The sequence below is a fragment of the Aythya fuligula genome, chromosome 29 (genome assembly GCF_009819795.1).
Source record: "Aythya fuligula isolate bAytFul2 chromosome 29, bAytFul2.pri, whole genome shotgun sequence".
NCBI lineage: Eukaryota > Metazoa > Chordata > Aves > Anseriformes > Anatidae > Aythya > Aythya fuligula.
The window spans coordinates 811,263-923,891 of record NC_045587.1 but is presented as its reverse complement, the minus strand read 5'-3'; the positions used below and the strand labels follow the sequence as shown (position 1 = coordinate 923,891).

Sequence of the window (112,629 nt, the reverse complement as noted above, 5' to 3'; positions counted from 1 at the left end):
ATCATTTTAAACTGGATTCAGTGAGAGATTTATAGTCTCTTAAACTTCTGCAAATCCCAACAAGATTTGAGGTTTGTATTGATCTGATGGGACAAACTTTGGTGGCATTTGAGTTTTAACATTTGATAGTCTCTGATGTCAAAAACTAACCGTGGAGTTTTTATGAAGACTTATTTTAAATACTCATAGATATTAAGATATAGTTTAGTACCAGAGAGGATGTAATCAAGATTATAATCTAACACCAGCTACTGCCTCTGTATATTAATGGCTATATGTTTTTGGGTAAGAATATACGTAAACACATTATTTACTACAAATGATGAGTGGCAATTTTACCATGGTTTCTTCTGAGCACATTTCACTTTCATTAAATTTTACCTGTATTTTAAAATTACTTGATATTGGGAAAACCTCTTAATAAATAAATGGAAAGGGGGTGGGGGGGATACTTTGAATTGTTATATTAATCAAGGAAGTTGAAAAAGCCAATAAATCTTGCCTTTTTGTAAATACACATAGATTTGAGTGACCACACTTCTTGGGTGTTTGAAGATTGCTTTTTCAATTGTCACAACTCTGACTCAGGCACGTTCTGTGGTAACTTCATATACCGTGGCTTGTTTTCTTTGGCCTGGTATTTTCTCTGGGATAAACTTCACAGTTGCATCAGGATGCACTGTACCAAAGCAACCTAGAATAATTGATCAAACTGGTGTTAAGTTTTGCTTGACGGCCTTCCCCTGCAACTCAAGAGAGGGGTAAGGACATTGCTGGTCCCACACCCAGTACAGCCGCGGTGACCTGAGCCTAGAAGCTGAATTCCCCAGGCTTTTCCATGGCCTCCACTGACTCGGTTCAGATGATCGGGTAAGACTTACAGATGTTGCAGTCCTTGGCAACCCTCTCTGATAATGAGCTTATTTACAGCTGCCTTCATGTTCCAGTAAAGCTTTAATCAAAACCCTTTTTAAATATTTACAGCTTGTGCTAGAACAACTGTTATGAAATGTTAAAATCACGGGAAAGACTACTGGTGGTGACGACTGAGTTTACGTTTCCTTTACAAAAATCGCTAAATTTCCGTACTGTGCTGCAAAAAGTGATCTTTGTGAGCACAGTCTGTTCCCCAATGGACTTTAGTGCTGCTTTTACAATTCTTGAGGAAAAAGTCACCGTAGCCCACCCTGGGGGGGTACAAGAAGGGTATACCAAAACACTCCCTGCACCCTTTCTGCTTGACCTTTGTTTAGTGTAAAGCAATTAATGTGCCATGCCTGAAATTCCTAAATCCCTTTGCAGGAATAGTTTGTTTTTACCAAAAAAAAAAAAAAATAGAAATTATAGAATTTGTGTTTCAGCTTCCATGCACTGTCTTTGTATGTTGTGCTTATTATGCTTCTGCACGCTTTATTTTGGATTTCTACACGAATTTCTGTGGCGAATAAACGAGGGGGGGAAGGAGCCTTTCCCTGAGGCGGGCCCTGACCAGGAAGCGCCGAGCCGCGGCCTGCTCGGACCTCCGCCGCCTTCCCGCTCTCGGGCCGGCAGCGCCGCTCTACCTCCTCCTCTCTATGGTTCCCCGTGCTCGGGAAGGGGAGGCGGGCCCTAGAGCGGCCGCTCTAGCCCCCGCCTCCGGGGCTCTCCGCTGGGAGAACTCTATGGTGGGGATTTCTAGGCGGAGGCCTCCGCGGGGACTCTATGGTCGCAGCCCGCCCACCCGCCCCGTCCCGCGCGGCCCCGCCGCGGTTGCGATGCCGCCGGCGCCGCTTCCCTGAGGCGGAGACGGGCGCGGCGGCGGCGGCGGCGGCCGCTCCGGTTCTCCCCACGCTCGGCCACCACCGGCGGGGCCTGGCGGGCCTCTGAGGTAAGAACGGGCCCGCGGGAGGCCGCCCCCGGGCCTAGGCCAGGCCGCGCCGCTCCCCTCAGCGGGCCCGGCGGGCGCTGAGGGGGCGCCCGGGGGGGCTCGGCCGGGGGGAGCTCGGCCCCTGAGGGGGCGTCCGGGGGGGCTCGGGCCCTCCTCGGCCCTTCCTCGGCCCCTTCTCGCCCTGCTCGGCGCCTTCTTGGTCCCTGCTCGGCCCCTTCTCGCCCTGCTCCCCGCTCGCCCCCGATCGGCTCCGTTTCGCCCTAAGAGCGGCGGTGGTCGCGGTTCCTCGGGGCTCGCTGACAGAAATTTTGGTCGTCCGCTGGTCACCTCAAGATATATATTTTTTTTTCAATTATTTTTATTATTTATTTATTTATTTTTTATTTCTTCCCCTTTCGTTTGCACCTTGCTGAGCCCGCTCCTCCAGGCAGTGGTGTCGCGTTGGTCCTGGGTGAAAATCGTTTCGTAACCGTGTGTCGCTGCTGTTTGCCTCCCAGAAACGCAAGGATCCCGCACGCCAACATCACCTCTGTGGTTTCAGTCCGCGGGGTTTTATTCCTCCAGCTCCCTGTCAGTGCTCGCTCAGCTTCGTGTCGCTGTAGAAGGCAGGAGCAGGGAGGGTGAGTGGAAGAAAACACACATGGAAAGTACTCCGCAAGTTTCACGGAGTATTTTTCTGCATGTGGGTAGTCTGGGATCCAAAGCTCCAAGTGGGGACGTTGACTCAGGTCTCCTCGCTGGCTTTCTGGCATGGGATGCGCTGTCATTTGCTTCTGTCCTGGAAAAAATGGAGTTCTGTCAGGCTTCTGGATGAAAAAAACTTTCCCAGAGTGTCTCAGTTGCAGAATAAAGTAAAAAAAAAAAAACACAACATTGTTATTGTTGTGAGATACATCAGTATTTGATTGTCGATAGTTAGTATTTGAGAACAAATTTCTGTGTCCACTCTTCTTTGATCTCTGAATTTATAAAGTCTTTAAAAATAATCACTTACCTTTGAAAATATTTAAATACTGAAATATAAAATGGGCCCCTCATCTGTTGGATTTAAAAGGGGCAAACCAGAATTGGGTTTCTTTCTTCAGAGATCTCACACGAGAGCTCGTGTCTCTTTGCCTGAACGTACAGCGTGTGTCTTCTATTATTTTCTTCTTTGCCCCTAGACTGTGCTTGGAAGCTTCATCTGATTGTAGCCATGTAATGAGCATTTAACTAGAGACAATCGCCTCTCAGATAATTGTATTGTAAACAGACAAAACCCAAATAATAAGGGTAAGAAATCAGTGTGCTTACAGCTGGGACACTGAAACAGGGAGTGACTTAAAATCTTCTGAGGATAGTTACCGCACAGGCTGCGGCGTGTCTGTAAGTGGACCTTCTCTAACATTTTTGAGTATTTTTTTTATCAGAATTGGTGAAAGTTATAGATTTTGTTGTTGTTGTTGTTTATGTATTTGTTCTTTTTTTTGGTTGATGCTCCTTGCAGCCACGTTTGGCATTTGTAGCGGTTCCTGAGTGGTGGCTCAACCTGGGGAGCGTGCTGCTAGGCGGGTGCATGAGAACTTAAAAGGTGGCCACTATGAAACACGACGTTCCCGTTCCTGTTTGAAGGGAAGATGTGTTTGGGGTGAAACTCACATTTAAGGTGCAGTGAGTTTGTTTGGCTGCACGAGTCAATTCTCTGAAGTTTAAAAGTCTTGAAACGAACGCGCTCTTCATAGCGCAGCTGTTGCAGAATGATTTTCCATTTAAATTAAAACACTTCAGAGATGCAGCTGTGCAGAGGTGGTGTGTTTGTTCTGAAAAACATCTGCCTTACCTGTCCTGTTATAAAAAATGGCTGTCCTTCAGATCAGAGTGGTGTTTTCTGACTGATAACACATCAGGTGTTTCTTTGAGTTCCCTCACGGTGGTGCTCCTTGTGGCAGAACTCTTCCTTCAGCCCCAAACCATGCAGTTGCTTTCAGCGCGTGCTGTTGTTGGAAATAGTTTTGGCTGTGGTGGAAAAAGGTGAAACCCTCATCTGTCTACCACCTTGGGTCCTTCACCTCTAAGCTGAGAACTTGCAGGCTGAGGTTTGTCACGGGACCTTTCTGAAGGCTGATAGATGGTAATCTCAGGTGCTTACAGGTGGTCGTTCCAAAAGAAATGTCACGTTTTCTCCAGCAGGAGAGGTTGTTTTCATGGGCTAGGGGTGTGTAGGACTTGTTGGGTGAGAGCCATGCCAGGCCAAATAGCGTTTTGCTCCTTCTGGGTGCAAGGCACAATAATAACATTCCCCTTTTATGGTCCTTATTTTGCTCAAATAAGCTAGCTGGATGTATAAGACAACTGCTGGATGGATGTTGAGTGAAATTCTGCAGAGAGCAAGCAGAGGGGAAGTAAAGTTGAAAAAAACGCCTTTATCATGGGAAATATTTGATCTTTTTTCCTGTAAGTAGGACTTCACACCTCAGAGAGAGACAGATCAGCAAAGAGCGTTGTGCTTTCTCCCCGTTTTGTTTGTTTTGAGTGGTTTTAGATCTATCAGTTTCATTGTTTCTTGCAGGCAATTTTGCTGCTGTTGTGAGTCTGACGTGGGGCAAGAAGGCAGAGAAAAACAGTAAAAGGGAGGGGAAAGCAGAGAATGTGGTTTAGCACTACCGAAATGAATTGGGTATTGCTGTAGCACTGGAAATTTATTTTAATTTTCGCTGTTGACTGGATTTCAGTTTGACAGTGCCCTGTTTACTTGTAACATTTGATACATGCCCCATTTGCATAGGTATAAGGCGGAGGTTTTCCTTTATAAACCCCCAAACCCGCAGTAGCAGGTATGAGACCTGCCTCCCTTACACATCCATGTGTTAAATTCCGTTTGTTCCTTATCGCTTCGAGATGTTTGAATTGCTCCGGATCTCCATTTTCTCTCTGTTTAAAAAAAAAAAAAAAAAGCCCAAACAGCCTCCAAGGCCTTCCAGCGGGTGCTGCAGGCGGCTGAAAAGCGCGCGTCGGGGCCACCCGGCTTCCTCCGCAGTGGCGCCCAGCGCCCCGCATCCTGCTCCTGCAGAGGCAGCCGGGATAATTCGGAGGAGCTGGAGCTTTCCGGGGGCTGGGAGCTCCCGTGGGTTCCCAAAACGCAGCCGTCCTTTCGCTGCCTCAGCTTAGATGGCGGGCGAGTGGCTTCACGTTGGCAGAAAGAAGCCCCCTGGGAAGCTGGCTCGGTGGCGGATGGCTGTGCCGTGCAGGTCGCGTGTCACCAGGAGCTCCTCGCTTTTTTTTCTCCCCACAAAGCCCGGTTTTAGTACCTAATTGGAGGAGTTCTGCGCGGGGACTCCTCAGATGAGTAAGGGTTGCAGGAAGAGGATCCTGGGCTTGGTGCGCGCTGACTTTTTACCCTCTAAGTATACGTCAAGCTGCAAGAGCTGTGGTTTATCTCAGTAGGGAAAAATCAATGAGTCACATTTCCACAGAAAGAAATGTAATTTCCAGTCTCATAGCAACTGTCCTTTCAACAGTTTTAAACCTTCTGTGACAAAATGTTTAACACTCACCGATCATCTTCTAATGCTCTAGGCTGGTCCACCCACTCACCCCACCTAAAAGCATGCATTTTTACATCACCAAATCCCCCAATATTGGGGGGGGGATTGCTGTCAAGTCGCCTTGAGCAGTTAAATATAAAATCTTAGAGAGGAGAGAGGTGTTAGCAGCTTTATTGTGAAGAGGTGAAGTTACTTCTGCAGGGTTTATAATTCAGATCCGTGTTCTTTATGCTTTGATTTTGGATCCCCGATTTGTTTTTGCGTCCCCTCAGATGTTTCAGTACAGGTTCGGTGGCAGCTCAGGTGAAATACGTAAAATGATTTCCCCTTATGGCAGGGAATTCGTTAATAAAAATGCTTCGTTTGGGTTTTTTGTTCTCCATCTCGCGATGTGGCTTGTTTCTGCTGAAACGCAGGAGATGCAGGAGATTTATCGGCAGTAAACTCCGGCGCAGCGTAGCTTTGGGCAAGGGCCAGCAGTCGGCAAAGCCGCGGGCGCTGCCGGGCTCAGAGGACTTGTGTCCCCGTGGGTCGCGCCGCTCTGAACCCAGAGGGCCGGGGAGGTGGCATGCTAACGAAGCTAATTAAAACCGTGCCAATAAGGCTCAAAGCAGGAGGCCCAGAGACTCGACGAAACGTCCGTGGGAGCCGGGCACCTGTCTCCGGATCGCGTTTGTCCTGAAGTGAATTTAACTGGTTGCTTTTCTCGCAGCTGATTATGGAAGAGGTGCACAAGAGCAGCAGTAACAGCTCCGTGACGCCTTCACAAACAGCAGCCGTACAAGGTACAACACTACAGGCAGCTCAGCTCTCTCATATTGCTCAACAGGTAAAGCCTGGGCCAAATCTCAGCAAACATTTGAGGTAGTTAAGAGCCACGGTTTTGTGCACTCCGAGCTATACTCATCCCTGAATTGTAGAAACACGCGGAGAAGAAAAAAAAAAACAAACAGAGGTTGAGGAAAAAAAGCAGTTTGTTGATGGATGGCACAGTTAATACAATGGCGTGTATTCAAAATTGCAGAATTAATGCTAGTAAAATGCAAAAATGCAGCCCCCCATTTCTCTTGGGTTGTGTGTCCCCTGACACCATCATCAGCCTGACCTAGAGGAGCTGCTCAGTAATGAATCGAGGGCCTGGTGTTCTTTTTTTTTTTTTTTTTTTTTTTTCCAGAAGAAGCATTTACAGCTCTTTTTGTAGCACTGGCAATTCTGGGTGCTCAGCACCATGGAAACACTTGGATTTTAGCCCAACCTGAATATATTTAATGTGATAAAGCCTATGAAGTTGGAAATTTGACATAGTTTCCAGGAGGTAACATCACTTTCAGAGCTTTTAACCTGAATTCCTCATGATTCAAATTTCTGTATCTGAAAGAGCATCTTTTTCTAGGTAAATCTGCTCCTGTAGCCATGCAGCAGTCCTACGAAACATTTTGCAGCTTGTCCACTGCTTACCCTATGGAGGTGCTTTAGATTTTGCTGCAAAATGTAGATAACGACATGAGGTAAAGACAGGCATCCTGTTGTCTGTTTACAGGCTGTTTATCTGATCTGGTTTTACATATGGTTGCCACTGGAACTTAGTATTATGTGAGAAAAATAGAACTAAATAAAAAATTATCCGTGTGAGTTTTAATGATCCCTTCATCTTTTCACGTATTCCAGAGTAATAAAGCTAGTGAAGAAATTTGGTGAGGAAACTGGTTATTTGCTTATGCATCTACATGTATAACTTTAATCGATTTTAAGTGCAAAGGCTTGTGCAAAATCCACATAAAAACACAAATCTGCTAGAATATAATTCTATTTTACATAATTTTATAGAGGGGCTGCGGTAGTAACTATTAAGCCTAGATTTCCACTACAACATTAATTTAAATTGATAGTTGCAAAACGTGAGAGAGTAAAATGTTAAAGAGATATCATCACTTTTACGTGGAAAAATCTGCTCTTTGTTCTTCTTCCTTGGCCAGAGCTTCTATACCTTGCCTCCTTTATTTTCTTTCTGCTCTGATATCTTTCCTACAGCCCGTATGCCTCGAACTTGCTAAGTAGATGGGTCAGCTTTTGCTGTCCTTAGCTCTTGTGATTTCTTCTCTTTGAAGTCGCTGAACAATAGCTTCATAATGGTTGCTTAAAAAAATCCAGGAACACCAACTACGTACGTTAATCGTGCTGCTACCCTCTGAGTCCAAGACGCTCTTAAAATGGAATCTAAACTTAAAAACGATAAACTGCCACAAGTGTGTGCCTTTATCAGTAAGCGTTGATGGAGTTATATGGAAGCAGTCACGCTCAGTTAGGCTCGGGGTTGCGGTTCTGAAGAAGTCTGCTCCGTTGTGGTTCATTTTGAGCTGCGTGTATTTAAGCTGCGGCACTGTAATCATTTGCACATAATGCTATATGCTTGATTTTCTCCCTAACCTGAGGCAAGTAAGTAACTGTTTCAGCCTTTTCATATGCAGATACGTATCTGAAAAATGTGCATCTTTAAAGGATAACTTCTGTGACTTAATTGGACTTAAAAGCAGCTTCTGCTAATGCATGTTCTCCACTAGTTTTCCTACATGTAGATACATGTTCTGAACGCTGTAGAACGTGTGCTTTTGTTCATGATCCTTTGATCTCTTGTAGATGTCTCTGAGAGGTCCTGCTCCTCTGACAGTTGTTCAGCTTCCTGGAGAGCAAGTCCAGGTCCAGGGAGTCATTCAGACAGCCCAGTCCTCTTCTGTAATCCATTCACCCCAGGTGCAAACAGTGCAGGTAACTACAGAATGTCTGTTAAACAACCAAGAATCCTGTTCTGTGTGCATGAAAAGACTTGTAAAGGCTTGTCTGACTCAGCCAGGTCTGCCACAGCGCAGCCTTTCTGGCCCTCCTGTAAGAGGCAGTAAGCACTTCCAGTGAAGGTGTTGTGGGGACACGTCATTCTTAATGAATATTTAGGCTAGAAATTATTTGTAGCACTAAAGTTGCCACTGGAGTTGAAATGAAACTTTATGACACTGCCTCCCGTGATAAAAAACAAAACAACTCCCCCCTGAGCTGGTGCTGCTGACAGGCATGCACCCGGTGAGTGTTAACAACCAAACAGGAGAGCACAGAGTAACTCTGTGAAGGAAAGGGTAGGCCTGAGTGGTTGTGGATGGGCTGGTGGTTGTTCACCTCATGTATGCTGCGGCTCCATTTCTGTGGTACCAAAGCATTCCAGCATTCTGCTTGTGTCTCTTACTCACTTGCCATATGATTTTTTCACAAGCCACTTCAGAGGAGTGCCTCAGGGAGTTTACAGGCGAGGCTGCTGCTACTTCATTCAGCTCTTGGCTGCAGAGAGCCCTCTGGGCAGCATGACACTGAAGTTAGATTGTGAAATAACTGTCAAGTGACTGGAAGAACTGTGCTAAAACACATCAATTTGTCACCGATCCTTTGTATTGTGCTTATCTATTCACATGACATTAAATTAATAATAAAAAAGCAAACCTATAATGACTGCATTTTCAGCTGTCATTGTTCCTATCACATCAGATCAGGGAAAAGAAAACACACTTTGCTTTGCTGAAAACAGTTCAGCATCTACTCTACTAGGTTGTCTCGAGTCTCCTTCCTATCATGCTCTAGTTGCAGGGTCCCCACAGAATATATTCTCTCATTTTTCTTAGCAATTTGTGAATGTTGTGGCCTTGTTGCTCAGAGGGAGGAAAAAGTAATCCACGAGCAACTTTTTAAAATGTTGATGATAGGTTGTTCTTTTTGTCTCTGTAGCAGCAGTTAAATAAGAAATGCTTTTCCCAGAGCTGTGTGAATTCTTGTTGAGTTTCTGTTGCTGGCACACAGATAAGTACAAATAAATGTTTCGTTAGTTTGTATTTAATGAGGAGTTTCAGGGAAAAAATGAACACCTGCCAACTGGATGAGAACACAGTGGAATAAGGAGAAAATTGTAGATAATACTTTGTGTATCTAATCCCTGATATGCTGCTGCCTTAAATATTATTTTCATTTGACTCCTATTCTGACCAATAAAATACATTGCTTGTCTGTCTACATAAAGCATTTGAAGCATTTTATATGTCTGTCTTCGTACATAAATGGCGTTCCTGCTGCCATTACCACAGCCTCCTTAGACAAATGTAAATGGGGGAGTGGCTCACCTTTTCAGACCGCATCAGCTCATAAGATTTTTATGAAAATACTAAAGGATTCAATTTTTGTTATAGTATATATTTTAGGAGAATCTCTGGAGTTTTTATAGGGAGTTAATAGGTTTGCATCTTTTGGCTTCTAAAGTGAGTATGTTCTGTTTCATTATGACCTTACTGCTGTATTTGGGAATTGCTAGAAATATTAGATAGATGGAATTTTAGATTCAATGCTTTTATTTTTTCCTGTATGTAATTAGCTGCATTTATGTGGTTTTCATGCTGCTTTAGCTCACATGAAATTAGAACGTGTAATCTGTTCTTGGTATTTTCCTGTAGTGTACAGGATAACCACATGGAAAGTGTTTTTTAGGTATCTTCTTTGTCTGAGAGTGAAGATTCTCAGGACTCATCAGATAGCATAGGCTCTTCACAGAAAGCTCGGGGTATCTTAGCACGTCGTCCATCTTACCGGTAAGTGCTGTATGTATATATTTTGTACTGTTATTTGAAACCAAAATAGCACCTTTTTTTGACAGCTTCATATAGTCCATCAAGCTCTAAGTTGTTCTCCTTCTCTTGAAACATGCATTGGATCTGTTAGCCTTGTTAGCTATCATTTGCCCCAGGGAAGCCTCTACTTAACCAACTGGAGATCAACTTCAAGATGATGTGGTATAGGGAAAATTATTTGTCAGCAGCAGTTTTATTCAGTTATGTCATTTTGCTGAAATGAGGAGTACAGTCAAATACTACAATCTAGCATTTGAAGTAACACGTGTTAGACAGTCCATGAATTTACCTGATGCTATCACCAGTGACAGAACAAAAGGTCTAACTTTTAAACTTTTCCAAAGTAAGCTACTCCTTTCTAGTTTATTCTGGCTCTAGACAGAGCAAATGGGGTTTAATTGGATATACAAAGCCTGTTCCTGAGAGAATCAGTAAAATCTCTTAATAGGCCAGTTATAATCCCTGGAAAATGTTTATGATGGAAACTCTGATGCAGGTTTTACTGAAATGAAATGATGCAGTGGCAGTACTAGAGAAACTTCAGTATGAAGTGTTTTTAGCACACATTTTTTCTGGAGATTGCTGAAATCCACTGTAAATGGTTCAGATTTTCATTACAGGTTTACCAGTCCAAACATTGAAGACTTTTAGAGGGTAATGATTGGAAATCTGGAATTTGCACTAACTCGCACATGCAAATATAAGTTATTATGAACAGTAGCTGACTTGAACTGCTCTTAGCTGATAAAATGATTCAAATAGTTAAATAAAAACCTAGAATTTATAAACTACAGAAGTGTAATTACAGAAAGAGTTAAGACAGTAACCTCATACAGCATTTTGTTAATTCCTAAAACTGTTTTATATCAAAATGCTGGTGTTCATTTGTGTAATACAAAATAGGGATAGTAGTTTGCAATTGTTACTGCTGTGATTCCTAATCTTTGCTTACTACTGCAGCTGATAAACTTTTTTTTTTTTTTATTTTAATAGAAAAATTTTGAAAGATCTTTCTTCTGAAGATACACGGGATAGAAAAGGAGATGAGGAAAGTCCCGGTGTCTCTACTGTTACGTCTATGTCTGTTCCCACACCTATCTACCAGACAAGCACTGGACAGTACAGTAAGTTGTACAAAATATGGGGACATATTGTTACTAAACTTGCCTCAAAATACAGGCTTTTTGTTTGTTATATATTTGAGAGTAAGGTGAAACTCAAAAAGTTTGGTTATTTATCTTATAAAGTTAGTACTCTTACTGCATGTAACTAGACTGGTGTCTAAAGACTCCAGATTAACTTTGTGCTTCATTGTCTTAATTTTTGCATATTGAGACAAGACATTCAAAGGATGTTGTAGCGAAACACATAGCAGTCTTCTAGTGTTAGATTTAGTCCAAATGTGAGGTCGGTAAAAATACCGTTTTATATACCCAAAGGCTCTTCACAGGCTGCAGGTGAATGCCTGCTCCAGCACCTGGAGCACCTGCTCTTCCGCCTTGTTCTCTGACCTTGGTGTTTGTGCTGCTGTTCCTCATTTTTTTTTTTCCTTTTCCCCTTCTGCCTTTGCAAAGGCATTTTTGCCTTTTCTTAAATAAGATTCCCCAGAGGAGCCACCAGCTCTGCTGTTGGGCTCAGCTGTGGCTAACGGTTTGTCCATTGTGAAGCTGGCATGAGCAGCTCCCCATCAACCAACAGCTTGCCACTTACACCCCGTACATTTAGTAAGAACAGCAACAAGATCTGGTAGTTAAAGGTGAGAGAAGAAAAAAGCCTTTCAAAACTGGGAATATTTTTCAGCAGCAGGTTGAGATACAGATTTGCCAATTGAAAGAGATGTACGCCCTACAGATTTACCTTTATCTGTATTTTTTAATTTACAACTACAAATATTTTCATGCATGTTCCTTTTTCTTTAAGTTGCCATTGCTGCAAATGGATTACAGCTGGCCAGCCCCGGTACAGATGGTGTGCAAGGTCTGCAGACGTTAACAATGACAAATGCTGGTGGTAGTCAGCCTGGGACAACAATACTGCAGTATGCACAAACATCAGATGGCCAACAGATACTTGTACCCAGCAACCAGGTGGTAGTGCAGAGTGAGTATGCCTTCTGGAAATGGTTAGAAATACTGATCTGTAACGCGAATGCATTTTTCTAACATTGCTACATTTTGACTTCTCACAATGTTACCGCAACAGCCGCATCGGGAGACATGCAGACGTACCAGATCCGCACCACACCAACGACCACGTCCCTTCCTCAGACTGTGGTTATGACATCTCCTGTCACTCTCACGTCACAGACAAGTAAGACGGACGATCCGCAGTTGAAACGAGAAATAAGGCTGATGAAGAACAGGTATGTAAGTGCACTTGGGCTGCTTTGACTTGTTGGCTTCATGTGCTGAAATACATCTTCAAAGGACAAATTATCAGTCTTGCAAGCTGGTGTTGCTGATTGTGCCATTGGTATGGTATGCTGCATCCAGTGACTAAAAACATTGGAAACTTTTATTCAAAACATGCTGCATGTTCTGTCCTACACAATTTGGAGAACGCTATTTTCTCCACTGCAGATTGGTTACCATGCATGCTACCAAATACTGCTAAATTTCCTGCTCTCCACCTAAATTTGTGTAGACTTTACTTTTTGTTCCTGCTTGCAGTGCCAATTCTCTCCTCTTGTATTGGTCAGTACCATAACATTTGTAAAACAGAGAAATCTCTGATATAAAATAAACAATTATTTCTGTTGGTTTGTTCCAGAGAGGCTGCTCGAGAATGCCGTAGAAAGAAGAAAGAGTATGTTAAATGTCTGGAAAATCGAGTTGCGGTCCTGGAAAACCAGAACAAGACTCTAATTGAAGAGCTAAAAACTTTGAAAGATCTTTACTGTCATAAAAGTGTGTAAGAAAAGAAGGTAAAACTTTTGTGGACTGTAAATTTCAGAGGAGAATTTTTTTTTATACTGAATTTTTTAAACTAGATGAAAGGTCAAAAATGAAACTTTTCTACCTAGATTTCACAACTTAAAGACTATATAGATTTTATTTACAACAAGTTGGTGACAAAGTACAAAAAGGAAACAAGAAAACCTCACCAAAATTCCTGCTGGCACAACTGGAAACTTTATAAAGTCGAGATTGCATCTACAATAAAGGACATTCATGTTTTACCAGGCAGGTGATTAGAATTTCTTTGAAAACTTCTGCAAATACCTCTTGTAATGGGGGCAATATTTGGTAACAATTAAAATGTGGATGAAATGGAATCCTTGCCATAGTTAACATTATTAGTAACATTTATAACCAGTATATGTTTTGATTTCTTACTCTTTTTCAATCCTTACTTTTCCTTTCAGTTACTTGTATGTAAATATTTTTATTTTAACCTGTAAGTTGTTATTTACAGGTGCAGATGATAAAAAAGCTAATACTTTGCTAGAGGTATAAATTATGTTTACTCTTTTTCAGCTGACAGTTTAAAAGTTTTTTGTTTTGTTTTGTTTTTCCAATGTTTGCTGTGTTTATCAAATTTGGAAAGGATCTGCAGAAAGCAGTGAGAGGCCTAGTCCTGAAAATGTCTGAGGCACATTAAGTAAGGTGCTGACTTAAGAGAATTCAACACATCCAATTATTTTAAAGTACAGTTTTGTAGAATGAGTAATGGTGAACAAAAGTTTCTGGAGAATGATTTTACAATAGTTCGTTCTTAGTTGCTGGGCATGATAAACATCTATAGTTGAAAAATAAATCGTGTGCTGATTATATATACAATGAAACATGCACTGCTTATTCTGTCTGGAGATTCTACTGTGCTTTGGAACATTTAAACCAAATAGAAGAACGATAAAAGAAAAAAATTGAAGATATATACCAAAGGGTTTAATGGGGTTCTAATATGTGGTTTGTATGCTGAAAGTAGTGCAAAATTTCCAGACTAATTTTGTAAGGTAAGCGATATTTTGCAAAGTAATGGTATCTTTGTAAGAAAATACTCTATTGAAAACAGGTAGATGGTTGGTATATTTTGTAGCTAAATTGTGATCTTTACAAATTCTGAAATTGAGTTTATATACGTATTTTGACAGTTTATATATTTCATTTTAGTAAACAAATGAAATATTTTGTGAACCAGATTTTCAAGCATATATTTTTATGGATAGTACAAAGTCAAATGAGATCCTCTTTGGTGTAGGAGATATTTGAATTAATTTTGTATGTCTGTAGGCAACTTACAAAAAATGGATCTTAACAAGTATTGGGAAAAAAGAGATCAGGGCTTCCCCCCACCCCGGTTGATGATATCTGCATATTAGATCTGATTGCTCAGAGATTCTAGTTTTTATCATTTTGATTTGTTTCAGGTGAAAGTTAAATGTTTGACATGATCGGGACTCTTTTGGGTGTGGAACCTCCATTTGTGGAGGTGTTCAAAAGCCCTCTGGGACATGGTCCTGGGCATCCGGCTCTAGGTGACCCTGCTTGAGCAGGGGGGGTTGGACCAGATGACCTCCAGAGGTCCCTTCCAACCTCAGCCATTCTGTGATCCTGTGATTCTGTGAAATAGAAAAATGTGTATGCAGTGCTTATTGCATGAATAATAAATACACTATTTCCATAGTTAGGATTGAATCCTGCTTCCAGTTATGTCAGCGGGAATTGCACTATGGACTATGCTATTAAAAAGGTGTTAGAGCTATGTGTGTGTGTTGTGCTAGCTCAGATCTGAATGAAATTAAAAGATGTACTCACTCCCTAGATGTGTACTGCTTATCATATGGTCAGTCAGTATTTTTTATTTTACTCATTTTTGAATTAATGGGCTTCTTAGCAAGCAGAGCTCTTTGCAAATGGTATGAGAAAGACTGCATTCCACAATCACATTGTTAGTAGGCTATATTTTTTTTTTCCTAAAGTTTATAAATATAACATTGTTACGGACATCATCCACAATACATTTCCTTTAGGCCAAACTGGAGTATATATTTGTGTTCTCAATCACGTCAAAAAAAAAAAAAAAGCTTTTGTTTCACATCAAAAATAACGAGCAAGGTTGAGAAAGTCCTTCCATTAGTAAACTGCTCTGAAAGAGGTGCTCAGTGCCTCCTCCTCTCTGTCAGTGGAATTTCAGGAAAAATGAACACCATGGGATGTGCTTAGCACCTCAGAAAATTGGACTTTTTTGCTGTCTGCCATCAGGTGTGTGTACGCTATTTGGCATATGTTTAAGAGGGTTTGACCTACAGTACTGAAACTAATTTGATAACTCCTCTGTATGGTATTTTGATCCTCACTGTGTGCTGTTGTTCCTTTACCTTCTTTTGTAATACAGAATAATAATAAAAAAAGCTATCAAGTGTTAAGACTGTATAAAATATGGTGGCCAATTCTTTCTGTATTCAGCAAGTGAAACAACTATGTAGTGCTGCCAGACATAACGTTAGTAAATTTTTATCCTCTTAAAATAGTGTTTGGGAAGAGCAGCTTATTTTTCATCATGGAAATACTAAACAGTAACATGGGTTTGCTCTTTAAGTCATCACTTATCATGAAGTGCTTATTTTGGACTTACTTCAAAATCTAGATGGTAAGAGAATAAAATCTATATCCTGAGAGTAAGAGGTGTAGTACCAAGTACTGTTCTGCTGATTATTTCCAAACGAAAGTACATGCTTTATATGAATTGTAAATATTTGTCAAAACAATTAGATGGTTGCAGATTTTGACCTTGGTAAATAAAGTCGCCAAAATCTAATGCTGATGTTCCTTATTTATTGATCAATTTATTTTTAATTAACATACGACTGCAGTAGTTCTGACCAAATCCCTATGTTGTGTAGTACCAGCTCTTTACCGTGACCAAAAATAAAGTATTTGGTCTATGGAATGGCATCGAGAGATTTTTCTCCCTGATGTATCCTTCCAGCAGCCAAACTACTACATCACTAAAAATAAGTAATGGAGAATATCTTTTTATGTTTCTGCTTTTTTTTTTTTTTTTTTTTTTTCTTGTTAAGGCTCTGTTAAGAGCATTGTGTTCTGCTAATATTCACCCAGCAGAGGGAGTATCTCTGCCATCTACAAAATCATAGCAGTAGTATTAAGTAACACCCGAGCTTCTGAAAGCTAGAAGTAGGGTAAGAACAAATGTTTTCAGTAAGTAACATTTCAATATTAATTTCCATTATTAGGGTCAAGGCTGCTATCATTCGCTCTACTTGTCAGCATGGATATTAAAGACAGAAGACAGAAAAGATGATAATAAAATTGCAAACTTTTAGGACACTACTTGGAAGTACTGGTAAACATTTTTAATTAGCTAGATTTCATGCTTATAGCCTAAAACTATTATGTTACTTTGTCTTCATACATGTCTATCAAAGTAGTTTTTAACAAGAAAAAAAAACTTGATGAGATGACATAGTGTAAGAATGCTAAGATCTTGCAATTCAGAGCAACAATACACATGTAATATGCTTCATACCTCAAAAACGATGGGGGATATCACAGTTTGAAACCTTACATTCCTAGAAAATCCTAATGAACGTATATATTAACTATTGCATGTGCTTTGCTTTAGTTCCTACATTTACAAGAAAGAATACACCTGCAAAGTGTGCTTTTAAGGTTTTGTACACGTGCAGATTGGATAAAAACATGCCTTCTTTAAAAAAATACATATATATATATATATATATGTGTATATATATATATATATATGTATTTTTGCTCAGAGCTATATTCCGAAACATGAGTTAGCTCCTCTTCGCCAAGTTTTAACAGGCAGACCAAACCTGTACTATGATGATGCGGTGGTTTGTAGACTTTAGAAAGTCTACACGAACACTATACATCTGATAGTCAGAAAAATCATAAGCGTAATGCTCACAGGATTCCCAGCCTTGCCATTCAGGAGAATTTGAGAGCTTATCCACCTTCTGTAGTGAGGTACACGGACGTAGACCCCAGGGTATTTTGGTCGGCCACAGCCAAATCCAAAGCTAGTAACCCCTAGTAGATAGAATTTGTTGTCACCAGGGTGATAGCATACTAAAGGTCCACCGCTGTCTCCCTATAAATAAATAATACAAAAGACTAGCGACATACATTCCTTCCAGAAACCAATGTAGAAATGTTAGTGATGTATCCACTTTTTAAAATTACGTTTTAAAAATCTGCCAAGTTACCTAGACAGTAATAAAGACAGTAATATATGGATAGTAGTACACAGGCCAATTAAAATAAAGATCCGTGATACTGAGGGACACTACCTTGACTAAAAAAACATGTCTATATTGGTTTCACTGTCTATGTAAAGTTCTGTGGATTTTTTTTTGTTGTTCTTTGTTGTTATTTGTTTCTTAATTCTTTTTTTTTTTTTTTTTTTTTTTGGTTCCTTTTTCATTCTAAGGCTTGTCTCCATAAACTTTCTTACATGTCGGTTGTTACCAGAATGTATTGTCTGCACAGTGTAGTACTGCAATTACCAAGAAACATAGTAATGAATACACAACGTTGAATTTTTGCCAAATTACTTGCTTAGAGGAAAAGTGCTGAGGAAAGCAGGAAGTGTATCAGACTAATGATACACTTATGAATATACTTATTTAATTATAAATGTCTCCATATCACAGCTGATGCCCCAACTTTAGCATCCTGGGGCTTTTGACCTGAGAATTGTCTTTTCTGAGAAAGAGATGCTGATTGCTCAGCATTTAAATAAAAATCTCACCACTGAACCATGTCACTTTTCAGTATTGGTACTGTCTTTCAACAGCATAAAACCAAGCAAGATGTATGTGTACTTCACACACACTGCATGTGTACAGTGATAACATACGTACTGCATTTGTGTTCTTTGTCCTTTCAGTTCTGTTAACTTGTTCTTTTCTTTTGCTGATTAACACTGAAGTCTTTGTGTATTTTTCAGCAATGGGTGTTCCTTTTTGAATCACCTTTCTGTCTATTTCTGATGCTTCTTTTCCCATTTGATGTATTTTTCCTTTAGTATTTGTGCCATTTTAATGAATTATGCTACAAATGCATCGCGATACCCCGGAGACTCTGGCTTAGTGGTGGCACATTGGGCATGGTGTTGATTCTTACCTGACAGCTATCAATGCCTCCTGATGGAGAGCCAGCACAAATCATGTTGTTGTTAATCATGCCTCCATATGCATCAGAATTGTTACACGCACTATAAGGAATGATTTCCACTTGTGCTTCTTGTAATACAGATGGAGTTTTACCTTTAATGGAAGACAGCATATAGAAAGTCAAACATTTATGCTGTTGTGCATAGTCATTCTTACTGTGACATCTTTTTCCTGTTTTTTTACCTTAAACGTGCTCCTGTACATGCTCCAACACGTGCTAATCTAGAGATTGTGCCTGTTTCTAATGGATTTAAACTTAAGTGGGCTGAGCGTTTGCTGACTTGGATTTGATGTAATTTTTGCAATTCTTATTCTGAAGAAGCATAGATGATAACAGTACTGCTCATTAGCCTTGCTCAAAATGCCAGAGGTGACTTACTAAATAAGCTTATATCATCCTCGGCTGTCCTTGAAATTTCCATTCAAGATGCACGCCGCCAACTGACACCGTATGAAGTCTGTGCTTATAGAGATTAAAGATAATTTGAGGGAGAGCAGCCACACCTAAAATATGTTGGGACTCCTAAGCTGATAATGCACTATAAATATTTTCAATAAAAAATAGTTATTCGTGCAGACAACATTGAGTAACTACTGTGAGTCTGAAAGTTGGGATAGTTTGTTTTCCTTTTTGCATATTATCCATGAAAGAAAGGCTAAATATTTATGCCTTTGATGACATCTCTGTAGTTCTACTCTGCTTTCAACGTAAAAAACACTGAAAGCAGATAGTCGATTGCAGAAGTATTTAATGACTTTGTGTGATGAGACTATAACCTGAATGGATTCAGTTCTCTCTCAGTGAATTGGAGGGACTGAAACCTAATGGGAATAATGCAGCTAATAACTGGTTCAACAAAACAAGCAAACTTTTACCTTTTTCTGCTATACGTCCCCAACCACTTATAAAGCACTCTGTTTCCTGGCCAATATACAGGTAAAGGTGTGCAGAAGGTAAGCAGATAGGCTGAATGTAGTAACTGTAGCGTACAGCAGAATTAAGCTGAAATAATGCAATATCATTTTCAAATGTTTCTCTGTCGAATTCTGGGTGCACAATTATGCTTCTAATACTTCTTTTTGCTGCATGTTTGCCATGTTTCCAAAGGTTATGTGTGCCCAACACAGCTCTCCAAAAATATGGGTCCCTAAGAAAGAACGCAATCAATATGAACTTGCAGGAACTAGCGTGCAGATTTTGCAACTATTTTAAAGGCTACAGAAAAGAAAACAGTGATCAAATAGCTGAAATACAGAACTGCTGTAAGTACAATTAAAAAGCCTCTTTTGAAGAGTTTTATGACTCCATTGTCAAAGAAAGGTAAAGTGCCAATTTTGTTGGTTCTGTTAAACAAAAAAAAAATAGAAGCAGTATCAAAACTAATGAATTGTAATGTTTCTAATTTAAGTATTGCAGGGTCTTTTGTTTGTTTGGTTGTTTTTTTTTGTTGTTGTTGTTGTTGTTTTTCAGTGAGATTTACTTGTTTAAAATGCTCTATTAAGCAGAAAGATTGGAAACTCCTGGGGGGGAAAAGAAAAAATAAGTTCCCTAACGAAAATGTCACCTAGATCAAAACCAACTGGCCCTTTAGCAAAAACAAAGGCTGTTCTGGACCAAGCCAGAAGTGCATTTCAGAGTCTCTGTACTGGTTTTGTACTGGGGGAGCTCAGCATTCCTGTGTCCCACTGATTTACATTCTGTTTGAAATTAACAAAGGTGATGCTATGCTTTCCTCATACTTAATAAAACCATCTACTGGCATGAATACCTACTTCCGTCCTGTAGTGCAGTGGCCAGCGGTAACCACTGAATTCTCACTAACTAAAGTTCCACCGCATATATGTGCAAATTTTGCACCAACGTGGTGAATCTGGAGGCTGACTGACCACGGCCATGCTCCAACCTCGGCGTCATGTCCACCTACAATCCGGGATCCTGAGGTCTTATCTATGAGCGGCCGCTCCCCACAGTCTACAAAACAGAACAAAGTTGGTTATAAGGCTCACACTGAAAAACAGAGCTTTTGGTGAGCTAGCCACGAGTGGTTTTTTGTATCTACAGTGTTACTTGCTGTGACTTTTAATGTTTCCTGCTAGAGCTCTGATTCTTGAGAGAAAATGTGGATATTTCCTTAGACCCTGTGAAAGGTATTTTATTTGGTTACAGGCATATTTCTTGCATTTGTGTTTGTGCACGTCAATGTAAGTGGGTTCCAGTCGCTGCAGCTTTGTGAATTCATCACATTTATGGATAGATGAAGTTTTTCTTTGTGGAGCTGTGGGAAGAAGCCACGCAGTAATGGGGCACTACCGCCTCCCCCCCGCTCCATGCCCTCTCAGGTACTTAAACCACCCACCGCAGCCATCTCAACACCCACCGCACTGACCCAGCACCCAGGCATACCACCAGTACCGTCCCAGGGGATCTGCAGGGCCACCACAGCGGGCACAGTGCCCACCAGCAGCAGGAGCAGCGAGGCAGTGGCCAACCTCTGCCTCATTCTCAGTCAAGGGCACAAAATGGCGGTGGGGCCCGGTGCGCGTTAGAGCTGCCAACGGCCGCCACCGGCTCTGAGGCAGCAACACCTCCCACCTGGGCTGTGGTGCACCGGGGACACCGTAAAGAAACTTCCCAAGCACAAAATGTTAATTATGACTCTTTTAATGCTGGTGAACGCTGTTAGAACCAAGTGCAGGGGCAGGTGGGCAGCCAAGTGAGTGAGAGGCTTTGTGTGTTACATGGGGAGGCAGCTTCCTCCTCCCTCTCAGCACTCTGCCCCTGGTGAATAAATAACTTGCAGCTGAGCAAAGTTTATGTGTTAGAGGTTGCCTCTCCCTGCTGGTTTCGTAAGGCTGGAGAGCAAACAGCTGTGAACAGCCCAGGGAAAGGAGAGCGGGTGCCAGGAGTGCCCTCAGCATGGCGGCCTGCACCGGTTTGGGGTGTTCTACGCCTGCTCTGTCCTCGTGGCAAAATGTGCTTGGGAATACCTGAAGGAACTGCTTGCCAGAGAGACATGGGCAGAAGTTCCCTCAAGTAAGGAGTTAATATATTTATTTTGTCTGCCAAACTCTTGTGTTCTGTTGCCTTGCCACCTTTGGTTCGAAGTGGCCCCAGGCAGGTCTGGAAGCAATGTGGAGGTGCCCCGTGTGCTGCTGGGGCTGCCCCACAGCCGGTGAGGCACCGTGCGAAGCTTTCATGTACACCCAGCACAGTGGTTTTAGTTTAAAGATGTTTAGAAAACTGACCGTCTTCTCTCATTTGATGTCTGAATCAGAAGTTTAATTAAAGTCCTTAGCCACGTTACCTACATTTATATGTCAGGATTAGCATATGCCGTTTTGTGCGCTTTGATTATGCTGAGGCGTTTCTGTGGGGCCAGGGGAAGAAGCTTTAAGGTGGATCTGTGTTACTTCACAGCGTATCCGATGATGTGAGGCTTAATAGGCGTCCCAAGCAGCGGTACACTGATGTGTTGTAATTTCAGTTCTGAGAAGTTGGCCTGTTCGAGATTTTTCCATATCTCTCTCGTTAGGCAGCAACCAGCAAACACGAGTTTCCAAGTTGGATAGCAGACTTGCTGCCAAAAATACCTCCAGCTGGAATGATCATCGGCCACGTGCTCTAAGAAATAGAAAACGCCTCCCTGGGGAAAACAAAGTCGTCTTAGCGCTGTAGAAAGAGTGCACACAGCAGAGCCAGGCGGCCTGCCATCATTCAGTACCCACCAGTGTGCATGAAGCTCCATTTGCTTGCCCCACAGTATTCTCCCTCCCCTCCTTTTGCTTTTCTGATGCCAGTTGGAATTAATATAAGTGGGAAACTTGCACAGATTCAAAATGTGTATTCCAGAAGCATGCAGTATGCATTTATTTGGTCCCTCTATTATTGCAGCAATAGTTACCATTTTGTTCAAATTACAGTTGCTAGCATGTTTTTTGTTTTGTTTTGTTTTGTTTTTTCTAAAGAAGACTGAGAGAAATGTATAAATCCTACTAGAACTCACTGGGTTTTGACAACCCAGAGGATTGGGCTTGAAAATACCATTTTAAAGACTGAACTATTATTGCAAAAAAAACTGAACAACCCAGCTCTCTTTCTTTTGTTTTTCAATTTGACTGATACCCTACAAGGAATGAGGGCATTTAATCAGATTGGTTTAGTCATACAGGTAGATCAGCCCTTCTTCTAAGAGGCAAAGGCAATTTATTTAAAACAGACTTTCAGTCTTGATCAGAAAGCTCTTCACCAAAAGAAAACCAAGTGTTTGGGGAAGGGACAACAAAAACAGCAGGTTCTGCTTTAAATGCATATCAGCTGCAATTATTAATTTTGTAGCAGATCTAGGTATGTAGCTTGTAACTTTTAGGGTTTTACTTTTGAGAATAGAACAGACTGACCAGTCTGTTGCTACTGCTTTGCTCCATTTAAATCTCATTTAACTTATAAACTGGGTCTGGTCTGTAAGCTTAAAAAAAAATATATATATATATATATATATTTGGTGAAGCACCTCTGGAATAGATCATAAAGGTAATAACATGAAACTTTTTCTTCAAATACTCACTGGTTTGAGCACTCGCATTACTTCCTTCAAGGTGCTGTTCACGCTCTGCACTGAGCAGAGGACTAAGGTGCAGACGACGGCATCCATGGAACCACTGGGCACCTGATGCAGGTCTTCTCCAGCTGCTACAAGGAAGCGCTCGTAGTGGATGTGCTGGTTCTGGCTCATGCTTCTTGCAAGGCCTTGCTGGAAGTTGGGGTTTATGTCGGTGCATGTGACTTTGCAGCCTGGTGGGTAGAACTGGAAGTTAGCACCACAACCAGTTCCAATCTCCAGCAGCTTCAGCTCTCCCGAGGGGCTGGCAAAGTCAGGGAGATTTCGAAATAGCTCCTGCTTCTGCTTCTTTGTTTTCCTGTTGTGAATTGCAGAGAGCTTCTCTAAGAAGAAAGGGAAAAATATCTTCTTACAGAAGGGCTCCCATATGCCCAGGAATGATAGGAGATAGATGGGCATGGCAAGCAGCGCGAGGCAGGCGCGGAAGAAGAGAATGCTGACTTCTGTCATTGCTGTCGTGAGGGCAGAGGATCCGTACGGAGCAAAGCTAGTTCTTCCGTGTGCTAGAGCCCTTGAAACTCGGACAGAGCTGCGTTCATGCACTTGCTGTGTTCCTCTTGAAGCGTATTCAGCTCCTTGGATTGACCTGGTAGACTGTTTTCTCAAGCTGATTTTAAAGTCTGCTCACAGGCAGGGGAGAGAAAAACAGGACTGCATACCAAACAGTTACGGTAGTGTCCCAGCTCTGGCAAGAAAAAGAGCTGCCAGTTTGTTAAGTAACCTCGATAAATTGGGCAGTACAACCTTGTATCTAACCCTTGGCAAAATGTCATAAAATGCCCTAATGTGGTGTTCAGCAGTTTCAGATTACAGTTCATATCTCTTAAAGCAAACGTATGTTGTCTTCGGGGAACAGGAAGAAATTAATTTGAATGCTGGATATGCTGTAGACAGGTGTCTGGTTGGGTGTTTGATTAACATTTCAGTAGAGATACATTTATTTCTGAATTATTTACCACCCCAGTGTAGGTAGTTAAAGAAGCTGGATCAACTAGTCGGCTACCTGATCTGAGCTCTTTCGGTCTTCCACTTTGTGGGCACCAAAATACTTCAGCATGTGAATTTGGCTCTTTTTCAGGAAATGATCTTGCTTTTCTTAGTTACCTTTCAGAGCTCTGGTAGAAAGCAATTAATTCAGTAATCACTACATGCAGTATGTAGCTTGGTTTTATTAACTTTGTAAGCCTGAGTCAACAACACATGGTCTGTTTTATGCTAAATGCATTCTGTAAAACTTTTTCAACTGTGCAATCACTGGTACTTTTTCCACAGGACTTGGTAGCAGGGTAATTAACCCCCAGCTTTTAATTGCTCTGCTTCAGGTGAGCCCAGTGATGGAAAAGGAGGACTGTTTGTACCTCTCAACTTCAGGTCCTTCATTCAGGCAGTTCGGGTGTGAACTGTGCTGGAGAACATTGTTTTTCTGTGAAGTGATAGGTAGCCCTGTTCAATGAGTTACCTCCTCCCTCTAGTGGTAATAAAGCAAATACAAAGTCCAGCATACAGTGGCATCATTATTAGACTGCTTTATTAACAAACTCTGTTGTCATACCTTCATTCCTCTACCTTGTGGTAACTACATCAGAGAAACAAATCTGAACAATGGAATTCCTTCAGATGTGCTTTCTGCATAGAGCACTTGGAAGTGTGTGAAGCACAAAATAGAGTCAAGAAGTGCATTATAAATATAATCTTTACTAGGCTTTAATTCTTTGCTGCTATACTGTAGGAAATCGTAGAAAAGACTCAACAGTGGCCAAGAAGGCAGCACCTTATCCTGGTGTCCTAGAGGAGTTTAACTGGAAAACATTTCTAATGAAACTCATGGCTTTTAAAAAAAGACATCTTACAGGTGTGATCTAGCTCCTGGGAAGAGTAGAAAGCGAGGAGTTTAAGCACAGGTGAAACACATTACCAGAGTGTGACCAAAGGGCTCTGAGGACACAGCTGCCCTAGTAACAGAGAGCATTTTACAGTGGAGATGAGGTTTCTGCCACCAGATTTAACAAAAAACTATTTTATCCCGTAAGATAAAAGATGAAGATATCCTGTAAGAACAGTTTTTGGCTTCCTGGGTTGCTGTTTCGAGTTAAATCCGTGCTGATAACATTAGCATCTAATGGCCAGTGAGAACTCTGTATGGTGAAGTGGTGCTCTAATGAGCACTTCCCTGAATAAACAGAACTCCTGTCAGGGAGGACTTGTACCGGCATGGGTGAATGAAGCTCCTAAAGGTAGTTCATAATAGGAAGCTTGAAATGAAAATGCTCGTACTGATGCTGTATCTATTATGTATGTGTCCTGTATTGGAAATGTGAACGGTTGGGCATTATTCTCCACCATTAGGAAGCGTTAGCTGCCTGTTCTTGCTTGCATGTATTTTCTGTTCCCTTTCTTCGCTCTCTCCTTTCTCAGCTCTCTAAAATGCTGACTCTTTATTTTGTATTGGTCTGAATTTTGTTGTCTATTCTTCTTTCCAGTTTGCCAGGTCCTTCTGTGACAGCTCTATTTAAGAACTTTACCCAGAAAGCCTGCCTAACAAAAGGAGAGCGATTCCTGGTTTGAATGAGCTGTGGTTGCTCACTGTTTTCCGTGTTTTTCTTCTTTCTAGCTGCTGTACATGGGTTGGCTGTAAGGGTGCTATCCGGTGAAAAACCTCACTTAAAGCAAGGAAGGAGTGCTGAAGAGAGGTCCTGTGCCCTGCAGTGCTCACAGTCCTTATTTTACTGCATACCCAATGATATGAGGACTAGAAGGGATCCAGTGAGGTGTGACATAAATGTGCTTTAAATTCAGTTCTGAGAAATTAGTTTTCTCCAGCTCCTTTTGTGTCTCTCTGCTCAAGGAACACCCATCGCCAAAACACTTCCAGAGTGGGTCAAAGACCTTTTGCCAAAAGTAGGTCCAGCTGGAATGATCTGCAGCCACATGCTCCAAGAAGTAGAAAGCTCCACCCTGCAAAACAGTGCCATCAGAAAGGACTTAGGGCTTTTCACCTTCATAAGTAGAACTTATTTTTTTCCATGTTGGTAAGTACACTGCTTTTTATCACTTCTCTGAACACCAAGCCCTTTCCTAGATGTTATGCGTGCAAGATTTGGATTCGTTTTGGGCTGTGTGGTCTGTAAGACTGCCTCCCATTCAGCTTTTATTGAAGGTGGTGGCTATGATGGACTGACTACAAGTTTACTGATGGGTGCAGCTTAGAGCTGTGCAGGAAGCTGTATGGTCTGGTGGCTAGGAACTGCTGCCATGGGGTTATTATCTCTGTCACAACTGCCTTGGATGATCTCAAAGTAACCACTTTAACATCCTTGTGCTTCAGTTTCTCTCACCTGTAAAATTGCTGGGGAGATCAGCACTGCCTGCAGGTGTTCCCAGCCTTCTGCCTGCCTGGCAGCACACCAGCCGTGCTGAGGAGGGAGAGGTAAAGCAGGCTGAGCTAGTTCTTTCATCTGCAGGTGAAGCAACACCACCAAAAAGTATTTAGGAGTAGGAGCTGTGCAGGCCAGAAGTGCAACTTTGCTTGTGTTGTGTCTGGATGTTACAAGACAGGGGATGGACAACTTCTCTTGTGATCCCAGAAAGGTCTGGAGATCTTTCCAGCACAGTAATGTAAAGAAACTTGTCGGCATTGTCATGTGTCAAGTTACAGGCTAGAAAAAGAAAGAGGATTTGGCAGAAGGGAAATCAGACATTTGAGCACTTCCTCCTCAGCCTACAGATCCACTCCCTGTGAGCTATGCCTGCTTCTCCCTCTGTGCATGGTGGTTTTCTGCAGACGACTCTTCTGATGCTGTTGAGATGCACGAGGATCCCCCCGGTTAGACACTTCCCAGCAGTTGTTGAGGTAGGTTTTGTTACCATTTCAGCTGCACTGTTGTCAGACATTTCAACAGCAGCAGTTAGAGGGCCCTGGAGCTGGTGCCCTTTTAAGTGGGCCACGTACGACAAGAGGGCAGGTGGATCCAGAAACCAGGCACGCTGTATTTCTGCCCAGTCTGCTCTGTGTGGCATCTGCTCGATGACGGGTTGTAAGTGATGGCCTATTTTTAATTTTCATTGACCTAGAATTGGGAGGGATGGTAAGGGTTCAACCTGTTGGCCTCTAACCATGGTTCCTCTGCAACCTGCAGAATAGGAATAGGATTGTTCACGTTTGGGGAAATGGTGCTCACACACCAGATCAGAGCAATGCTGGTTCCAGGACAGTCTTTTGCCCTATGCATGCAGTGTGGCCTGAAATCTTTGGACTAAAGAAGAAATGCTTATTGCTTGTCTTACAAGCAGTCAACATGAACCAAGGACACATTTCAAAAAATATTAAAATGATTTAGGTGCCAACATCCAGTTTCTGACTTTATTTGGGTTCTCGGTCCTGATAACTTGAAAAGATTTAGGAACAAAGGCACTTTTGATAAGGATGAGATTGCCATTACTTCCATTTAGGTTTGGAAGTTTTCTAATGAATCATGAAGTGGCTTATATAAAATTAATGTGAATTTGGATTTAAAATAAATATTTAAATATGACTACAGTGTTTAGGGCTTTTGTTATTTTTATTATTGCTTGTTATTTTATTAGTGCTTGAATTTTTGGAGGGAGCACTTATCTTTTAGGCCGTAAACTTTCATCAGTCAGTAGAGGTTGCAGCGTTGTCACTGCACGTGTATTTAACCGAAACTGCCTGCTGAGGGGGAAGGAGTGGTCAAGCCCATCTCCCCGGAGGCTGAAAAAAAAGTGAGGGGTGCTTTTAAACTCATCCTGGCCCTTGTGCAGGCGGTTCCATTTATCCCACACGTGGACCAGCACAGGGGGCCCACGTGTAGGACACAAATCACCCTTTTCTCCCTCGCTTACCCGCCTGAGCACCCGCAGAACCTCGGCCAGGACCTTCTGGACGCTGCCAACGGAGCACAGCACCAGGGTGCTCACCACCACGTCCATGCTGCCGTCTGGAATCTGATGCAGGTCCTCACCAGAGGCAACCACCGACCGCTCGAGCTTGAGGTGCTGGTTCTCCGAGAGGCTCTTGAGGAGGAACTTGCTGAAATTGGGATTAGGGTCGGTGCAGGTGAGCTGGCAGCCTGGTGGGTAGAACTGGAAATTGGTGCCGGTGCCCGTGCCGATTTCCAGCAAGGTGAGCTGGCCCGAAGGGCCTGCAAATGTTCGCAGGTTGCTGAACAGGGCTTGCTTCTGCTTGCAGACTTTATGGTTGTAGGCTGGTGCCATCTTAGCCATGATATATGGAAAAACTTTCTTATAGAAGGAGTCCCACAAGCCCAGGTAGGTGAATACGTGCGCAGGCAAGACGAGGAGCCAGACGCAGCTCTGCAGAAGGGAGGCGAGCACCATCTGTGCGGAGCTGCGTGTGCAAGCAGGCGTGCAGGGAGCTCAGCACGCTCTGCCTGAAGCTTTTCCTGCTGTCAGAGCTACCTCTGAACCGGATATGTCTGCCTGGCTGGCCACACTCCAAAATCTGGCTTAAAGCGGCAGCGCTGCCCTCTTACAAAACTGCTGGAAACATCTGAGAAGGGAGGGGGGTGTCTGAGCATTTCTGCTTCGCTTAGCAAACACGGGAGGCTGTACGTGTAACTGGACAAGTAGCTCTGAAGGCATTGCTTGTGTGCTAAGGACCTACTTAAACATTTAACTGCATTCAGTCTGAAAGCTCAGATCCTGCTTGCTTCAAGCCTGCTGTCTGGCAGAAGCGGCTGATCCGAAACCTCATGTGTGTTTTGCCTCTTAGGTTTGTGGACTGCTGTCTCATTGTACGTCTGACCATCTCCCGGCCGTGATGTGGCGTGCAGGGCACTCTAATAGTGACTCCCACCTCTTCCCACACTTGCAGGCTTTAGATACTGGCTTGTCTTGTAGGTGAGACAGAGCTTTTGCAACAAAAGAATTGCAGTCATGATATAGTAGAAATCTTCCAGACTATTGCAATATTTTGGCTACTCAAATGTAACAACCTGTTTAAATTACATAGTCACTCTGGCGACTAAACTTTGTTTAGCTTCTGCTTGCTTGTTTTTGCTATGAGCACAGACAGGCAGTCACCTGGTTATTGTCACAGAGGCACAGACACTGTGTGCTTTGCAGAGGCATGCACGGGACACATCCCTGTCCACGAAGCTTAGGAACTGACTGGGCAATTCTGAGATCACTGCACAAAAGGGGAAGGGAGAAGTGAAGGATGTAATGATGAAATAAGGAAAGGGCAGTATCCTTTTCCAGTGTATTTTTTATTTATTTATTTTTGTATTGTGCACCTTAAAGAGACAGCGCAGAACCAGGTAGTTACTGTCCAGAATTATCCTAGCTGTGTTGTGTTGCCTGAGGTCCGCGTGGTTTCATTTCTCTTCCAACCCAAGGGAAGGTTTTACGCTTCTTATTTGTTTTACTCTTCTGATTACAGGCAAGCACAACCATTAGCTGGAGCTGCAATATTTATCCGCTTTTCCAGGCAGTGTGATTTTGGAAATAAACTCCGAGGATGCTCATTTTCTGAGGATTCCCTTTTAATCTGGTTCAGGCCAATGGACTAGGTGGACCTGACAGCTGATTAGTGCAATTGTTGATGTGAGCCAGCAATAATGCCAGCAAGAGGGTGGACAGGGGCACTGCAAGAAGTGTAACTGTGTAGAGATTGTACTGAACTTCATGCCTCAGCTCCGGGATAGACTCTAGCAGGCTCTGCTGGTATCAGCTAAGACCTTTTTGTTTTGTTGTGTGATCACTCTACACCCTCTGAGGGTGCTGACCTATATATTGCTTTAAGTGACTTGCTCGAAGATGTCTTTACAAACCGTAATAACACCCCTGGGGCCCCAGCATGTCCTTGAAGTATTTCTGGTGCGCTGCCCGCCCTGCTGGGACCCGTGTGCCCACCGGCATCCCTCGGCTCCGTGGGTGCCCTACTTGGATGCCAGGTGAGCTCCCACCTTTCCGACTGGGTGTGGGTGAGCTGCATCGCTGCCTGCTCGCTTCTGTCCCAGCACTTTTGCCTGGGCTCAGCGCTGCACGCTTCAAACTGCTGGCACCGTTACCTACGCAGACTTTTCCCCTGTATTTCAGTGGTTTTATTTCCACTTATTTTGCTTCTGTTTGGAAACTGAAGTCTTAGTGAGAAGCACGCTACAGAAGGTCCGGTTTGAACTGAAACTTTCGCAGGATCTGTAGCTTTCTGTAACAGCTTATTTAATGTATATATAACTGCTTTTGATTAGTTATGGCTTGGGAGATCTACGGTTTTTAGGTTGTGTCTGCCCTTGTGTTACACTAGGGTAGTCCCATAAAAATCAGCGTTGTAAAGTGAGGGCAAATTTAGTTCCTGTGTCATTTCTAAAGCAAGATAAATGAGTTCTCCAGCACAGTGCTGTGTCCTGTTAGCTTGTCTGCTCAGCACACGGCACACAACTCCTAAAGCTCTGCTCAGAGGACAAAGATTTAAAATTCTGCGAAGAGGACATTTCTGCAAGGTGGATTTTTTTTTTTTTTTTCCTAAAGCAGCAACCTAATACAGCGTTTCAGGTTGTTCTTTTTGCAACACAGGCATAGTCCTACTGAGAACAAGAGCAACGTAATAAAAATTGATCCTAAAAATCCAGCCATAAATTATAATTATAACGTTAAATTATAGGCATCAAATCTACATATAAGGGGTAACTTGTGTTAATTATTAGTACTCTCTTATTCACTGTTCTCCTGGAAAATAGAGAAATGTGTGAGGGAGCTGTAGCTGAGGACAGTAATCTGTATTAGTATTTCTTGTAAGACTTCTCTGTTGTGCTCACAGTCAGGACGAGAAGAAGCTCCCATGGCCAGGAGGCGTCTTTTTGTCTTGATGCAGTTTTTTATTTTGTTGTGCTCGAGTTTTCCTGGGGAAGCAGAGCTAAATCTTGCTTTTCACCTGAGCTCACCTGAGTTTGCTGCCCACTTAGAGGGAAGGCAGTGCAGTGCCTAGACCTACAGATCAGAATATCGCTGGCATGTGACAGGTGGCAGCTTGGCATTTCATGTCCTCTGTACAATCTTCCTGCTGAGCGTAGTCCTCAGTGAGGTTTTCAGTGCAAACTGTCTTCTATTAGGTCAGCTAACATGGATAGGAAAAGTAAATAATTTTTTAGGCACCAAAGCCCTTCATAATCTCTCTTTCTGCAGGTTTTGTGCATCCAGACTTGTCTGTCTTCCAAAATATTAGTTTGACCAACAAAGAATATTTTTCCCCCAAAACTGTGCTTTAATTACGCCAATATGTTCCTGTATTGGTGACAGGCAGGATATCCATTCCCATGCTGAACAGGTATTGCAGCAACACAGAGCAGTGGAGGTGTTTTATCCTCACCCAGGACCTAGAGCTTCAGCTTCGCCCCTTTCACTTTTGTCCTTCCTCCTTTTAATTTTTGATTTCCTCCAAGTAGTAAAAACCGCTCCTGCAGTTTCAGGGCTTTCTTTGCACCCCAGCTGTGGCTGGGCGAAATGCAAAGTGATGTGTAGCAGCAGGCCCCTCTTTCTGATCCCCTTCCCACCGACAGATTTCGAAGAACTCCATCCCTAAGCAGGGCTGGAGCCGGCTTCCGTCTGTGCAACCCCTGCACCGGCTGCAAGTCCAGGGATGAGCTCTTCATACTGATGCGGGCTGTGATGGGCACGCACGGCCACCTGAAGTGCTGAAGTTTTAGCTTATCCTCAAACAGTCTGGAGAAAAAAAAAAAAAAGAAAAAAAAAGACAATGCTTGGCCGATGCAAACTTTCCCTCTTATGATAGCATCTTTCACACATCATGGGCCCCGCTCTGTGCTTGCAGTGGGACTTTTGCCCTTATTTCCAAAGCCAGTTCTGCACGGGGAGTAGATTAAACTTGAAGCAAGTCACCATCCTAAACAAAATTAGGGTTAGCCAAGACATCTGCACCTGAGCCTTCGCCCGTGGGCCACTTGCACGGTGGGCTGTGGGGGCCAGCCGAGCACGGGCATGGCTCCGGGGTTGGTTTTTGTTTTTCCATGGTTGGCAGCGAGTGGAACTGATGATCCTGGTGTGGGGACAGATGCTGGGAGCAGGGAATGATGCTGGAACTGGGGACCGATCCCTGCCTGGGGACCGATCCCTGACTGTGAGGGGGAGCGGGGATCTACCCCTCACCCCCCAACCTCTCCGAGCCCACCCCACGTCCCCCGGGGGCCACCTCCTCGCCATTTATGTGTGTATTTAGAGGACGGGGTGGATGTGGAGAAGGTGGGGGAGGAAAAAAAAAAACGGACGGGGAGTTCCCAGGCGGGCCCCGGGCCTTTGGCCACGCTCCCTCAGCGGCAGCCGAGGGGCCGGCGCCCAGCGCGCAGCGCGGGGGGGGCCGCGCCGGCAGCGCACAAGATGGCGACAACCGCAGTTCCTCCTGCAGCTCCCCCACCTCCGCAGTCCAGCAACGCCTTGCGGGAGACTCGCTAGCGCAGCGGCCACAGTAAGTCACAGTCCGTCCCCCCCCCCCCCACTTCAACACACTCCCCCCCTTCCCCCGGCCCGAAGGGGAGCGTGTGTGTGTGTGTGTGTGGGGGGGGGGGTCCCTCGGAAGCCTTGGGGTATTTATTTTTTAATTCTTGTAATTTTTAATTTTGGGGGATTAGGAAGCGGTCGCCCCGCGCTCTCGCCACCTGCCACCTCTCTCTTTCTCTCGCTCCCCCCCCCCCTCACACACACACCACACGCGCAGCCCGGGCGGGGGTTTTGCCGCAGAGCGATTTTCCCGCAGCTCCTTGCCCGGTTTCTCCTGCGCTCGGGAGGTGCAGAGGTAGCCCCCCGACCCCCCCACCCAAAACCCTCTCCTCATCCCTTATCCCCTTCCCCGAAATCCGCCTCTCCTGGCGGCCGCCCCGAAGGGATGCTCCGGGAGCTTCTCCCCTTGGTGCTGCAGCGAGGGGGGGGTCCGAGGGTGCCCCGTTTACCCCCCCTCCCACACCCCGGCTCGCCCCCTGGCTGCCTTGGGGGGTCGGCATTTCGGCAGCCCCTTCCTCAGGGCTGCTGCTGGGAGAGAGGGGGCGACCTCCCCTCTACCCCCCTTAACCCCCAGCCCCATCCACCCTACAGCCCGGGGCCGGGGCCCTATTCCCCGGGCCCTTAATTCTGGGCTCTCTGCTCTTTGTCTGCATTGTGGGGAGGGAGAGCTGAGGGCTCATTGGAGTTCTCCTCGCTCCCTGCCCCCCTCGAGCCCTAGCTGCAGAGCTGGGCCAGCCCTCCTCCACCCTGCCTTCCTCCCGCTGCTCAGCATCCTCGCAGTCCTGCTGCCAGGGCGAGAAGTTGGGAGGACACGGAGTTTGTGGGGAGATGCCTGGGGCGGCTGCGAGGTCCTAACCTGACCCAGATGGCGGCCAGCAGCACGGTTTGTGCGCTCGCTTCCTTCCACCGCACGGATTTTTGGGGGGAACGGAGAGGGCAAGCTTAATTTCTCCATCCCGGGGAGACGGGAATTGCATGTTAACGAGCTTTTCCTATTAAAAAAACCACCTGGGTGTCTTCATCCCTTCCCCCATTTTCTGGTGCAAATCCTGCCCAAGTTGGTGTGTGTGTGTGTGTGGGGGGAGATGGCTGCACGGCGGCAGCTGCGGCTGATGCGAGGGGAAGCCTAAAAGTCCTCAGGGAAGGGGAACGCGTGCGAGGGGCGGCACAGCGGGAGCCGTGCGCGCCGTGAAGGCTCCGGAGCCGGCTTCTGGAGAGAGGGAGGTCGGCCGCAGGTGTGGTGGCTTTCCCCGCGTGCGCCGTGTTGCGGGCGAGCGGCGTGAGATCGCGCAGGACTTGGACAGGTGGGGGTCGCGTGGTGGGGTGCCGGGTGGCGGCGTGGAGCCCGGGCCTCTCAACGCCGCAGCATTCCGCCCCCGACGGGAACCCGTGACCCCTATGTCCTCATTTCACACCGGGAAGGATGCGATGAGGAGGAGCGAGGGTGTTCCCGGAGCCCCCTTCCAGGAGTATCTTTAGAGGCATGAAGGGAAGGAAGCGTTACATCAGTCGTTTTCTCGGTGGTGGCGGCCGGCAGCCCGTTCCAGCACCGCTTTGGAGGGATGGGGGGCTGGAAATATTCTCGCCTGGGAGTGCTTATTTTTCCTTGCCACGTGACGGCCGGTCTTCCGAAAAGATCTCGAGCTCCAGGAGAGGTGCCCGAGGGCGGCCGTCTCGTGGCGCTGCCTGTCGCGGGAGCAGCCTTCGCTCGTAGCGGCGCTCTGTAACGCCGCGACCCGCACAGGCGAAACGCGAGGCCCGGCTCGTCCCCGCTTCCATCAGCCGTGCCCGTGGGGAGTCTGCTCCTTTAGCTGCCACGGTGGTTAAGTGAAATGCTTAACGACGCGACCGAGGGGCTTTCGGAGCTTTGTTCACGCGTTTTGGTGCTTCCACGGTGTCATTTGTGCTGGGTGCAAGGGCCTGCGCCTATTGCAAATAATTTAAGCAGTTATATAAGCTCCTGCGTACGGCTTCTATCCAGATCACGGTACAGATACTGTAATTCCGTCCTACTCGGTGGAACAAGTGTAATTATGTGAATATTTGGTGCCCAGAGTTGGAAAGGCAGGTTTATAATAAACAGCAGAAAAGCGAGCGATTGTGTGTTGCAAGAAATTGGGAGTGGATGCATGTTCTCTCATTTTCAGTTAGAGGTGGAATAAAATAGAAACAAGTCAGAGCTGAATGAAAATAAAGTAGCTCAAATACGAAAACATGATATCATCTCCCCCCTTTTTGTTATGTCTGCATTCGCTCTGTGTTTGTTGGGCTCGGTCAGCATTTTCATTAAGGTGGACAGCTTTGGCCTTACCCTCAGTTTATGGTTAGTATTTTTCAATGACTCCAGAAGCAGTGGGCACAGAGGCCGTCTGTGCCTCCGGGGGCATGCAGTGTTCGTGTGGTCACAGGGTTCCCATTCACCATCGACTGCCTTCCTCCTGAAGCGGCTGCAGCTGTCATTGCAATAAACAAATACACGGGGATCGATAACTCATCGTCGTGCTCAAAGAAAGGGCTTGGATTAAAGACGATTTGTTAAAATAACAAGAGAAAGGTGTTAGTGTTGAGAAAAGCATGGGCAAGATAATTTCAGAAACCACTTTTGAGGAAGGTGCATGGGATGGTCGCCTTGCGACTGGTCTGTGTCCTGCGTGGCTCGCGAGTAACCAAGGGACCTGTTGTGGCTCGGGGAAAGGCACCCGTGCTGTGGGTAAAAGGGAAACCAGCAGGGACCAGGCTGCAGCAAACCCATGAAGTTGCTCTTTTCTGGGAACGACCATTTCAAAACGCCAAATCTGGCTAGCGAAGACCTGAAAGCCCCCTTCCATGTTGCTCCTGTGCCAGCAGAAGGAGATGAGGAGTTTATAAAGAAAATATCCTCAGCAGTAAATTTCAGGAGGATTTTTCTTTACTTTTTTTTTTTAACAAAAGTTTTCTATTGTTCAAAGCATTTAAATGCATTGCGAACTTTACAAGTAGTGGTCTTAAAGATGCATAAGTAAAACCTGTTATTGATTCAGTGCTATAGAGGTAGCGAGCAGAAAATCTTGAAAATAACTAAAAGCCATCTCCTTTCTCTCCTTCTCTTTGCATATGCGTACACTGTTTTTGTTTTGTTTTGTGTTTTACCAGAACTCCATACATGAATTTTAAAACCCAGAGAAATACACGTGATTGCAGCTCTTCATGTCTGTTTGGGCATGCTTTGAAACCCTTCAGCTGGGGAAAGAAGTGGTGCTTGCTTGGGATCAGGAGCTCCTACAGCTTGTTGAGGCAAACTCGGCAATATCTAGTTCTCTTTGGCCATTAAGGTGATATTTCTGATATTTCTGGCACTGGGTTTTGAGGAAGGATGCTTGAAAAACAGAGCAGTTGAAGCTCATCACAAGTAGCTCACGCATCTGTCCCCAGTGCTTCACCTTACCCGATTTTCTTCTTGTGGCTAAGGGCACGGCTGGGCATAAACTGAATTATTTCTGTAGGTAATGGTGGACGGGAATATTGTTATTCTAAAGACAAGAATAATACAACTTGGCCCGATCCCTGGGCATGCTGGATTCCCAATAGTTGGGAGGAAATCTCGGAGGTGGCAATGCTCAACGTCATTGCAAGGCAGACAGCTTCTGAGCAGCCGAACTGCTGGAGGAGCCCGGCTTCCTAGCTATGAAGTTGCGAAGCCAGACACCAGATCCTCGAGCCATTTGTGGATTTATTCAGCCTACAACACCCCAGAAATCATCCAGCCTCGGCTGTGTCAGAGCAGAGAGCTAGGCGGCCGGTTGTTTTTTCTCCTTCCTTTCATATTTGCCCATATTTGTGCCGTTTGGCACCGTAGCGGTTGGGCGCTCCGCAACCTTAAATGAGTTCCTCCAAAATGATTGTGAAGAACAAGTCACTGCTGTTTTAAGGGTCACTGAATGAATTGAACGAGGGATTAAATTTCGGTCTTCTGAGCGGGCAAGCTAGTGCCTTGACAATTATACAGTCAATATTTTGAACAGTTCCCTGTTCAGCTGCTGGGCTGTGGCAGGGGGCTGTTGAAGGGCTGTACCTGAGCTGGCTGAGCCTGGCTGAATCTCCAGGTTCCCCTGGGAGACCGGTGATAAATGTAAGTCCCCCGTGAGTAACGGCTAGCACCGGGCACTAGAGATCTGGGTTCACCTATTTCCAGGTCTTACAACTTAGTGGTGACACTAAAGAAATGATACTGCTCCTGATAGGGGTTAAGAAAGCCTCTGGTACCACATCTTTTGTTTCTTAGGTTTTTATTAAAGTGTATTTAGGTGTTAGGATGTTTTTGTACCATTTTCTGCTGCTTTTGGGTGCTGCTGTGCTTCTCCCTCCTCCTTGTTTTTGTCCATTTTTGACCTTTAATCGTGTGTGTTCAGCTTCGGTTCTGCCCCTGCTGTTTCCGAGCCGCTTTCTTGCCCTGTCTGGAGCCTGCCCTGAGCTTAGAAATGACTGCATGGGGATTTTCTGCAGCATTTGACAGAGGCTGGGGAAAAATGACCGGCGGCAAAGTAACAAATACTGCTTGATCGTGAAAATAAGCCTTTTTCCTTCCACCTTACAGCATCGAGCATCACATGACGGCCTTTCCAAGGGTTCCTCCTGCATCTCGGCTGCTCGTGTTGCCGTAGCTTCATTGATAAAATTGCCCGCTTCGAGGCTCTCAGAATTTGCTGCAGATGGCAAAGAGCTGCGAGTTCTTTGGAAGGCCCTTCCCAGCCAGGGGTTTTCTCACATGTAGGTGGTTTGGTTTGGTGGTTTTTGGGGGTCTCGTGCAGGAGAATTTCGGGGGGCCGCTCATCCACGTTGTATTTTCCTTTCGGCCCCAACCCTGCGTTTTTAAATTAAATCCACATGCGTCTGCGTGGGTTATATAAAAGGATATGTGCATCTGTAGGATGTATAGGGATAAAAGGAGACATAAAAGGACTCACACAAAAGGGCTATCTCTCAAAGGGACTTAAAGGATACCGTGACCGACTGAATCTTGCAAATTAATAACTGAGGAAATGTATTAAAGCAAAGATACTGCCTCAAAAGTGTTTTTTAATTTATTTTGACAATTAGCTTGCATAATTTATCAGAATATTTCCTAATGTGCTGGTAAATGGACTGTTGGGAACATTTGTAAAAAGTGATTGTCTTAGTAACCAGGCACCTCAGCACGGCGTTTTAGGCTGGTGTAAAACCTTGGCTTTCTGGAGCCCGTGCTCGTGTGGTTTGGACTCTGTGAGCTCTGTGCCATGGGCTCTGGGTGCTCAGGACAAATCTCTGCCATCCCGGTGCCACGGGGAGCTGCGCCGCTTCTCTGGTTGTAGTTTTCCAAATGTTTCTCCCTTCGGATGCTGAAGAATCAAGTCTGGGAAGCGTGCCTTTTGCCCAAACCAACCCTAGCATTTATTCTAACCGGTTTCCGCACACCCCAGCAAGGCTCTCCTCATTTGTAAAGTAAAAATTTACAAGGCTGGTGGTCCGCAGGACATTCTAGGCTGAGCTCCAGCAGGACCAGGCGTGCTGTCGTGGAAGTGTTTGGGGTCTTTAACGAGGAGGATGAGCCCCACAGAGCTCCTGATGCAGACCAGGTTTGTGGGAGATGAAGGCAACTCCCTTGGAGGTGTAACGCTGGCTGTGCTGGCTGTTGGGACATTTTGGGACATACCTGGTTGCTGGGGACAGCATTTAAGAAAGTGGCTGTGTATACAACCCATTGTTAGCAGGACTGGGAGAATCCCAGGGCTTTTATGACCAGTTTCCAGCTCTACCATTGATTTCTGGTTGGCCTTAGACAAATTATTTTTCCTTTCTATGTCTGTCTCTCTGTATAGAAACTTTTTACTTAAATCCTGAGATCTTTGGGATGAAGATAATTTAATCCTTGTTCATTGGATGAATGCGTGGATATGGACTGATGGTCTTTAAATATTGGTTTTATTTTAAAAAATCAAGGAATATAGGTAATGCTTTGTGGTTTTCAAATACATTGGAGTAACTGATGGAGATGCACAGAATGGGAAAGGAACAAAAACCAGCTCAGCCTTTGGGTGTGCCTGTACAGAAATGAAGTTTCACTGGGAGAGGCAGACTGGAACCCAAGTTCCCCCCGGCAGGGGATGTTCTGAGCCCCTCTTCTGCAGTACTGCTTTGGGGAGGATTTCTTGGTTGTTTAGCAGATGTTCATACACTCAACTCCTTCCATTCTTACGATGAGCACCAAAACCCCTCCCTTGTTGAGTGCAGGTGGATGCTTAAAACATTTCTGGATCCTCACAAATTTTTTTGTTGTTACTGAGGTTTTCCTTTTTTCCTGGAAAACCTTGGAAGTGGGAATCTTTGATGCTCTCTCCGTTTTTACTTCATTAACCACTGGATCGCTCCACACATCCACCTTTAGCCCCTGCTCCTTTCTGGCAGAAAGGGACGCTGGTGCCTTGGTTGCCTGGCTCCATCCGACCTCCTTTGAGCATGACAGCGAGCCTGGAAAACCTGGTGGGAACTTGGACCTAGAGGCATTCCGACCTCTTCGTCTGGGTGGCTGTTGTAAGAAATGCAGCTCTGAAATATCCTGGGCAGTTATGTCTGGGGATGCTGAGTAAAGGAAGATCAGAAGTTGGCTGTGGGAGCTGCGAAGCGCGACTAGGCATTGTGAGAATGGAAGTGCTCTGCTATCAACGCTGTAAAAATGGCCATTTGGGTCTGATTTAAGGGATTAAATAAGCATTCCATTCCCATCCCTTCAGTTTGCATCCTAATTTTGTTCGTTCTCTGAATGTAGGATAATTTACTGGGAAAACAAATGGCAGAGGAATCTACAGTAGACCTCTGAGAATCGGAGAGTTGAGTTGTTTTGGCCAAGGTGTGATGCCACACCTAACCAAGGATGCTTTGGGATTTGCCCTGCAGGGGAGAGAATTTACTCAGTCAAATAGCGAGACTTGCAGAGAAAAGGCCAGATTATTCGTCGTTTGCAGTGTGGTTTACAGGGAGTGCACCGTGACATGCAGTCGGGTACTAGATTTGAGTTTTGCTTGGTTTTGTGTGTGTGAATGTTTTATTTTTCTATTTCACATGGCCACTTGGCAGAATAGTTGGTTGCTTCCAGTTGTCGGTTGTGTAATTGGGCGTGCAAATCCGGCATTCGTTTGTGCCTTCATTTTTTTCCCCTTTTTTATGCTCCTGTGTCCCTGAGCTACTTTGGTTTCTAAATTCAGGCCTTACATATTTATCTGTGCCATTCAATTAGACCACATCCCCAACGCTGCTATATAGTTTCACAGTATGTGGGAAATTTGGTAATTAAATGCATGCAAATGCTGCAAGAATAGAATAAATTAATTTTTCCTTAATATCAGCAAGCTATTTTGTCATGTTTCTAGAGATATTGCAACCAAGATGCTGCCATTTCTTTCTTTCTCCTTGCCATACTTTTCAAGTCTATGGCTATTATTCTGGAAATACCTGGGCGAGTTTATACGAAAAGAGTCCCAGCCCCAGCTATGCTGGGTAGTTACATAAAGAGGAAGATTTATGCTTAATTTTTTTGGATCTGCCAATAAAACCTGAGCTGGAAACAATGCTTGGTTGAGCTGTACGTGTGTGGGGCAGCTTTAGATTTGCAGGAACTCAGAGCAAACGTGTGAATGGGGCTGTCATGGGTAGAGGAATGAGCTGTAGCTGCTTGGAGGGATGCTTTGCTCCAGTGGTTCTAGGTCCTGGAAATCCCCTAGGTACTTTATTTAAAGGTTGAATACTCCAGGTATTTTTAAAAACTCTATTTCTGTGCTGGGTTTATGCAGGAATTCTGCTGATCTTCAGAGCAAGCTGTGATGCTGTTTTGGAGCGTGCCCATTGCCAAGGCTGGGCAAGTGCGCGCCAGCCCCAGCCTGTCCCTAGGGTGGGAGCATGTCCTGGGGGCTGCTGCCTCTGCGTTCCCTGAACCCTTCCACCTGAATACAGTGCAGTCCTTGAAGTGAAGGACCACGGAGGCCGTTGGTGGCTAATTTCCTGCCAAAATAGCTGAATTGTAAAGCTACAGCACAGGTTTCAGGGAATTTCTAAACCACGGTAACGTCAGGTAGGGCAGGAAGGAGCGCTCCTGTCCCAGGAGCTCGGCGTGTTCTGCACCTGTTGGCAAATGCTAAAATCCAACAAACCCAGCCCCAAATCAGTCCTCTTTGGCATTAGGAGCCAGGGTACTGGAAGGAGCACTCAGCTAAATGCCTCCGCAGCAGGGTGAGGAACGTGCTGGTACCCTGCCCCTGTTAGATGTGGCTGAGCATCTCCTCCTGGCCCCAGGAACAGAGCTGGCTTGGAAATTTTCTCTAATAATCAGTTTGCTAGAGAGCAATGCCTAGTAAATACACATATATATTCTTTTTTTTTTTTTTTTTTTTTTTTTTTTTTTCTCAGGAATATACTGTTTTTAACTAAAGTTGCTTTTCAGAAAAGCTTCTGTGCTCTGGTTTGTGGTCGGGAGGCAAACCAGGATGGGTTTGGGTGCCGTGGTTGGAGATCACTGTTGTTGGATGCTTGTGCAGGGGCCAAAATGCGCAGTGCTGGCCTCTCTCTGCGGGGACCTGAAGGCCTGGTTGTTTTTAGGTCCTTGTTGAAATGTGCTGGTCCGCCTGTTTTTCCCGTGACTGACTCTTTGTTCTGCCTGTGCTGTTTGCTCCCCTGCAGAGCTGACCTGTCCGGGCTGCAACATCACTAAAGAAGCTGCTGCAGGATGAAAAGATGGCAGCACGGCTGCTCGCACCACCAGGCCCCGATAGTTTTAAACCTTTCACTCCGGAGTCTCTGGCTAACATTGAGAAACGCATTGCAGAAGAAAAAAAGAAGAAGCGTCCAAAGCAAGACAGCAGCCACCGGGATGACGATGAAGACAGCAAACCAAAACCAAACAGTGACCTTGAGGCAGGGAAGAATTTGCCTTTCATCTACGGGGACATCCCTAAAGGCCTGGTTGCTGTACCACTGGAGGACTTTGACCCTTATTATATGACCCAGAAAGTGAGTCTGCAAGGAAGAAGGCACTAAACCACCTTTTGCTTGGGAGGTTGCAGGTTTGGGTATGGTTTAAATAGAAGACAAAGAATGGAGTCTTTGGATGGGGCGTTGTTGTTGTTGTTGTCTATTTTTCTTGAAGTTTTACGGTATTTCCCTTGTGCTTCATGCACCTTTGGAATAATTATCCAGCTAAGTTAGAGATGATACGATCAGTCTTTTGAGCACCTGCTTGGATAGAGACAGCAGAACAAGGTCTGGAAACTAAAAATAGCAAAGTTGTGCTAATGTGCCAATTTTAACCATGAGGGCAATAAGAAGAATTTAACTGAGGGGTAATGGTAACTGTTTTAAGTGTATATTTCATTACTTGCATGGAATTCATTTTGAAGTTGGTCAGAATGAAACTGTGGTATTTAGAATTGTGACCAAAAAAAAAGAAGTGAGAAACTAATTCAATTACTTTCATCCTCAGAATTTGTTATTTAAAAGAAAAAAAAAAAATGTCTGTGAAATTAAGGTGATGTGGCAGGAGACATTTATTGGTGCTGAAATGTGTTAAGAAATGAAGTGGGATCTTGAGGGAAGTGGTGAGTAAGCAAACTGCTGGGTATGGAGGGGGGAATCTACTGGTGAAATCAGGAAGGGCGTGATCACGAATTTTCTTTGAAGGCTAGACACTTAAAAACCGAGGCTCTTTTCTGCTGGTTAATTTCATTGCTTTCTTTGATAGAAATGTAATTTGAATAAGCTAATTACCAGAAAGATATATCTGGGGCGTAGCTGCATTTGAGAAGTTCGGGCTTTGTATATGCGATGGCAGTTTATGTGACAACTTTGATGTGACCATCAAAACTTGGATGAACTGGCTGTCAGGTAAAACCAGTAAGTTGTCGTGGGTAACAAAATACGTCAGGATTTGTGCCGGGGCAGACATTTCTTGCCATGTTCAAAAGCGATTCCGGGACTTGCAGGGCAACGTTCGCATGAAGTCGACTGAATTTGGATGCTAAAGTTAAGGATAACTGAGAATTGTTCTCGGTTAATTTCCCACTAGTGAATTTAATGCTTATTTACTTCGGCAGCGGTGCTGGGAGTACAGGAGGCAACTCAGAGCAGGGCTTCAAAATACGGTGTGTGCTGAAATCCAGTCAGCTCGGTGCTTAGGTGGCTGGTTTACTGAAGGAAGTGTATTGACAACTGCTGTTGTTGGTAAGAAAGAAGCTTATGTTATCCCTCAGAAATATTTTCTCTTTATTAAGCAAATATTTTCTCCTTATTAAACCAATCTGTTGTTGCCTGGTTTTGGTGTGGGCAGGCTGTGAGACAGAGGCACGGAGCCTAAGAGCGGTTCCCAGGATCGCTCTGGCTTTGGCTTGGCCACTTGCACCCAACCGAAGTAGGCGTTAGGAACCCAGAGAGGATGTTTTGCACCTTGTTCATGTAGGCAAACAGACTGTGTTGGAGGATCAGGCCGTGTTCTTTCTAGCTAAAGTAGCCAGGCAGTTCTGGGAGGGCAGCAGGTCCCCACGTCGTGGGGCTTCTTCTTGCTTGCTTCACCAGGAGACAGGGGCGAACGCCGGTAGCCCTCACCCTTTCTCAGTCTTCAGATTTGCCTCCAAACACAACGCTGTGGAGAAATCTTCCCTTTTGAGAAAAAAATAAGCCCTGTTGCCAGCTTCGAAGACATCTGGTGTGTCTCCAGAAGAGAGCTGTACGTTTCTGCACGTCGCCACTCACGAGGTTTCTGCTCGCGCGGTCCGCGAGCTCTTGGTGGAGCTGGAGCAGCCGCAGCTGGAGGGGAAGGTTCTGGAGACTGGAGGCAAGCTCACACAGCCCTGCCAGCCTCGTCCTCGCTGTTCTGCAAAAAGAGCCTTGTTCGCCCCACAAACACCAGATTAACATTTTTCTTTCTCATCCGCTTTGGTATGGCGAGAGCTGAGGTGTGTGCTTCTTCGACTAGTCGGTGACTTCCCACAAAGAGTTTTTTTAAGGCCATTAAAAAAAGCCCCTTCTCTGAATCATCAGGAATTGCAAATCTGCTTGAATCATGGGAAGTTTTCCAAGATTTTTTTTTTCCTCTAGCATTTGCCAGAAGGCTTTGCATCATAGGTCTTTTCTTTTCAAGCTAGATGTACAGCATGCATAGGAACAAATCAGCTGGTTGCTTTTCCTTGCAGTAGGACACGGTGATCTTGGTTTGTCTAAGGAAATTGAAACTGCATTTTAACTGAGAAGCTGAACTTTCCAGTGGCCTGTTAACTGATATTTAAAGGAGAAAAGGAGTGACCTAGAAACAGGACTGTGGTCAGGGAGTCCAAACTCCAGGGTTCAGAGCCCAGCTCTGCGAGCCAGTCTTTTTTGTCCGAGCTGCTTCATTTTCCTCTGCTCAGTTTCTTTGCTTTGTAAAATGGGATTAATGACTCTTAATAGAATCGGAAAAGTCCATTTGCTCACAGGTAACAGTTTATGGAGCTAAGGTAGCTCCTCTTCGTCTTCATATAACTACCAGAGAGAAATTTTTCTATGGTTCTTTGCTTTGCAAGTAAAAATCATCGTGCAATTCCTGATCTGGAGTACATGGTAGAAGCATTGCTTGCCTGTGATATCTGATGCGGACACCTGAAAATTTTTGATTAAAAACCAAATCCTCGCACATGGACTTCCTTGTTGACATGTACAAAGATTCAGAGGACACACCTCGGTGAGCATCCTCAGCGATGAAAGCAAACCAGCTGATTGCCTCAAAGCCTAGGCAGGCGGCGAGTCAGAATTTGTAAGCGTATTTCCCTATTGCCCAGTCAGATCAAACGCTTTCTGCCCTAGAAAGTTGCTGATCACTTAATTGCATCATTTTGCTCGTGCTCTTGAGACCTGGTGCTGGGTTTGTCTGAGCCTGTGGCAGGCGCTGAGCAGAATGGGGAGAAACGGGAAAATTCCCCACGTGAACGTGTGCCACAGAGCTGAACATCCTCCAGTGTCTGCTTATGCAAGAGGTAAGGATCATCATCCTCTTCTATTTCCACAGGCTTATTCAAAATTTTTTTAATGTCTTCCCATTTTTTAAGCCTCTCTTTCCTTCTTTTCCAATTACGGCTTGGGCTGTCAGTCCTACTAAACAGCTCCTCGCCCTGTTCCTACCCATCGAATGTGACTTTTGCCAGGCTGTGGCCGCTTTCCTCAAGCAGCTGCCATCCATTTCACTTCATCTGGATCTTCCGTGCTCGCTGCAGAGCGAGGTGAAGGTTCAAATGCTCCTGTGATTGCTCCATTTAGGAGGCAGGAGAAGGTCCGTGCTTTTTCTGGGACCACACACAATCTTAGGCGGGTTGTTTCCAGTGGAGAAATCAGCCCCAAGTTTGTAGAAAAGTCTGCACCTCGCCGGACATCAGAGGCTGGAGCGGGACTGTCTGAGGTCACCTATAGCTTGCAGATGGGCACCTGAGGATCGTGCTCGTGTGTATGTGCCAATAGAGTGACTTGCAACTTCGTCAAGTCACATGCATCGTTTGGAAACGGGCCCTCCAGCCCGGAATGTCACCTTGAGGGTGTGGAACTGGGAAAATTACAGGGATGGGGAACGTGGGAGAGGTGTGCTTGTCTCTGGTGTGTGCTTCAAGGAGCTTTTGCTCGGGACTCCTCTACGGCAAGGTTATGGCTCTGCGAGGTCGGGAGGCTGGCGCTGAGCTCCATGCACGTTTTGGTGAAGAAACAGAGGGAAAAAGCAAAAGACTGGGGCCACCTCAAAAGTCAGCCTTTTATTTCCAAAAGCAAAAGCCTTTGCCAGGACTTAGTAGTGTTTAATGGAGGTTTTTCTTCCACTCCATCTCTCCAGCAGGTTCAAAAGGAACAGGCAAAGGAAAGGGAGCGCTTTGTGGGATCAGAGAACGGCTCAAGTTGGAAGGGATCTTAAAGACCATCCAGGTCCAACCCACTGCCATGGGCAAGGAAACCACCCCCCAGGGCCTCATCCAACCTGGCCTTTTTCTATTTTGGAGTTCAACCAAGAGATTAAAGCGAGAGCAGAATGTGGCAGATAATTTTTTCCCTCCGTGAGCTTTTTGGTGGCAAAAAATAATTTATTAAGGAAGGATAATTTTTCCTCCTTTTTGGAGGGTGGGGGTAGAAAAATGTTTTCTGTATTAGAACGTACACTTTTTGAGCCAGAAGAGATGTGCAAAATATTTTGTGTTGATATATTAAATCCTGTGGATGCTTCTTCAGCTTACAGGGTGCCAGAATCCCCTGTAAATTCCTCTTGAAATTAGCTGTGTTCAAGCAGAGTGCTCGGGGTGTCAGCAGAACGTCTCTGCTCTCTTTTGCTTAGCACTGGCAGTAAGGCAGTCATCATGTTACCACTGTAGGAATGTGCTTCCATATGTTCATGTGCTGTTCATAAAGCTGTTTTCTTCTTAAATCTTCTGCCCACTCCTCCTCACTTTTCAGCCATTACAGAAATGCTTAATGTAAAACCTGCATGAAGCCAGATTAGCTTAAATCTCCATATAACTGGAATTCTCTTTGCCCTCCCTTGATCAATTCCGTCGTGCTCTGCAGCATAGCTTCTTTCATGCGCTGTTTTGCAAATTGATTTAGAAAAAATCTTGATTATCTTTTTGCAATATTACTTCTTTTATATGAGAAGCTTTCAAAGGGTTTTTAAAGCCTAGATTCCCAGACAACGTTAAGAAAACTTAAGTGGACGGAGCCTTTTTATGCCTCTGAAACAAAAAACGGAGACTTTGAAAGTTCAGCCAGGCTTCGTCTCTTACAAGAAGACTGCAGAATGCCTTTTTCCAGGTATCGCCTTTCTCGGAGTTTTTAAGCTTTGCCTCAGCAGATCTTAAAAGGGCTTAAGGATGTTCTTGGACCCGAACCAGCAAGCATTTTAAGAGCATGCAGCCATTTTGAAATTGAGTTTTAATATGTCAGCAGCAGAAAGAAGAATGAAGATTTTAAATTGCCAAACGCTTTTTGGCTTTTGTGCCCTTCTTTCTATTAAGAAGGCCAAGCGGAGATTTACCCAGGATTTTAGAAGATGCACTGGGGAACCGTAGCAGTGGGTCTTGGAACCGCGATAATCAGTGAAAAAACAGGAATGTACAGCACTTGTGTTACTGACAGGCTTTACAGAAAGCAGCAAGTTCCACAAGCAGCACGGTGCAAGAAGAGACGGCTGGGAAGAGCGTGGAAGAGGAAACAAAGAATTGCAGCGTGCGAGGTCAGGTAACAGCTGATGGACCGAGCTGGCGAGCAGAACGAGGCATTGACGTGTCGCAGGCTGTTGCCCTCATGCTTGGACCAAGCAGCTTGTGTTGCCACCAGGGAGTGCCAAATTTTGGGCTCCATCCTTGGGGGATGGCTTTTGGAAATGGCTGTTTCCATGCAACCACGGCAGCGTGCCAAGGCTCGTGGCGCCTGCCCCTCGGTGCGGAGCGGTTTACGTCCATTTCGCCTGCTCTGCAAGCCTGGCTTGCCCTTCTAGCACGGGTCTGAAGTCTTGGGGTTGGCTTACATCTCTGGTGCAGCGTGTGTCTGTGTCTGCAGGTGAGGAGAGGTTTTGCTTCTGCCTTGCTGAGCTGAGTCTGGGCAAGTTGGAGCACTCCAACGCTGCGATTTCCTCGTGTCGAAATGGGAATGGACCTTAGCCACCTCCCAGAGGAGGATTTCTGCCTTCATCCAGCTCACCACCTAGTGCTCGTGTAATTTTCAGCACAGCCACGCTGGAGATTTCATTGCCTGAAGGACATCAGAGCGCTGAGAGCTGTGCCGGGCTAAGGACACAAGCCTTTGAATACCCCGGTCGCAGGGAGAAACCCCTTCTGCAGCCTTTGTGGGCATGAGAGGAGGTTTAAAAAGGAATGGGAGCGGAATTTGAAAGTTTGTTGTGCTGGGGTCTTAAAGCCAGCAGCCCGTGAGCACTCTGTAACCGGCAACTTTGGGAAACTTAGGGCCTTTTGTAATATTCCTGCACATCAAGGTAATCTGTTCATTAATTCTTGATGCTGCAATTTAAGAGCACTCCAAGGCTGCCTTTCAAGTGCTCTTTGTTGGGAGACGCATTAGTGGTCATGCTAACTAATATTTCTCACTCAGTGCTGAACCACAATCTGATTTTGATTTCCTTTTTCAAGTAATTTACTGCTCACCGGTCTAATTTAGCCAAACGAGCGAAGACGCCTGGTTGCGCTTGCTAGGAGGGAAATGACAAATTTCCGAAGAGCGAAGCCTCCTGGGGAAGCACAGTGACTGCGTTGGCAGAAAGCCCTGGTGGATTCCCCCGTGTTGGACTCTCGGGGCTGTGCCAGGCGGTGGGCTGCTGCCGGGGAGGCAGCTTGCAGCGAGCTCGCTGCGCTCTGCGCCCCCATTCCCAGCCACCCGTAATCCCCCATCTCATCCACCCCGTCCTGGAGGGAGCAGGGAAACGGGGAAAATGGTTGCCGGGAAAAAGACTTGAGCTTTTCAGTGCACATAAACGCCTGTTTTTTAATTTTTTTTTCCCTTCAAGTGGAGTGGTGGGTGCGAGGAGTGTGCCGGGATCGAGCGACCAGGGTTCTAATTTTGCATTTCCAGATGGCTGCGTGTGATTCTCCCCGTGCTTTGGGAGCCGCACGCTCAGCTCGTGGGGAGAGAAAGCAGCGGGGCTGTATTTTAAGGGTGGTGGGGAGCCGAGCTCTATCCTGCCACATGTTGACGTGATTCATGCCGCGGGCTCCGCGTACAGGAGTGAACCTAAACTCGCTAATTAAAGGCAAGGAGAGCGCATGACTGTGACTGGAGTTTGGGGGAATATGTTCCGAGCTGCCAGCGAGTGGGAACGCTGGAAACGACGGCTAGCTGCCTCCTCGGGTCTGCTGGGGTGGGCCTCAGCCGTTGCCTGTCCTTCTGCTTACCTGTTCATCTCTTTTTGCAGGTGGGGTGTCCCCTAAAACCGGGGTCCTGGCATAGCAGCTAGCAAGGCGTGGGATGAAGGCTCAGGCAGCACCGTGAGGACGGTGGTGTGCACGGGGCTGGAGGCTGGGTTCAAGCTGCTGCTCCTGCCCCTCAGTTTGTGATCTGCAGAGGTCTTGGGCCTCGGTTCTTGCCTCTCAGCCAGGGCGAGCGCTGCTCCTGCCCCGTGTGATAGAAACACAAGCTCTTACTTGGGAGGTTTTGCTTGGGCTCCGTTGTGGCTAGTAAAACGGGTGCTTTGCAGTAGGATTATTCTTGAGGTACTGGTAGGTATGTTTTTCCCTAGTGGGAACTTCTTAAAGGAGATTATCACTTAAAAAAGCGGAAAATTGATTTTTATTTTTTATTTTTTTAACCATGGAAGTTGTTGGGCTTTTCCTTAAAACTGTTGACGCTTTGATTTTCATGCATTAACTCTTTCTCTCTCTTTCTTTCTTTTTCTCTCTTTCTTTCTTTCTCTACAGACCTTTGTAGTACTAAACAGAGGGAAAACACTCTTCCGATTTAGTGCCACACCTGCCTTGTACATTTTAAGTCCTTTTAATCTGTTTAGAAGAATAGCTATTAAAATTTTGATACATTCATATCCTTTTTACTGCTGAGTTCTTTTGGTCTTTCTTGCTTGGAAAATCTCTTACCTGTTGTCCTATTGCTCAATTCAGACTTTATTTATGAATTACGGTTCTGTGCCTGGTGAAGCTGGATTTGTGTTGAATGAAAAAGCATGGCCGTTTAGACATATCCGCTCAAGTAAATGTTTAATTTATATTCCTTGCTAATCTGTACCCATCTGTGTCCACTCCTCCATCGATACGCAGACACTGATAAGTATTGGAAGTATTGAACCATCACCTGCAAGTGGTATTAAGAGAGGAGGATCAAAGCAGTGAGTTGGACGAGCTGGTTGACCCCATTTGTTTGTGACCCTAAAACAGATCTTACCGAAGCACGTTCATTTGTTGTTTTAGGGACTTCTCAGTACTAACTTCTTGCATCTCAAGAAGGAAAAGCTTTTCCGTCTCCTAATACTTCAAACTCGACTTGGGTGCTGAGGCTGGGAGTGTTTTTTGGCTGGTGTTGCCTCTTGTGGATTTCCCTCCCCTCTGGATGTTCTGGGATGTGGCTGCGAGGTGCAGATGTGTCACGTTGGGACAGGGGATCTGGGGCCTTGTTCTAAGAGCCATTTGAGTCTGCTTAAATCGTTTTCTGAAGTCAAAGAGCTTTGGATCTGACCCTGAATTTCACCATTCTGCTAATAATTCAGTAGTTAAAATCCACTCGAACTTCCAATTCCGAAACTGGGCTGGCCCCACAGTGCTCCTCAAATGGCTTCATCCAGCACCTTGTACCTGCAAACATGTCCCAAACACACAGAGGGAGCAGGGAGTTTAGGAGAAGGTACTTCTTGGTCAACAGGCTGACTACACGTGAGAAATCTCAGTTTGAGTGTACAAAATTGTGCTGATGAATGATATCAGTGGATGTTGAGATGATGATGAGCCAGTTTGCCCCAGCTGAATGTCAGTATAGAGGGACAAGGAGTAACAGCTCTCTGTATTTATATTTGAGGAGTCAGAGATTTTATTCCTAGCCACTCCTCCTTCGTCTTTCTTCTAACAGAATTGTCTGAAAACCTGTTGTCTTAAAGACAAAAAAAAAAAAAAAGTTTGTAATTTTAATCATATTTGCTCCTGCAAATGACTGGATATGCAACAGTGAGAAAGCGAACTGGGAGACTACAGCAGCTGGCAGGTGGTACAAGGTATGTAAACCTGCCTCTTCCAGCAGGGAATCAGAAACAGCAGATAAAATCCCATGTCTCAGAAGTACAAATTGATCCGTGTTGTGTGCACGGAAAGTACATGTTTCCTTTCCAGTACACCTTGCAAAGATTTGTAAGATTTTCTCCAAACTAAACCCTAGGTGTCCGTGGATTGCAGTGCTGCTTCCCTGGTGGATGTGTTAGCAGAGCACACATTTTAATGACGCTGCGTAGATGGAGTTGTTTGGGAAGGCATTTTTATTAAGCTGTGTGATTTCTGAATTGCTAACGCATACAAAAAAAAATAGAAAATAAAGCAAATGGTGATGCAAAAATACTATTTGTATAGAGTTGCCCCTGTTCTTATCTCCCATGGCTGCAGGAAGCATTTGGCTCTTATGTACAGCACACCAAGAACAGACTGGGAGTTGTTGAGTGCTGGTGTAGTGCAGGGGTCTTTAGGGAGCTGTAAGCTGATGTAAAGAGCCACGCTAGTGTGCCTTTGATCCTTGACTTTGTTCCACAGTATTTAGCATGATCATTATGTGCACTATTTTGACCAACTGTGTATTCATGACTTTTAGTAACCCGCCTGAATGGTCGAAGAATGTGGAGTAAGTAATACTTCTTCTATTTTTAAGAATCATACGGAATGCTGCTTTTCAGAAATCTGCTCTTACTCGTATTTAAGCTAGCATGAACTCTTTTATATCCACTTTGTTTAGACAAAAGTGCTTGCAATTCATCTGTTTTCATGACTGGCTTTACATTTCTACAAACTTCTCAGTGCGGCTCTCTTTATTCCTTTTAACAGGTATACATTCACTGGTATTTATACATTTGAATCACTTGTGAAAATTATTGCAAGAGGTTTCTGTATAGATGGCTTTACTTTCCTACGTGATCCATGGAACTGGCTAGATTTCAGTGTGATCATGATGGCGTAAGTTGCATTTTCAGATTATTTCAGGTATTTGTGGCATACGGGAGGGGATGAGACCGTAGGAAGAGGGTGGGTGTGTAAGGAAAAAATAAACCCAGGAAAGCTTAAGTGAATCCCCAGATTGATTTTTCAATAGAAAGCCTGACACAGAGGCAGATCTAAAACACAACTCTGTGGATTTAACAGCAGTGCTGCTGCAAAAAAGAAAAAAAAACAACACAATTTTCTAAAACCTGCCTTTGTTAATAAAAGATTTTATAATAGGGTCTAACGTTCTAGATCAGCTCACGTGCCAGAGCAGCAGCTGAATCTGTTGAGCACAGGATTAGGAGCCGACCATCTCTGAATTCCAGTCTCTACCACCCCTTCCCTCCGTGGGCTTGCATGTTAAAATTTCTTGGGCTGCAACTTGCAGGTTGAACAATTTCTAATGAAGAAGCGGTGTCAGAGAAGGAGACACTTTATTTTGCTTCCTCGTTCTTTTCTCTTGTGCTGGATCAGCTTACGTTGGGCTGAGAACGAGGAGTCCCCGTGGATGCCTGAGCTCCCAGCTGAACCTGGAGATGTGCACCAGACCTCTGGTGGCAGGGCTTGGTCCTTAGTGCCCTGCCTTGCTGCTTGATCAGTCGTAGTACTGCTGCTGAGAACCAGGTGTATGGCACCAGCAATCGCAGTGGCTGGTGGAAGACTTTTTTTTTTCCCTTTTACATGCTTTGAAAAAATTACACGTGTGCACGTTTGGGCTCCCGCAGTCAGTGATGGCCAATGAAGACTCAAAGACCGTGGAGGAAGGCTCAGGAGCTTGGTTTTCAAGGGTTCCGAGCACTTGAATTTGATGAGAGTAAAAAGCTTTAACCATATAAAATGCCACAGCCCTGCTTTGGCTGCATTCTGCAGCCTAGGTTGCTGATTTTCCCAAGTATTTGCCCGTTTACTTGAGCGTTTCAGTTACACGCAACGAGTTGGATGTTGGACACAAAAGGCAAAGAGCCCACAGCTCCTTGACATCGTAGTTTCCCTTTTGGATCTGCTGAGCCCAGAGTAAACGTGCTTTTGTGGGTCAGGCTCCCTACACATGGGTTGAATTTGCTGTGAATTGGTTACTCCCTTTCTGAAACAAGTAACAGCTTTAGAAGGCCCACCACATTGATACGAAATAAATCTGCTAAAACTCGAGCTGATCTAACTATATAATCCCTTTATTTCCACTGAGGTCGCTTCGCTGTAGGAGAGTTTGGCCCTAGAAACATCAAATCAAATTCTCTTTCGTGCCAAGGGCTAGAGCAAACCTGTGTTGTTTAAATCCCATTAATAGAGTCCAAGTTTTTTGGAAGCTCTTGTGGTGGCCTTCCTGTACCAGGAGGAACTTTGAATATCGTGCATTGCTTTACATTTTTGTACCCTGCTTCTTGCCAGACAGCACAGAGGAAATATTCTCTTCTGAGTTGTGCTCAGTCGAACTCTGTTAACCTTGCACTAAGCCTCTTACCCTCTGTGTATCTCAGGTTTATCCCTCTGTAAAACGGGGATAATCAGAGCTACCTGTGGCTCACAAACAGGTGGTAAAGCGTAACGGATTAAAATGAAGGCTGCTAAGCAAAGCGAAGGGTGGCGATGCTTTATTAAAAACTATGAAGCAAAGAGAAGCGAATATACCTGAAACCATTGAACAGAGGTGATGTCACCAGGACTCTGGGCATGTTGGACAGTTTTACATTTACCTTCTTCTGTAGTTAGCCTTAAATGTTCATGCCCTGCATAGGCAAAAATGCAAGTGTCTAACCATGTACCTGGACAAGTGCAGAGAGACTTAAACTGTGTTTGGGCTTTGAAATCTTCTCTCTCTCTCTCTTTTAAATGCGGATTCTAAAGCGTTTGTAAATTACAAACTGTTTCCTACAAACAGACAGCTGTGTGAAAAGGAAGGTGACCCCAATGGTGCCATTAACTCTGGTTTAATTCTGCAGGTATATAACAGAGTTTGTAAACCTAGGCAATGTTTCAGCTCTGCGCACTTTCAGGGTTCTGAGAGCTTTGAAAACTATTTCTGTAATTCCAGGTAAGGCGGCCTCCGGTTGGTGTTAGCTGTTGGGTACAGGCCCCTGTGAGTGATGTATTGCTTTGTCTGTAGTTGTTGTTTTTTTTTGGTGTGTGTATTGTCATTGTGTTTTTTGTGTGTGACCTCCCTCATTGCAGATATGTCACAGAGTTTGTGGACCTTGGGAATGTCTCAGCATTGAGAACTTTCAGAGTTCTCCGAGCTTTGAAAACTATCTCTGTTATTCCAGGTGAGAACCATTAAGCATTAAAGGCTGGTCTTGCATTTATCTCTCTTCGATATCTCCCCCCTCGTCCTGCATTGCTTATTTCTCAGAAATGGCACTGGGAAATTTTTGATGGGCTTTGCAGTCTGTATAAACGGAATGGTTTGAAATTAAGGCTTCATTATTGGACGAGCAGTCTGCTGTTCCATACGTCTTTATCCCTGTGTGCATACGTGGCTGTCCAATCTCTGAAATGAAAGCCAGACCAAAAGTTCAAAATGAGTAAAGAATTTGGCGCTCCCTTCGTCCTCAAGCTGAACAGTTCCTCACTGAGCGACTCATCCCATTAACAACAGCCTTTCTAGGGTTGGTTTAGGAATAAGTTTGTGAAGCAAGCAAGCAAAACCCGAGCAAGATTAAACCCTCCTGCGTGAGGCTACTCCAGGTACTGGCAGTCAGGTGGGACCTGGGGCAGGTTGTTTTACACAGAATAGCAATAAGCTTGTAGCCCCGACTGCAGCAAGGGTTGCTGTGCTGTTTTGGGACAAGAAGCTAACCCGAGTGTTGGTGTTACCAGCTTTTATGTACATGTATGTTGTAACAGAACTGGCTGCCAGCTCTTCATGCGACCATACATGGCTCAAACCGCTGTCTGAGCCAGAAGTCCTAATTCACAGACTTGCCCATTTGACGTGGACTTGGCAGGACTGGCACTTACACGGCTTCTTCTGGGCTCCAGCCCAGCCCGAGTGTCAGAGGGTGAGCACAGACCCTTTGCTGTAAGAGACCACGGAGGCATCATGGACTGAGAGTATGAGTCGAAGTGAGAGAGTCCTCAATTCTTGTACAGGAGGTGCTCAGGGCTTTGTAGGTTCTTGTGCAGATGGTTTCTGGGAAGTGTCCCTCATTTTAAAGTCAAGCTTAGGACTCAATTCTTGCAGGCACTGAAGCACCTGTAATATCCCAGCTTTCCTAGGTGCTTGAACTGTCTCACAGTAGGCACCCTAAACAATCACTTGATAAGTTTTGCCCTTCTGTTTCTATGCATTCTGTTTCCTAATGCATTAACTGATAATGGTTCTTTGCTTTCTCAGGATGCATTTTCATATATCTTTGCCAGAAAATGACCTGCAGAATTGTAGGGGCCCATCACTTGTGTCCCCATTCCAGACTGCTAAACCCATCAGATGTCCATGGCTGTTGTGCATGATGCTCTTAAGTGGCACCTGCTTCTCTTGCACCGAATGAGAGAATGCTAGAATAATGTTCTTACCTTCCTTAATGTCTGGCAGTGCACACACAAAGAGCTAAAGGTATTTTGGTAATTGCTGTTAGCAGTGCACTAGATGGGTCTGAAGCGTGGCTGCGATTCTATCAGCCTGCTGCAGGTATTGACTGTCTTGCTCGAAGAAAAGCATCGATGTTAAAATAAGTTTTGTATGTGTTTTGCTTTCATAATCAGAGGAGAGTGAAGATGATGCAACTTTAATGAGCTGGTTACTAAATGTGCAGCGGCATGCCTTGTCTTCCTATGGAAAGGAGCAGAACAGTTTTGTATCATTCCCTCCATCCTACTCGAAACTAATGGAATTTTCCTTTTATTTCAAAAGACAACAAGGGCTGGGGGGACCTGGGCCCTTCTTCTTAGCTCAGTGCAGCCACGCTTTTCACTAAGAGGACGATTTGCTGCACCCAGCTCAGGTCTGATCTCAGATCCTGTCTGAGTGTTGGATGTGCTGAATTAATCCATGGCTAAAACTGCAAGCAGCAGAACTGTGGTTGTGTGTATGAGCTGGGTGCTGGGATGGGGTTGCCCCAGTTGTGGTTCTGCAGCACGTAGGTAGAGTACAACCACGTTCCCTGCTTGCTTTTATGCCTAACGATATGAGGAATGTAAAGCGTTTGTGCAATTAACCTTTTGGGTTGTTTAATATGAAATTAGGCTTATCTAGTCCAAGAGGAGAAGTGATTTTTTGAATATTCTTAGAAAATCTAAAGGGGCTCCCCTTCTGCTTCAGTGTGTGCGAAGGAATGGGAATGTTAACGCTGTGCTGAGCTAATGAGAAAATAATCTGATTGTTATGACAAGCGCTAACTGTGTCTTCTGCCAATAATTGGAATCGTCCTCAGTGTGTTTCTTAGACAAGATAAAAGTAGGAAATACTACTAGAACATCATGGGACTCCAGATCAGATGTGTGCAGGTGGAGGGTCTGTGTGGCACCCCGGCACCGAAATAGCAAAAATATCGCTTTCACCTTACGGCTTGACAGTTCGTATTAACCCATGGGGGCCCAAAGACAGCTTTTATTGGCACTCACCTTGTTGGCAATTGAATTCTGGTGCCATCGGTGTCAGCCCGTGCCGCATCCCACGTGGAATCGTGTCCCTGGGTTTTGCCGTAGGTGAAGGCGATTGCTTCAGCTGGCAGTTTCGAGGCTGTTTCGTCCTGGGAGCGGCCGGGGAGCTCTCCTGCTGCCGATTTATCCTCTCTGTTCCAAGCCACAATCCCTTTTTGTGCCTGTGGGGGAGCGGCACACCAACCAGAGGCACAAATGTCGGTGTGAATGGCTGCATGTGCAGAGCGGCGCGTATCGGAGCGATGGAGATGAGCATGCGAACGAGCGCTGTGATGGGTATTTGTCTGCCAGGCCTAACAGCAAAAAGCCTGCTTCGTGTTTGAGCCGGGCTTGGGCAGTGATCTAAGTGTTCTGAAGGAAACGAGGTGTTTTTAATAAGTATTCCTCCCTAATAATTCCTTTTTACTTACATATTTTTGAATCTTTCTGTTCTGATACGGATCAAACCCTGGTGGTATGGAAGGGTTTCTTGTCCGAGGTTTATTGCAGCGTGCTTGGGTGGCCTTGGACAGAGAAGTGGATCTGATTAAGCCCTGTGTTCCTGGCTCTGTGGGGTTTTTCCATTTTTTTCCCCTTAATTTTATTACATTTTTAAAATTCCGTACTGGGTCCTTGAAGCAGTCAGTTGTTCAGCAGGCTGTTTGGGCAGTTTGATGCTATCCAGAGCAGCGTTTCAAGACTGGAATACTTGCTTGAACCTAAAACCACTTGTGTTCTTTGGATCTTTAAATACTCCAGAAAGGAAACGTCCCCAGCAGTGCAACCTTGGCTAATAGCAGCGATACAGACCTGAAAGCACTGGTAGGTGAGGGCAGAGCAAAGGTACGAGGCCATGCAGAGGATGGACGCTTTGGGAATATAAAAATCAGTAAAATTTGGAGTAGATTCGAGTAAGAGAAGTATAAAGCAGAAGACACGACGGCTCATTGAAATGCCTTTTCTTACTGTGAAGACAAGGATGGGAGGAACTAATTAAAATAATAAAAAGAAAAAAGAAAAAATAGCGCCTGATCTGTGGCGGTGTCTCCTGCCAGATCTCCCTGTTCTGGATTTCCAGCAGACTTTGATGGGAGGTGTTCCTTTTTTTATTTTTTATTTTTTTATTATTTTTAATGCAAGAACTAATAGCAGAGCTCAAAATAAATTCAGGGATTGGTTTCATGAGTATGTGCTGCTGAGTTGAATTCAGGCATCAGAGAGAATCTTTAGGTTTTAGTAAACTTAACTCCATCAGGGAACTAATTGGCCTGTCTCGTAGAAATGAGAATTTGGGTTTTGTCTAAAGGAGCTGTTGTCAGAATTGTATTTTGACCTCATTTTACTGAATTTATCTTGCTGAAAATATGGCTTTGCTCTTTGCCTTAAGTGAAGGCGGTGGAAACCTTTTTACTGTATTTGCTGAAGCCCGAAATGAATTTGTGCAGAGAGGCAGGTAGGTGTACGGTGAGGTGGATGATTATCTGGGAATTGCCAAGGGAAGGGAAGGAGGGGATTGTTCCCAAGCTTTGTATAAAGGAAAAGGTTATTCCTTTAACTCCTTCCTCCAGCATCCTTAGCTGATCCTCCTCGACATCGGAGCTGCCAAGCAAAGGGCTGTAGTGTTCCTGCATCCCCAAATCTTCCTTGTTTAAATCCCAAAAGGGTTACGCTGCTCAGTAATGTGTCCAGGCTCAGGGATGGTTCCCCAGACCAGATGGTTTGGAAAACCAGCAGGATTGGGTCATCTTATCCTGTGCTTGCTTTTGGTATTGAGCCTTGCCAATGAACGACCCCGAGAGCTTTGGGGGAACTCCAGGAGCCAGCACTGAATGAAACCCTGCCCACCTGGCTGCGACAAAACCCTGCTCCCAGTGACAGGTTCAACTCCTGGAAGCAGAAAAATGCTGAGGCGGTTTAGTCAGGCAGGAGAAAGTTCAGCTGTAGGCAGTTTGAAAGGCATCTGATCTCTGTAAGTCGTCAGTTTGTGCCAATAAGGCAGGCTGAAGGTGTGGCTGTGGAGGGTTTGTAGCAGCGCACCTTAATTCACATTTTTTGGACAAACCCAGCCTCCGTTGCAATGCCTCCCGAGTACGCTTCGCATCCTCTCGTGCAAAACTGGGATGTTCTCAGGGATGAGCTTGGGGCTTTGGTTTTTTGACCTGAGTGGTGAACCCACGGCTGGCGTTGGGATGGGGTCACCCATTGCTCTCGTGGTGCTGTGGGAAAACCTCCAGGGACTCCAGAACCTGTGTTGGGTTCCAGGAACCCGGCCCTATAAAAGCAACATCCTTTACCCTCACATAGGTGTAAGGTACTGTACGTATTTGAATTTTCAATGCCTTTTTTGTTCTGCAGGAGTGATTTCTAGTCTTGTTTTCTTCTCCGCAGGCTTGAAGACCATTGTGGGTGCCCTAATTCAGTCTGTGAAGAAGCTGTCAGATGTAATGATCTTGACAGTATTTTGTCTCAGTGTCTTTGCTCTGATCGGGTTGCAGCTGTTTATGGGCAATTTGAGGAACAAGTGTGTGATATGGCCAATTAATGTGAATGAGACGTTCCTGGATAACGGCTCTAGGGGCTTTGACTGGGAGGAATACACCAACAATATGTGTAGGTATTTCTGCAGTGCTGCTCCCTAAAACCTTCTTATTTGATTTAATGCTGCTGATTGGGATTTCTGATGCGTGGTGTGCGCGGCTTTTCACAATAAAAACCCCTTGCTTGGATATATTTCCATTTCTAGAAACCTGACCTTGTTCAGGTGTTACTAGTTGGGTTCATCTTTTTAAAAAGCATGGGCTGTGCTCTTTCAGCTAAATAAGGATTTTGTCCAAAATGCTCTTTCTTTTTTTCTTTTTTTTTTTTTTTTTCTGCTTTGATTCCAAATGAAAATGGGTTTTTAATATGGTAAAAAGGAAGTCACTTTGCCCATGTGAATCCCTGGTCTGAATGTTATGTTTCCTGGTAAATTTACCAGTAAGGGATCTAGAAGAGTTTAGTTAAGGTTTCTGTAGTGCGATAGTATGTTAAATCCTCTAACTCCATGTGTGTGTGCACGTAATCTTTTCTTTTTCATCTTCTTCAGCAAATTTTTACATAATTCCTGGTGCCCCTGATCCTTTGCTCTGTGGTAACAGCTCAGATGCAGGGTGAGTGTTGAGCTTTGTTAAAAGTGATGACTAATTACCACTGATGTCTGCTAATGATGACAAAACCTTTGGAATATTTCCTGTTGCTTCCTTTGTTGGTTCTGGTGTTATTTCAAATGTAAAAGGCTTCACGTTTCTTAATCTAATTATTAATCCATTGTTGCTGTCTGCTGCTCTGATACGATGTGAGCTGGCGTTTTTCTTGTCACCCCAGGAGACTGATCCATCTAATGATGATTTCTGGTGGCATGATTTCCTTCTGAATCTAATCATAAAAATCGATGGAGAAGTAGGGGCTGGAGGTTCAGAAGTGGAAACTGTCCTTGTGCTATTGTCTGTAATTGGTTAGCCCAGTTAACGTGCCTGTGATGAATTTGCCCTATCCCTTTTACTGTATTGATGCCCTGAAATCATTTCCATCTTCTTTACAGTCAATGTCCAGAGGGCTACACGTGCATGAAAGCAGGACGGAACCCGAACTATGGTTACACAAGCTTTGACACTTTCAGCTGGGCTTTTCTGGCTTTGTTTCGCCTTATGACTCAGGACTTTTGGGAAAACTTGTATCAATTAGTAAGTAATTGCGTTGCTTCGGTGTTACACAACGTGGAAATTTGGGGATGCAGAGAATGTGATGAGCTGTATTTACTTCCTAGCATCTGAAAGAGAAGTGCAGCTGCAGAATTAGACCTTGGGGATTGAGAAGGAAAGGGATGTTACCTGTAAGCGGGTGTCGCACTTCTAAGTCCAGAAGGGATTGTAGGTCTGCAGCATGCACGCAGCTGAGCTGTGAATTAATTCGGGAAGAAGCTGACTGCGCGCTGCAGAAGCTCAGCTCTGCTCACAGGAGGTGTTCAGGCGCTTTGGAGGGCAGAGCGTTTCCTTGTAACCTGAGGGTGGTTTGGGCCCCTTGCTGAAATGGCTTTTTTAACAGTTTGTTTTGTTTTGGGGAAGGCTAGGCATTGAGTTTCACACTGTACTTCTGCATCCTTTTCAGTTTGCATCCGTTGGATGTTCCCTTAAGGGAAGAAGAGGGATGTCACCTTTTGTGTTTAGGGCTAATGAATGTGCAGTGTCTCAGTGCTTTGCAGTGGAAGTGCTGAGATCCTAAATACCCAGCACTGCTCTATTTTCTTAGAAGCATTCGGGTCAAGAAACATTAGATCAGCTTGCATATCAGGTGTCACTCTAGAAATTACTTTCCCCTTTCCTTTTGTGTTCCCTCCACCATTCTTTTCTACTTCTAGACCTTACGAGCAGCAGGAAAAACCTACATGATCTTCTTCGTCTTGGTGATCTTTGTGGGATCATTCTATCTGGTAAACCTAATTTTGGCTGTGGTGGCTATGGCTTATGAAGAGCAGAACCAGGCCACGTTGGAGGAGGCAGAGCAGAAAGAGGCAGAATTTAAGGCCATGTTAGAACAATTGAAAAAGCAGCAGGAAGAAGCACAGGTGAGTGTTTGATTGTGTTTTTTTCTTGTGCTTCCATGCATTAAGGCATGCTCTTTCTTAAAGCAGAAATGGAGTATTATTCAAATTAAGTTCTGATTTATTTTCCTATTCTCTTGCCTTCACCTTCAGGCTGCTGCTATGGTCACTTCGGCAGGGACAGTCTCCGAGGATGCTGTGGAAGATGATGGTGGGGGGAGGATGTCTCGGAGCTCCTCGGAGATTTCCAAAGTCAGTTCCAAGAGTGCCAAGGAGCGTCGAAACCGAAGGAAAAAACGGAAGGACAAAGAGCTGTCGGAAGGAGAGGAGAAGGGTGATGCTGAAAAGGTGTTCAAGTCTGAATCAGAGGATGGCATGAGAAGGAAAGCATTCAGGCTACCTGATAACAGGATAGGAAGGAAGTTTTCCATCATGAACCAGGTAGTTTTCATTTCCTTCCTTAATGTTTACATTTATTTAGTCGGGATAATATTCTGTTTAGATCCTGATTAACATTTCCGAGGAATCTGCTCACCCATTTAAACTTGCACTGGATCACGAAGACGCTTAATGCCTGAGTTTACAGCCCTTGCACTTACCCTGGTATAAGTTGTTCCTGGGATGAGTGTGTTTTACCAGATTAAACTTCCTTACCAGCGTAGCTCAGCCAGCCAAGTGCGAACAACTTCGAAGTACAGCTGACATCCAAGTGGCAATGGTTTGTCTGGATTTGGAGAGGGAGCAAAACTGCTTTAGCAGCACTTGAGGGCACTGAAGTACTTTGTTTCCACACTATTCACCCCCTTGTCATTCTTTCTTTTCTTCCTCCTAGTCTCTCCTCAGCATCCCGGGCTCCCCTTTTCTCTCCCGGCACAATAGCAAGAGCAGCATCTTCAGCTACAAAGGGCGATTTCGTGACCCAGGTTCTGAAAATGAGTTTGCTGATGACGAGCACAGCACAGTGGAGGAGAGCGAAGGCAGGAGAGACTCCCTCTTCATCCCCATCCGTGGCCGTGACCGAAGGAGCAGCTACAGCGGCTACAGCGGCTACAGCCAAGGCAGCCGGTCCTCGCGGATTTTCCCCAACCTCCGCCGAAACGTGAAGAGGAACAGCACGGTGGATTGTAACGGCGTGGTGTCCCTCATTGGCGGCCCACCTTCCAGCATGCCTGGGGGACGCCTTCTGCCTGAGGTGAAAATAGATAAGGCAGCTCCTGATGACAGCGTAAGGAGGTCAATGAGTAGCTAGCGTAGGCATGGCGGTCTGTCCTCTTCTGCTTTCCCGTTTGCCGCCCTCCAAGTGAGCCAGCCACCCCGATGGAATGAGAGTTGGTTTGTCTGACCGCAGACGACAAAGTCTGCAGTGGATTTAAATCCCTGTGCTTTGACTTCTCCTTTCTTCCCTTCTCGGACTTAATGACCCACCTCCTTTCCCCTGTCTTCCTGGGAAAAAAAAAAGGGCTTGGAATTGAGTCCCAAATTGAAGGACTGATAATAACAGAGGTCCTTGGCGTATGTCAGGGCAGGATCTTTATCAGACCAGAGTCTTGCACTCTGAACTATGTTTAGGGAAGTGTTAAATTCTAACAGTTTCATTGCTATTAAGTTGTGAATTTTCCTTAATTGTGACCTTTTTTAGATCAGCAGACCGAGTTGGTATTGAGTAACCTTTTTAATAGATCAGCAGTTCAGGAGAGAAACAAAGCTTAAAAATAGTGTACTGGGGGGGCTTCTGAGAATCTGGATAAGATTGCAACCATGTCAAGACATTCCTGAAAGAATTGTTTCTGAGAAAAGCCTGCTTACCATGCCTATACATTCCAAGCTATTTTTTAAAATTGTTTCAATTCTTGCAACCTAATTGACCCTAACTAGTTATGTTAAGCATTAGTTGCTCCCTTCTTTTTTCTTCCCCAATTAGCATGTTAATACAATGTTTTGCTTCAGTATTTAATTCTCTTTTTAACACAGCATGAACATCGTAGGAATAGTAATCTGCATGATGCATGCATGGAAGTGAAAGTATTACTTGGCAGTTCTTTTTGCTAACTATCTGTGGAGGGACTTAAGCGTGCAACAGGCAATTAACTGTCATGGTGGGAGGGCTGCAGGGGCTGGCAGATTCCTTGGCAGAAGTACGATGTCCTCTTCTCAATGCAATCAAATGCTCAGATGCTAAATGGTATTAATTTGGGGGCCTTATATAAAGCAGGGTGCAGTATGGGCTCGTTAGGAGTCATTGCCTGTCTGCTTTTAGTTGAGTAGTAGTACAGAGCATGAACTACCTTGTACTGCAGCAACGCTCATTAGAAACATTCTTTAAAGTATAATACTTAATTTGTCTCAGGTTGCAAAGCAATGGTACGAGCAGAACCAAGGGCTTCAGTTTTCTTTTAACCATTTATGTAACGTACAAAAATGGAAAGGCTAGAGGGAGCAAAGATTTTTTTTCCCTCTTGGGGATACTTGGCATATTTCTAGGCTGACAGCGTGTAAAATACTGGGAAGACTAAGGGTTTGTATTAATCAATGTATGACTTTTGCAGGGTACCACTGAAATAGAAATTAAAAAGAAACCTGGTGGGTCTCTCTTGGTCTCGATGGATCAGGTGAATGTCTCCTATGGAAGAAAGGATCGAACCAACAGTGTAATGACCGGCTTGACAAATACCCTTGTTGAAGGTAGGTATGGTTTGAAGGTGTGCCTTTGGGCTTTTGCAGTATACATGTATTGATTGCCCTCTCGTGGTGTGTTTTAGGAAGACAGAGGACCCATCCACCAGGCAGTTACAGTATAGTTTCTCAGTCTGCTGTGGGGGTCCACATGTGCCCTTGTTTTCTTGTCCTGGAGCTGTCCCTCTGGGTGGCCAGAGGTGCTCCCCAGCAGACGGGGCAGGTATGGACACCCCTGGCTGCTCAGTTTTCCCAAGAGGATGCTGAATGGTAAAGCTGAACCTCGTGAGATGGCTGCTTAGTTGCTGGGGGGATTAGAGCAAGAGCTGGTTTATAAGGCTGGCCTTCCTGGGAGCAGGGTGGGGGCATAGGGTAGGGAGTACAGGCTCAGGGCAGGGCTCGGTCCGTTAGGGCAGGTGCTGCACAGCAGAGATCTGCTTTGAGCCTTGGGCACCAGACAGGGAACACACACGCCCTTCAGACATGCAGAACATAGCTATTCCTGCTTTCTAATTTGCATTGTTTTTACCAAAACCTGCTTCTTTCAAGTCATAATTAATACAGAAACATTAATGAGGCTGTTTTACTTGGTTTTGCATCTGAATTATAAATATAGAGGTAAAGGCAGCAAAAGAGTTGTAATTTTGCAATAATGAATATGAGGTGTGGAGATTAAAGGATTAAGAAAATGTCTGATACTGGTGTTCTGTTTTCTGCTATCTCACAAGGGCTGGAGAGACCTTCCTTGTTACAGGCCAGGGGAAGAAAGATTTGAGGTACTCTAGGGTCTCAAACGTGACAGCTGTCAAAGGAGAAAGGGACTTGTGTATGATGGAAATTCAGAAGTGGACATCACACAGAGATGAGATTTCCAAATATGTTATGCAGGAACCAGTAAGAATCTGTGAACAGCAGCCATATGAGGTTGATGATCTCAAATTCCTGCTGTCTCCTGCAATAAAATTGTAGGAAAACTAAATATACTTAGAAACAGAGCAAGGTTCTTCTGCTGCTTCCCTCCTGCGCAAACGCCTACAGGCTACAGTGCTACGGTCCTCTTTTTTAACTTTAGCAATTCCAAGGCAACTAAATACTAAGCAACCAGAGAACCAATGAGAAAGAGAGCAGGGGTCCTTTCCCTACCCATCTTCAGTACAAACATCTGTATAGCCTGAATAAAACCATTGCAAGTGGGGGAAAGCTCCTCTTTTTTTTTTTTTTTTCTAGGCACTTGAAATAAGCCGGTTTAAAAAATGGACATAGCGTTACGTTTGATTTCTCTAAATGGATGTGGTTTGTCTTAATCAGGTTGTTCCTGTTCAGAATCCTTTGCAGCATTATGTCATGCATTTCCTCTTTTAGATCATGTCTGCATTCAACACAGAATTCATTTAGCTTTGTTATTTAAAAACTAGCACCGAAGACAGTTTGGAATCTTTAACTTTGCTTTAAGCCATTTTACCTTGATCAGTCCTGAGTTAAATATATCCGTTCATTTAAACTAGCTTGGATTACGTCATCAGATCCGCACAGCGCTGTTGCACAGATTTAAAACTGTACTTCCTGGTACCCTCGTGCAGCTGTGCATGCGGCTCTTAACGTAGGTACCAAAGTGGAGCTGGGTACAGAGGCATGCCCTGACTCTCTTGGGTCTGTCCTGGTGATCTGCCATGGTTTTAAGCTTCTTTGCTTAGGAACTCTCTGTATTAAGCCATTGCCACATGTCCTGGAGTTCTTCATTTTGAGCGTTGTGTGAAGATAAGGCAAAATGTAACTTTGCTGCAAGAATGGTGAATCATTGTACAAGGAGGGAGACGTGAGAGAGGTTCAGCATAGGCAAGATTGGAGAGTTTTTCAGCCATGCTCAAAGTCAAATCCAGCAGTGTTAGAGAAGAAGACTGAGCTCCATTGCTGTTTTCTTTTGTAACTGTAGAGCTGGAAGAGTCCCAGAGGAAGTGTCCCCCTTGCTGGTACAGATTTGCCAACACGTTCTTGATCTGGGAATGCCACCCGTACTGGATCAAGCTGAAGGAGATAGTGAACTTAATTGTCATGGATCCTTTTGTTGACCTGGCCATCACCATCTGTATTGTGCTGAACACTCTGTTCATGGCAATGGAGCACCATCCCATGACCCCCGAGTTTGAACATGTGCTCTCCGTAGGAAATCTGGTAAGATGGTGTCAGTAAATATTCCTTACAGATCTGCTCCTACTGGGATACACTACTTGTTAAGGTAGAATTAGACTGAAAGAGCTGCTATTACAGGCTCCTAGGGGACACTGAGGCATGAGCTTGTGCTCGCTGCAGTCTGTGGTGACTCAGAGGTGCTGGCTAAGGGTGCAACTTTCTGGTCAAAACTTATTGCTACCTAAAAATCTGCCTGTTAATTGCTGGTATGCCTGAGTAGGTCAGTGAGATTCGTGCCAGTGAAGCTGCCTCAGGAGAGAAAAGACTATTGTGGGCAAGCACATGACATCGTATAGACTGCGTGTTTGAACTGGTGTGACGAATTGCATTGTTTGATAGTTACACTGAAGATCAGAAAATGAACAAAAGCAATTCTTTGCTTGTTCTTTTGTCTCTCTCTGCAACACTCCAGGTTTTCACTGGAATTTTCACAGCAGAAATGTTCCTGAAGCTTATCGCCATGGATCCCTACTATTATTTCCAAGAAGGCTGGAACATCTTTGATGGATTTATTGTCTCCCTCAGTTTAATGGAACTGGGTCTAGCAAACGTGGAAGGACTTTCCGTGCTGCGATCTTTCCGATTGGTATTCATATTCCAGTCCTTTTCGAATGTTCCGATCTTGCAGCTACTAAAGTAAAGGCACCCCCTCCATCCCTTTTCCTCTGTTCTTTGGGAGGACAGGGATGGAGTGGTATCATTTTTGTGGTCTCTTCTTACTTCATAACTGCTGTTTATATTTTATGAGATCTGAGCAACAGCTCAGTGTGTATATGCAGAGAAGGTTCACTTGGTAGGTGGTGTTGAAGGACTTCGTCAGAACACACCTTTTATTTCCTGTGGTTGCTTGAGGTAATTTACCAAGTCAGATTTGCTAGGTTGTAGGTTACGGTGTAATAAAAGTGCTGAATACCTACAGCCTTCATGTGCTTTATCTTGTCCTGGCAGCAGTTAAGCTTTTGAAAATTAAATTCTGAAAACCTCAAGGTTGGGTTTTTGGGCACAGAGATCCCACAGCTGAGGTCAGGTTTTCCGAAGAGCTCAGTACTCAGAAGCTCCAATTTGTATCCAGCAAGTCCATCTCCAAATTAGATTCTCTGGATATTAAGCTTTGATTTTGTGTTCTCGATATGCCAGGAAAACAAGTGCTTTTTTTTCCAGAGAAAGACGAGAAACATTCAGGAAAAAAAAAGTGACACATACCCTTCAAATAAGTCTTCCTTAACATTGCAAAGTTTGAAACTGAGAAGCTCCATACTTTTCCTTTGTAAAGGGAGATAGGTGGGTAGGAGAACAACTAAGTACAAATAAAGAAGGCTGAGTTGAAAGAGAAGTTAAGCATTCCCTACTGCCAGTGACCTCAGTAGCAGAATAAAATATGTGATGACTCCAGTTTAGAAAGTCCTGCCTGATTTCCCTCTTTTTTTCCTCTTTTTTTTTTAAAAGGTGAAACTAAATGAAGTGTCATTTGTCTCTTTGTTTGCTTTTGTAGCTGAGAGTCTTCAAACTGGCCAAGTCTTGGCCCACTCTGAATATGCTGATAAAAATCATCGGTAACTCGGTGGGTGCTTTGGGGAACCTGACCTTGGTGCTAGCCATCATCGTGTTCATCTTTGCGGTGGTGGGCATGCAGCTCTTCGGCAAAAGCTACAAGGAGTGTGTCTGCAAGATCAATCCGGAGTGTGAGCTACCCCGCTGGCACATGCACGATTTCTTCCACTCCTTCCTTATTGTCTTCCGTGTGTTGTGTGGGGAATGGATTGAGACCATGTGGGATTGTATGGAGGTGGCAGGACAGGCCATGTGCTTGATTGTCTTCATGATGGTCATGGTCATCGGAAATTTAGTGGTCAGTAAATGGTTACTGATGGTTTTTATTGTTTTCCTCTGGGTGGGGTAAAACATGGAGAGACCACAGGACTAGGGTATCTCTTCCAGCTCTGTTGGGGTCGTTCATGGCCTTCGACATATGAACAGTCCCGTTGACTTTGGTAGTACAATATTAAGGCTGTGTTTCGCTTGGCCTTAGCTTGTTGCCCACAAAAAGCATCCAAACACTTTACAATAGAAGCTGGAGGTACAAAACCCTCAGTCAGAGGTGACAGATCCACAAGGTGCCTATGGGAGGTAAAAGATGCTTCAAAGTAAAACCTGGCTTTTCAGATTCCAGGAGAGGAAGTAATTTGGTATGCAGGGGAAGGCCTGAAGTGTCAAAATACGGTTGGAAGATTCTTCTAAAATCTGCCCACTGGTTCAATCATGCGGTATAGTTGCGTGCAAGAATCGACTGGTGAAACTGCACGGCTTGTTGTGTGGGAGGTTAGACTAGATCATGATGTTTCCTTGTATTTTATGAGGTGGTGTGAACAGTTGCATATCTTACAAGCAGCGTTGTGTTCCTCAAGTCCTAGATACCTCAGTGGGTCTGTTGGACACCAGAGCAGTTTCTCAGGGTGGTGTTTGGAGGCTTAGCTCTGCAGCCCCTGTTGACATTAGCAGGATGCAGGTGGCCAGATAGTCGGGCTCAGCTTTGGAAATGTTACCCTTGTGTGTCAGCACAGTCAGAGCTCTGCCAAGCGTGACCTCTTCTCCTTCAGGTGCTGAACCTATTCTTGGCCTTGCTACTGAGCTCCTTCAGCGCAGACAACCTGGCAGCCACAGATGATGATGGGGAGATGAACAACCTGCAGATTTCTGTCATTCGCATCAAGAAGGGCATTGCCTGGACCAAGGCGAAAGTGCGTGAATTCATGCACACTCATTTCAAGCAGAGAGGGGGAGATGAGGTCAAACCCTTGGATGAATTGTATGACAAGAAGGTGAACTGCATTGCTAACCACACAGGGGCTGATATCAACAGAGACATTGATTATCAGAAGAATGGCAATGGCACGACAAGTGGAATTGGGAGCAGCGTGGAGAAGTACATAATAGATGAAGATCACATGTCCTTCATCAATAACCCCAATCTCACTGTCCGGGTACCTATTGCTGTAGGAGAATCAGATTTTGAAAATCTCAACACAGAAGATTTCAGCAGTGATACAGATCCAGATGGCAGCAAAGAGGTAGGATGTAATGTTAATAATGCGTTCTAGTCATTCCACCTGTGAACACCTGGCAGCGTCTCGGGAGGGAGAACTGGATAATTCCAGCATAAAACTTCTGTTTATGTTATGATATTGTCTTTGCATCCAAGGCAGAAGCTACTTGTGCTAGCTGCTTTATGGAGAGCCACACATACTTCTACATTTACCTAGTAAATTTAGATATAAGATTAAAGGGACCAAATGAGTAAGCTGTCTGTCTGTCCTGTTAACATGAGATGCGAGCTGGCTAAGGATCTTTATGAGGTGAAGTGAGGAAACAACCTTCTTTATAGTAAATATGATGAATGAATTGCTGAGTCATCAAGAGGTTTGATATTTGGTGGGAAATAACTAGAGGTTGGAATGGTCTTTATTTTGTTTTCAAGAAACTGGATGATACCAGCTCCTCTGAAGGTAGCACCATTGATATAAAACCTGAGGTGGAAGAAGTCCCTGTGGAGGCCCCAGAGGAGTACCTGGACCCAGATGCGTGTTTCACAGAAGGTAAGTTGAGTGTAGAGAGAAGCCTGTGAGCTGTTACTGGGCCCTGTGTCTACTGGAAGCTTACCTTAAGGTTAGGTGTGAATCTCGACTGGGGCTGGGTATTTTCAGCCTGTTTTGAGAGTCTTCTTGGACCCTGCATCACAGGTAAACTGATCTAGAAGAATTTGCAAGGTGAAGGCCTTGAAAATGTAGTTGCCATTGCAAGGATCTAGATGACCTACCAGTAGGGAAGGTTGATTTTTTTGTACAGTTAATGCCTTAAGTACTTAGAAGTAGAGAAATCTGTTTCTTTTTTTTTTTTTTTTTCTTCCCTTCCCCCCCTTCTGTCACTGGCCTCAATGTCTTTCAGCAACTGATCCATTACAAGTATTCCCATGGCAAGCATATTTTAAATGGTTCAAGGTTATTTTATCAGCAAGTTCTCCATTCCTGTCCTGTCAAGTGCATGGATACCTCACCAAATATAACTAGCTTAATCTGTTCCCAAATCCATGTTAATTCAGGTGCCCAGATACAGAAGTGGTGAAAGTAATCGTAAAACCTCAGTAATATACAGCATTTAAACTGAAACTCAACCCGCTTAATATTATTGGCATCTAAATCTCTTCTTGGCACTGACAATTTTTCATTCTTCCATTTTCTCATCTGTTACCTGACAAAACCTGGGGCTCATATTTCTTTGCCCATTCCAGGTTGCATGCAGCGCTGTAAATGTTGTCAGGTCAATATTGAGGAAGGGCTGGGAAAGTCTTGGTGGACCTTGAGGAAGACGTGTTTTCTGATTGTGGAACATAACTGGTTTGAGACTTTCATCATCTTTATGATCCTACTGAGCAGTGGTGCTCTGGTAAGTAAAATACAGAAATACTTGTAGCCCAATGGTGTTAAACATGTACTTGGGAAAACTGTATAGGAAATTCGGTGAAAAAAAAAGCTGTGATGATTCTTACTTGGAAAACAACACAGCTCTGTTGTGTACTGTACAGAAGCCCTTCTTGATGAGTTTGTATTGTTTAATTTAAGAATGTAGACAAAAATCCTGAAAATTTCTAATGGTAGTTTGACTAGAAATGTGATGATTTTGGACAATCAACTTTTATCTGTCTCTCATGTCCACTCTACCAAACAGGGATAATTACGCTTCCCTTTCTTCACTTTCTTGTCTTTGCAGAGCTTCTTGAGTTCCTGATGTTACACAGATGCAAATAATCACTGTGTGTTTGTCCATTTTCACACAGTGGGTTATACAGCAAACAACCACAGCATGCATTACCCACAAGTGGACAGAAGTCCACAACAACTAGTATCCCACAGCAATAGCCGGGCATTTTTTACGTGCATATTTTTCATAATTACTAACAGTGTGATTTCCAAGGAACTTAGCCAGTTTGGATCTACTGAGTGCCAAGTAGCAGATAAAAACCTGTCTGTATGTTACTGGAGTCATACTGGGTGCTGAGCACTTAGAGATAAAGGATTTTACTCAGATCCCTAAAAGGCAGATATGTTCTTGTGTAAACCTAGCTTTGTAGGGTTATTTATTTAGGAGAGGATTTTTTTTCCTTTTTTTCTTTCCTTTTTTTTTTTTTTTTTTTTTTTTTTGGTGGTGCAACTACTATAACAGATAAATTGCACTGTGTAAGAAATGTAATTCCCCTGCTCCTCTCAGTATTGTTTGAATAACCTTCTGGCTTACCACGTTGAACTGTGGAACAACTCTGATGTAATGACAGGGGTACCTGGTTATTTCCCAGGCTTTTGAGGATATTTACATAGAACAGAGGAAAACCATCCGGACCATCCTGGAGTATGCAGACAAGGTCTTCACTTACATTTTCATCCTGGAGATGTTGCTGAAATGGTGCGCCTATGGATTCGTCAAGTTCTTCACTAATGCCTGGTGCTGGCTGGATTTCCTCATTGTGGCTGTATGTATCCTCTCCCCATTATTTCTATTTGGAAAAAAAATGTTAGCTAGGAGAATGCTGGGGTAATGTTTTCTCCTGAGAAATGTCCTAACTGAATCATGTATTTGATGAGCATTCATACCCAGATATCTGTAGGTTTCCAAAGCACAATGGAGGATAAAACCTTTGAGCCCTTTGAGTTTTGCTGGCATTTCCTATGCAACTGTGGATTTCTGCTCTGCAGGTTCTAGTGAGCCTGCAGAAATACACCTGGGTTTTCCAGCCCTTGGCTTTTTTGCTCTTGTGAAACTGTTTTTAAGAGGCCTGCTGGCATGTTGAGCTCCTGACAGGTGCTAGCAGTGGAAGAAATGGTGCAGACATGGTATTCCTAGGTGACACCTCCTTTCTCTAGTCCTTTGCTTGCATTGTTAAGAAAGGGAGGATGCCGAGGCAAAGTCTTGCAAATAGGAACTGAAGTCCTAAGGATTTGGAGAAGGTGGGGGGAATTTTAGGATCCCAAGTGCTTGGATTAAAACAGGTCGTCATATCCAGTTGTGAAGCAGCATCCTAGTGAGTGCCCCAAGATAAATTATAAAGAAAAAAAAAAACTAAAAAATTTCCAAGCCTCTTGTTGGGAGAAAAGGAACATTTTGAATATGATTCACTTATGCCAAGTTGCTGTTCAGCGACATTATCACTCTGGAAATATTTCTGAGTAGGTGGAGGAACTATCCTTGGAATTCAGGGGCAGAAGTGACTCAAGATGTCTACATTTCCTGTGGAAAACTGACTTTATATATATATATATGTATATATTTCTTTAAAAAGTCCTCTCTGATCCCCTTAACACCTTTCCTGCTAACATACATCTTGAAGAAGTAACTCTTCTTTTCTGAAAATATCTCTTTCACTGCCTTAAGATGAAGTACAAATGCTGACATGAAAACTAATGCTAGCTACCACCTATTCCTCTATCTCTTTGAGGACAGTGTTTCAGAAAATGAAATTCTTTGGGGTACTGTATTAAAAAGAAGACCAGCAGCTAAGCAACAAAAGTTTCCTTGTCTTCTAAAGTACCAGCTCAGGTAATAGAAAGACAGGCAATGAACAAGCGCAGCACCAGTGATAAATGTGAGGAACCTGAATTTACAGTACTGTAGGAGAAATTGCTCTCTTGGTATCATAGATGGGAAAGTTGCACAATTTTGTCTGCAGAAAAATCTGAAATGAGAACCAGAGATGCAAAAGCTGTAGAATAAGTTGATGCTAAAATAATGAACCGAGGCTGAATATTGCTCAACAAAGTCTCATCTCTGCATAGTATCCTGTAACTGTTGAACATTTTTTTTTCAAGTTTTCTAATGTGATGTAGATGGGGGTTGAGTGAAGTCACATGATGGCAGCCGTAACTAACGGAGAATAAGCCTTTGCATCATAACAACGCTCTTGAATGTTATTTTTCAGGTTTGATAGCATTGTCAAATAACTCTCCTCCTCTGATTCCCAAAGCTTGCTGGGTGTATTTATGAAGACAAAGTCTTTTTCTGGGTAATAATGAAGGCTTCTGCTTTTCAGTCAATCTGGGATTCCTTTTGTCTGACATCGGTGCCTGCTGTGTCTTCTGTTGGAGTGTCCCGAGAGAATAATACTGAAAAGACCCAATGAAAGCTGAAACAGCCTTTAGACATTTTCCTGCTGTTTTGTTAGGTTCAGACTCAGGAACGAGGCATTATCCTAAAGGGAAGAAGCTCTAAAAGTGAGGATTCAGTGAAGCCTGTGCCTTGTATTATATTTAGGGAATAAAATGCTGCAGTTCCATATGCACGCTGTGTATATGGAACTCGTAGCCTGCACCTCCAAATGCCACGAGTGTTTCAAAATTTGGGATCTGAATCCTGATAGGTTTCAGGATTCCACCAAAATCCTATAGATGTTATGCCTGTACGTAACTGTCCTCCTCAAAGCTGACCGAAACTTTTGCTTCGTGGGCCAGGTTTGAGCTTCTGCCAATTGCTGCTGCTGCTTGTGCAGCCCTGCCTGAGACCGAGGTCTCACCGTTAGTCTGTCCTGCAGGTGATTCCTTGTAAGACTTTCTGTTCTGCTTGTTTCCAGCCTAATTTGCATGTCCTCAAAGTTCTGTGCAACCCCAGTGTTTCAAACAGAGTCCATTCTTTCAAATCTCATCTTTGAAATAGGTAAACTTTAGGGCACCAGGAGCGTACCAGTGTTGCAGTGCCCTTTGTCTCTTCCCTGGCAGGCTCAGTTTGTTTCACAAGGGCTTTGTTGTAAACCTTTGTGTTTTTTTTTTTTTTACTATGCCCCTGGCGTGTTTTTTTTTTTTTTTTCCATCAGTGTAACTTCAAAATCCAAAAAAAAAGGAAACCGCATGGAAAAAAACAAAGAGCCATGTTGCCATATATTGTGGCTTTCATTTTGTGCACTTATTTTGGTGCAAATCTGAAGACAGAAAAAAAGCATTAAGCACATGCACAAGCAGTTAAATAAGGTGATATCTGTGTCCTGCAACCACAAGCAAGTTTTTTAATTCTTCCAAACACCCCTCTCCCAAAGAGACTGAAAACATGTTCCTATGCTGCTGCCTGGGCAGCGTTAGCCATTCTTGGAAAGCTGTGATGGGTAGAGAGCATGTTCTGATGGTGGATGAGGAAATATGTGCTTGGCCCACAGAGGGTAAGAGTCTTTTGCTACCCATAATACCCAAAGATGGTTCTTTAGACCAGACTGTGCAAATGTAGCTTTACATCTGAGTCCCTGGTTTTGTCCCTTTTATATCACGGGAAAAGGATATCGTCACAACTGAGGAAGGAAGTCCAGAACAGAGAACAGAAATTCCTCTGCATATTTATCCATTTGAAATCTGGTCCTGAAATTTTCCCGGAATATATGTGCTTTTATAAAGATCATCCCTGTAATTAATTTCATGTTAGTATTTTATTTTTTTTTAAGGAAAAATAAATAGGAAGTATCCTATTCTGGGAATTAAGATTTAAACAAAACAAAAAGCCCACATCTGTTGTAGGAGGTCTCATGTTTTTCCATTATTTGTTACTGTATATCGATGTCTTTTTTTTTTTTTTCCTTTAAAACAAGGTTGACATATCTGTTCTTATCTGTGTCTGTAACGTGATTCTATCCAAAAATGGAAGATGGTGGGATGCTGGTGAAATGGTGTCTGTAGATACTATTTACATATGGCCAAGTCTTGTGTCATCTAATCCAAAGAATTTTCCATTGGCTCGCGTGGCAATTGGACTACTGCCCTAAATGCACGTGCCAGTTCAAAAAGTAGATGGCCCTGTGCTTTCAAGCTTTTGGTTAATCCTGCAGGGCTCTGGGCTGCCCACGGTCCCAGTGGGCTAAGGATATTTGGTAATTTGCAAGCGTCAAGCCTAAAACTGACTCCAGGCTGCTAAAGAAAACAGGTTGTCTTTGTGGTTACGGCCTTGAAAACTGGTATAAAGAAACCTGGCCCCAGCTTTGTCATAATTTTGGTGTTTGAGCCTGAGCAACCACTAATTGCTGTAGTTTGCCTATCGGTAAGATGTGCTTATCTCACCTAACCATCCCTCAAAGATGCTCACAAATGTCCCTGCAGCTTCAAGCAGGCGGCTGCTCTGGTACAAGCAGAAAACCCACACCCTGCTCTTGGGTTTTAAGGCAAGACGAGCTGGGCTCAGCTGCCCCAGAGGCTGACCCCACACTCTGGGCTCAGTGTTGGTGCTTTCCAGAGGTGTTCTGACCGAAGCAGACTCTCAGGCACGCGTCCTGTCCCCGAAGGCCATTGCCGTGGAGGAAACGCTGCCGCTCAGCACGAGCAAGGTGGCTTGCTGTACGAGTTGAGCGCAGGTGGTGCAGTGTGTGTATTTATCTGTATTCTTTCTCATAGGTACCTTTAAAATTTGTCTGGCTTAATTTAATGGGAGCCGCTGGGATCCTGCAGACAGTAAAGGGCGAGGGTAAGGTTTTTGTCATCCGTTTGGGCTCTTCCTTCCGACAGCCCCCTTCTCCGTCTGTGTGTCTCTGCCTCTCTTTCACTTATCTTTCCCCTATGTTCTTTTCTTATGCCTTTCTCAACCGCATTATTTCCTTCCAGGTCGTTTCAGTCAAGTGAAGTAGGCAGCTGGTGTCATGTCTTCGGTATTTATCTATGGGGGCCGCCCAGGCTGGCAGCCGGGGCTGGGCAATCAGTGCTAGGGGATTTGTTCTAACATTCTGGAAACTTTTTTTTTTTTTTCTTTTTTTTTTTTCTTCTTTTTCTTTTTTTTTTTTTTTCCTTTCTTTCTTTCTTTCTTTTTCTTTTTTTCTATTTTCTGTGTAGGTCTCTTTAGTCAGCCTTGTAGCTAATGCCCTGGGCTACTCGGAACTAGGTGCCATAAAGTCCCTTAGGACACTAAGAGCTTTGAGGCCTTTAAGAGCGTTGTCCCGATTTGAGGGGATGAGGGTAAGATGCCATTAGCAGCTGATCCTTCTGCATGCCCGTGGAGCGGTTTTTTTTAAGCATGCTAGAACTGATCAAACTGGTGGAAAGACAAATTCCCAACAGAACCATGATGCAGCTGCTGACTCGATCACCTTTACTGTCGATGTCCCCTCACCCTGCCCACTGCTGCACACTCCCCTCTTAAGAAAGGGGAGATGCATCCAGCTGCCTCATTACATTAATTACCGGCCCAAGCCACATGCCATTTGTAGAATATGTTAACACTTGGCTGTTCTCATTTAGCCTGGCTTTGACCTCTAGCATCCGAGGGGGCTTCTCAGCTGTAACTCTTCTATCTAGGGAGAATCACCAGGTGCAAAAAAGCAGAATTTGAACCACCTCAGGGTCTCCACCCCCCTCTCGGTGCTGGCCGCTGCTGGAATTCGATCGAAAGAATCTCTGAGGGGGTTTAAAAAAAATCCAATCTGCCTGCACGGGGGTAAAAGGCTGCTTCCTTTCTTGGATAACCCAGGCCTTCAGGAAGGGACCGGTGGAGAGCTCAGCTGTTTGAGGAAAAAAAGAAAAAAAAAAAAAAGGCTTTGGTTTAATTCCTCTTGTTGCACCTTGTTGTTCTCGGTCCAGTCTGGTGGTGACTGGAAGCCTTGTCTGGTAGTGAAGCTTTTCCTTTCCACTCCCTCCCCTTTACCATGCTTTTACGGTCCCCTGTCCTGTCACTGTGACACTAGCAACGAAGCACAAGCAAAGCATTGAACTTAACAAGCTTTCCTCAAATTCTTAGACAGCACCACTGTCTTGGGGATTTGAAATTATTTCAGTGTCTTGTTACTTTGCCACTAATATTCAGTATTTGGGTGCTTTTTTTTTTTTTCCATTTGGGATTGAAATAGTCTCCTAAGAATATGCAAAAAAAATAAAAAAAATAATTGTATGTTATACTGTAAGTAAAGGGTATGTCATATGAATTGGTTTTCCACTTGTTCTTAGAACAATAATTTAGGTCTTTGCTAAATCCCAGTTAGCTCACAACTAGAGATATTACAAGAGATAAGATTATATTACATATAAAAAAGAAATTGCATTTGCAGTTTTACTGCAGGGTTTGACTGGAGTGATTCCCCCTGGATCATTCTGATTTCCTTTGGATTTGCTGTAATGTAATTGAGTGCAAAGTGCAGCATGAAATAGGCCACAAACTAATCAGGAATTCTCAGATTCTGTAGGAAGTGATAGAAGCAAACGATATAATAATAAGTCCAAAGAGGATTGTTGCTTCCCTGATACGTGATTCTTTATTTTGTGTCAGGCTCTGTTAGCTTAATGCTAAACTTTATTATGTAATAGGGTACCAAAGGACGACAATTCTTCCATCGGCACGAAGCTAGAGCTCTTGCTGGCTGTGTGCTGCTCCTTGTCCCCTCCTCAACCCCAGCTTTGTAGCCCTGTTGGGCACCTGAGTCCCTTTTCCTTGATACAAATCTTCCCCAGACCAATAATGCTGGGGCAGCAGGCTGAGTGTGCACCCGGACCAATTTTCTCGAGGTGGAATTGTTTTGCCCCTAGCAGATTATCAGTGCAGCTCTAATTAATTTCGGTGCCACTAAAGCACGTGGTCGTTTTTGCTAGTGTATTGCTACACAGTAGTTTGTGTGAGTGTCAGGAAAAAGGCTAGTGTGATCCTAAAAGAAAAGACCCAGCACTAAGCGTGTAGGTTTGAAAAGCTATTTGAAAGCCATGCTGGAGAGCAGCTGTGATTTATAATACACAGTCAGGAAATTCTTATGCTTAAAGCGGGGGATTTTCACGACAGCAAAATTGATCCAGAATTATGACTGCTAACCAGTGACCCTGTTAGTTACCTAAACCCAATTATTTTTCCTTTATTTTGACTTGAAGACAAGTGTTGCTGCCCTGTACAACCAGAACAATTCTTCTAAGCCAGAGAATAGAGATTTGAAATGCCTTTGCAAAGGAAACAGAAAATGTAGTTCTTTGCTTTTCTCTACTCCATAGTAATCTGCATTTTAAAGAGCTTGCTCTGCTCTTAAATTATTCAGGAAGTTTGACAGTAATGCTATGAAACATGCATGCATTTTTGTCAATTGCCAATGTACAGTCTGCACACAAAAGCCATGTTCCTTCGCTCGAATCTTTTTTAAATGCTGTATAAATTTAACATCCTGTATAAGTGACCATATTTCAAGAGGCTATAACACTTTTTTTGCTTGTTGTGACGAGCTGGAATAGACCAGCATGCCGATAGCTGAAGGATTTTAGAACAAAAAGGCGTGCTGCTGTTGTGTCAGTGTGTAGCAGCGAAGCATCCTACTTGGGTGAAGGAGGAATGTAAGCAAAGGCGTTGTTATGTACAGAGCCTGTCTGCAGGGCCTGCCTCAAATCTTTGCCTTCAGAACTCCCTGTGGACACAGCGATGAGTTCAGGATGTCATTTACTAATTGCAGTGCTGCTCATTGTCTAGATTACTGTTTTCTTTCAGTTTTCCTTCATGCTTACTAGGATGGAGGATGGGCGCTTGCTGCAGAGCTTAGCACGTTTGTGGCGACTGCATCCAGCAAACAGATCTTGTACAAGGAGAGGGGACACCTGGCCGTGGCCAGGAGAAGTGGCAGGGCCAGCAGTGGCTCAGGTGCTGCTGTCTGAGGGCTCCTGGATCACACCGTGTCGAGAAGTCTTTTCAAAGCTGAGGTGCAGGGGTAAAAACAGTTTAGCTGCCGTTCATCTATTAAAGGAATCTAAATTAGGAGACCATCATCAAAGATTTAATATCCTGCTGACCTAACTCTATTAAAAGTCTGGTAGCTTAAATTTTGTCATGTGTTGGCCAGGGATGCTTAGGGACATGGTGCTCCCAAACCGTGGGCACTAAAATTAGGAGATGGTGGAAGACACAAGCTCTGACCAAATCCATTCCCACTCCCTGCCGTGTTTGCTGCAGTTTGGAGGAAGGAACATGGCTTTTCTGTCTTCTTGAGCCTGCATAGCTGCATGCTCAGCTGTCTGCCTGAGACAACATGATTGGCCTTGCTTAGTCACCAATATGATCTTGATGTTTACAGCAACTCACTGCTTAGTCCTAACAAAGCAATTCGGGGCTTGGTCCCGTTCCCATCGAAGTCAGCCTCTCGCAGTTTGCTGGTGACCTCGGTGGGAGCAGGAGGCAGGCGCCGAAGTGATAACAGCCTTGTTTGAAAGTGGGGAATGGCCGTAAGGGCCACTGGCTGCTAAGACCCATCAAATCCGTGAGCAAAAGCATCCTCAGGCTTGGCTCTGAGAAAATTGTAGTTAGGAGCCTATTTGAGACCGAGAAGAGAGTTTTGAGCCTCACTCAGTAATGCCCCCCTCTCCCTTTTGGCAACTAAAATGATTTAAAATAATTGTTGTTTACCGAAAGAAGTGACAAATCCAAAACCAAACCCAGCAAATCTAATAAGCTGGCCTGTTTTATTTTAAAAACAGAGCTTCAGTAGGTGGCTTTTAAGCTGGATTTTTTACTGCTTGGAATAAGTTCACTGCCAACTTCTGCGTGGAGTAAATGCCACAGATCTGTCAGTGGCCTTACCTCCTATTCCCCTCCCCAAAAAGAGCTGTATTAATGCTTGCTGTCTCCTGCCTTGTGTTTTGTACTGAAACTTTTTCCCACCCCTTCCAACACAGGTGGTTGTCAATGCCTTGGTTGGCGCTATCCCTTCCATTATGAATGTGTTGTTGGTCTGCCTTATCTTCTGGCTGATTTTCAGCATTATGGGGGTTAACCTGTTTGCCGGGAAATATCATTACTGCTTTAATGAAACATCCGAGGAGCGCTTTGAAATAGATATTGTTAACAACAAGACAGACTGCGAAGCCCTGATGCCGCCCAACTCCACTGAGATTCGATGGAAGAATGTGAAAATTAACTTCGACAACGTCGGGGCAGGATACCTGGCTCTCCTGCAAGTTGTAAGTTTTGCCTTCACTGCCTCCCTAGTAGTGGGAAACCCAAGATTTTTCTGATGTACTCTCTGCATTTGGACTGCTTCCCTCTCTCCATGAAATACAGCATCCCACTAAATAAATCCATCCAGGTTTGGTTCTGGAAGAAAAACCACCATTTTAGCTTTCATCCCTTTGCTGATGTGGGGCTCCCAGCTCCACTCTTTAAAAGAGCAAACCAAATCATCCATGAGCTGACAGTAAACCTGCACATTTAGGTTAAACGAAAAGATAAATATTTAAGTAATATTAAAGTTACTTATAAAGGGAGGTGACAAGGGCCAGGGAATCCCTGACATAGCTGGCACAAAGCAGGCTTGTTCATCTTTATTTCAGGTGATTTCTAAACGAATATGTGTTTTCTTTGCTAGGCCACTTTCAAGGGCTGGATGGACATCATGTATGCAGCAGTAGATTCCAGAAAGGTAAAGTGCATGACCACTCACAAGCTCGCCTTCCTGTAGTTCACACTGCTATTTTGCTAAAAGTCAACAGTAAAAAATGTAGAACTATGCTTATGTAACGTATTTCAAGTTGTGACTTTTCATTTGCTGCTGTAACTGTGGTGAGATAAAAGATGCTCAAGCAAATCCCCAAAAGGGCTGTCCCCTGGTTGCTTTAGAGGCAGGAAAACTCCTGGTGGACTAGAAATACACTGAAAAAATGAATACAATATGTATTTTGTCATCAGAATATATTATGGGGGGAATTAGCCAGGAGATCCTCAATGAACCTTCATCACTTCATCAACAAGTACCCAAGTGACTGAATTTTTGATATTCTCTCTTTTGGAGCTCTTTCTTCAGGCACTTTTCTTGTTCTTACATGCTGGAACCATGCAAATACTTCCTTTTTTCTTCTTTTTATTCTCTTTCCTTGGTCTTGTAAGAAAATATTTCTGAATGGATTTTTCTTGTCCTACACTGGGTGCAAGGCTGGAAGCAAACAGCATGACAACGTTAAGACAGCGTAAAAATGTTTTTCCCTTTTTTGATAAACTGATGGATTTATACTCCCCTCTTCAAAAGAAAGAATGATGCCTTCACTTTGACAGTGCTTGTCATTAAAGTGATCATTTCCCTTGTGATTTACAAATTACTGTATACTGTGTATGCCTCATAAAGGAGCACTGACCTCATCCTGGCTGATGCTGAGCTGTGCTTCTGAGACAGGTGGGAGGTAGAGTGCTGGGGAGAAGAATGGGGACCTCCCTTCAGCACAGAATTACAGTTAAGAAGGTGTAGAAAGTTACAAAAAAGCTGTCTTTAGACAAAAAGGAAACTTCTAAGGAAACAAGAGCTCATTTTGACTATATTTGTGTGATGTCTTTGCAGTGTCATTTATTTCTCTTCTCCCTTGCAGCAAGAAGAGCAACCCAAGTACGAGGACAACATTTACATGTACATATATTTTGTTATCTTCATCATCTTTGGCTCCTTTTTCACCCTGAACTTGTTCATTGGTGTCATCATTGACAACTTCAATCAACAAAAGAAAAAGATAAGTATTTGCTTATTAGCAGGGGAGCTGAGACCCATTTGAGGAATGTTGATAATTCAAGCTGGTGGGGTTTTTCTGCATATTAAGGCCCAGGACCTTGAGCTCCTGGCACAAGCCCCACTGGGACTAGAAGAACAGGCTCAGAGAGTACAAAGTGACCCAAAGCTTTATGTAAAACTCTAGCTAGATTGGAACTTTTCCCTAGAATAAATCCGCATGCATTTCTGTTTGTTTGTTTGTTAATTCTTTATTTGTTTTTCCTTGACTGAAATATATAGACTGGAGGTAAGATATCCTCCTTGCCACTGTTGTTTTCACTCTCTCTAATAGTGCTTTTCTTCTTTGGAAGTCAAGCTAAGGATTTGTGTGTATGGAATACCTGCTAAATGGCCTCCATTTTAGAACAAAAAAAACAACACCTCTGCTACCTCTTTATCACAAATGAGATAGAGAGGATGGGGAAGGATATAGCGCAATAAAGTGGGTTATTCATAGGAAAAAATATTCCGTTTTCTTCAAAAGAAAATCAGTAGATCTTGGGTATTAGTATAAGTTATTTCTGTCTAAAATAGCTGCCACCAACTTCCCATATGGCAGGTATCCTCATGACTTAGTTAGCATGTTATTCCTTCCCTTTCTGGTGCATGAGCTGATTGTAACCAGTTTTCCTTTGCCCCTTTACTTTGGAGGTCAAGATATTTTCATGACAGAAGAACAAAAGAAGTACTATAATGCCATGAAAAAACTGGGCTCAAAGAAACCTCAAAAGCCTATTCCCCGACCTCTGGTGAGTATGTTATAAAGGGAACTGCAGAATAGACTTTCAAAGGAGTTTCAGCTCCAAAAGCAGCCTTTGTTCTAACTCAGGCTGGAGTGCACATCACCATGTTCTTGTCATTATAATCCAGGTATGATCTGAGAAAGGTTAAAATGCTACAGCTGTGGTTGGTGTTAATCAGTTGGCTCACTTGAATCAACAAAACAATCTGAAAATGCTGTGGCTGAGAGGCTATGCAGAGAGAGGGGGTGGCTGCCTGGCATTAGTAAGTAGGGTCCTGGACAGTCAGCCAGCCATGTGGGTTACATTGATTAAGATCTAAGCACGTTTCCCTGCCTTGTGAAAGGCTTTGTGGTGAGTCTCGTAGGTAATGCTATGGATAAGTCATCCTGCTCTTCTTCCTGACTACTGCCAGGATGCAAAATAAGTGATGTGAGTTCATGTACCCTGCAGTCAGAGCCACCACTGCAAGGGGGACCTGGCTGCTTTCTCCAGCTGTCAATGAAATTGCATCACTCTGCCTTTGCTCCCAACAAAGAGTGAGATATGCGCTGGTAGTAGGGTTGTGGTAGTCCATTTTTGATATAAATAGTAGCATTTTCCCTACCTTTCCCATGAACAAATTGATTTGAGGCTAGAGGGTGCCTTGAAAGCCTTAAAGGATTCTGAAAAACTATGTCCTGATGCACGTTGTTACCAAAAGGAAAACAACTTGCTGTCTTAACACTAGATTTTGTGTTCAAACCTGTTTGGATCATTGTCTCTCCCCATTTGCACAGAACCGTATTCAGGGAGCTGTCTTTGACTTTGTAACTCAGCAAGCTTTTGATATAGTCATCATGATGCTCATCTGCCTCAACATGGTGACCATGATGGTGGAGACAGACACACAAAGCAAGCAGATGGAGGACATCCTTTACTGGATCAACCTGGTGTTTGTCATCTTCTTCACCTGTGAGTGTGTGCTGAAGATGTTCGCCTTGCGGCACTATTATTTCACCATCGGGTGGAACATTTTTGACTTCGTGGTTGTGATTCTGTCCATTGTGGGTAAGTGCAATGCAACTTAGAAGGCTGTGAGCGTTAGGCTGTTTTTCCTGGTGTGTGCAGAGTAAGGCACATTTTTGTCATTGAAGAGGATGTATAGGTACCAGGACTTCTGGCTTCTCTTTTTAGCCATGTGAAGAGATGGTGGCAGAGTTTGGCAGCTTAAAGTCCTGACTCATGCACCTTTCTCCCTCTATTCTGGCATTCATTTCCAGTTGTATGGAGTAAAACACTTGACAATTACTCTCCTTGTCTTTAAAAACAGAAATTTTACTCACCTCGTTGGAATGTTATAATGCTTACTAACCACTGAAAATAGCATTGCAGTGCTTCCTACATCAGCATGTGATTTGCACTCTTGTTTTCAGTTCAGTTGAATGTTGAATCAACCAGTTTCCTCCAACAGGTTTTTGTTTTTAGCAGCTAATCTGTAAAACACAGGAAACCTCACAAATACTACAGGGTTGCTTAAAGACCTGGCTGGACGCAGCTGTGCCCAGGCATACTGACAAAACAAAATTGGAACTCAGAGGCTGTCCTGCAGTGTAAAACTTAAATCAAAATTTGGCTGCTGCTCGAAATAACATTAGTCTTATGTGTGTTCAAGCATTTTCAAAACAGAGCCCATAACCTGAATGTGTTGTCTAGAATCCCATGGCAGAGTTAAGCAGCCAGACACCTCTTAAGAAACAGCTCATCCATCCTTACACAGGTGGAATTAATCACTCTGTAGCTGTACCTCTCCTACTCTCCAGGCAGGGGAGCTGTCTGGGGAGCCTGAGCAGCTAGCCAAGACTCAGATGCCTGAAAGTGAGGCCTCATAAACACAGAGCCCTTCTGAAAATCAAGGTGTTTAGTGTTCCCAGTCCCCTGCCTAGGTTCAGAAGAGGAAGCAGACTGCACGTCACTGCATTGTCACTCTTGTCCCTTTCCTTCTTCTTTAGGAATGTTCCTGGCTGAAATCATTGAGAAGTATTTTGTATCACCCACGCTGTTCCGAGTCATCCGACTGGCTCGTATTGGACGTATCCTGCGTTTGATCAAAGGAGCCAAAGGAATCCGCACCTTGCTTTTTGCCTTAATGATGTCTTTGCCCGCCTTGTTCAACATCGGCCTCTTGCTGTTCTTGGTCATGTTCATCTTCTCCATCTTCGGCATGTCAAACTTTGCCTACGTCAAGCATGAGGCTGGCATAGATGATATGTTCAACTTCGAGACCTTTGGCAACAGCATGATCTGCTTGTTCCAGATCACCACATCGGCTGGCTGGGATGGCCTGCTGCTGCCCATCCTAAACCGGCCTCCAGACTGCGATCTAGACAAGGAGCATCCCGGGAGTGGTTTTAAGGGGGATTGTGGGAACCCTTCAGTGGGGATTTTTTTCTTTGTGAGTTACATCATCATCTCCTTCCTGATCGTGGTCAACATGTACATCGCCATCATCCTGGAGAACTTCAGCGTGGCGACAGAGGAGAGTGCGGATCCGCTGAGTGAGGATGACTTTGAAACTTTCTACGAGATTTGGGAGAAGTTCGATCCCGACGCCACGCAGTTCATAGAGTACAGCAAGCTCGCGGACTTTGCTGATGCTTTGGAACATCCTCTCCGGGTCCCCAAACCCAACACCATTGAACTCATTGCCATGGACCTGCCTATGGTAAGTGGAGACAGGATCCACTGTTTAGACATCCTGTTTGCCTTCACCAAACGTGTCCTGGGGGACAGTGGAGAGCTGGATATACTGAGACAACAGATGGAGGAAAGATTTGTGGCATCCAACCCTTCCAAAGTGTCTTATGAGCCCATCACAACTACGCTGCGGCGTAAGCAGGAAGAAGTCTCAGCAGTGGTTATGCAGAGGGCTTACAGGGCTCGTTTAGCCAGACGGGGGTTTGTTAGCCGAAGGCCTGTCCCCACAAAACTGGAAAACGGAGGAACAAACAGGGAGAAAAAAGAAGGCACCCCATCCACAGCATCTCTCCCGTCATATGACAGTGTGACTAAACCTGAGAAGGAGAAACAACAACGGGCAGAGGAAGGAAGACGAGAAAAGGCAAAAAGACAAAAAGATGTCAGGGAATCCAAGTGTTGAGACAAAATAATAGAATTGTACAAATTTAAAAATATTTGCAAGTGAAAAAGATTGTTTACAAACTTCATGAAATATATCAATACAGAACAGCTGTGGAGACACTTACCTGAAGATCTTATACCAAACATAGTCTGCTTACTATGTGACAGCGTTGCATCTAAAGCAGTGACCTACCACCTGTTTAAAGGACCCTTGTAAACAAACATTTAAAAACAAAAAAGGAAAAAAAATGGATTTTCTATTGTTTGGGCAGGTGGATACTGCATGTTCCACATCAGTCAATGCAACTTAGGACAAACAAGCAAAATAAAACACACACACACAGAAACAAAACCCGCTGCTGGGATTCATATATTTTCCAAAGCAGCCAAAAATGGATTTTATTTTCCCATTTTGTTGATTATTATTGAAAGAAAACCCAGAAGTCACGATGTTAAAGGGTTTGTTCATGCAAAATTAGATTTGCATTTAGCTAAGCAGCAAAATCAAAAAAAAAAAGTGAAAATAAGCAAAACAACAAAAAAAGAAACTAACCACCCATTTAGCCCATGCCATTTAATTAATTGTCATAGTTTATTTGATATTTATTATCTGCATTCTACTTTCTACATGGGCTTTACTTGGTTTGGGAGATGGGGTAATCGGGTACCTTCAGCCTGCAACCAGCGCAGGCTGATTTCCCCAAAACTAAAAGTGCTCGTTCAATGCATAGAAACGATTTGCATGATGGCATGCCGTGACCAGGAACCATGCATGAGGAATCATTAAGCCACAAGACACTCAGTAATCTGTCCACAGCAGTGTGTTAAGCCATAAATTCGAGGCACTCCACTGACTACCGTACACTGTATTTGGAGATAAACTTTAACAATAATCATGCCCTTCACCGGTACTTACCCGTTCTTAGCAATCTTTCATAGACCTGCCAGTAGAAAAAAAAAAAAAATGAAACAAGCAGATGAAATACTTGTGTGTGTGTATGTTTAACAGCGTGTCTTTTTTTTCCCATACAGCCGTCTTTTGCACACTGAAATATAACAAAACTAAATGCTGCTCTGGACCTCATCCAAGGGGAGATGTTAAAACCTGAGAATGGCTCGTTATACTCTGTCACTGTAAAACCAAAATCTAGGGCTTAAATACCAGCCAGTAAGTTAATTTGTATCCTGTGATATTTAGCATAATATTAATTATTAGTCAGCCTCCATCCTGCAGCGTAGACACTTTTTTTTTTTTTCCTTCCCCTGTGGAGATAAGTGCTAAAGACCGTAGCATGGCATCTCCATGGGTAGAGATGTGGGGAGCTTGCAGGGAGCTCACCGCACTCAGCTGGCCCACGGCCCTTGGGATCCCCGCTCCAGGCAGCTTTCAGCAGCCCCGACCCCTTCCTCCACTCCTCCGTTGGCTTTTGCAGCACTGCACGGGTTTGGGTTTGTGTTTTTTTTTATGCTTCTGTAGCCATGAGTTGTGGTTTGCTTTTTTTTTTTTTTGGAAGCAAAAGGCATTGCGTGCCCGTGGGCGGTGGGACCAGCACCAGCCCGGGGGTGCCAGGGGGGGCGAGCCGGGCGTCAGGTGCCTTCGCCTCCTTCCCATCTCTTACGCTTTCACGGACTGGCAACTAAAAAGGCCCTGCAGGGTGGGTAGGAATCAGAGCTACCTCTTGCCTAGTCTTCTCGCTGCAGCAGTAAATAGCGCCACAGAAGAGAAGGTCAAACATTTCTGTTTTCCTAGCGATCCCAGCCTCTCCGCCGTCCCCCGGCACGTTTCGCGGTGTCCTCCTGACTAAGCCAGCTCTCAGCCAGTGCTCTGGGCGCTGTTTTTTCTTCAGGGCCAGCACGGGTCTCCCCACAGGGTAAGGTTGGCAGCGCTGCAGCCCAAAAGAGACGCCGGGGTCGGCGCCGCTGCCGACCCCAGCCGGGCATCTCGCGGGCTGCGCCGCACGCGAGCGCGGTGTTGGACCGTGGACCAAAACCAAGGGCGCCCATCCTAGCGGAAAAAAAAAGACACCAGAACCTGTCGATGGCAGGAGGAATCCTGGTTGGCGTAAGCTCACCCCCCCCACCCCATGACGTTTTTCCAGGAGTCGCTCGCAGCGCAGGAAGCCACGCAGCAGACAGCCGTGCCAAGTCAGCCGCTCGCCGCACGCAGGCCAGCCATCGCCGTGCCGGGAGCAGCTCTGCTGCGCCCAGGCACACAGCAAGGAACCTTTTCTATCCTGTCAGCTCTTGCCCCAGTCGCTCCTAGGATATGATGTATAATAACAGAGAAAAAGCATACATATGTACAGGCTCCATTGTAAACAGCACAAGAAAAAAAAAAAAAATAGCTGAAAAGTGTGGTTGAACTTTTTAAGAGAATATTATAAATACTGTAATATATCATTTTATTTTATCAGCATGCCTTTTTGTAAATACAAAGAACTACAAAAATAATAGAATGGCTTCTGGCTTATGCCATTGTCCATGTTTATTTTTATTTTTTTAATATCTTTCTGTTGTCCTTAGACTTTAGATAGCCAGTAACTGTCCCCCAAAGAAAAAAACAAAACCCTACCCTCCAAAAAAAAAAAAATAAATAGATTTAAACAAACAATCAAAAGGCTTTATTGCAAGTGATCTTTGCAACATCAGGAGTAGGCATTTTTGGGTTCCAATGTGCAATAAGTTGACCACTTCTATGCAAGATTTGGCTAAACTTCATAATTGTTCTTAAGCTGGGCTATTGACTCGTAGGTGAAGCTTGGTACATTTAGCGTTCATGCTGGCACTTTCATTAAGCTGCTCAATTACTTTCAGAAAAATCCCTTCAGACTCTGTATATATATTTATTTTTTTAAACGTTAGATCTGTATGAAACGCGAGAGGCCGGTGGTGTCGTTAATCGGTATGGCTTAAAAAGGGAGAGGAACAAACAGTGTCTTCACCTGTTCTTTGGCTGGAGGCAAGTCCTTCTGCTCAGAGAAAAGTTTTGCAGGGTTTTTGCTTTGTTCTTCATCTCGGTTTGCTGCTCGGGGCAGGCAGCGCCATCAGCACAGGTGCTGAAGATACCGGATCTGCATTTCGGTGCGTCTTCACTGGGTGAAGCCAAGGACAGAGGGGAACTTGGGTCCAAAAGCATTAAGGACGTCGGTGTCATACACAAGTCTGAATTCAAAGGCATACACAGAGTTTATATTCCAGATTCAGGGTTGTGGGCATAAAGTGAGGGTGGTGTTGGCAATTAAAGGGGCATAGCCAAGAAGTCAAGACTACAACAAGTAGCTCTCTTCCCTCCCCCCATTTATAAAATTCCCCTTTTTGGTTAGTTTCTTACCGTGTTCTGAAAAGAGCAGAGGGGAAGGGCAAAAAAAGGAAATACCAATTAAAGCTGCTTTATTCACTTCTCCTGTTCACCTTTTTTTAAAATATAGAAGCCAATGTTGAACAACAACAAAAAATTAATAAAACCATGATGTTAGAGGCCACACCCGAGTTTGACTTATTTAATTTTCCGCCGCAAAAAAAAAAAAAAAAAAGTTAAAGCTGTACAAGATCAATAGTGAAGATTAGTGTATTAGAAATTGCATGGTGGCTCATAATGTTCTTACCCAACATGATTAAGAATTACGTTACTATAAGCCAAAAGACAATAAAATAAACGTTACCCTTTTCACTGTACAAGGTAAGGTTGTCTCGGTGTCCCAGTTATTTGCCTGGTTGCACTCTCCTTCCCCTCCATACTTCTTTTTTTTTGTTGCTTTTTGGTTGAAAGCGTGCAAGAGAGCCCAGAGTAGGAGGCTGCTGGGGGGAGGTTGGTGTCTCAGCTCCTGCCAGTGCCTGGCTCGCCCTTGTTCCCAGTCCTGTGCCATGCTCAGGGCATCCCTGGGGACCGGTGGCTTGGTGGCCACAGGGCTCCTGGCCATGGGCATGGTGCCCCTCATCCATTCGGGCATCGACCCCATCAGCCCAGCACCAGCTCCAGCTCCTCACACATCTTCTGTGGAACCAAAGGGCTGAGTCGTGTCTGAGCTCCGTGCCTCACCTCGCTGAGGGCCAGGATCTGAATTGAGTTGTTGCTCGTCAAATGGCCAAGGTAGCGCCTTGAAATTATTTCTTCTGCTAGGTCCAAATTAATTCACTAAACGCGACTTTTAGGGCCAGGCACTGCGCCTCGACATGGACAACAACACAACCATTTTCAAAACAAATTAAAAAGAAACAAAAATCACTTCCCCTTTGCCAGGTGGCTGCATGCTGTAATCATGCGCACAAAGGACAAGGTTTCCAGCAAGAGAAACATCATCTCCTCTCAGTATGGGGAGCAGGACCCCTGCCTTCTGCTCCCACTTTTACCCATCTGTAAAATGGGCATCTCATTACCTACCTCACAGGGGTGTTGTGAGGCTTAATTAGCAACTGAGTGTAACGATTTGGGACGCGCAGCTAGCACGGGCACCATGGTGTGCACAGCACCGGCTTGGCCCATAAAAATGCTGCTACAAAAACCCTTCTTGGCCAGCAACGCTCCAGCTGAGGCAGCTTCCCCCTGCTGGGGTGAGACCCCGCTGCTTGCTTTGCTCAGGGGTTGGTCCAAGGCCCCCATGGCAGCCTTGCTCCCCCAGCACCCCCAGGTTTTATTCTCTGCTTTATGGGAAGAAAGGAGGAGGACGGGACCAGCCGGGGGAGGTAGGAATGAGCACAGGGAAATGCAGCGGGCTGGGAGTTCAATGTCTGGACTTTGAGTTCCTTTGTATTGTACATCTTTTTACTTTGGAATTTGCAATAAAAAGCTGTGTCCAGCTTGGTTTCATTCTCTCTCTTGGATGCCCTATCATTCTGTTACCTTCACGATGTAGCTGAGCACGGTAAATGCCTGTCCTGTGCCCCAAAAGCACCACACGAACTTGCCTCAGTGCTTGGGCAGCTCTGGAAACCAGGAGGTGCAAAGTCTTCTTCCTGCTCACAGGGATGGGGCTGAGTTATCCCAAAAAGCATGCAAAGGACAACAGCGATAACGTGACCTAGTTCTGACCAGGGACGTGGTACCAGAGCGATACAGGGATGTACACGGAGCTGAGCTTTTTGGGTTCAAGGCTGGCTGTTTGCTCAACGGGCTTTTTGTGTTCAAGGAGGCCAAGTGCTAAAATGCATTGGGGGAAGCATCCTGCCATAAATGCTGTGTGCTTGCTTCTGGACATCAGCCTACCCCTGCAAACAGACGGCACTAGGGGCAGATCTGTAACCCCTAAGCAGCAGCACCTTGGGCTTTCACAAAGCCATCCCTGCAGAGTAAACACCCTCGTCCTTCACTGCGGTGAGGCTGTCAGGGATGCAGCATCCTCAAATCTCTGCTCCCTACCTCCCCCTGCCCCCTCAAACGCCCCGGTTCCTGTGGCCTATGTGCTGCAGCATGGCAGATGGCAAAGCCGCCTCTCCCACAGCTCCCCCAGGTCCGGTAACAGCGCGAGCGGGGCGGCCGCTGGGCTCTGACCTTCGCTTACTGTAAGGAGCAGCCCCGAGAGGAGCAGCCCTGTGCCAGGAACCGACCGCGCTGCTGCTTCAGGGAACAGCACTCTCTAAAGGGCAGGAGATACAATTTCATTTAAAAGAAAAAAAAAAAAAAGATGAGTCGGTGTTATTTGCCCTTTATTTTCTTCTCTGTTACTGTATTCCACTGCTTGTTGGTTGGTTTGATGCAATCTGTTTCTTGATGCAAAATAAAGATTTTTAACTCGAATGACAGCAATCAGAACCAAAGCAAAAGGTTTTTATTTACTGCACAGCAGTTCCTTGGCTAAGAAATGGAGCGAAAAGCCCAGCCCCAATGTAGCAGACAGCCCAACAAGCAACCAAAGCCCTCACATTGGCCACAGGTTGAGCACCTAGAGCACACTCATCCCAAAACCCAGCTCCAGGAAAGCAAAGGGTGTTCAGGATGACTCCAAGCAGCACAAAACACCTCCAAGACCATAGTGCATCAAGGCATTGGTGTTATAATTAACCTCTGTCCCACGAATAATTAATCCCAGCTCCTGGTTTAGCTTAATAACACAGCAGAGAGCTTTTGCCTCTGCCCAGGTTGGGTGCTGGGGGGCACCCAGAAGCTTTGCAGCCCAATGGACAGGGGGGTGCTGGATCCAGAGCATCGCAGTGCTGCCTGCCCAGGTACCTGTGGCCACCAGGATGCCTCCAAGCATCACCAACCTGCAACCCCGCAGCATGGAGGGTGGACTCTGAGGCTGCCAGGAGAAGCAGCCACCTCGGGGTGTTTGGGGATGCTCCACAGCCAGTGCTGTCAGCCCCCTGGAAAGGCAAAACGGACTGAATCGGGTGACAAGCTCAAACCTGATCCTCTGAATCATGTTGCTGGAGTTCATCAGGAGGGGATTCCTACAGGGCTTCCTAAAGCCAAGGAGAACACAGAACACACGGAGTTGGCCTCCAGCTCTCAGCCTCTCCACGAGGCTTTATTGCTGCTCTGTTTCCCTCCAGCCCCTTCTGGGAGATGCTCTGGTCCGGGTGATGTCCCTGCTTCAGGTGGTGCCTGAGCCCAGCAGCCAGCGACAGGAGTAGGCAGCAGCCAGGGTGACGAGGACGGAGACGAGGAACCCCCCGAGGATGCCGGAGACCACGGAGCTGACCCAGCCCAGGAGGCTGCGGGTGTACGGGGGGGGCGGCCGCCTCTCGAAGCGCAGCTCCCCCAAATCTCCCATGCCCCCAGCCAGGGCCCTCCTGCCCCGCGCCCCCGCGGGCTGCTCGCCCTGCAGCAGCAGCCGCGAGGAGGTGAGGTGCTGCACGGTGCGGCCGTACTCCTCCACGTTCCTGCGCAGCTCCAGGCTCCTGTCCTGGTTCAGGTTTTTCCCCAGCTCCCGGGCTATGTCGGGGCGCCTGATTTGGTGGAGGCTGCGGACCAGCAGGTCCCAGGACATCCCCTCTCCCGCCGACTCCAGCCAGCTCCGCAGGGCTTCCGAGCAGCCGGGGCGGTGGCGGTGGCTGCCCCCCGGGAGCTCCGTCTCCCCCAGGTCCTCCTGGGGTCCCAGCAGCTGTCCCTGGAGCTGGCGGCACTCGGACAGGGACAGCAGCGCGGCGATGCGGCTCATGGTGTGCCGTCCCACCTTGTCTGCCACCGTGTCCTTGCACCGGCTGCCTGCCACCAGCGAGAGCAGGATGAGTGCTGCGGGTACCCTTGACATCGTCACGTCCCAGCAACGCGGCTCCCCCAGGTGACCTCACAAGCTGCCACATTCCAGGGACGTGTCCCCTGTCACCCTGGTGGCATTGTCCTTGTCCCTCCCAGGGCTGAGCATCAGTTTGTTGTTCCAGGGTCCCGTTGTCCCCAGGGACTTGTCACTGCTTTTTCAAGAGAGGATTTGGCCGTGGCTCAGCCAGGACACCTCCACCAGCCTCAGCCCCGCTCCTAAACACAAGGGCAGAAGCTGCCATTTCCCTGCAGAGCCCTGCAAACCCCACTGGGCTGGAAATGGGGCCCGTTCCCCTCTCCACCCCACAGTCAGAGGGAGCAGAAAGCAGAGCAGGGTTCAACCGAGGGGGTTTTGCACAGGGAGCAGCCGAGGAGCCGTAACCACGAGGTGGCAATGCAGCCCTGGCGACAGCAGCCTCCCCAGGCACTCACACTTGATAACCCATGTCGTGATAAGGCTCCTTTTTCCCAGAACAAGCGTGTTTCTCCCCAGACAGCCCCAGCGCAGGGTGATGCACAAGGCAGGGACCCAGGAGTGGGACCAATGCCCTCACCAGAGGCTTGTGAGGCTGGCATTAGGGGGCTCTGTCCTCCAGCATCCCCTCTCCTGGCTCACTCCATCATCACAACCCTGCAACCCTCAAGCTGCAGGGCTCAGGCATGGCAGGGATGGGTCTGGAGCTGACTTTGCCACCTCAGATGGATTTAGCCACTGGACGAGGACTATCACAGCCTCACGGAGGCAAATCACACATTGTGGAGGCTGTTTTCAATCCCATCGCAAAGATCAGAGAAGAATCGCCCCTGGAGAATGGATTTCTCCAAGATTTTGGTCCAGGACCTTCAGGAGCTTCAGTAAGGAGAGGTCTGGAGGGTGATGGTGAGGTCGGGACGGCTGCTTCGTGCCCTGCTGGGGAGCATTTCCAGGAGTTTTCACCTCACCAAAAGCTCAGCCTCTGTCTAAATGGGGCACACACCTGGCCAGGTTCATATGGAGCCACCCAGCTGAGTGGCCTGAGACCAGGCACCCAACCCAGCACCGTGGTCCTACCAAAACTGAACAAATTCTGCATGGAAAAAAGCAACCAACCAACAAGACAAAACCCCAAATCCAGCTGTGGGCTACCGCTGTCACAGAGGCCTTCAACAAGATCACTTTTTCTATGCTGCTCTTATCAGAGCTTGCTACAGAAAGTCTCTTTTAAACAAACCTGTTCTCTGCCCTCTTCCTGCTGCCACGTGGAGGTGGGTTTCTCCTGCTGGGAGAAGCAGAGGAGCTGGGGAGATCAGAGCATCCCCCAAAATGCCAGGGGCTTGGGCTGGTTCAGACGAGAGCAGGCAGGGTTCACCAACTTCATGGGGTTACCCAGCTGCATGCATGCTTTCCATTTTCAAGTCTCCAAATCCCTCCAAAAGGTCAGGGCCCGGCTGCAAATTCATCTCAGTGCTCTGCAGTGCCAGGAAACATCCACCTCAGCCGCCTTTGCCATCACATCCCAGCTGGAAGCAGCCTCCAACTGATCTTTCCATGCTCTGGGACCCAGCTCTGCTCTCCCCAAGGCACTATTTTGGGTCCCCCCCAGCAGTGATAGCTCAGCCACTGCCAGGGGCCTTCACCGGCACATGGAGGCACTTTGCTGGCCATGGCTGGACTCAGGAACAAAAGCAGAGGCTGCTGCCCAAGCAAGGGGCCCCTGAAACCCAACACGGCCCGTATAGGGACAGGGGGAGGGGAGCACTGCAAAACCCCAAACCCCACCGGCTGGATGTGAGGTGTGAAGTGCCATCAGCTTCTGCGTGCTCGGCCTTGGGATGCTCGCAGCAGGTGGGGAACAGCAGAACCAAGCCTCCCTTTGCAGGAGGAGGAGGAGGAGGAGGAAGGAGCCTTCTTCCCATTTTCCAGGCTTGCAGCTCGGCAGCCCATCTACCAAGTAATTTATTCATAGCACAGTAACCTCAGGGGGTCCCAATAAAAGGCCAGGGCTGGCCTCATTGTCACAGAGGCAGAGCACAAAGGGCTCCACGCACCTCCACGGACACCAACAAGAGCCAGGAACGCCATCACGGCCCCCCTGCCCTCCACAGCTTCTCGCCCCGCTGCCCACGGAGGCACCCTGGTGTCGCCCAGCTAATTAGCAAAATTAATTCTGCCCCACGACCCAGGCTGCTCGCCTGGCACCGCCGCTGAGCCGCGGTCCCAGAGCCCGGAGGGAGAGGCGATGCCGCCCGCCAGCCCCACCGAGGCGCGTGGGAAAAGGAGCAAGCAGGCACCCAGCCGGCTTTTCCCCTGACGTTCATTAACGAAGGCGGCTGTTAATGAGAGCATCAAAGCACAGCTTCCCCTCCGAGGCTGCGCATGCTCGTTTGATGGGAATCTCACAGAGTTTCAGGAGGAAACTGCCTCGCTCCCCCTGTCTGCCCAGATTTGCCAGGTCCCCATCCATAATCGAGAGCTTCCCTTTCCAAAAACCTCCAGCCCTGGAGTGTGATCTTGAACCAGCAAAACTGACACCAGCAACAGCAGAGGCAGGTGTTCTGCTGTTAGTCAGCTTAAAACTCAGCTTAAAACAAACTAAAAATTGCACCTGGTGCTGACAGAGAGACAACATAACCCAGCAGCAGCAAAAACCTAAGCAGCACCGACACTAAAACCCCACTGATACCCCAAAGCTAACTGCCCCACGGCCATGCTGAATCCATGAGCCCCCCAGAATTTGGGTGGGGGGTCCTCTACAGGAATAATCCCCTCCTGGTGGTGGCCGGGTCTTAATGAGGGGATGGGGCACACCTGGACCCCCCCCATGTCCCTACTGTCCCTTGTCCCCTTGTATCCCACAGCCACCCTTACCCAAAGTGCCAAAACCCCATTAGGGCTGAAAAAGTTGGGGGATGCAAGAGCTGGAACAAGGAGCCGCGAGCTCTCAGGAGGGCTTTCATGTAATCTCTTTAATACTGTGTAATACTTTTCTTTTTAAAATACAGTATTTCTTGAGGTAGACCATTACAGTTCAAAAGCATTTCTTTTTTTTTTTCAGACATCAATAAGACATGAATTAAATACTTTCATGTACAATATGTTGCAAAATGAGGTAGAAGTGGTTACAGAGAGTGTACAAAGTCAAATATGATAATAATAATAATAAAAAGTCTTCAGGAACCCAGTACCACTTTTTGGAGGCGATGGGGAGGAGGCGGCTCCCGGAGCAGCCCGGCGCCGGCCTCCCCGGTAATGCCCTTTGCACGCGTGTGCTTCAGTGGGAAACTGCAAAAAAACTGGGGAACCCCCCCAAAAGCTGGCTCCTTTGGCATCCTGAGCACTGGGAGGGTGAAGCCGCCGCTCGGCCCCGCGCCCCCACCGAGGCTTTTCCTGCTCTGCGAGCGCAGACCCTGAGGTTCGGGGGGGGGGGGAGTTTGCCTCCCAAGCGCAAGACGTAGCGCTAAAAAAATGACTTTTGAACCCAAAAACCCCACCAGCCCACGAGGCCGACGGGGTGGTGACGGAGGCCAAAGGGGGGAGGCGAGCTGAGGTTTATCCAAAAAGCGGTGCTGGCGACAGCTCTCAAACTACGGCACTAGCACTCCTTCCGTCGAAGACACGTTACTCCACCAAACACTACAATAACAATGTTAACAAAAACAAAACAAAACAAATCAAAATAAAATTATGGCATAATATATGTGAAAAGCACCCAAAATACATTCAACTTTCATCTTTGTAACAGCTTCAAGTTTTTTTTTTTTCTTCTTTTCTTTTCTTTCGCCTTTCTGTCACCCTTTTTGGAAGCAAATGCACAAGACAGCTTTGTCCTAAGACTGCAAACCCTTCAAATCTCTTTTTCCTTTTCTGAGAAGATAAAAAGAGTTTTTAAAAACACATTCTTTTTTTTTCTTTTTTTTCTGAGGTAATTCTTTTCCTGAGTAGTTAAAAAGAAAAACAAAAAAATACTACATACCTTACAAAAATAAAAACAAAGTCTAGTATATTAAACAATCTACAGCATTTTACTCCAAACCCCTGGGTTCTGCGATCCCCCCCTGCCTCCCCCCTCCCCGTGCCGCTTCCTCCGGGCCGAGGGCATCGCTGCCCCGGGCAATTTTTGTTGGAAACAAGGAAAAATGATGGAAACCCGAGCCTCTGCGAACAGGCACGGGGCTCTTGCATCGATCGGATCGGCGGAAAGCCGAATCCCGGCGCGCCCCCAGCCCCGCTCATCGCGTCGCTGGTCTGGAAGCGGCTGCCCGGGGAGGCAGGCGAATAATAAATAGGTTATCCTGAGTTCAGTGAGCGACTGCTTCCAAAAAGCGAAGAACCAAACCAGCCCAGTCACGTCAGAAACCATGAGAAAGAGGTACGGTGGTTGTCGTCGGGTCTTCCCGGGGAGGCTCGCGTGGTTCGGGGGGCGGCGGGCGGTCACCCCCCCGGGGGCCGCGCCGTCAGTGCCTGGACCCGTACATCTTATCCCACTCCGCGAACAAGTCCAGCTCCTTCTGCGAGGTGGCGGGGCGGACCTTGCAGAAGGCTTTCTCGAAGTCCTTGTAGGAGGTGGGCTGGATCTGGCCCGGCAAGCCGTGCAGCGTGGTGGCCCCGGCGTGCTGGCAGAGCTGGATCAGCTCGCCGCCCGAGAAGCTCTCCGTGTGCTGCACCAGGGAGGCCATCTCCCGCTCGCTCAGGCAGGAGCCCTGCTGAGCCAGCACGTGGTGGAGGATCTGCCGCCGGGCGATGCTGTCCGGCGGGGAGATGTAGAAGCGCTTGGCGAAGCGCCGGTGGGAAGCCTCGTCCATGCTGCCGGGCCGCGAGGTGGTCCCGATGATGACCACGTTCTGCTCGGCCGAGGTAGCTACGTTGTCCAGGTAGGAGAGGAGCTGGGACTTGAGGTTTCCAGCCTGGCCGCTGTCCTGGGCCACCAGCAGGGACTCCGCCTCGGTGAGGAGCACCACCGAGGGCTGCCGGCACTTGGCCACGAAGAAGACGGTCTGCAGGATCTTCTCGGCTTCGGCTTTCCAGGTGGAGAGCAGGGCCGTGCCGCTGAGCTTCAGCAGGGTGGAGCCCAGCTGGGTAGAGATGCAGCGGCTCAGCAGGGTTTTCCCCGTGCCACGCGGCCCGAAGAGCAGGATGGTGCGGGGCGGCCGGCTCGCCCCGGTGTAGGCGCCGGGCCGCAGGATGGGCCACACCAGCTCCTCCTCGATGGTGGCCTTCACGGAGACCTGCCCGGCGATGTCCGTCCACTGCACGGGCGGCCCGCGCTCCACGATCTTGGTGTTCACCAGCTCCAACACCAGCGGGTCGACGTTTTTGGGCTGCTCCTCCACCGGCGGGCTGCCGAAGACGGGCGCCTTGGGCGGCAGCCGCAGCGGGAAGGGGGGCCCCAGCTCGGCCGCCCGCTCCCCGTTGGCAAGGGGGGGGCTGAACTTCTCAAAGGGCTCCGCCGGCCGTAGCGGGGCCTCCCCGGTGCCATAGGGTGGCGAGACCATGCTCTTCATCGGCTGCCCACCGTACTTGCTGCTGTGCTCCTCGGTGCTCCCCGCTCCCGCCGGCCTCTTGCCGGCACTCGGGAACCCGTTGCCCCGGCACTCGCCGTTGTCCGACATGGGGTAGGGGGACTTTGGCTGCTCGTAGCTGTATTTCCGATACCTGCCCTCTGCCTCGTCCTCCCCGCCGGAGATATCGAAGGCTTTCCTCTTCAGGGCGCCCGCCGCCTCGGTGCCCAGGGGTGGCACGGCCAGCGGGGCCAAGCCGGCCCCTTGGTAGCCGTACGCCGGCACCACAGGCGGGCGGGCAGCAGGCGGCGGGGCCGGGAGCGGGGTGGGCGCTGCGATGCCCGAGGGCAGGTAGGAGGCAGAGGGATGGGGCGGGTGGATGGCCCCGTAGCCCGGCTGCGGCGCGTAGCTGCCCGAGGCGTAGTTGTAGACGGGGCCGGAGGAGCCGTAGCCCGGCACCAAGGCGGACGAGGGGTGCGTGGGCTGCAGGAGCCCCGAGCCGTGCAGGGCGGGCGGGTGCGGGGGGGCAAGTGCTGTGCTGGGCTGGGCGCAGTAGCCAGAGGGCAAGTAGGTGCCGCCGTAGCCTGCGGGGTACTCCTGAGACGAGCCCAGCCCGCCGGAGCCGGCCGCTCCTCCGCACGAGTTCCCGGGGTAGATGGGATCGGCGAGGTTGGCGGACACCACCGGGGAGCCGCCGAGCCCCAGCGGCGCGCTGCCGGCGGGGACGGCGGGTGGCACCACCGCCTTGGCACCGGGGAGGCCATCGTGGATGGGGGTCAGCGGGTAGGCGCCGTCGGAGCCGTGTGGCACGGGCCAGGGCTCCCCGTCCCCCTTCTGCCCGTTAACCGGCCCGAAGGCGCCATCCCCGTAGCCGCTCAGCGCCGGGCGCTCGTAGGGCGCATCCAGCACCCCCGAGTACTTCTCGGCGTACCTCTTGAGGAGGTTGGAGGCGGTGAGGGCCGAGATGTCGTCGTTGGCCCAGGCGTAGTTGAAGCGCTGGCGGGTGCTGGGGTACAGGTCGGACTTGTGGGCTGGCGAGGAGGTGGTGGAGGAGACGTCGAGGTGCTGCTCCGGCCACTGGTTCAGGGACTGGGCATGCTCTGGTGACCAGTGCATCTTCGACAGACCTGTGGGACACAGGGCGGAGGTAGGGTGAGACCAACGATAGAAGGACGAGCACCTCTCTGCACCCAAACCCCACTGTACCACGCTGTCCATCTGGACCACTTTGCACCCCCCAGCTCCAAACGTATGCTCTGAATTATGCACCTCCCATGAGAAAAGCCCCTCGACCACCCTCTTGCATCAACTAATGTAAAAATCTTGCACAACCAACGCAAAAATCTTGCACCAGTGATGAAATCACCCCCGACTACCAGCAACAAAACACGTCACCCAACAGAATGTGACAGCCACGGCACCAGCCCATGCCCTCGGGACGCCCACCTCCACCTCCAAAAGCCCACCGGCAGCTCCAGCCCCTGCGTCCCTCTCCCCAAGCTGGGGCTTGCTCCCTTTATTTTCCAGGGCCCAGAAGCCGTGAACTGGCCGGCCACTGCAAAGCCAGCTTTAATAGCATACTAAGGCACTCGTGATAATTATAACGCACGTAGTATTAATAGCACATTGATAGTGTTTCGCATATTAATAGCACGAAGAGGGCTGGGGTAAAGCGCAGACAATGCGAGCAGCTCCACGCAGCCCCGTGCATCCAGCACGGCTCCTGCCCAAGGAACAAAGCCCGGGTGGGAGCCGTGCAAATTCCAGCTTTCCAAGGTGGCCGGGGCCTGGGGGCTTGCATTGCACGCTTGCACACGCACGTGGGAAGCAGCCCTTCCACCTGGGCTGAGCACAAGCCTCGCCAGCATCCCTCTGCTCTGCCGCTCGCACCGCTGCCTGCTGGCAACATTTTTCGGCAAAGGGGAAGACAGAAAAGCGACGGCCAGCACCCAGCCCTGCCACGGCGGCGTGCCCCATTGTTATCTGCGTGCGGGTCCCCCGCGCCCCCCCAGCAGCCCCCCTGCCCTCCTGCACAAAGCCGCAGGGACGGCTGCAGCGGGAGCGGGAGGGCCCTCGCGCACCATTCACCGCCGTGCTCAGCCTTTAAGCCACTTTGTGACCACAGCACAATTAGATTACTTAATGCTTTAATTGACTTATATGGCATTTGTACTTCCACTTTGGATATCAAACTTACACAAGAGGATTTAAATGGCGGCTTTGCGTGGCTTTATCCGGCATCCTCCCTGCATTTACTTGCCATTATTAAAGTGCTACCGATAGATAAACGTTCAGACAGAGACAGCCAAGACAGCCTGCGGGAAAGGGCCCTTTTTAATGAGCACAAAGGAGAACGCTTTCCAATAAACCTTTGCTCCCGCAGCAGATTTTCCCCGAGCTGTACATGGGCTCTGGCTGGGCAGAGAGAGGTGGTGGCGGCCAAGGGGGACCTTTCCCCTCTGGCTGGGAGCAAAAGGCACGAAGAAGCTATTAAAAGGAAAAATGAGGTTTGGGGTGAGGAACAAAACATTATATACACATAATTTTTCTTGGAGGACACTAAAGCACCAGGAGTTTCCATCCTTGTTCCACGCTGTGACACCAGCCAGGAAACCCCTTTCTAGGTCAGGATCCCAGCGTGTTGCCAAACTGCAAGAAAAAGCTGTTTCTGGCCCAAAAGAGCTTCCAGCGGTGAGATCCCATGGGTGCTCAGAGTGGCTCTGGCACATGCCAAGCCACGCAGCAGCCCCTCTGTGCTGGAAACCCAGGGCAGCAAAACGCATCTGCAAAGGCAGGGGCACGGGTCTGGGGGGGACACACTGGGGATGCAAATCCAGGGACTGCAGCTGCACCAGGAGCCAGGTACAAACCCAAAACTGGGGTGCAACTCACAAATCTGGGCAGTGCTAGCTTAATTTCCCACAAAAACACCCCAACGAGGATGAGCACAGTCTCTGGGTTATTTCTCCGAGCATTGCTCTGCTTTTTTTCCCCATAGCATGGGCTGATGCCAGCACCTGAAGCCTTTGGATGCCAGCTAAGAGCTGGGTGTCTAAAAGCAGGCAAAGAGCAAGGAATTTTTGGATGCCTAAAGTGACCCCGAGGCTGGTGGCTGGCAGCCCAATGTCACCGCGTGGTGGTGGCCGGGGCTGGTCTTCCAGATCCATCCCCAGCACTGAGCCTCGCGGCAAAGCAGCGGTGAGAAAAAGGGGCAAGGGGGGTCTGGGGGTCTCCCTGGGCACATCAACACAGCCGTGCATCTGCGCTGCTGCCAGCAGGAGACGTTCAGGGCACCGCTGCAGCGAGAAAAGCAAACAAGAGCGTGAAAAGACCGAAAACCGCTTCCATCTGACCCCTTTAAACATGAGCTGCAGTCGGGAGACGTAAAACCGAGCGAAAACCCCATCACACCCTTAAAAACCTGACCGCCCGGCGAAGGGGGAGGGCTGGCAGGCCCCGGAGAAGTTGTCAGGGGGCTGCAATGTAACGTGAATGAGCTCTCAGAGCGGGACAGATGTTTCAATGCTCCCCTTGGCAGTGTGAGAAAATTACTGTCCAGTGACCAAATGGCACGGCCGGTTCCCACCCTCGCTGCTGGCCCATTATCTAAAGCGCAAGACAAAGGCGGGGAGGGGGGGCTGGGCAGGGGAGAATCCTATTGTTCCCTCCCGCCCTAATTATGGAAATCTTGTTAATCTATTCAGCAGCAACTCTGAACTGGGCTTTTGTTAGGGGGCTTTTTAGCCGCGCACAACCGGGGCGCACCGCCAAGGGTGTCCAACCGCTCGGCCTTGGGGACGGGGTGCGCTCCCCGACGCTGTCCCACCCCCAAGGAAAGCTCAGAGCGAGCGATTTGAGGGCCAGCCATGAAGCTTTGGCCACGCCGGGCTCCCCAGCATCGTCCTGGTGTGGCTGCCTTTGTTGGAGGCTCGCGGGGCGGCCACGGCACGGCCAGCACCCACAGCCCTCGTGCGCGCAGCAAGCGGCGGAGGCACGGATGCTGTGGGTGTAAAGGAGGCGTGTGCGTGCCGTGCTTGTGTGCACACGCAGGCGTTGCTGATGCTCATGCATAAAAATTGGATGCAAAGCCAACGCGGGCGAATGACACGAGGCAGCGCGCGCTGGTGGCAGCAGCAAGCAGCTCTCCCCCAAGGGATCAGCGAGGGGTCGAAGGGATTTGGATGGCAAAGAAGGGGGCAGAGAACATGGAGCAAACTGGTTTGAGCTGAGGAAGTGCTCAAGCTGGGGTTTAAACCCAGCCAAGAGCCACACAGGAGCAGCCCCAGCCCTGAAAGTGCTGGCCGTGCCTCAGTTTCCCCCTTGCTCTGCTCAGCCGTTCCTGCTGGGTTTTGCTCATCCTGCTGCTGCCTTCCTGGTTCATCTGCCGAGGGCTCCTCGGTCGTGGAGGATCTGTGCTTTTGAAAAAGACTCTGGGTAGTTTCATTATCGCTGCACCGTCCGCAGCAGCTTCTTGTCCTGAGCCTGCCTGGGCTTTAAGTCCCCCACCTGAAAACTTTGGGCCCAGAGGGAGCAAAACCAGCTGCGGGGGGGTCTCATTTCTCAGCCCACCCCTCACCAAACACTTCCCACAGCCCTTACGAATGCTGCTAACACAGATCTCTTCTACCAGCTGCACGGGTTTGCCATGTGGGATTTTGCTATCAGCACCCAGCGCTGCATCCAGACAAGAACCTGGACCCCCCCGAGCCGACAGCTCCACTTTGCAGCTGGATTTGCAGCACCGAGAGGGGTTTGTGTCTGTGTAGAGACACTCCGGGTCTTGCAGCGTGCCTCAGCACTCGGATGGCCGTTGGGTTTTCGGCCACGGTTCAGCGCTTTGCTGCTCGGAGCTGCAGGAGACGCGCTGCTCCGCTGGAGGCTGAGCAGCACGAAGAGCTTCGAGGCGAAAGGCGAGGCGGAAAAAAAAATGCAGGAAGGGAGAACAGACTTTCCCGATTCAGCCCAGCGCGCGGGAGGCCGCAGGAACGACTGTATTTCTTTTAAATGAGGCATTTCCTGATGATCTTTTTTGGCTGCTGCTGCGAGGAGCTCGCCCTGGGTTGGCTCACCCCTGTCTTACAACCGCAGCGTAGGCAGAGCGCCACGGCGTTAGGGCGAGACAGATCCCGGCAATAAATGAGAATTATGACACCCGCTATGGACCCGAGAAACCTTTTAGCATCGATGCTGTAGATCCCAGCTACATTTCTGCACGCTGATAAACGCCTTTCAGCCAGATCCCGGTCATCTCCATGCCCTGGTGGGTCCACGCCAGGCCAAGCAGCGGGGCAGGGACCCCCGCCAGCCCCAGGCTGGACCATCCACGCTGCCCACTCGTATATCAAGTGCAGAGCAGCTGGACATCAGGACGAAACGGAGACCGGCCAATGGGCCACAGCCCATCTGTGCTGCTCCACGACCCATCCAGCAAATGAAAAATTAATACGTGTCCGCTCGGCCTGGCAGCAGCTGAGCATCACCCATCTGTCAAGGCAGGACCCGAAACTCGCCGCTAAATGTCACGGGAGGAAACCGGACGCGTGGGGTGCCCCGGGAATCCCCAGAACCAGGGGTATGGGCAGCAAAATCGGGATGTTATTAATAACAGGCTGGTTCAATAAGTGGATTGAGGAATTTCATTGCCTCCCCCAGACGTTGCTTCTCATCCCGCAGATGCTCGCCTGCCCTAAAAGACCTCGTTTTCCATAGGAAGTTCATGGGGGAGACATTTCAGCTGTGACCTCCCAGTAGATCCTTGCTTGAAGGAGAGTTCCCAGGTAGGAAGGAGGTTTTCAGTAAAAGCTTCGTTGAGCATTTAGGTCATCAAAGCCTGCTGTCCCCTGAGGTGGTCTCTGGGCGGGTGCTCAAGGTGCAGGAGAAACCCTGGAGAACGGGGCCGTGGCCCATGGGTGCTGCTCAGGTCCCTTCTGGGACTGAAGGCCTGCCCCAAAATTTCATTCCTTGATGCCAGGCGAGCTCCCCAGGGCCGGGCTTGGCTGCAGCACGTTGGGCCCAGCCCATTTTCCAAGGATTACATTAGAGAGGAAAATCCATTTCTAATCAGCAGAACAATTTCCCCAAGCAGACGTGGCCCCATAAAAAGGTCAGGAGGTCAAACGGACCCAATTTGCATGCGATCTGCATAACAAGGGAGGGTGGTGAGCATGCCCCTGGAGCACCCGGTTTTGGGTTTTGGCCCTGCAGGTTTGTGGGGTCAATGGGAAGATGTCGGGATATGGTCCAGAGGCATCTTTCTGCCACCTCCTGCTCCGCTGCTCCAGAAGGCGCTCAGCGAGGTGCTGCCACTGAAGACGAAGCTGCTCTGAAGAGCTTCATGTCCTGACCTCATCCCATTCAAAGCCACTTGCTGAAAGACATCAGGACGTGCCGCATCCCCCTGTCATCCCAAAAGAAGGGTGCAGTGAAAGGCATCGTGGATGCAACGCACCCTGCGTGATTCTTCCCTTCCTGCCACGGCTCCATGGTGCCAGCAGCAGCAGCAGCACCGTGGGACCCTCCTGGTTTGTGGGATCCTCGCTGCACCACGAGGAGCAAAGCAGAAGTGTAATGGGGCTGGATGCAGCTCTGGGTCTCTGCTCTGCTGCCACGGATGTGAAGGGGGAATAATTCTTGCTGTGCGCAGTCCCACACGGAGCAGAAGTGGGTTTTGGTGCTGGGATCAGGACGCGGTGCTCATGCAAGCAGTGGCACAGGGCCAGCAGCTGTTCTCGTGCTGTGCCATGGTTATGGGTTCCGGGAATTCCCAGAGGCTGACAGAGCCCCCGGAGGGATTTTGCAGGCTACAAATCCCCAGCTTGCAAGTGGCAAAGCCCAGAGGCTGGCACAAGGAGGGAGCAGCACGGGCACAGTCGTGGTCCCCACTGGGCCCTAATACATGTGATGCTGCTGGCTGACACAGCTCAACCTGTCATGGGCCAGCTCAAGGCCCAGATTTTCTTTTTGCATCTATAAATACCAAGGGGAGGAAGGTTTACAGCAAGGATCTGTGCTGCTGCACCCAGGGAGCCACGGTTTGCTTTGTGCCCAGCACCATGCACGCACCCAAGCCTCAGACAGATCCTCTGCGGCCTGTGAGCCCGGATATGTGCGTGAAACCCAAAAGATTGAGGGCGATTTTCAGTATTTCCCTTTGCAAGAAGAAAGCATCACAGCTACGTTTTGTTTTCCCACAAGCACTGAGAAATTTTGGACACTGTGGCACCCAGAGTCCCTTCACCCAGCCCAGGACCTCTCCTCCCCGGGTATTTTTCACGCTGCAGCTCCAATAACGAACTCCCCCGGGGGGCAAAGCCAAGCCAGGAGCCACCAGCCCCAGGTCCCCCTCCTGCTCTATCTGCTCCAATATCTCGGCTGCAGCCAGGTCGTGGCTGGAGGCTGTGGAGGAAGCGGGAGCGGGGCTGCAGCAGGGAGATAATTTGCCGCGTGCACCGGAGCCTGTCGCAGCGGTAGCTGTAACGCTCCAGCTCATATCCTCCACGGAACAAATCAATCTTAATTAACTCTAATTCTGGATAGCCTCCCTGCCCCATCCAGCGCCTTTAGAAACGCGGTTGTATTTTCTGCCTCGGTGCCTTCCCCAGGCAGCGCGCTCCGGGGGGAATTGAGCAAAAAACCCCTCTTTTTACCGCTGCATCTCCATCCTCTCGGTCCCCTTGTGCCCCCGTTCTGTGCCTGGCAGGAAGGCAGACCCCAGCCCCAGCCCCTGTTTAACACCTTCCCGTGCTTCCCAGAGCATCACGCACCCGCAACGCGTCCAGCCCCGCTCGCGCAGCGCCTTGGGGGAGGCCTCTCGGTGCCTTTTGTTTTCACAAGCCTTTTGACTCGCTGATTCTTTTTTAAACACCGCCCCAGCAGCCTGAAAAGCAGAGGTCCCTCCTGCACTCCATTCACTAATGGATTTTCCAGAAGTTCCCTTTTTGGGCTGCTTTCTTTGCTGACACCGCTGCCCTCATCCAGGCCGGAGGCTGCATCTCCCCTCTGCTTGCAGGGATGGACGGACGGACACTGACTTTGGGGACCCATGTGCTGCACTCGGAGCTCCTACAGCTCCTAAAACTTCTTGCACAGTTATTTGCCTTATCGTTAAAGCAGGGTACGAGCACCTCTGCTAGTTATTACACGTTTGTGCATTCCTGCTCAAAAACAAAAATAGGTTAAACAACAACGAGTTGGGAATTCACCTCCAAAAACAGGAGCTCTGGGGGATGGCAGGTCCAGCCTAAACACCAGGAGACTGAAAATTGCTGCTCCAGACCCTGCTACATCCCTGGGGAGGCTTCACCCCCAACCCCGATGGCAGCCTCAGAGTGAAGGCATCGACGCTCCCCGGTGCTGGGAAATTGGGGCGAAGTTTTGAGCCGCGCTGGCTCCACGCAGCCTCCGAGAGCGCATCGATCGGGCAGCGCCGGGCCTGTCTCCGAGAGCTAATCCTAGGGCAGAAATAATTCATTTTCCTCCCTTTTCAGCAGCCACTCATTAAAAAGTAATCACCTTGTACGAGGAGGATATGAACAGCCCAAGGTCAGATCCATAATTGCGTTATTTCTGGAGCACATACCTGGCTCGGGCGACCAACGGCCACGCTCTGACCCCAGCCCTGCTGCCCCCCCGGGATCTGAGCCCTGCCCCACTGCACAGCTTGGAGCTGAGGATGAGGAAGATGAAGGTGCAAACGTCTCCACATCGCCAGCCCTCTGCCAGTGCTGCCCACCAGCACACCCGCATCACACTACGGGGACGTCACTCTCCATCCACTCCAAGCACCCGCAACACCTAAGGGGGGTGGAAATATCCTTTATTTTCACCTTGCTGGCACTTGGCTGTTTTATAAGGGTGAAGCTGCAAAGAGTAAGATAAAACTGTAAGGTGCAGGTGAGAAAAGGCCAAAATAACAGGCGGGAAGCTGTGCTGCTTGCACCAGCAGCTCTGCCACCCACAGCCCCACGCGCCTCTCGCATCCAGCTCGGCTGCCACATCCCTGTCCCCTCCTCGCTGCCCAATTCCTCAGCTCCCAGCCAGCACCAACATCCTCCTCCTCCTGTCGGGACCCACGGCTGCAGCCTTCGCCCCGAGCACGAGGGCTGCCCACCCTGTAAATCCATTTCCTGCATTCCTCACCCCGGTAAGCAGGGAGCCCCTGGGGCTCATTCACACGTGGAGCCGATGCCGGGCACCTCAGCGCGCTCTCGGGTTACTACAAACCCACTCAGCACATAAAATCCTTCCCAGCGCTGTTATTTATTCCCCTGGGCACCGGAGCTGCAGGCGAGGAGCAGGCGAGTCCCTGCCCGACAAACGGGGGCCACGAGGTTTAGCCCGCTCGCAGCACGTTATTGTTTCAGCAGATTTATGCTTGCAACATGTGGCCTGATTCAGCATTTCGAAGGAGGAGGGGAAGATGCTCTGGGAACCGGCTGGAGCACGGGGCTGGGATGGGGCTGGAGCTTGAGGGACAGGATGGGACAGGGACAGGGATGTGGTAGTCCCAGATCTGACCGAACTATGCAGAATAGGTAAGAAAATCCCCACGTCTCAGCATCAGAAGCAGGAATACTGCAAGGTTTTGGTGCTGGGTTTTGTGCTGCTTGATCACACAGGGTCAGCTCGGGAGCCTGGCGTCACCACTGGTGACATGGGGAGCAGGACACGGAGCGATGCCCCAAGCAGGCAGGACCTGGCCATGGCATTTGGGACAAGCCCTTCACAACCTCTCCAACACCTCTCACACAGCTCAGGTTCCCAGGACATCACCCCTGGCATTTCATTACCCCTCTCTGCAGCCACCGGTCCCCTCAGCACCGCTCACACCCACACCACCACGTCCCGGGAGGCGTCGGGATGCGGGACGCAGACGGATGCTCCGCGGGTTCCCCAAATCATGAGCACACGCTGCTGCTCCCCTGCACTCATCCCTTCCACCTTTCCCTCGCAGAGCAGCGTTGCTGTGTGCAGCCCTCACAAGACAGGCAAACAAGGAGAGGAGCCGGGGCTCGCCGCAAGCCCAGCTGACAACGTCCCCTTGCACCACGGAGCTGCCACGTCCCCGCAGAGGACAAGGCACGAGACAAAGCCATCCGGCAGCTGCTGCTGCTGCTGCTTTCGGAGGCCTAAAGCAACACGAAGGGAGATTAATGACAGCGAGAGCAGCTGAGCTGCTCAGCCACCGGCCGGGGGACGAGGGGACCCAGGCTCCCGCGTCCCCTGCTGCCACGAGTCCCTTCCCAGCTCGGTGCTGCCGCACCTCTCATCTATTTACACAGCAAATTCTTTGTCAGGGACAGCCTCCTCTTATGAGTTTGGCCAGGGCAGGAGAAAGGGGCACTTATTCAGCTATTATTCAGCTTTTTTTTTGTAGGCAAGACAAGTGTGGGTTAAAGTGCAATTTGTCTTGACATTAGTTTTCACTTTCTTGGGGGAAAAAAAAAAAAAAAAAAAGTGGCTCTTTTGAAGGAAAACACTCGCCTGGGCACTGCAGCCCCAGCAGCCTGGGGACGCCTCTGCTGCTCCTGGCTGGTCTCTAAATGGCACCCAAAATGGGGGGTCCTGGTCCAGGGCTCGGGGCCCTGGGCACCTCCGCAATGCAGACTGTGACGGCATCGCTGTAATGTAATAAACTCGCCCAATTTTTCCTTGATCGAGTTACCTGTGCTCGGGAGAAGGCAGCTGGAGAGAAAAACGTGTAATTTGCACCCTGCCCTGCTCTCAGATGTAAGTCAGCAACGTCCGTGAGGCCTTGGCCGGGTTTATTAGGGCCCCCATAAAGATCAGGGGTTGCTGATAAGCGACCCCAGGCATGCACCACTGCAGGAAAAATTGTGCTAGCGATCTGTACAATTTAACCAACATTAACTTCAGCTGATGACAGGCCACAAGGCCAGGAGAAAGACTTTACAGCGGCCTCGTTACACAGCAAAATAAACTTTGCTGCGAAGAGCCGGGGCTGACTCAAGGCTGTTGCTGCCGTGGAGGGGAAGCTGCGAGCCCTGGCACCGGTGGCCAGCACCGGAGCAGAGCTGGTGGCCAGCAGCAGCATCCTCTGCTGATGAAGACAGAAGAAAAAGTGCTGCGGGGCCGTGGGATGGAGCTGCAAATGTTCACTTAATGGGGAAATAACACAGCAGCTGAGAAACCCCAAAACGGCCACGAAAGGGGTGCAAGTCCTTCTCGCCATCCCCGAGCAGGAGAAAAAGGTTTTCCAAAGAAAAACCAGCAGGAGGCAAAAAAAAGAGGATGGCCAGCAGCGATCGCAGCAAGCAGCAATGCTGGGAACCCACAGCAGAGGTGGCAGCACGAGGACAAACCCTTCCTCCAGACCGGGAACTGCCAGGGCTGGGAAGGAGAAGATGGGAATTCCCTGATGCCGCAGTGGGAATTTTCCTGCTTGATGCTGATAAATTCTGGTTTGGGCCCAGCACCATAAACCCGAGCACAGCAGCAGCGGTAACGAGGTTTTTAGAGCGTGGGCATGACAACGGTGCTAAAAACCTGCATTAAGTCGGGTTCTCCTCCCAGCCGGCGCGGACAGGAGGAAAACTCGGTGCACCGGAGCACGGGGACACGCACACTGCTCACACCCTAGCAGCTGCCTGAGGGGCCAGCACGCCCCAAGAGGGAGAAAAACATCTTTGTTTGCCATAAAAAAAAAACTAGAAGAGAAGGTTCTGCCTCGCTGGCACCCGAGCTGGGGGCTGTTTTCTGCAGCTGGGGGGAGAGGGAGGGGGTGCGCCAAGCAAATGAGATGCTCTGAGCCGCGAGGCTCAAGCTCTGCTGCACGCTGCAAAATTACAGCTGACATTTGGGCAGATGTGCGGGGATCTGCCCCGGGATGACAAAGGCAGCGCCCCAACAGCCCCCGCCACACGGCTGAGCCCTGCTTCGAGCCATCTAATCAGTGGAGCTCAAAAACTACAGCTGAAAAGTGTTTACAATGGCATAAATGCAAGGGTCAGCCTCACGCAAGGGTCACGATCGCTTCTCCAGATGCATTAATGTCATCTCGGAGAAATTCCCTTTAGGAATCCACAGGCAAAGCCGGTGTCCCTGCGTCCACCGCCGGGAGCTGTGGCTGGAGGCATTCCCTTCCCCTGCACACAACTGGTCTGCAGGGAAGAAAGCAGAGGAGCAGAAAACCCAGGACAGCGGAAAGACAGAAGGGAAGGAAGGAGCACATCTGGCCATTTGCTGAGAAACCCGTGGCGGGCATTTGTACCCTCAGGAATATCTCCTCGCCTGGGAGGATACAAAAAGGATGAAACATCCGCAAACACCCGCGAGACACAGCACACAGATCCAGCCTCTTTCCAGGAATTTTTATAAAATATCGCTAGGAATCTCATCGCGACGAACATAAAGCTGTGCACGACTGTTTGGTTCCCCCTAAATTGCTTCCACTGAAGCAGGACCTGACGCTGGCTTCGGAAGGGATGGCTCCTCGAGCCTTTTTTGTTTACCTTTTCTGATGGAGGAGGAGGAGGAGGTGAATGGGGCGACCCCACGGGCACTGCCCCGGCCTGAGGTTAGGCCCTCGGGGCTGGATTCGGGCACCCAAAACAACAGCCTGGCTTCCAGCAGCTACCGAATCCCCTGGATGGATGTGGGGTGAGGACCCCAAATTTTCAGCCCGCTTATTCGAACGCCTAATTACAGGTCTGGGAGCAGCCCGAAGTGGGCATTTGTGAAAATCACAGCCCCTGCTTGTATCAGGCTGTACAAACACGGAAAGCATCCTCTGGATCATCTCCTGGCAATCAACAAATAAAGGCAAACAGAGCCCCAGCCACGCAGGGGGAAGCACGTTGCTGACCAGAGGCATGGAGCTACGAACGCAGACACCAATTTCTGCTGTTTCTTTCAATAAGCCCCTCCTGGAGAGTTTGCCTTATTTCCGAAGACCTGGTGAAACCCGCCTCGGAGCCTTCTTGGCGTTTATTCCATGTTTTTACTTGGGGAATTAGCCCTGGCAGGATGGAGGAGGAGAGCAAGCGTTTTGTGTTACAGGACCGTGGCGAACCGGCACCGAAGCGAGGATGCTGTTAAAACCCCAACTCCGATGTCAGGAGGAAGAAAAAGGCCGGGGGAAAGGGAGGGAGGAGAAAACACCAGTTCCAGATAAGCAATTGTTAACATGATCCATATGGTACACAACTTGCCTTTCTGTTTAACCAAAATGATAATGGCAAAAGGAAAGAATGCGGAGGGGGCTCTGCGGGAGAACAAAGGCGGCTGCCTAAACCCTTCCCTGCAGCCCGGTTAAAAGAAAACTAATTGTGAGAGGGGAGAGGCAGCGCGCTGCTCCTCCGCGGGCTAAGCCGTGCCGAAACCCCACCCCGAGCCCTCTCCTTCTCCTCTGTGAAAGCTTTAAAAATAAACCGCGGAGCGTTTGGGAGAGCAGCGAGTTACTGCTCCGTGAGTGAAACTGCAGCTGTCAGCAATAAAATAAAATTAAAAAAAAAAAAAAAAAAAAAAACAACTGACAAGTATTAACACGGACGTTTTCATAATCAATAATAAACTTTAAATGTAAGCTGCGGCTCAGAACCATCACTGATGTAAACACCAAGTCCATTCCGCTCAGATCTGTGATGAATTCAGGCCGGGGTGTTTATGTTATTGCAGGATCCCGAGGCTTTCCAAGGCACACAATACAGTATGTGCCATTCATTATCCCCGGCAGTCCCCGAAGAGAAAATGTCAACACACTTCTGCTAAAGAGACCTAAAACAAATGTTTAATTTGATAAACAACTCCTGGGCCTCGCACCCCGCAGAAATGCCTGGTGCAGAGCCACCACGCACACGAGCCGTGTGCTGGCACTGCGGGAGCGCCGGACCCCAGCCCCCTGTCATCGCCGCGCGGGCTCCACGGCACCGGGATGCAGCTCGGGGAAATCCTCGATTCCAACGCACGAAACCAGCAAATCGATTCCCAGCCGGTACTTCGTGTGCTCACACACCCTCTCCAGAGGCTCAAAGCCCACCAGCAACTCAAGTTCTCTTCTAAAATCACGGCGGCACCTTTGCAATCCGCTCATTGCAAAAAAAAAAAAAAAAAAAATAATAATAATAACAATAACACGGGCTCCAATTAATGGCAACGTTCATTTTTATCACAGCGGGGTGAAATGAAGCGGGATGCAAACGTGCGCTCGGTGTCTCCAGGAACAGGAGGCTGTGCGCTGGAGGACACCCTACAAAGCTATTTAATAACCTTTCTGCTTTTTTTTTTTTTTTTTTCCTCCCAAGAGCCTTTTGTCCTCCAAGTGGAAGAAGCACACTTAAAAAAAAAAAAAAAAGGGAGCAGAAGCAGCACCAGAAGCTGAAGCAGGCGCTTGGGGAAGGGCTCGCAGCGCCGCGGCTGTTTTGGTGCGGGCGCTTGACGTGCGGCGGCGCGGGGGCGCGCATTGTTTGGGGCCGGGACCCCCCCGAGACCCCTCCGGGACCCCCCCCCGGAGCCCGTCCCGTTCCCTAGCGGCTCCCCGATTTTTATTTTATTTTATTTTATTTTGGTGGGGGGTGAAGAGGCGAGGAAAAGGGCAACGGCCGGAGCAGCGGGGGGAGGAGGATGCGCGGTGCCTCTCCGCCTCCCTGCCTCCAACAGCGCCAAATTCGCCCGGTTCCCCCCCCCCATAAAAAAACCCCAAGCTCGGCTGATTCCGCCCAGAAACGAACGGGCGGCCCCGAGCAGGGGGGGGGGAGCGAGGGATGGGATGGGATGGGGTGAGATGGGTGGGAGAAGGGGAGGGGGGGGGGGGGGGGGGGTCGGGATTAGGGGATGCTTTCCCAGGAGCCGCCCCTCGATCCTCTTAACCCCCTCCCTGTTCCCGGGGCCCCCCCACTCACCTCCTCATACCGGCGGATCCTAACGCAGCCCGGCGGCGGGCGGCCGTGCGGGGGGCCGCATCCTGCCCCGCTGCCGCCCGGACAATGCGGGGCGGCCCGCGGGCGGCGGGGGCTGGGGGCCGGCGCTGGGGTTGGGGTTGGGGCTGGGGCCGGCTCTAGGCTGGGGCTGGGGCTGGGGCCCCCGCCCGCCGCCCACTGCCCGCCCCCGGGCGGTGCTGGGGCGGAGCGGGGCGGGGGAGAGAGAGAGAAGCGGCCCCCAGGGGGCGGCGGGGGTTGGGGGGGCTTTGGGGGGGGAGTAAGGGGAGGACGGGGGAAGGGAGTTGGGGTGGTGCTGGAGAGGGGTTGGGGATGGATTCGGCTCCCAGCCCGGCCGGGGGTGGCTCGGCACAAAGGTGGGGGTGGAGAGGGAGGGTTGGACCCTGCTGGGCATCGCTGGCCCCCAGTGGATTGCGTCCCTGAACCCATTCACCCCGACATCCTGCACCCCAGCGCCCCAGCACCCCAACATCCTGCACCCCTCCATCCCAGCACCCTGACCTCCTGCACCCCAGCACCCACGCACTGCAACATTTCACCCCCCAGCACCCTATCACCCATGCACCCCCACCTCCTGCACCCCAGCACCCCAGCACTCATCAGCCCATTCACCCCAGCCTCCCGTGCCCTAGCATCCCAGTGCTCCCTCACCCCAATCTTCTGCCCCCCAGAGACCCAG

The 112,629-nt window shown here is 47.2% G+C and overlaps 7 protein-coding genes across 11 annotated transcripts; 2 read left to right on the top strand and 5 right to left on the bottom strand.

Moving 5' to 3' along the window:
* Positions 1-1,671: 1,671 nt before the first annotated feature.
* ATF1 (activating transcription factor 1) lies at positions 1,672-14,549 on the top strand. Of its 3 annotated transcripts, XM_032204805.1 has the most exons (8): positions 1,672-1,867; positions 6,104-6,220; positions 8,029-8,157; positions 9,910-10,010; positions 11,043-11,173; positions 11,970-12,149; positions 12,252-12,411; positions 12,819-14,549. In XM_032204805.1, exons 2-8 carry the CDS (start codon positions 6,110-6,112, stop codon positions 12,961-12,963), a joined length of 957 nt encoding a protein of 318 aa, XP_032060696.1. In that variant the 5' UTR covers positions 1,672-1,867; positions 6,104-6,109; the 3' UTR covers positions 12,964-14,549. The 3 variants fall into 3 exon arrangements, with proteins under 3 accessions (XP_032060696.1, XP_032060697.1, XP_032060698.1); XM_032204806.1 differs by lacking the exon at positions 1,672-1,867 and having other exon boundaries at positions 6,112-6,176; XM_032204807.1 differs by lacking the exons at positions 1,672-1,867; positions 6,104-6,220 and adding an exon at positions 6,357-6,395.
* Positions 14,550-16,889: 2,340 nt separating this feature from the next.
* On the bottom strand, positions 16,890-20,711 carry TMPRSS12 (transmembrane serine protease 12). The gene is made up of 5 exons (XM_032204697.1): positions 20,624-20,711; positions 19,984-20,182; positions 19,087-19,358; positions 18,161-18,303; positions 16,890-17,126 (listed from the first exon to the last, which is right to left on the bottom strand). Exons 1-5 carry the CDS (start codon positions 20,709-20,711, stop codon positions 16,890-16,892), a joined length of 939 nt encoding a protein of 312 aa, XP_032060588.1.
* A 413-nt stretch (positions 20,712-21,124) lies between these two features.
* METTL7A (methyltransferase like 7A) lies at positions 21,125-24,253 on the bottom strand. Its single transcript, XM_032204899.1, has 2 exons — positions 22,776-24,253; positions 21,125-21,854 (listed from the first exon to the last, which is right to left on the bottom strand). The coding sequence occupies exons 1-2, from the start codon at positions 23,277-23,279 to the stop codon at positions 21,618-21,620; spliced, it is 741 nt and encodes a 246-aa protein (XP_032060790.1). The 5' UTR covers positions 23,280-24,253; the 3' UTR covers positions 21,125-21,617.
* A 77-nt stretch (positions 24,254-24,330) lies between these two features.
* Positions 24,331-28,197, bottom strand: LOC116500009 (methyltransferase-like protein 7A). Its single transcript, XM_032204900.1, has 2 exons — positions 27,690-28,197; positions 24,331-25,784 (listed from the first exon to the last, which is right to left on the bottom strand). The coding sequence occupies exons 1-2, from the start codon at positions 28,182-28,184 to the stop codon at positions 25,548-25,550; spliced, it is 732 nt and encodes a 243-aa protein (XP_032060791.1). The 5' UTR covers positions 28,185-28,197; the 3' UTR covers positions 24,331-25,547.
* Positions 28,198-32,170: 3,973 nt separating this feature from the next.
* On the top strand, positions 32,171-84,612 carry SCN8A (sodium voltage-gated channel alpha subunit 8). 3 transcript variants are annotated; one of them, XM_032204760.1, is made up of 27 exons: positions 32,171-32,289; positions 41,007-41,336; positions 48,746-48,864; positions 50,568-50,657; positions 50,858-50,986; positions 53,183-53,274; positions 57,977-58,198; positions 58,674-58,737; positions 59,169-59,310; positions 59,985-60,191; positions 60,321-60,608; positions 61,000-61,392; positions 62,714-62,849; positions 64,774-65,012; positions 65,443-65,616; positions 66,523-66,879; positions 67,628-68,098; positions 68,506-68,623; positions 69,316-69,470; positions 70,378-70,551; positions 74,870-74,992; positions 78,665-78,949; positions 79,354-79,407; positions 80,345-80,482; positions 81,165-81,269; positions 82,040-82,310; positions 83,252-84,612. In XM_032204760.1, exons 2-27 carry the CDS (start codon positions 41,061-41,063, stop codon positions 84,397-84,399), a joined length of 5,970 nt encoding a protein of 1,989 aa, XP_032060651.1. In that variant the 5' UTR covers positions 32,171-32,289; positions 41,007-41,060; the 3' UTR covers positions 84,400-84,612. The 3 variants fall into 3 exon arrangements, with proteins under 3 accessions (XP_032060651.1, XP_032060653.1, XP_032060652.1); XM_032204762.1 differs by having other exon boundaries at positions 32,172-32,289; positions 61,000-61,359; XM_032204761.1 differs by lacking the exon at positions 32,171-32,289 and adding an exon at positions 33,136-33,204.
* A 6,298-nt stretch (positions 84,613-90,910) lies between these two features.
* Positions 90,911-91,570, bottom strand: LOC116499845 (transmembrane and death domain protein 1-like). Its single transcript, XM_032204696.1, has one exon. The coding sequence runs from the start codon at positions 91,568-91,570 to the stop codon at positions 90,911-90,913; it is 660 nt and encodes a 219-aa protein (XP_032060587.1).
* A 4,034-nt stretch (positions 91,571-95,604) lies between these two features.
* On the bottom strand, positions 95,605-111,977 carry FIGNL2 (fidgetin like 2). The gene is made up of 2 exons (XM_032204681.1): positions 111,915-111,977; positions 95,605-98,183 (listed from the first exon to the last, which is right to left on the bottom strand). Exon 2 carries the CDS (start codon positions 98,170-98,172, stop codon positions 96,013-96,015), a length of 2,160 nt encoding a protein of 719 aa, XP_032060572.1. The 5' UTR covers positions 98,173-98,183; positions 111,915-111,977; the 3' UTR covers positions 95,605-96,012.
* Positions 111,978-112,629: the final 652 nt, after the last annotated feature.

Coding starts and splice junctions, on each gene's coding strand:
- ATF1 (XM_032204805.1), top strand. CDS start 6,110: ATGGAAGAGGTGCACAAGAGCAGCAGTAACAGCTCCGTGACGCCTTCA. Junction 11,174..11,969: donor GACAAGCACTGGACAGTACA/GTAAGTTGTACA, acceptor TTTTTCTTTAAG/TTGCCATTGCTGCAAATGGA. Junction 12,412..12,818: donor ATAAGGCTGATGAAGAACAG/GTATGTAAGTGC, acceptor GGTTTGTTCCAG/AGAGGCTGCTCGAGAATGCC.
- TMPRSS12 (XM_032204697.1), bottom strand. CDS start 20,711: ATGAGGCAGAGGTTGGCCACTGCCTCGCTGCTCCTGCTGCTGGTGGGC. Junction 19,359..19,983: donor CACTGCACTACAGGACGGAA/GTAGGTATTCAT, acceptor GTTCTTTCTTAG/GGACCCATATTTTTGGAGAG. Junction 17,127..18,160: donor GAGGCATTGATAGCTGTCAG/GTAAGAATCAAC, acceptor ATTTATTTATAG/GGAGACAGCGGTGGACCTTT.
- METTL7A (XM_032204899.1), bottom strand. CDS start 23,279: ATGACAGAAGTCAGCATTCTCTTCTTCCGCGCCTGCCTCGCGCTGCTT. Junction 21,855..22,775: donor TAATGCGAGTGCTCAAACCA/GTGAGTATTTGA, acceptor TGTTTTCCCCAG/GGAGGCGTTTTCTATTTCTT.
- LOC116500009 (XM_032204900.1), bottom strand. CDS start 28,184: ATGGTGCTCGCCTCCCTTCTGCAGAGCTGCGTCTGGCTCCTCGTCTTG. Junction 25,785..27,689: donor TTCTGCGGGTGCTCAGGCGG/GTAAGCGAGGGA, acceptor ACTGTTTTGCAG/GGTGGAGCTTTCTACTTCTT.
- SCN8A (XM_032204760.1), top strand. CDS start 41,061: ATGGCAGCACGGCTGCTCGCACCACCAGGCCCCGATAGTTTTAAACCT. Junction 68,624..69,315: donor AGATGCGTGTTTCACAGAAG/GTAAGTTGAGTG, acceptor TGCCCATTCCAG/GTTGCATGCAGCGCTGTAAA. Junction 70,552..74,869: donor TGGATTTCCTCATTGTGGCT/GTATGTATCCTC, acceptor TTTTCTGTGTAG/GTCTCTTTAGTCAGCCTTGT.
- LOC116499845 (XM_032204696.1), bottom strand. CDS start 91,570: ATGTCAAGGGTACCCGCAGCACTCATCCTGCTCTCGCTGGTGGCAGGC.
- FIGNL2 (XM_032204681.1), bottom strand. CDS start 98,172: ATGCACTGGTCACCAGAGCATGCCCAGTCCCTGAACCAGTGGCCGGAG.